The 144179-nt window shown below is 43.4% G+C and overlaps 2 protein-coding genes and 1 long non-coding RNA gene across 5 annotated transcripts in view; 1 reads left to right on the forward strand and 2 right to left on the reverse strand.

Annotated features, from left to right (window-relative positions):
- Positions 1–6533: 6533 nt before the first annotated feature.
- Positions 6534–74862, reverse strand: DNAJB11 (DnaJ heat shock protein family (Hsp40) member B11). The gene is made up of 10 exons (XM_075829948.1): positions 74617–74862; positions 66882–67038; positions 65150–65247; positions 53136–53268; positions 41976–42118; positions 40339–40421; positions 28490–28547; positions 21284–21395; positions 11811–11970; positions 6534–6698 (listed from the first exon to the last, which is right to left on the reverse strand). Exons 1-10 carry the CDS (start codon positions 74688–74690, stop codon positions 6634–6636), a joined length of 1083 nt encoding a protein of 360 aa, XP_075686063.1. The 5' UTR covers positions 74691–74862; the 3' UTR covers positions 6534–6633.
- A 15047-nt stretch (positions 74863–89909) lies between these two features.
- LOC142655593 (uncharacterized) lies at positions 89910–132269 on the forward strand. The gene is made up of 4 exons (XR_012849522.1): positions 89910–90176; positions 102230–102323; positions 122754–122876; positions 131622–132269. It is a non-coding gene; the product is annotated as an uncharacterized LOC142655593 (long non-coding RNA).
- The window catches only part of CALCRL (calcitonin receptor like receptor), a 243873-nt gene continuing 226732 nt past the window's right edge, over positions 127039–144179 (reverse strand). For all 3 annotated transcript variants that reach the window (XM_075829949.1, XM_075829950.1, XM_075829951.1), the window contains 6 exons: positions 142921–143074; positions 130691–130751; positions 130525–130591; positions 129494–129712; positions 128695–128736; positions 127039–127564 (listed from right to left, as the gene is read on the reverse strand). In XM_075829949.1, the coding sequence (XP_075686064.1) occupies positions 127343–127564; positions 128695–128736; positions 129494–129712; positions 130525–130591; positions 130691–130751; positions 142921–143074 (765 nt within the window). In that variant the 3' untranslated portion in view covers positions 127039–127342. The remainder of the gene's footprint in view (positions 127565–128694; positions 128737–129493; positions 129713–130524; positions 130592–130690; positions 130752–142920; positions 143075–144179) is intronic.

Here is a 144179-nt window from a genome sequence, read left to right on the forward strand (position 1 = left end):
GCCACTCGTGATCCCGCTCACCAGTCCTCCAGACCCCACTGCTGGTGGGGAGTAGGCGGAGATCAGGCTGCGTGAGTAAACTTTCCTTTCCTGCTCTTCCACAACGGCAGGAGACATCCATGCTTCCCAGAGGGACAGGAAACAACTATATAAGGTATGGAGGAGGGTGCCTTTTATTTCTGTGTCCAGGTTTCCTTTCCCTCGAGAGGCAGGGAATGCTCTTGAGTGGAGGTGCCATGAAAAAGGAATTAGACCATTCCGGATCCACACCCATCACACCAGGGGTGAGCAACACTGGGGGTGGCAGGGGTGCAGAGGCCACAGGCATTTGGCTAGGAGGCCAGCATGCATCACATAAGAAAGTAGTGACCACAAGGAAAGTTAGTATTGCACTTTAAACAGACAATAGCACAGTGTGTCTGGAATGAGGGCTCCCCTTTAGAGTCGGACATGTCAGTAGAGAGGGTCTTAACTTTACACTGAAACAGTGAGAAGAAAATGAAAAAAATAAAAAATAAAACTGCACAGCATGGGGTACTCCTATTCAGTGAGTGATGGCTGCTTCACCTAGTGCTTCTAGAGATATGTACGGTCTTAAAGGAAAGGTGTCTCAAATTTTTTTTTTTATATCAATTTGCTTTGTGTTTTATTAAAATACATTTTATTTATTTGTGTTTGTGTTTTTATTTTTCTTTCTAACTTTTTCTTCACAATGGGGGCTGCCATTTTTTTTTTTTCTCTGTATGTGTCGATTAACGACAAAGAGATGGAATACGGCACATACATCCCCCAGAGAGAATGTGAACGGAAGCAGTTTCATTCACTATGGTGTGCGCCGCTCCCACACAGTCCAAATGGAAGGACATCGGCCAAGCGACATCCGGCGCCATTTTCTTGTGGACCGGAAGCCGCGGCCGGACAGTAAGATGACTACTTCCGGTCGTGGCTTACGGACATGTGATTAGAAGCAAGCACTAGGATCGGACGGACCGGAGGCAGCGGTGGTGGCTCGAGCAGGTAAGTTATGTTTGTGTATGTTCGTGTTTTATTGTGTGATTACCACTGTATGTAAGCCTACTACACGGTGTATTCGCTCAAAAAATGGCAGCACACAGTGTAGGAGGTTTGAACATTCAATCCCCTCCTTTCTCCTGGCACTAGCCAGAATAAAGGAGGGGGGGATTGTTTGAAGACGCTAGAGCGAGTGTGTCTTCTCAAATTTTGCAGCATAAAGCAATGTGGTTGCTTTACCACATGCCAATGCTGCAATTTTGGAAATTGCTCCCTCTAGTGACCAGCACAGGGAAATGTTATAAATTAGAATCTAATTTATATTTCCGGACTTGTAAAAAAATTGTGAAAAAATTAGAACAATGTGTAATAATTTATATACTAACTGTTTAACTAAAAAAAAAAAAAAAACACCTTGGAGGATAGCCCTAAATCAAATCAAATTACTCCTCAAACCCTTATAGAAATTAAAAAGCTCCGCTCACAATTATACCTATATATGCAAAATAGGTATGAACTCAACCTCAGGAAATCTAAGTGGACTAACTGTTTAACTAAAAAAAAAAAATTAAAACATTTCTTACGACACATTCCCTTTAATCTAGCACTGCTAGAGGAATGTACATTCCCTCAGGGAATTAACTCAGTGCCTGTAGGCTACGAAACCTGTAAGGGAAATAGTAAAGGCGGTAGGATCAGCCCTTGCTTATTTCTAAGGGGACACTGGTAAGAGAGGGGTTAGAGGTGCTCCTTAGGCTGGTGGGCGACAGAGAAGCTGACGTGCTTGTCTTCATAGGCAGATTGGACTACAGTGCATTTACATATGACACTTTGCGCCTGCCGAAAGGGGAACACAGGGAGAGCCTGCGCCTTTAGTTCTTTATGATAAATAAAACATGTGCGTTGTGTTTTTGCATCAAGGTGCTTTGCGTGTGGCATGTGTTTATCATGCACTTGCAAGCACTCCAATGTAATTGATGCGTGAAACACGGACAGGTGTGCGTCCCTGCTTTTCACGCACCCACTGACTGCAATGGGCGACTAGGTGTGTGAAAAAATAGGACATGCAGTGAGTTTCACGGAACAGACACTCGCTGTGTGAATAGCCCCATTGAAATCAATGGGGTGGCGTGCTGCGCGTTGTTTCAACGCACAGCACCCGGACGAGAATCGCGCTCATCTGAATGAGCCCTAAAGCAATATAACAAACTATACAAAATGTGTAAAGTAGGATCAGGCACAATCGCTATGCGTTGTTAAAATGTTTTTTTTGTTGGTCTCCTCCTTGGTTTGAAAAGTGTAGATAAAATCTTCTAATATGTACCACTTTTTACAATGAATCTCTGTTCCCATAATACAGTACAGGCAAAAAACACAACCGATCAATGTGGGACATTGATGTACTGTGATGTTTAATCACACAATTATTAAAGTCCTATTTACTTACATAAATTCCAAACTGGGAAATTTTTATACCCAAGCCTACTCATCATCTTACAGTTGGCTAAGGCTCTGTTCACATCTGCATTGGGGTCCCGTTCTGACGTTCCGTTGGAGCTTTCCGGCAAAACGACGGATCTGGTGCACAACAGAGAAAAGGGAAACCATGGGCACCGGATCCTTCACCATTGAAATCAATGGTGATGGAAACGGAAACCTCTGGTTTCGGTTTGTGTCTTTTCAGGGTCCCGTTCAGACGGATCGGGGACCCAACGCTGATGTGAACAGAGCCTTATCTTAATAGTGTATCACCTTACGTACTAATTGTCTTTGTGTAACATCTTAAATGTTGTGCTTTTTTCTAAGTCATTCATTTGTAAACTTGCCTGAAGGAGCCTGTGTGCTCTGAAAGCTTGCATACATAATGTTTCTGGTTAGCCAATAAAGGTATCAGGCCTACGATACTTTTATCTTTCCTGACACAAAGGTATTTGACATTGATTCTGACCTATTACTATGCAATCAGGATGAGGGGAGAGACTATGTAAAAACCAAGAAAACAAAACATAACCAGCACACGTTGAGATAGGGGAAAAAAAAAAGAAAAGTATACATTTATTAAAGCATCTACATGAATACTTTGTCTCATAACTCCCAAATCCAGGAAGAAACATATTCAACTTCATTTGGGCTGTTTGATGTACTCGTTTGCACTGTCTTAAGAATTTAAAAAGTGCCACTAGTAGTCCAAAATACATTGGTGGAATGGAATGTATATACACACACACACACACACACACATATATTATATATATATATATATAACACACACATATTATAACACACATATATTATAACACACACACACACACACACACATATATATAACACACACACACACACACGTTAATATTTAGAGTAATTGCCGTGTGCAGCATGGACAGCAGCTAGACTGGCTGGGAGTGATCAATAAAAGGTGCTGGTAGGTTGTCTCAGGTATTTGGAGCCATACTGATTGCAGTGCATCGCACATTTGCTGGAGGGTGCATGGGGAGGATCCATAGAGAGATCAAGGTGGCCCCACAGATGCTTTATTGGGTTCAATTCTGGCGAATTAGGGGGGCCAGAGTAGTACTTGGAAGTCTTCCAACCACTGTCGGACATTTCTGGCCATGTGACATGTCACATTATCTTGCTGGAAGATTCCATCCGCCCCAGGGAAGACAAACAGCATGTATGGGTGGACGTGATTTGCAACGATGGATTCATGACGAAATAGAGTGAGTGCCTTTCACAAGAATGAGTGGGCACAGAGAATGCCAAGAAAAAAAATTACCCACACCATAATGCTGCCACCACCAGCTTGTCTTCTTCCAGCAATGGTTGCAGGGTGTTTGTTCTCTGATGTTTCTCGCCAGACATGCCAAAGTCCATCCGATTGATGAAGCAGAAAACGTGACTCATGGGAGAAGGCAACCCTTTGACAATCATCAGTGATCCAATTCCAATACGGCCGTGCAAATTTAAGACATTTTTCTCAACGCATCTTTGCTAGTACAGAAGCAGTAACCATCCGCCTGCTTCGGAGCCCCATACACCGTAGGGTTGACTGAACTGTTTTAAACAAATGTCTGGTAGGCCCCTGGTTGATTTTCACAGTGAGCTGCTCCACTGTAGCGTATCGTTCGGCCCTCGCGCTCCTTCGCAGCCGATGTTCACTTCACATCAATGGGACATGGTGCTCCGCAGTTTCCACGTCAGCTATTCCGAATGGTGCCATTTGTCCACACACGATACACTTCCACCACAGCAGAACGTGAACAATTCACAAACTGCGCTGTTTGAGGAAATACTGCCACTCTTGGCCCAAAAGCCAATAATAATCCCTTTTTACAACTGATCAATCACCACTTTTACCCATGGCAACGAGTGATATGTGTTCAGACAGCATATCGCACACCTTACATACCCACCCTGCCAGCCCATGACACATCACTTCCTTCATGGGCTTGACGCTACAGACGTCGAAAGTAGGAGGTGGTCATAATAATGTGACTTCACTGTGTATATAAAAGAAAAACTAGGAGGGGGGGGGGGTGCAGCATAATACATCTAGTCAGTGTTCATACTATTCAAGACCCTCTTGGATTGCCATCAAATAATCACTTTTAACAAACTGAATAAATCAATAGTACAAGTGATAAGAAACTTGGTTATATACACTATATAGCCAAAAGTTTTGGGACACCTCTTGATCATTGAATTCAGATGTTTCAGTCAGTCACATTGCCACAGGGGTTTAAAATAAAAGCACCTAGCCATCCAGTCTGCCTTTATAAACATTTGTGAAAGAATGGGTTGTTCTAAAGAGCTCACTTAATTTTCGCATGGTACTATATAGGATGCCACCGTTGCAACAAGTCAGTGTGTAAAATTTCTTCCCCCTTAGATATCCCACAATCAGCTCTGAGTGATATAATTGCAAAATGGAAGCTTTTAGGAACCACAGCAACTCAGCCAAAAAGTGACAAACTATGTAAAGTTACAGAGCGGGATCACCGAGTGCTAAAGGCGCATAGTGCTCTGCTGACTCAATAACTGCAGCGTTCCAAACCTCCTGTGGCATTACCATCCGCACAAAGACTGTTCGCCGTGAGGTTTATGGCATGGATTTCCATAGCCGAGCAGCCCGACCTTACATCACCAAACACTATGCCAAGCCTTTGATATAGTGGTATCAAGCACCACCACTCGATGCTGCAGCAGTGAAAGTGTTCTGTGGAGGGACAAATCACACTTCTCTATCTGGCCGTGTGATGGATGAGACATGGTTTGGCAAATAACAGGAGAACGCTACCTGTCTGACTTTGTGTCAACCGTAAAGTTAGGTGGAGGTGGGATAATGCTATAAGGTTGTTATTTTCCAGGGGTTGGCCTAGGCCGCGTAGTTTGACTGAAGAGAAATCTTAATGCTTCAGCATACCAAAGACATTTTGGATAGTTGTATGCTTCCAACTTTGTTGGAACAGAAAAGGGCCTTTTCCAAATTGTTCCAACATGACTGCGCCCCAGTGTACAAAGCAAGGTCCATAAAAGGCATGGTTCGGCGAGTTTGGTGTGCAAGAACTTGACTGGCTGGCACAGAGCCCTGACCTCAACCCCATCGCACACCTTTGGGATGAACTAGAACAGAGATTACAAGCCAAGCCCTCTCATCCAACATCCGTATCTGAGCTCACAAATGCTCTTCTGGATGAATGGACTAAAACTACTACGGACATTCCATTGTTGTATAGAAAGCCTTCCCAGAAGAATGGAAGCGGTTTTAGCTGCAATGGGGGGGACAAATCCATATTAATGTCTATGGATTTAGAATGGGATGTCTTAAAAGCTCCTGTGCAGGTGTCCCAATACTTATGTTAATATAGCATATCTTAGAGAAAGCAGACTGTCCACACATAAGCCGCTTTTTCATCTCTCCCCCCCCCCCCCCCCACTTATTCATTCACCCTCAATTCACTGCTAAAATCCATCTTGAGACTAGACAGATTATCAGATCAAAGGGGAACATATAACTAGATCCCTCAGAGAGAGACGATACTGCAGCTTCTATTGAGTGTTCTCTCACCCTAATGCTGGATTCACAGGGTACACTGCCCAGTGCTGCTGTATAATGTTCTCCATGTTGTTGCTTCTGAGGGTGTGCTACAGAGAGATAAGAGAGCAGGATCTCCTCTTTTTCTCTGTGTGCAGTGTATGGAAGACATCATAGCAGATAGTCTCAGTTTTCCCTGAGCTCCGCTCCAGAGGAAGCGGACAATTAGAGAGAGCATATGAGGGTAAAACTGGTCTTATTCCTCGTAGACACACACAGGCTTATTTTGAAAAGTTTCAGGTAAGCTTTAAATGCAATTTAAGTAGAGTGTAAATATGCTATTTGTACCATATGAATTGATCAGAGGGTGCATATTCTTTGTAAGAAATACTTCAATGTTTCCAATGACTGAATATTACTTATAACATTTTTGTTCACTGTTGCAGTTATTTTTTGTATCATGTATAAAAACACTGCAAGCTATATATTAAGACCAATTCAAGGGAACATTTATTTATATTAAAAAAACACAAAGAAATCCAGAATAAATAGATCCAGTTACTCTTTTTCCTAAAGGTCATGTATTATTAATAGCCCTGAAGTCCATTATAAACTTTCTGCACTGATCCATGTTTCAAGAGCTGTTTCACACCTAAAACAGAATAAAAAAAAACACAAGAAACAAGGTTATTAAACTGGGGTCACAGTACTCAGGCTTCTTGAAAGTAAGAATGAAACAGAACTCAGAGCAATCTATTTTGGGTCAATTTCCCATTTGGAGTGATTCATCACACATTGATTCAAGTGGTTACAAAGCTATTGAAGAGGAAAAAAGTGAAATTGCTCAGATATGTTAGGATTTGCAAAACACATTACCCAGTAACTGGCCTGAGGAGGTCAACACAGAACCTCCAATGAGTCATCTACTAATACAGTTTCAAAGAATAAAAATATACTGATCTAGTATATATACACTGTATAGAGCAGTAAGCGTAACACCTGCATTAGTTCATTATTGAGTGGTTCAGTTTACTGGTTCTAACTAATGCAAAAAAAAACATCCATGTGATCTGGCCTGTACTTTATCCTCCTCAGCAAATGAAAACATGTATTCAATGGCATGGGGAGGATATTGAATGGAGTGGTGGCCACGCATGTGCACTGCCGCTCCATTCAGACAGACAGCAGAGTGTAGCGGTTTCCGTCAGCCCCTTAGACATTGAATGGACTGGCGGCGCACATGCACGGCCGCTACTCTATTCACAATCTTCCTCACTGAAGTGAGGAGGAACGGGGATCGGGTCCACCATTCTAGAGACCAGTAGTGAAGCCTCCAGCGAACATTTATTATCTATCCTGTGGATAGGTGATAAATGGTAATGGTTTGAAAACCCCTTTAAGATTAAGTTGACTTAGCAGACTTCGAAATTAAAAATGATTATTGAAGAAAAGAATTACAACATAAAGCTATCCCTAGTCAGGGGCACATTTCATTTTGGTTGGCCTTTACAGACAACTATCAGAGTTTTACAGCTGCTTTCCTTGATGGGATTCTCATTTATAGGAAGACGCTTTAATTCTACGCAAATGACATAACACCTTGGTGCATAAATCACGTATATGCACGGCATGGAAAGGCATCCATTCGCGCATTCCGCCTTGCATGTATGCCAAAGAAAGGCACCATTCCTGCCCTGGCTACGTGCATATTATATAACCACTGACTAGCAATAATGCTTTAGTATACCAAAGCAATATATCTGCAATCAGAAGATCGCAATGTTAAGTCTTCTAGTGGGAGAAAATAAAAATATAACAGTTACACAAGTATAAAAATATTACAGTAAAAACTAAGATAAAACCACTTTTTTCCCCATAAGTGATTTTACTAGAACTGTAAAAAGAAAAAAAAAATTTTTTTACACATCTGGTATCGCCACTATCATAACTATCCGAACAATAAAGTTAACACAATTAAACTTCTGGGTGAATGCTGTACAAAAAAATAAAAAACAGAAAAAAAAAAAAAAAACGGTGAAAATGCGCTTTTTTTGGTGCCATTCCCCCCCACCAAAAAAACCCCCAAAGAGATAATAAATCGCGTGTATCCCAAAATGGAACCAACGAAACATGCATATTGTCCTGCAAAAAACAAGCCTACATAGACGGAAAAAAATAAAATACAAATTTACCGCTTAGGCCAGGCAAAAACAAATAACTTTAAAAGTGTTTTAATCGTGAAAAAGTAATAAAATCTAAAAAAGAATAAAAGCAGATACCAAATACGTGTAGTTTTATGGGTCAGTGGGATTATGCCAACATGTTATTTACACCGCACAGTGAACGGCTTCAATTTGAAACGCGAAAAACAATGCTGGAATAGATGGGTTTATTTTTCAATTCCTTCCCGAATTTTTTTTTATATGTACACTACCATTCAAAAGTTTGGGGTCACCCAGACAATTTTCTGTTTTCCATGAAAACTCACACTTATATTTATCAAATGAGTTGCAAAATGACTAGAAAATAGTCAAGACATTGACAAGGTTAGAAATGATGATTTTTATTTGAAATAATAATTTTCTCCTTCAAACTTTGCTTTTGTCAAAGAATGCTCCATTTGCAGCAATTACAGCATTGCAGACCTTTGGCATTCTAGCTGTTAATTTGCTGAAGTAATCGGGAGAAATTTCACCCCATGCTTCCAGAAGCCCCTCCCACAAGTTGGATTGGCTTGATGGGCACTTCTTGCGTACCATACGGTCAAGCTGCTCCCACAACAGCTCTATGGGGTTGAGATCTGGTGACTGCGCTGGCCACTCCATTACATATAGAATACCAGCTGCCTGCTTCTTCCCTAAATAGTTCTTGCATAATTTGGAGGTGTGCTTTGGGTCATTGTCCTGTTGTAGGATGAAATTGGCTCCAATCAAGCGCTGTCCACAGGGTATGGCATGGCGTTGCAAAATGGAGTGATAGCCTTCCTTATTCAAAATCCCTTTTACCTTGTACAAATCTCCCACTTTACCAGCACCAAAGCAACCCCAGACCATCACATTACCTTCACCATGCTTGACAGATGGCGTCAGGCACTCTTCCAGCATCTTTTCAGTTGTTCTGCATCTCACAAATGTTCTTCTGTGTGATCCAAACACCTCAAACGTCGATTCGTCTCTCCATAACAATTTTTTCCAATCTTCCTCTGTCCAATGTCTGTGTGCTTTTGCCCATACTAATCTTTTCCTTTTATTAGCCAGTCTCAGATAAGGCTTTTTCTTTGCCACGTTGCCCAGAAGGCCAGCATCCCGGAGTCGCCTCTTTACTGTAGACGTTCACACTGGCGTTTTGCGGGTACTATTTAATGAAGCTGCCAGTTGAGGACCTGTGAGGCGTCTATTTCTCAAACTAGAGACTAATGTACTTGTCTTGTTGCTCAGTTGTGCAGCGGGGCCTCCCACTTCTCTTTCTACTCTGGTTAGAGCCGGTTTGTGCTGTCCTCTGAAGGGAGTAGTACACACCATTGTAGGAAATCTTCAGTTTCTTGGCAATTTCTCGCATGGAATAGCCTTCATTTCTAAGAACAAGAATGGACTGTCGAGTTTCACATGAAAGCGCTCTTTTTCTAGCCATTTTGAGAGTTTAATCGAACCCACAAATGTAATGCTCCAGATTCTCAACTAGCTCAAAGGAAGGTCAGTTTTATAGCTCCTCTAAACAGCAAAACTGTTTACAGCGGTGCTAACATAATTGCACAAGGGTTTTCAAGTGTTTTCTAATCATCCATTAGCCTTCTAACACAGTTAGCAAACACAATGTACCATTAGAACACTGGAGTGATGGTTGCTGGAAATGGGCCTCTATACACCTATGTAGCTATTGCATTAAAAACCAGACGTTTGCAGCTAGAATAGTCATTTAGCACATTAACAATGTATAGAGGGGTATTTCTGATTCATTTAATGTTATCTTCATTGAAAAAGACTGTGCTTTTCTTGCAAAAATAAAAGAAATTTCTAATTGACCCTAAACTTTTGAACGGTAGTGTATATATACAAAAATGCAATTGAAAAAAAACAAGCCCTCTTATGGCTATGTCGACATAAAAGGAAATAAAAGTTATGACTCTTGGAAAATGGGGAGGAAAAAAAACGAAAAAGCATGCTTTGTCATTAAGGCCAAACTAGGCAACCCTTCCCACTGCATGAATTCTTAATGACCAAGCAATTTATTTAGTGTTTCCATTGTCACATTCAAAGTGCTCTAACTTTTTTATTTTCCCGTCAACATTTTTTGATTAACTTTTATTAACTTTTTTTTGTTGGTGGGGGAAATAAAAAAAACAAAACAGCAATTTAGCCATTGTTCTATGCATTTTAAATTTACGCCGTTCACCATGCGGCGTAAATATCATGCTTCCTCTATTCTATGGATGGGTACAATTACGATGATACCAAACATGTATAGTTGTTATAGGTTTTACTACTTTTGCAGAATAAAAAAAACACTTGAACTAAAATAAATTTTATTTGCATCGCCGCTTTCCAAGAGCCGTGACTTTATTTTTCTGTCGGTCGCCATATGAGGGCTTGTTTTTTGTGGGACTTCATTGCTACCATTTTGGGGTACATGAGACTTTTTGATTAACCTGTACAATTATTATTTTTTGGGGGGGGGGGGGGGGGGATGGAAAAAGATAGCAATTTTGCTTTTGTTTTTTTGCGTTTCTTCTCTACGGAATTCACCTTGCGGTTTAAATATAATGCGAACTCTATTTTTTGGGTCATTCCGATTGCGGCGATACAATAGAGGTGTAGTTTTTATTTTATTTTTTACACTTTTACTAATTAAAACCACCTTTTATGAAAAAAAGTGAACTAGTCAGATGCAGCGGTTGCTAATGACCGCGGCATCTGAGGAGTTAAATGTTCACAATCGAAGGAAACGTCGATCGCTACCGTTGGAGCAGGAGCCCGACAGCAGAGCACCCCCTCCATCTTGCACGGGACACTCGTGCAGGACTCCGATTAGAGCACCATGAAAAGGCGGCGGCCTAGACTAAGGCCCCATAATGACCGCCGTGAAAAGTCGTATCAGCAGTCATTAAGGGATTAAACGGAGTCTGCCACCAGAAATTTGCCTATCAAACCAGCAACAGAGTAATACAGTGTAGCCTCACCTGTATCTAAATCTATTTTGATTTTCCAGCCGAGTGCCTCCTTTGCAGCGAATATCACCCTATTCAATGTACGCAAATTATCTTTTTGGCTTCTATACTCAGTCAGTCCCTCCCTTTGATTGACGGGGCCAGGCAGTGTAAAAGGTGGTTCAGGTCTGGCGGCTACTACCGCTTCTGCTCTGCAATGCCAAGGTACATCTCTTCCGGGTGCAGTGTGACATAAATCGGCGAATGTGCAGTACAGCCAATTAGACTGGTGAAACCTCAAGGACATACTGCGCATGCGCCGATTCGAAAGCAGAGGTGCGGGCGCGTTCAGAATACTGGGTTAGGTGTGAACATGGCTTTTGCACTGCCTGGCCACTGCCAAAGAAATAAGGGAGAGAGGGACGGACTGGGGCTACAAACCAGAGCGGTTTAGAGCAACAGTGATGCCCTCGTTGCTCCAAAAAGCCCATTTGCACATATTGAATAAAGTGATTTTGGCTGCAAAGGAGCCACTCCGCTAAAATAAAATGTGTTCGATTAAGGTGAGGCTATACTATATTACTCTGTTGCTGGTTTGACTCCCTTTAAATAGATGCATACCATTCTTCTGCTCCTCTGTTAGTTGTTCCTTTGGGAATTCTACATCAAAAGTAATAACTAGGGATCCTTTGATGTTATTATTGTCAAAATTTGGAAGGCCTTCTCCTTTTTTCCAAAGCTTTGCTCCTGGTTTTGTCATTTTATCACGCATTATATGGACCTATGAATAAATGAAGTCAAGAAAAAAAAGGATTAAATAAACAAAACTGTATGTTAAAGTGTTCTTGTAGTTACAATATAAAGCAGCACATATGTTATATCTGTGTCTAAATAGCTTAAAGGCTCTGTACACCTTTTGAAAACATTTTTTAATAAAAAAATGTCTGTGTTTGGTGTAACTTTCTAAATAAAATATTAAAAAAGGTTTACTTTTTGTGATACAGCTGCTTTGTATCCTGTATAGAGAGCAGCTGTATCTTGCGTGGAGACCTGAATCCGTCAGGTCAGCGGCAATGACTGGTTCAGTGACAGCAGGTCGGATCCACCTGTTCATAACTTAGATGTAATGGATAAGTGGATCCTGCGTGTCAGACATGGAGTACCCACGGTCACTGAACCGGTCAGTGCCGCTGATCTGACGGATTCTGGTCTCAGTGCAAGATACACCTGATCTGTATACAGGATACAAAGCAGCTGTATCTCAAAAAGTAATAATTTGTAATAAAAAAGAATTTAGAAAGTTGCACCAGAGGGACACCGATTTAAAAAACAAAAACAACAACTATCGCAAAAGGTGTACATAGACTGACAATTTACAAGCAATTTATTCTAATTCACTTACTAAATGTAAAAAATCACTCAAACGAAACTGTTGAACGGTTATTGATTAACCCCTTCAGGACTGAGCCTGTTTTGGCCTTCAGGACGAAGCAGATTTTTCAAATCTGACATGTGTCCCTTTATGTGGTAATCACTTCGGAATTCATTTACATATCAGTGATTCAGAGATTGTTTTCTCGTGACATATTGTACTTTGTTAGTGAAAAAATTTGGTCGATAAATTCAATATTTATTTGTAAAAAAACACCAAGATTTGGAGAAAATTTGCAAAAATGTGCATTTTTCAAAATTTAAATGTAAAACAGATAGTAATACCACACAAAATAGTTACTAGTTTACATTTCCCATAGGTCTACTATGTTTGCATCGTTTTTTGAACATTCTTTTATTTTTCTAGGATGTTACAAGGCTTAGAACTTCAGCAGCGATTTCTCATATTTTCAAGAAAATTTCAAAAGGCTATTTTTTGAGGGACCAGTTCAGTTGTGAAGTGGCTTTGAGGGCCTTATATATTAGAAAGTGCCATAAAAATCAGCCCATTTTGAAAACTGCACCCCTCAAAGTATTCAAAACAGCATTCAGAATGTGTTTTAACCATTTAGGCGTTTCACAGGAATTAAGCAAAGTAGAGGTCAAATTTACAAATGTCATTTTTTTTTGCCAAAATTCATTTGTAATAAAAAAAAAATCTGTACCACAGAAGGTTTTACCCGAGAAATGCAACTAAATATTTATTGCCCAGACTCTGCAGTTTGTAGAAATATCCCACGTGGCCCTAGTGTGCTAATAGACTGAAGCACAGGCCTCAGAAGCAAAAGGAGCACCTAGAGGATTTTGGGGCCTCTTTTTTAGAATATATTTTAGGCACCATGTCATGTTTGAAGAGGTCTTGTGGGGCCAAAACAGTAAAGATCCCCAAAAGTGACCCCATTTTGGAAACTACACTCCTCAAGGAATTTATCTAGTGGTATAGTTAGCATTTTGAACCCACAGGTTTTTTTTGCTAAATTTGAATTAGTATGTGAAGATAAAAATCTACTTTTTTTCTGAAAAAACTTAGAAATTTTGAATTTTTACAAGGAATAAAAGGAGAAAAAAAACAAAACACAACACCCCAACATATGTAAGGCAATTTATCCAGAATATAGCAATACCCCATATGTGGTCATAAACTGCTATTTGGACCCACAGCAGGGCTCAGAAGGGAAGGAGCACCATTTGGATTTCTGATTTTGCTGGAATAGTTTTCAGCGCCGTGTCGCGTTTGCAATGCACTGGAGGGACCAAAACAGTGGAAACCTCCCAAAAGTGACCCCATTTTGGAAATCACACCCCTCAAGGAATTTTTCTAGGGGTAAAGTTAGCTTTTTGACTAGGGATGTCACGATACCAGAATTTGGACTTCGATACCGATACTTCGTTTAGTATTGCGATTTCGATACAAAAACAATACAGACCGTAATAAAAAAAAGTTCATCCGTTTTCTGATGTGAGGCGCGTGGTGTGATGAATTTTGAATGTGCCTCACATTAATAGTAATTAACCACATCATGTTTCTCAGTCACAATTGGTTAATGTGTGAGGTACATTATTGGGTTAATTACTATTAATGTGAGGCACATGGAGGTTAAATTCATCACACCTCGTGCCCCACTATAAGGGGGGATTCACACGAGCGTGTATTCGGTCCGTGCGGGCCGCGTGGTTTTCACGCGGTACGCATGGACCAATACAAGTCTATGGGGCAGTACAGACAGTCCGTGCTTTTTGCGCAGCGTTTGTCTGCTGCGCAAAAAGCGCGACAGGTTCAATAACTCTGCGTATTTCGCGCATCACGCACCCATTGAAGTCAATGGGTGCGTGAAAACCACGCAGGTTGCACGGAAGCACTTCCGTGCGAACTGCGTGTTTGCGCAACAGCTGTCAAAAGGATGAATGTAAACAGAAAAGCACCACGTGCTTTTCTGTTTCCCAACATCCAAACGGAGTGTCTTTGCGATTAGCGAAGCTGGACAAGCGAACCGAACTTCACCGGGTTCGGCCGAACTCGGCAAAAAAATTATCGGTACGCGACGTCAGGAGATAGTCACTGTCCATGGTGCTGAAAGAGTTAAACTGTTTCAGGACCATGGACAGTGACTTCCGATCCCAATAAACATGAACCTGTAAAAAAAACAAAAACGAAGTTCTGACTTACCGATAACTCCCGGCGTCTTCCTCCAGTCTGACCTCCCGGGATGACAATTCAGGCCAAGTGTCAGCTCCAGCCAATCACAGGCCAAGCACAGGCTGCAGCGGTCACATGGACTGGCAAGTCATCCAGGGAGGTGGGGCCCGATGTCGAGAGGCGCGTCACCAAGGACGAGTCACCAAGGCAACGGCCGGGAAGCTCTCGGTAAGTACGAAATTTCTTTTTTTCAACAGGTTTTTCGATATTGTGTTCGGCATTCACTGTCGAGGGTGCTGAAAGAGTTAGCTCTTTCAGCACCTTGGACAGTGACGGGCGTCGACTAGCCTCATCTCTATGATGGCGGCTGCGCGAAAATCACGCAGCCGCGCATCAGACACGGATGACACACGCAGCTGTCAAATGGTTTTTCGCGCGCAAAAACGCAACGTTCGTCTGAATCTGCCCTAAGTGAAAAGAAAGCAGTTTTTATTTTTTACAGCGTACACATCATAAATGATACAAAAAAAATTGTTGTGAAGGTTATTACGGCAGCACCAATACCGAATATGTGTATTTTATGTATTGAGACTTATTTTAATGTTTATTGTAAAAAAGGTGTATGTGTATTTTTTTATTTTAACATTACTTTATTTTTAAACTTTAGTGTACTGGCATATATCTATATTACAGTACATTAGCCTGTGTACGGATAGTACACAGGCAGTTGTTAGGACATACCTTAGTATGCCCTAACAGGAAATTTGGTAGGACAGCCCTGGGGTCCTTCAACGGACGCTGGGCGGTCTGCCCATATATGGTATGTCCCTCAATCGTGTCACAGGGATTCCTGTGATGCGATCCAAGGGGCACCCCCATTCTCACTTCCTCTTGAATGCTGCATTCAGCTTTGATCGCAGCATTCAGGAGAATAGCGGCGGAGATCAGAGGCTTCTCTGATCTCCGCAGTTTTAGAGCGGGGTTGTGGCTGTGTAATACAGCCATTGCCCCGCTCCTGACAGTAAGTGCGCGCGCGGTCAGCATGATGTGATGCGGTCAGCTAAGGAGCGGCGGCGCAGGCACGGAGGACAGAACACAGAAGTGTTTTGCAGTGCGCCCGCCATGTTCTGTCTTCAGTGCCACCGCTCATTAGTGCACTTGTCAGGACTCAGGAGCGGGGCAATGGCTGTATTACACACCTGCAGCCCCGCTCCCATACATTCATGTGTTACTATACTGAGCTGTACGGCCGCACAGCTAAGTATCGAAATAAATGAAACTGTATCGAACCGTTTGGGGATGCACAGTATCGAAACAGTATCAAAGTTTCGATGCATCGTGCATCCCTAGTTTTGACCCCACATTAGTTTGCTGAATTCATTGGAATTAAGTCTATAAAAGGTTTCTAAAAAAACGTAGCCATTTTTACAAAGAATAAAGGAGAAAAAGCACCCCAACATTTGTAAAACAATATTCTCACGATTACGGAAATACGCCATATGTAGTAATAAACTGCTGTTTGGACCCACAGCGGGGCTTAGAAGGGAAGGAGCGCTATTTGGCTTCTGGTGCTCTAGTTTAGCTGGTTTGGGTGCCATGTCGCATTTGCAAAGCCTGTGAGGCCAAAACAGTGGTAATCCCCAAAAGTGACCCCATTTAGGAAACTACACCACTTAAGGAAGCTATCTAGTGGTATAGTAAGCATTTAGACCCCACAGGTCTTTTGCAGAATTTATTAGAATTAGGCGGTGAAAAGGAGTATCAACATTTCCACTAAAATGTTGAATTTTTTCAATTTCAAAGAATAAAAGGAGAAAAAAGCACCCCGACATTTGTGAAGCAATTTCTCCCGAGTACGGCAATACCCCATATGTGGTCATAAAAGTTTTCATTAGAAAGTAATTAACCCTTTCCGGACTGAACCATTTTTTGCGTTTTCTTTTTCATTTTTCCCTCCCCACTTTCCAAGAGCCATAACTTTTTTGATTTTTCCATCAATAGAGTGGTGTTAGGGCTTATTTTATGCGGGACGAGCTGTAATTTTTAATGGTACCATTTTTTTGGTACATACAACTTTTTGAGCACTTATTAAATTTTTTGGTAGAGCCAAGGGGACCAAAAAAATAGCGATTTTGTCGTTTTACATTCTTTATTTTTCACGGTGTTCATCGTGCGCGTTAAATAATGGTATGTTGTAATAGTACTGACTTTTACATAAACGTATAGAAAATACCGAGGCACTCATCGGACTTGCAACACAGTTCCTTTATTCAAAGATCTCGGTCAGGATGTGGAATTAGCCTACGGCAGTTTCACGTGCGTACACGCTTTCTCAAGGCCCTCTTGAGTACTGACTTTTACGGACGCAGCGATACCAATTGTGTATTTACATTTTTTGACATTACTTTAGAGAAAAAAAAAATGTGAAGAGCTTTTTTTTGGGACTTTTATTATTAGTCAAAAAAAAATAATATTTAAACAATTAACTTTTGTTTTTACACATTTTATTAGTCCCCCTAGGGGACTTGAACCAGCAATCAGTAGATCGCTGGTACTATACACTGCAATACTAATGTATTGCAGTATGTTGTCATTTTTATAGGCTCCTGTAAAAAGCGCAACCGCTGTTCCTGTCAGTTAGTCCTGGGTGTCAGCGCTAATACACAGCTGACACCTGCAGCGTATGGCGCGGGCTCAGGGCGTGAGCCGCTTCATACATCACCCCCGCACCACGACATGCTATGTCATGGTGCGCGAAGGGGTTAATGCGCCACGGATGGTGCAGAGTGAAAATTTTCCATTGATATGCAATTTTAGAGCACAAAATGTTGTGCCCAGTTTGTGCCACTGAAGAAAAATACCTCATAAAATATTAACCGGGTTCTCCCGGGTATGTCGATGCCAGATCTGTGGATGTTAACTGCTGTTTGGGCACGCTGTAGGGCTCAGAAGGGAGGGAGTGGCTTTTGGAGCGCAGATTTAGCTTGGTAGTAGTTCTGTTTGGCGTTTTGCTGGTATTTCAGTTTATAATGTGGGGGCATATGTAAGCTGTGCCGAGAACATCAGGGCATAATAAGAGGGTATAATAATGTGGTAAATAAATAATAATCCGCAGATATGTGCCAAGTGTCGCACTGATAAATGGTGCCCAATCTTATCCGCTTTTGGAACACTGCACATTTTGCATCGCCATATTCTGAGAGCCAGAACTTCTTTATTTTTTCTTCACCGGAGCTGTGTGACGGCTTATTTGTTGCGAGACAAGCTGTACTTTTCATTGGTACCATTTTGGGGTACGTGCGATTTTTTTTTTTTATCACTTTTATTCCATTTTGTGGCAAGCAAGGTAACCAAGAACCATCAATTCTGACCATGTTTTTTTTTATGCCGTTCACCCTGGGCAATAAATGTAAATTTTACTTTATTCTGCGGGTCGGTACGATTACGGCGATACAATATGTATATAGTTTTTTTTTATGTTTTGCAGCGTTTGCGCAAAAAAAAAACCACTTATTTATAAAACAATTTAATTTTTTGTGTCACCATATTCTGAGAGCGATCACTTTTTTATTTTGCAGTCAAAAAAGTTGTGTTAGGGCTTGTTTTTTGCGGGACGGGGTGTAGTTTTTATTGGTACCATTTTGGGGTAAATGCGACTTTCTGATCACTTTTTATTGTATATTTTGGGAGGAGTGGTGACCAAAAAAATAGTGATTCTAGCGTTTGTTTTACTTTTTTGGCGGCGTTCACCGTGCAGGAAAAACAACTTTATAGTTGGGGTCGTTACGAACGCGGTTATACGAAATATGTGTACTTTTTTTTTTTTTTAACGTGTTCATTTTTTTCCTATAATAAAAGTCTTATTACAGGAAAAAAAAAAAAAAAAAAAAAAAAAAAAAAGCAGTGATTGTTTACGTAACTTCTAACTTTTTTTTAAAAAACATTTTCATTATATTTTTTGGACTTTTTTTTACTTGTCCCACTAGGGGACATTTGGACTTACCTATGTAGTGTAATGTGTTCTGTCATTGTGACGCGATTGTCACTCTGACAGGAATCCTATGCCAACCTGCCTCTGGCTGGTCCTCATAGGCTTCCGTACATGGCAGTCTGGAGGCCATTGTCTGGCCTCCGGTTTCTGTGACAAGGGTCGCCAGCCCCCGCAAATGCATGTGGGGGGCTGCCGATCTGCTCTAAACCGCTCCAATGAGACGATCGCAATCGAACGCCGCATCAAAGGGGTTAATTGGCGATTTCAGCGGCGACGGGCCGCTGATTGGCCACGGGAAGGGCAGGGCAGACACCCTGCACAGTTAAGTATCGCGCGGCGGTTAACTGTTAAAGTGCGGACGTAACTGCACGCCCAGGTGCGCAAAGTTACTGCTCACCTGGACTTGCATGTACGCCAAGTTGATGGAAGGGGTTAAACAACCTGACAAAGAATGTTAAACAGTTACAAAGTTCGTACGGTTGAAAAAAAGACATCAAGTCCAACCAAGGGTTGGGAGAAAGGGAAGGGAAAAAACAAAAAAAACTATAGAACTTTGTTTTACCCATATTAAACCAGAGGAAGGTATAAAAATAATAATGATAATAATAATAATTCTAAATGTTAACCATAGGGAATTACCCACTTTTCCCTAAAAAAAGGAAGAATTCCCTACTGAACCTAAGTGGCAATCCGACTGGATCAACATTCAAACAAGAATTCTATACATTGACATAGGCGGCGATATTGTTTTGTTCTAAGAAACTATAAAAAAATTTTTTTAACCCATTAGTGACCGCCCCATAGTGTTTTTACGGCAGCCACTAATGGGCTTTATTCATATGCAATAACCGTTTTACGGCGCTGCATCGGAATAAACAGAGCAGGGAGCAGTTAAATCTCCCTGCTCTCAGCTACCAGAGGTAGCGGAGGGCTGGGGGCATCCCTGCTCGACGGGTGAGATCGATATCAGTATCAATCTCACCCATTTTAACCCCACAGATGCAGCGCTCAATAGCGAGCGCCACATCGGAGTGGTTTTGGAGAGAGGGAGAGAGCTCCCTCTCATCTCACCGACACCCGGCGATAAGATCGCCGAGTGTCTGTGTGTCCGATGGCAGCCGGGGGCCTAATAAAGGCCCCCAGGTCTGCCTGTAATAAATGCCTGCTAGGTCATGGCCTCTGGCATGACCTAGCAGATGCCTGTCCATTTTACACGGACAGGCATAATACACTGCAATACAGAAGTATTGCAGTGTATTATAAATGCGATCGGAGGATCGCACAGTGAAGTCCCCTAGTGGACTAATAAAAACTAAAAATAAAAAGTTTAATAAAAAGTGAGACAAAAAAAAATAATTTCCCCTTACAAACTGCTTTATTATTAAAAAACAAAAAGTTAAAAAAAGTTACACGTTGGTATCGCCGCATCCGTAACGACCCCAACTATAAAGTTATTACATCATTTAACACGCACGAAAATATACAAAACCAAGCAAAAATTGCTGTTTATTTTTTTATCCAGCCTTAAAAAAAAAAAAAAAAAAAAAAAATGGGATTAAAAAGTGATCAAAAAGTCGCATCTACTCCAAAATAGTACCGAAAAAAAAACTACAAGTCATCCCTCATACAACTGCATCTGCGTGGCACAGGCAGTATTCCAGAGAATACAATATTGGAGGTCCTTCCCTTTAGCTTGTAGCCTAGTCCTTTAACATTTTTCTTAAGGCTCCTCCACCTACCATGTATTCGGTCATTGGTTCCCACATGGACCATGACAGCTGGATCACCAGCAGCCCCTCCCAATCATTTATCCACCCGTTCCACCATACTGTTTTCCATTCGTTTCTGAGAAGCGAATACAAATTTATGATTTGTATTTGCCCAATTTAACATTTTGGATAGATATTATCTTTAGATATGAGAATTGAAAGGCAAGGATTCAGAGAACTACTGTTGCCTTGGGTAACCACATCTACGAATACAGTATGAAGACAATACATGGAAAATAAAGCTCTTCAGATTTATTTATACCACCACAGTGATTTTCGGGACATTGAGAAACCCTGGAGTGCAGAAGCTCCAGATGTGTTTTTAGGAATCTGTCCTAAGAGTTCTGCACATTAAAACAATCTTAAAAGGTGAACACATTTCAGGCCATTTTTTCATTGGATTGTGTTCACAGAAAATATATTCGTAATAAAATATATAAATGCATGAGAACCATCTGGTCACAGAGCCTTGTTCACATCTATTTTATGTAACTTCACTTAAGAACCTTAAGGAACGGAGACAAACGGAAGCCATTAGCAACGGCAGAATTATCATTGCAACTCAATGGTAATGCAAACGGAAGCTATGATTTCCATTAGCCTTTCTGTTGATAAGTTCCTCTGACAGAAAGGTCTGACAGAACCCATCAAGACAAATCGAACGCTGATGTGAACACACCCTAAGGTAATTTTAGTGTTCGGGAGACATTAACCGCATAAAAAGCACATTTTACATTGGCAAGTAATTTTATTCTTTTTTACTTACTTTGTGGCCATCTAAATGTGTAATATAAATTTCAAAACCAATAAGTGCTTCAACTAAAGAAATTGTTACATTTGTGTAAAGGTCATCTCCTCTTCGTTCAAACGTAGAATGCCTATTATAATACAAACAAAATTATTATAACAAAGCAATTCTATCCTGAAGCAGGAAAATGCAATTATGTTTGTGATCGTTAATAAATGCCTGAAATCTGGAAAAGTGCTAATACCATGTAAACCGTTCATCAGATCATACAAACCGAAACTACTCCCCTATGAAGTAGCAGCATTGGTTACCGATTTGCTCAAAAACTTAGTGTTAGTGTCAAAAACTGAGGGAGAATTCATTAAAAAAGGTTTACAAAACATCTAAAAAGTGACATTATGGCTTAATAATTTGCAACATTTTACCGTTTCCGCTGCTCTTGACATTTTTTAAATATGCGGGGCTTAGCAGAAGGCATGCGCCTCTTAATAATTTAGAGGTATCGGACTCCTACTTATTTCCCTTTTAGACTGGCGTATGAAATACCAGTCTAAGTAATACTCCTTGTGTTAAAGATGCATGTGAGATAAAATAACGTGTGTCTCCTCTCACACACTATCCTATAAGCCAGGAGCCACTACTGGTCAGGTACCAAGCATAAGAGAGAACTTAGTCTTTAAGTGACAGGACTGTTTGTTGCTGGTAGTTAAAGAAGCACTCCAGCAATTAAAAGTATATGCCTATACAGAGCAGCATAGGCTATTATCAAATAATTATGTATAGTCCATTGCGTATACAAATAGTTTTAATTGATCAGCCATTTATGTGTTGTCTGCCATCTTGGTTCCATCTTCCCCCTATGATAGGGTTCCCCTAACACAGTCTTCATTTCCCAACATGCCTCTGGCTTTGGAGAGGGGGCAGAGTCTCATCACACTGCACTTGCTCTGCACGGAGTCCTATCCAAGTGGAGCAAGTGATAGATCGGCGACATAGAACTTCTGGCCCTTAACTTCAGAGTCTCCGTGTAATACTAGGTGATGCAGCTTCAGACTGCTCTCTTATCTCTCCTGCTTGTGATAGAAGACAGGGAGGAGCAGCATCTCCTAGAAATACACTGAACTCTCTGCACACAGTTAGTGAGAGTGAGGGGAGTTTTATAACTCTTTAGCTAATCATTGTATGGACTATTATATTACTGCACTCCTGATCCATTAAAGGGGCTTTCTATCTTGGACATTTATGGCATATCCACAGGAACTACGCCGTTTCTGTGAGTCTCATTCACTTCTATGGGTGTTACGAAAACAACGTAGCTCAGCGGATTGGCTGTTTCCATAACTCCCGACCACCTAATCACGAAGTGGCCAAGCGGCAGCTGAGCAAGGTAGAACGGGGTTTAGGGGGCCTCGTTCTAGAGATAGGTGCAGTTCACAGAGAGGACCCGCATCTATCGGACATTTATGGCATATCCTGTGGATATACCATAAATGTCCAAGAATGCGAAAACCCCTTTAAGGCCCTATTAGACAGAGTGATTGCTGTACCAATTTTTCTAAGGCTTCCAAAAGTAAGAGATAAAATCGCCATGTGTAATAGTGTGCAACGATCGAACAATAAATTGGAGTGGAAGATTATCTTCCGTCGCCGCCACTTCCCCTCGTCTAATCAGACATTTTTCAATCGTTAGCAGATTAGTCCTTTGCAGGCCACCTACAAGCTCCGTATTCTGTATGTAATTGCTGTATGTGCAAACGAGCAACGATCGCAGTAACAACTGAACAGCAAAAATCTTAGACCATCTTTCAAAGCAAACAAACTACTAAATCATTGCTCGCCGCTCGTTCATTAAAATAATATCTGCCCATCTAATAGGACCATTACATAGGGCAGAAATAATCTCTTCAGCAGCACTATATGCATTGGGGAACATAGAGAAACAAGGAGGGATTGCCATGAGGGATTTGATAGGTGATGATGCAATCCTGTAACTTACAGGAAATCAGCCACACAGGAGAAACGGTCCTTCTGTCTTCATAATAGCATGGTCTAGCTGCCCATAATAAAAGGTTTCAAAATGTGTACATGCAACTGATCTTGGAAACAAAATGGCACTGCTATAATATAGCTGGTAAAAAAAAAAAATAAAATTGCTTATTTAACTAACATTCTAAAGGTGGCGCTCTGGAACCCTAATAAGAGGAGAGCGGTAAAGAGACTTTATTAAGCCTCACCAGCCTTTGATCCTGTGCCTAAAGGAGACGCTTATGGGCCCAGGTAGGACACACCTTTTGTATGGGCCATGGGTGGGTCAGAAATGTATTGCTGTACACACTGCTTACTCTAGAGGAGTTTGTATTCTCACGCACAGATCTTTTCCTTTTGATTGTATTTCTTCTGACATTGATGGTCGATATAAATATCTTTGTGGCAGGATGCAACATTCTTTATGTATACTGATTGCAGTGCAAGTTCTTCTGCCTTATTCGGGAAAGATTCTACAAAAAGTGCTTCAATTTATTGCCTGTGCTCCTCATGTTCCGTGTTTTTTTTCTTGGGGATTTTTTTTTTTCTTTTGAATGCTTCTCTTGACAGGCTGCTGTGGGGCGAGTGTCCTGTTAGTTCTAGGATTACTCCCATTGGGGAGGCGATGAGAGGTCTTGTTACTGGATCTGTGGCGGGTCAAGCATTCAGGAGTTAGGCAATATTCTTGCCATTCGGTTTCCCACCGGACGCTATCCCGACTGATTTGGTGCTAGGTAAGCATAGAGCTTTACAAGTGGTTAATAAAATTCAGTATTTGGTGAGGAGTCTGTCTGAAAGCTCCCCATTTTAGTGAACATACTCCTTTCTCCACCCCTGCCCGGGACACCTTTTTTATGCAGTTTAATGCAGACTGGTTAAGACTTCCCTCCCGACAAACACCTATACCAATCCGGTTAGCGGAATTCTTTCTACTTAACATGGGTTCTGCTATGCCAACGATGGTGCGGGGTGCCATTAAGGTGTTTGAGGGGAGCTCTTATTAAAGAGGTTAGTATGATCAAGAGGAAATCTAGGGAAGTGGAGGGGTTCCCACAAGGTGTGCGAGAGGCTGAACAGGGATTTGTGTTAGACCCTGGGGATAGCCAGCATTTTAGCTTACGGGTTGCCCAAGATCAGCTGGCTCAACATCTTCTGACTAAGGCAGGACATAGACGTTTATTTCAGAAACCGAGATACTTTGAGTAGAAAGAGTGCAGAACCTATGTTGGCGGTGGTTTCTAAGGCCCAACCAAGAACCCTCATATATTAGGGCGTTATGTGGAGATAATGGGGAAACTGTTCAAACATCTCCTTAAATATTAGATGATTTGAAATCCTTTTATGCTAATCTCTATGAGTCAAAGACCCAGCCATCTGAGAAGAGCCCATCTGATTTCCTGCGAGGCTGAACCTCCCCCATCTCTCTCCGGAAGATGCTAGTCTTCTAGATTCCCCACTCACACTAGAGGAGCTAGAGGTGGCTTTAAAGAGGCTCTGTCACCAGATTATAAGTGCCCTTCTCCTACATAATCTGATTGGCGCTGTAATGTAGATGACAGCAGTGGTTTTTATTTTGAAAAGCAATCATTTGAGCAAGTTATGAGCTAGTTTAGATTTATGCTAATGAGTTTCTCAATGGACAACTGGGTGTGTTTTTACTTTTTACCAACTGGGTGTTGTACAGAGGAGTGTAATGACCGGGGGGTAGGGAAACGGACAAGTGAGCCCTAATCTACCCGCCACTCTGTCCCTGCCTACTTGCAACGACCCGCCTTAGGCGACGGGGTACAACTGGGCGGCGGTCCCTGCACTCAGTAAGTGCACGACAAACATACAAGGGAATACAAGCAAGGGAAAGGGGCAGTTGCCCACGGCAACACCGTGAGCAACCAGAGTGGTGAACGAGCCGAGTCAAGCCAGGAGTGTGCGAGGTACCAAACGAAGAGCAGAAGAGTAGTCAGTAAGCCAGGGTCTGTATGGAGCAGGAACAAAATAGGAGCTGTAGCTGGGCCAGGAAACCACACGAAAAAGAATCACAAGCACTGGAGGAACAGGAAAGGCAGGCTTAAATAGACCGAGGGTGGGAGCTAGCTGAGTCTGGCCAGGTTGCGATAGGCTCTCCCACTCCTAAGCCTGCCAGCCTGAGTGGTGGAAGCTGGAGTCAGTCTCAGGGATGTAGATTCAGGTGCAGACTGATTAATTAAGGGAGTTAACCCCGAAGCTGTGCCTGGCAGATCCTTTACAGGAGTGTATGAGGCCGACCAATCAGTGACTAAATCAGTGTCCTACACTTCTCATTGTTCCAGCCCAGCATGATCGACAGCACAGTGTGATTGTGCAGTGAAAGTAGTAAACACGCCGAGTTGCTAAAAACACAATACACGCCCAGTTGGAAAGAGAAAACATGCCCAGTTGTCCATTAGAAAGGCTCATTTGCATAAATATAAAATTGCTCATAACTTAGCCAAAAATGATTGTTTTAAAAAAAAAAAAAAAACACGTTACGGTTATCTACATTGCAGCGCCGATCACATGCAATAGGAGATAGGGATTTGATAATCTGGTGACAGAGCCTCTTTAAAGAGATATGGTCAATGATATAGCGCTTGGGTTGGATGTCCTTCCTGCAGAGGTCTAAGCCGTATGCCAATATAGTTCTTCCAAAATTACTTTTTGGGTTATCAGGAGGCGTTTCGAACAGGGTGCCTGCCGGATTCCATGAATGATGCGGTTATTGTCGTGATGCCCAAGCCGGATAAGGACCTTAGGAGGTGTAAATCCGATCACCCAATATCTTTACTGACAGATAAGCTTTTGACTAAACTTTTGGCCAACTGGCTGTCTTGGCTGATCACGACTGATCAAGATGGGCTCATCCCCAATATGTCCACGGCGGTTCATTTCTGAAGATTGTTCCTTAAACTGCAAGTCTCCCCTGATCCCTGTACGGTGACATCTCTTGACGCGGCAAAAGGCTTTGACAGTGTGAAGTGGTCATATCTCTGGGCCACTCAGATGTATGGGCTTTAGGGACACTTATTAAATGGGTATCCTTGCTATAGGCTTTACTTTGAGACAGGATTCGGGCGAATGGGCTACGTTCAGAAGTCTTTCCCTTATTCGGCGGTACGAGACAGGGGTGCCCACTGTTGCCACTCTTATTTTCAGTTGCTAGAAAACCCTTGGCGGCAGCAGCTTTTAGAAGGTCTAAGGAGGTGACAGGGTTTGTATATGGTGACCGGCATGAGAAATTAACACTTTAGGCTGAAGACTGTTTTTGGGGGTCTGGCCTGTGTCGCTACATAGCGCTATGGACAGATACGTTTGAGAGTTTATCAGGGTTCGTGATAATTGGACAAAAATCAGCTCTGTTTTTGGTAGGTTCTCTTTATGTCAGATACTGTATGTTCTACACAACTCCCCAATGCGGCTGCCCTTAACCCCTTCCCAACACATACATAGAGAGAGGTCAGGTTGGGGGGGGGGGTAACGGCCTGGGCTCAAAGGCGGAGCACGCACCATAGAATGAGTCAGCTGTGTGTAACATCAAACAATTCAGTGTAACGAGTGGGATTCCTCTAGTTTAAAGAGGCTCTGTCACCAGATTATAAGTGCCCTATCTTCTACATAGTCTGATCGGTGCTGTAATGTACATAACAGCAGTGGTTTTTATTTTGAAAAACAATCATTTTTGAGCAAGTTATGAGCAATTTGATTTATGCTAATTAGTTTCTTAAAGACCAACTGGGCGTGTTTTTACTTTTGACCAAGTGGGTGTTGTAAAGAAGTGTATGAGGCTGACCAATCAGCCTCATACACTTCTGATTGTTCCAGCCCAGCATGATCCACAGCACAGTGTGATTGTGCAGTGAAAGAGGATGGGCTGGAACAATGAGAAGTGTATGAAGCGGATTGGTCACTGATTGGTCAGCCTCATACACTTCTTTACAACACCCACTTGGTCAAAAGTAAAAACACGCCCAGTTGGTCTTTAAGAAACTAATTAGCAGAAATCTAAAATTGCTCATTACTTACTCAAAAAATGATCGTTTTTCAAAATAAAAACCACTGCTGTTAGCTACATTACAGCGCCGATCAGATAATCTGGTGATAGAGCCTCTTTAACCCCCTAGATGCCGCGGTCAATAGAGACTGCAGAATCTAAGCAGTTAGAAACAGGAGGGTGGGGGGTGCTGATGGTTGGCATAGCAGCCTGGTGGTGTAATGAAGGCCCTTGCACTCCTATGAAGCTCTGCCTCTGGACAGTGGACGGTCAGTATATCATGCAAGCTATCAAACGATTGACGGTTCAAGTCCCCTAGGGGGACTAGTAAAAAAAACAAGGAAAATACAGTGAAGTTTTTATATAGATATAACACTTTCCCATATTCTGCCAACCGCAAAAAAATTATTATAAGTCTGTAAAAGTCTCTATTACAATATAACATTTAGCCCGCATGGTGAATGGTGTAAAAATAAATAAAAAATAAATAAATAATGTCAAAGAAGCCAGAAATCAGTTGGTTTTTTTTTGTCACTTCATCGCCCACAAAAAAAGGAATACAAAATAAAAAAAGTGATGTAAAGTCTCATATACTCCAAAAATGGTAGCTATAGAAAACTACAGCTCGCCCCACAAAAAAAAATAAGCCCTCAAACTGCTCAAATCGACAGAAGAAAAAGAAGAAAGAAGTGTTTTGTCGCCATATTCTGAGCCAAGAGACCAATCCAAAAGGTACGTCGACACAGCTTATTTTCAGGTGTATTTTGGAGAGTAAAACTTAAGATGCCTGAAAACAGCTTCCCATTGATTTCAATGTCAAAATACGCTGTCTAGTTCATATAATAAAGGCATCATTTTATGCTGATGAATATAAAAAAAAAAAAAGGCAAAATTCAGCCCCATAAAAAAGCAGCGGCATGTTACGTAAAGCATTTTACAAACAGATTTTTCCCATTGACACTTAAGAACGCCAAAAAGAATTTGAATAGCTCCAAAAACTCCTGGATTCAAAGGTTGTTTCCTCTTGAAATGAGTCTCGCATTTTTCAGCCCGAATATATACAGTGTAAACAAGCCCAAAGCAGAAATCCCTTTTAATGTTGGACAGTCATTTGCGCAGAAGGAACGATCAGAGAAATTAACTCAGAAAACCTACAGAGAAGTTTGTTTATTCAACTAAATATGAATCTAACTCACTTGAGAACTTTAATTCGAAAGCGCAAGTCACCTGGTTCTCCATCAATATGTGGTTCACCTAGAAAAGCAAAGAATGGTTTGTAATAGTGGGGAAAAATAAGAATTTATTGAACAAGAAAAAAAAAGTTACAAAAACATATAGTTACATAGTTGATAAAGTTAAAAAAACAAAAGAAAAAAACAGAAAGGTCCATCAAGTCCAAACTATAATCCTACTGTGGTCCAGAGGACGGCAAAAACCCCAATGAGACGGATGTCAATTGCCTCATTATGGGAAAAAGTCCTCCCGGATTCCAAATATGTCAATCAAAATAAATCCCTGGACCAACTTCCAAGAATCTAGCACTCAAGATTTCTGTACGGTCCCTTCATATTTTTACATTGTAATTAGTTCACCAAAAAGCAGTTTGTTTTTTCTAAATTGAATAACCCTAAATTTGATAATCTCTTGTTACTGCAATCCACCCATTTCCTTAAAATAGTACAGGGCCGGACTGGCCGTCTGTCAGTTCTGGCAAATGCCAGACGGGCCGCTGAGCAGTGCGCCGCCTGCTGGCCGTCCAAACCATCAGTTTCGGCTCAGGCGGCAGGGTACATCATTTGTAAGGGGGCGGCCAGCATAGCAGCTAAGACCTGCCGTCCAACTATAATAGCAGCCGTGGCCTGTGATGCTAAATCTCCCTGTGTAAAATCTCCCCTTCCCTGCTCTTCACACAACCTCTCCTCCTCCTGCCAGCGTTACCAGTGGGGACGTGAGGGAGGGGAGGAGAGACTGTCGGCGGGCACTGTGTTGGGCTGTGAGCTGTAGTGCTGGAGTGAAGAATCCCTTCCATCAACTGCTGAACTGTGTGTGCAGAGCACTATAGCTGTATTGATTTCACTCGTAGTTTAAATACTGTAGATTTTACTAATGGATTTAGTTGTGGTAAGGGCTCGTCCACACGCTCCTGAATTCAGGCCGGAAAAACCGCCGCAGAATACAGTGCCAGCATAGTGGGGGACATATGCGTAAAATTTCCGAGCCTAAATTCCCGCTATGGAAAGTGTGAAGAATTGCTGTGTTTTTCATAGGGGACGTCTCCATCTCCCAACATTGAGAAAAATGCAGCAATTTACGCACCATTTTCTGTCGCAAACACCGCAGGAAATGGTGCGTTTTTGCCACAGCGGAAAGCCTTTCACTTTCAAATGGAATTGCTGCAGAAATTATCTGCAGCAATTCTGTTGTGTGTGGACAAGCCCTAAATCCGCAGCACAAGTGCTTCTCCACACGTATTGGAATTGCTGCAGAAAATGGAGCAGATTTTGCTGCGTTTTTCTCAATATTGGGGGATGGTGACATCTCATAAAAACGCAGCAATTCAGTCCACTTTCCGCAGCAGGAATGGACATGCTGCAGTACGAAACATACGCACCGCAGGTAAACCTCGTCAGAAATTTTACGCCGCGTGTGGATAGGATTTGATAAGTATCACCCACTTTGCTGCTACTCTATTCTGCGTATTTTCCATCCGCAACTCCGGATGGAAAATACGCAGCAATTCTGTTAAGTGTGGACAAGCCCTAATGCAGTAGCAGCAGAGTGTGTGAGATTTGAACAAATCTCATCCACACGATGAGCGGAAAAAAGGTCAGAAATTTACCTGCGGTCCGTTTTTTTAAGCATGTCAATCGTATTTGCATAAACGCTGCTTAATGGTTTCGGGTTTTCCCCATTTAACTCAATGGGAGGTAAAACCCGCAACAAATAGCAGATGTGTTTTATTTGAGGCAGAAATTCAGCGATTCCGATGCAAAAAAAAAAAAAAACGCAACTCAGAAAAAATGTACATTTTATACGCCAATCGCAGGCTGCAGCGGTCACATGGAATGAATCATCCTAGGGCCGCAGGATGTAGGAGGGAAGTGTCGCCATGGTAAGTATCCATTTTTTCTGCTGTTTTCCGCAGCGGCCATTCCTGGCCGAAAAACTGCACCACAATTTGCTGCGGTTTTTCAGCCGGAATTCCCTGCAGTGCACAGGGCGTATACGCTGTATGCTTTTACACAACATATCCGTCCTGTGGGATGACACCCGTACAGTATATACATATAGTAGCCGCTGTCTTACAACGTTACAGCTGCAAGCCACGTCACCATGCTGCATTCCCAAGAGTCAGCGCAGTTTTCAAATGATTGTTAATGTCCATGCAGTTTTTTGAAAACCATAATCATTTGAAAACCGCACCGACTTTTGGTAAAACTGCATGTGCTAGGTGTTGTACTGGACGATGGTTGTTGTTGTTACGGTCTGATTGTTTGCATTAAAGGCTGTGTACCCCTTTGAAGTGGATTTTTTTTTTTTATAATAGGTCAGTCTGTGTTTTGTGCAACTTTAGAATTCATTTTTATTAAAAATTCTTTTTACTTTTTGAGATACAGCTGCTCTGTATCCTGTATATCTTATGCTAAATCCGGAACGCGTCAGGTGCGTGGGACTGACAGGTTCAGTGACAGCGTGTCCTGTGTGTCTGACACGCAGGTTCCACCTAGAATAGATCATATCTAAGTTACTTAAATATGATAGATTACAGGTGGATATAGTCGACTACTCTATTGAATCTGCCCAAAAAAACCGAAACCTTGCGAAACGGAGACAAACGGAAACCATTAGTAATGGAAGCGTTACCATTGAAATAAATGGTAATAGTAACAGAAAGCTATGGTTTGTTTGGTTTCTGTTCGTGGGTTCCCCTGACGGAAAGGTCTGACGGAACCCATGAACGGAAGCCCCGACGCAGGTCTGAATGAAACCTATTACTGTATGATCTGTACAGATGAAGGGTACTATTTTTTGGGGTATAAGCAACCCCCAGTATATCATTACCATTGTTCAGGTCATACTGGAAGCTGCTAACCTGACTTTGCAAATGATCTCTCTACTGAAATGAGTTTGCACTGAGCTTGGTCCTGGTGCTGTATATATGTATGTGCTTGGTTCTGGTGTTTTATATATGTACTGAGCTTGGTTCTGGTGTAGAGCAGATGGCATTGTTGCAATTCATTGTATGTTTAATCAGAACCGGTCTGGTAGTTTTAACCCCTTGAACCACCACCATGTGGTAATACATGACCTGACAATATTTCCAAACATTCCCCTGTATGTTTCAGATGCAGCAAAAGCTTTTAAATCAACTTTTAAAATAGTGCACACTATATAAAGGGTCATGGGTTGGTGCCGCAATCCTGTAGAGTCACACTGTCCTAACTGCAAACCCACCTTTCCATGCTTGGTTGACATCTCCCTGGCTGTTCTACATCACTACCAGTCTCCTCCAACTCTCTACGATGCATCAATGCCTTGTACTCCATGAACACGCACCGTTCAGCGAGTTGTACTCTGCACCACGCATGCCAGGGGAGTACAAGGCAAAGGAGAAGGCTGGTAGTAATGTAGAACAGTCAGGGGGATACCATTTAAATTTTTGCCTCAGGCAGCAGAAAAGCTAGAATTGGTGCACCACCCCCTCATGCACTAATTGTACCGGCCTTACAATGACGCTGATTGGCAGGGCAGAAAGCCTTGCTCCGCCAATCAGCGCCTTTCAACGATGCTAGCGGCGCGATGACATCGCACCGCTTCGTTGTTGAAAGGCGCTGATTGACGGGCCAATTCATTCTGCCCTGCCAATCAGCACCGTCGTTCAGCCCCAGCAGACCTGCTCAGAAAAGAGCAGGCCTGCCTTGACATAGGAGGACGTGGGAACGGAATCGAGGCGAGTATGAAAAGTTGTGTTTTTTTTGGTCTTTTTTTCCACTTAAAAGTGTGAGCGGAATTATCTACGAGGGGGGTAGCTATATGTGGGGCACTATATACAGGGGAGCTATGTGTGGACCACAATGTACAGGAGAGGCTATATGTGAGGCACTATCTACAGGGGGGCCATATGTGGGGCACCATCTACAGGGGGGGGGGCATATGTGGGGCACTATATGCAAAAAATACTCTAGAAAAACGAGCATGTACATTATGCTTGTGGAAAAGCAGTGGATTCGTTGGCGTTGGGGCTATCAAGAACTATTCCTCTTTTCATTTACACCTGTTTTAATAATTCTCCCCATGTCTTGTATAGATGAAAGGTGGTCCCATGTACTCCAGCCCAACACTGGCGGCTGCGTATGACCTGCGGTGCGCCTGTGTGCTTAAAAATACCAGGGCTGATTTTGAGTCCCAGTCCGGCCCTGAAATAGTGCACAATATTCCATGTGTGGTCTTACAAGTGATTAATATAGAGGTAAAAATATAGTCTTGTCTATCTATGCCTCTTTTGGTCAATCCCATGATGGGATTTGAAACTGCTGCCTGGCACTGGTTGAAAGGTTAGTGTCCATTTAACATTTATCAAACAATTTATGCTAATCTAACAGTATATATACACACACACACACACACACACACTTTGCAATTTACTGACTATTAAAATGTTGTTTTATTCATGCAAATTTAGTGTTGAGTTACTGCCAATAGGCGTCTCCCTTCCACCTCCTGTTGTCAAACAAAATCCATCTCTAGTTACAGAGCTGAATTGACAGACTGCAGAAAGCAGGGCGGGGGGAGGTGTCTCTTCACTGCCTGCCTATACAAGTCAGTGGGGAGCAAACTTAGGGAGAGAAAGACACCACCCATTAAAAAAACTCAAAACTATGGAAAGGACTTTTCAGAGGGGTCTGGCTACCATACACTATGCCACCCCACACCATAATCTCGGGAGTAGGACCGTTGTGATGTTCCCTTCTGAAGGCATCTTCATGGCTTTGCGCACATGGTCTCCAGACGAATCTCCGGCTGTCATTGTATCAGACACAAAAGCGGGTCTCATCGCTGAAGAGGATAGACCTCTATTCCAGCCTCCATTGCCGTTTTGCAGTGCACCATGATAGCTTTTGAAAGTGGTGGCATGTGGTCAATGGAACACCTGTAGCTGGACATCTGGCTCGTAGCCCAAAGTCATGCAAACACCTTCTGATGGTTTGTATCGACACTGGTTGCCACCCTAGGCTTGGGATGTGACGTCTAATTTCACTTGCAATACAAAATGGATCACTACACGCAATTCTTCCAATCAGATGATCTGTCTGTGCAGAGGTTCGCCTGTGTGCACCACTTGTTGTCATTCCCATTCGTTGTTGTTCTCCCAACCTTCGGGACATGCAACATTAAATAGTGCTGACATCTCGGCCTAGGCGCTTAGTATCTGTCGGAGTGATAAATCAAGGTATCTTGATGAATTCTGTCCCTCTCAGTTTGTGACGAGTGGCGATAACAGGCACATTGACGAACTGGAGGCATCATACAATCATCCCACACGACTTGATCCGATATTTTTAAAGGCTTCATGTAGTTAAATAAAAACTTTGCTTTCAATCTGGCTTTTATCTTTTATGCCCTTCCCACAGGTCACAGATTGGAGCTAGGTGCTTGAAAAGTTTATCATTTGCATATCTTAGCGACACCTGCTTGCGCTTCTTGGTGTTGCAATTTACACACACACACACACTTTAAGTTTACTGTCCACCAATATCCCAAAGTCTTTTTCTGTGGCAGTTTTACTATTTAATGCATAACCGTAGCATTTATTTCCTCAGCCCATATGTATAACCTTACATTTATCCACATAAAACTTAATTTGCCATTTCTCTGCCCAAACTTCTAGCTTTCCCAAATCCCTCTGTAATATTATCCTCCTCTGTGTGGATTACTTAATAGAACTTCATATTATCTGCAAATACTGAAATGCTGCATTCTTAAAGGGAACCCGTCACCAGCATTTCACCTATTAAACCAGGAATACCTGGAGGAAGTCTGTGAAAATTAATTTCTATATAAATTGTCTTCTTAGTCGGCTCTGTAGCTTTAGTATTTAGTTTTTTTTGTGTTCCCACACCGTATGCTAATAAGCAGCAGTCATATCCTCGTTTGAAGAGAGACAAATCTTCATTCCTCAAGTCTTTCCGAGTTTACCCCACCACCTTACTTTTGATTGACAGCTCCTCGCCTTCCCCCCAGCACACAAAACCCACGCTTGTGCATTGATGTCCTCTTCTGGGGTGTGCGCACAAAGGGACACCGAATTATTACAATAAAAGGCGCAAAATGTTTGCAGATCGTTATTTACAGTTGGAGGAGGAGTTTAGGAAAGGGGATAACGGCAATGAACTTTTGATAGCAGCGGCCAGTGAGGGCTAAATAAAGTTCAATAGGCGAAATGCTGGTGACCGGTTCCCTTTAACCCCTTAATGCTCAGCGGCGTAATAATCCGTCGTGCTAAGTGTATCGTCAGCGCTCAGCGACGGACTATTACGTCGCGGGAGTAACGGCCATTTCGGCCGCCCTCCCGACACATGCAGGAGCTGTGACAGCTGCTGTCTCATACAGCAGCTGCCGCAGCTCCTACAGCGAAGACCGATCGCTGTGTCCCCGCTGATTAACCCCTTAAAATCCTTGTTCAATAGCGATCACGGCTTTTTAGGGGTTAAGCTACAATCGCCAGCCTGCTACACGATAGCGGCTGGCGATGGTGACTATGGCAACCGGACACCAAACAATGGCGTGAGGCTATGCCATCGACGGAAGCCTAGTGGGTCCTGACGAAGTCAGGACCCGCTATGCTTGCTGTCAGTGAGCAGCTGACAGCTCTAATACACTGCACTACGCATGTAGTGCAGTGTATTAGAATAGCGATCAGGGCCTCCTGCCCTCAAGTCCCCTAGTGGGACGAAGTAGTAAAGTAAAAAAAAAAGGTGTAAAAAAAAAAGTTTTAAAAGTAATAAAAGTCAAAATCCCCCTTTTTCCCTTATCAGTCATTTATGATTAATAAAAATATATAAACAAATAAACTATACATAATTGGTATCGCCGCGTCCGTAACGGCCTAAACGACAAAATTATTTCATTATTTATCACGCGCAGTGAACGCCGTAAAAGAAAATAATAAACCGTACCAGAATCACAATTGTTTGGTCACTTCACCTCCCAAAAAATGGAATAAAGATCAAAAAGTCGCATGTACCTAAAAATGGTACTGATCGAAACTACAGTTCGTTACGCAAAAAATAAGTCCTCGCACAGCTTTATTGATGGAAAAATAAAAAAAAACGTTATGGCTCTTAGAATAAGGTAACACAAAAAGTTAATGATTTTTTACAAAAAGTATTTTATTGTGCAAACGCCATATGACATTAAAAAAAAACGATAAACATCTGGTATAGCCGTAATCGTATCGCCCCGCAGAATAAAGTGAATATGTAATTTATAGCGCACGGTGAACGCTGTAAAGAAAATAGAATAAAAAAACAATAGTAGTTTTTTTAGTCACCGCGCCACTTAAAAATAGAATAAAGACTGACCAAAAAGTCGCATGAACCCCAAGAAAACTGCAATGAATTCCTCAAGGGGGTCTAGTTTCCAAAGTGGGGTCACTTTTGGGGGTTTTCCACTGTTTTGGCACCACAAGACCTCTTCAAACCGGACATGGTGCCTAATAAAAATCCACTGGGTGCTCCTTTGCTTCGGAGGCCGGTGCTTCAGTCCATTACCGCACTAGGGCCACATGGTGGGTTATTTCTCAAAACTACAGAATCTGGGCAATAAGTATTGAGTTGCGTTTCTCTGGTAAAACCTTTTGTGTTATAAAAAAAATAAAATGGTATAAAGAGGATTTTCTGACAAAAAAAATTATGTAAATTTCACCTCTACTTTGCTATAAATTCCCGTGAAACACCTAAAGTGTTCATAAACTTTCTAAATGCTGTTGTGAATACTTTGATGGGTCTAGTTTCTAAAATGGGGTGTTTCATAGGGGTTTCTAATATATAGGCTCCTCAAAGCAACTTCAGAACTGAACTGGAACCTAAAAAAAATATATAAATTAGGCAATACTTCGCTTCTTACATTGTACCTATAATGAGCCGTGCCCACAACGAGTTTTGACCGTTTGTATAAACGGAGACCCCTATTAGACTGTTTCAGTGCCCGGTTTTCCCAAGCATACACCCCCGAGAATTGCATTTCAATTGATAAGTCCTTGGTAAATTTTAAAGGGAGGCTTCAATCCCGCCAGTACCTGCCGGGTAAGAGGGCAAGGTATGGCGTGAAGATGTATAAGCTGTGGGAGAGTGCATCAGGATATATGAAGGGAAGGACAGCAGTATTCAGCCACCAGAATGCCCCCCCTCCCCCCCTTACTGGGAGTTCATGCAAAAATTGTGTGGGATTTGGTGCACCCACTGCTGGACCAGGGTTACCACTTCTACCTGGATAATTTTTATACCAGCGTCCCACACTTCAACTGCCTCGCTTCCAGTCCTGCGGCACTGCTAGAAGAAATCTGAGAGGCCTCCCTAAAACTCTGCTTGGGCAAACAAGGGGTGAGAGCAGGGCACATTCTAGCAGCAACATAGTGTGTCAAGTACAAGACAACAGAGATGTCACACCAGTACCCATGTACCTGTATGAGGTACCAGTACAGAGACCCCCAAACCAGACTGCATCCTCGACTACAATAGGTACATGGGAGGGGTGGACTTGTCAGATCAATTCCTGAAGCCCTACAGCGCCATGCGGTGTGGTATAAGAAGCTGGCCGTGCACATCATACAGATGTCATTGTACAACGAGTACGTGCTACGTCGATGTACAGGCCAGAGGGGAACTTTCCTGGAATTTCAAGAGGTGATTATCAAGAACCTAATCTTTAGGGACCAGGAAGGGGGGGGGGGGCACCCAGTACTTCTGGAAGCGGGGCCACACACATCGTACCAGGGCAACACTTTCCAGGAGAAGTTCCCCAAACTTGCAAGAAGGGAAAAAGTCAAGAGGTGCAAAGTCTGCTATAAGAGGGGGATAAGGGAGGACACAATATATCAATGTGATGCGTGTCCCGAAAAACCAGAGCTCTGTATGAAATGGTTTTAAAATTTATCATACATCCCTTGTTGGTTTATAATTTACCCCAATTTTACTTACCCTGATGCACTCAGCACAGCTTATCCCCCTCATCTTTCCCTTCTGAGCCCTGCTGTGTGCCCAAGCAGCTGATAACAGCCACATTGAGGGTATTGCCATACCCGTGAGAACCAACATTACAGTTTATGGGGTGTATGTCTTGGTCAAAATGCTCACTACACCTCTAGATGAATGCTCAAGGGTGTCGTTTTTAAAACGGGGTCACTTCTTGCGGGTTTAAACTGTACTGGTACCTCAGGGGCTTCTGCATACATGACCGCACCAGAAAATCCCCAGTATGCCAAATGGTGGTCCTTTCCTTCTGAGCCCTCCCATGGGCCCAAACAGCAGTTTCTCACCACAAAAGGGGTATTGCGGCACTCAGAATAAATTGCGCAACAGAATGGGGTATTTGATTTCTTGTGAAAATAAGAAATTTTCAGTCAAAACTACATATTATTGAGAAAAATTAATTTTGTTTTAATTCCCAGCCCAATTCAAATAAGTTCTGTGAAAAAACTATGGGGTCAAAATGGTCACAACACCCATAAATGAATTCCTTGAGGGGTGTAGTTTCCAAAATGGGGTCACTTCTGGTGGGTTTCCATTGCTTTGATACCTCTGGGGTTCTGCAAATGCGACATGGCACCCGAAAACCAATCCAGCAAAATCTGGACTCCAACAAACACATGGCGCTCTTTTCCTTCTGAGCCCTCCCATGGGCCCAAACGGCAGTTTATCACCACAAATGGGGTATTGCCGCACTAAGGACAAATTGGGCAACAAAATGGGGTATTTTGTTCCCTGTGAAAATAAGAAAGTTTGATCATAAATGACATCTTATTGGAAAAAATGTCATTTTTTTAATTTCACATCCCAATTCAAATTTGTGCTGTGAAAAAACTGTGCGGTCAAAATGGTAACAACCATAAACGAATTCCTTGAGGGGTGCAGTTTCCAAAATGGGGTCACTATTGGGGGATTCCTACTGTTTTGGCACCTCAACACCTCTTCAAACCTGGCATGCTGCCTAAAATATATTCTAATAAAAAAAGAGGCCTCAAAATGCACTAGGTGCTGCTTTGCTTCTAGGGCTTGTGTTTTATTCCACGGGCGCACTAGAGCCACATGTGGGACATTTCTAAAAACTGCAGAATCTGGACAATACATATTTAGTACTGTTTCTCTGGTAAAAGCTTCTGTGTTACAGAATTTTTTTTTTATAAAATTGAAATTCAGCAAGAAAAATGAAATTTGCAAACTTCTCCTCCACTTTGCTTTAATTCCTGTGAAATGCCTGAAGGGTTAAAAAAACTTTCTAAATGCAGTTTTGAATACTTTGAGGGGTCTAGTTTTTAAAATGGGGTGTTTTATCAGGGTTTCTAATACATAGGCCCCTCAAAGCCACTTCAGAACTCAAGAGGTACCTTAAAAAAAAGGCTTTTGAAATTCTTAAAAAATAAGAGAAATTGCTGTTAATATTCTGTAATGTCCAAGAAAAATAAAAGAATGTTCAAAAAACGATGCCAATCTAAAGTAGACTTATGGGAAATGTGAACTAGTAACTATTTTGGGTGGTATAACCGTCTGTTTTACAAGCAGATGCATTTAAATTCTGAAAAAAGCTATTTTTTCAAAATTTTCTCTAAATTTTGCAATTTTTCACCAATAAACACTGAATATATCGACCAAATTTTACCACGAACATGAAGCCCAATGTGTCACGAGAAAACAATCTGAGAATCGCTTGGGTAGGTTTAAGCATTCCGACGTTATTACCACAAAGTGAAATATGTCAGATTTGAAAAATGGGCTCTGAGCCTTAAAGAGGCTCTGTCACCAGATTTTGCAACCCCTATCCCCTATTGCAGCAGATCGGCGCTGCAATGTACATAAGAGTAACGTGGTTTTTTTTTTTCAAAAACGAGCATTTTTGGCCAAGTTATGACCATTTTTATATTTATGCAAATGAGGCTTTCTTAAGTACAACTGGGCGTGTTTAAAGTTATGTACGAGTGGGCGTGTATTGTGTGTGTAACATCTGGGCGTTTTACTTCTTTTACTAGCTGGGCATTGTGAATAGAAGTGTATGATGCTGACGAATCAGCATCATCCACTTCTCTTCGTTAACACCCAGCTTCTGGCAGTGCACAGGTAAGTCGATGTAGCCTCTGTCGCCTGGTGCCGATGTGTCCTCACTCGTCCGACACGATGCAGGACGTGACGTCACAGCGTGATCTCTCGAGAACACGCTGTGTGTCTGTGCACTGCCAGAAGCTGGGTGTTAACGAAGAGAAGTGGATGATGCGACACAAAATAAAATTTTATTTTTTACACTAGGGTTTTTAACTTGTAAAAGTAGTATAAAAAATAAATAAATATATATATGTATATATATATGGTATCGCCGAAATCGTATTGCCCCACAGAATAAAGTTAACATGTTGTTTTAATTGCACAGTGAATTCCGTATAAACGACGTGCAAAAAACAGAGGAGTCACTCTTTTTTCATTTTCTACCTCACAAATAATTTTTTCCCCGTTTCCTAGTACATTATTTGGCACAATAAATGGTGCTACGAAAAACTACAACTCGTCCCGCAAAAATCAAGCCCTCATAGGACTATATTGATGAAAAAAAATAAATAAGTTATGGCTTTTGGAGGGTGGGGAGGAAAAAACTAAAATGAAAAATCTGAAAAAGGGCTGCGGCGGGAAGGGGTTAAAGGATAAATTTAAAAAAAATAAATGTTATGGTCACTATTACCTAGAGGTAATCACCAACTTGTACTTTTGATATCCCGGCCAATATATTGGTTAAAATTAGGTCTAGAGGTGCCATTCCATACACAAAACAATATGCTCACCTTCTCCGATGAATGGGTACTCCATACCATCTCTAACTCCGGGTTCAATTTCAACTTCTAAGGTTCGTTCCTCATTTACAAGTCTAAAAGTGAGAAAAATAAATAAACCACAAATAATTGAATTGGAAAACCCCCAGAAAACGGACATCATGATGCGTCAACATCGGTATAAAAGAAAACCTGCACCTTTTGTTAGTATAAGGGCAGATTCAGACGAACGTTGCAGTTTTGCGCGCGCAAACGCGGCGTTTTGCGCGCGCAAAAACCATTTGACAGCTGCGTGTGTCATCCGTGTATGATGCGCGGCTGCATGATTTTCACGCAGCCGCCATCATAGAGATGAGGCTAGTCGACGCCCGTCACTGTCCAAGGTGCTGAAAGAGCTAACTGATCGGCAGTAACTCTTTCAGCACCCTCGACAGTGAATGGCGAACACAATATCGAGAAACCTGTTAAAAAAAAAAAAAAAAGAAAAATATCGTACTTACCGAGAACTTCCCGGCCGTTGCCTTGGTGACGCGTCCTTGGTGACACGCCTCTCTTGACATCGGGCCCCACCTCCCTGGATGACGCGGCAGTCCATGTGACCGCTGCAGCCTGTGCTTGGCCTGTGATTGGCTGGAGCTGTCACTTGGACTGAATTGTCATCCCGGGAGGTCAGACTGGAGGAAGAAGCCGGGAGTTATCGGTAAGTCAGAACTTCGTTTTTTTTTACAGGTTCATGTTTATTGGGATCGGTAGTCACTGTCCATGGTGCTGAAACAGTTTAACTCTTTCAGCACCCTGGACAGTGACTATCTCCTGACGTCGCGTACCGGAATTTTTTTTGCCGAGTTCGGCCGAACCCGGTGAAGTTCGGTTCGATTGTCCGGGTTCGCTCATCTCAAAGACACTCCATTTGGATGTTTGGAAACAGAAAAGCACGTGGTGCTTTTCTGTTTACATTCATACTTTTGACAGGTGGTGCGCTGTTTGTCGGTTCGCACGGAAGTGCTTCCGTGCGACCTGCGTGGTTATCACGCACCCATTGACTTCAATGGGTGCGTGATGCACGAAATACGCGGAGATATTGAACATGTCTCGCTTTTTGCGCAGCTGACAAACGCTGCGCAAAAAGCACGGTCTGTACTGCCCCATAGACTTGTATTGGTCTGTGCGTGGCGCGTGAAAACCACGCGGCCCGCACGGACCGAATACACGTTCGTGTGAATCCCCCCTTAAACATGGGCCGAGAGGAAGTGTACTGCATATAAATTATAAGCATATGTGGCATTAATTTGCACAAGTAAGCATAAGGCGCCATGCACACGAACGTGCTTTTGCGGCCGCAATTCCCCCGAAAATCCACGGGAGAATTGCGGCCCCATTCATTTCTATGGGGCCATGCACACGACCGCAGTTTTTACAGTCCGTACATGGCCCGGGAGCCCGCACCGTAGAAAGAACGGACCTGTCTTATTACGGCCGTCTTCTGCGGTCCGGGCTCATTGAAAACAATGGCCGCGGCCATGTGCATGTCCCGTGATTTGCGGGTGGCTCGCGGCTGACAGTCCGCAGCCGGCCGACCCGAAAATCACGGCCGTGCACATGGCTATGGTCGCGTGCAAGAGGCCTAACTCTGTACTTTACATACGTACTTGACATTGGGGCATTCATCACAAACAACTTCCTGTGTCATTTGAAAACGTCCTGGCCCCAGCTGTGTCGTCCTCATTTCTTGCCGACAGTTACATTTTCTCTTGCCTGGAGCTTGACGTGCTACAGGCTTATTTCTTACCACCTAGGGAATAGGAAAAAAAAAAAGTCAAACAAATTACAATAAAAGTAACTGTAAACTAAATGACCCATTTATTAGCAAGCCAAACTATGGTCTGCAAGGCTACAGTCTAACAGGATTAGGGGGAGGGGGGGGGGGCAAATCAATACTTTCTGTACGGATTTAAAAAAAAATCACTTTCTTGTTGAAACCATTGGGGGACACAGCACCGTGAGTATAGGCTCTTGCCACTAGGGCCCGGACATTGGGTTGGAAATAGTCTTGGCTCCGCCCAGGCATGCCATACACTTCCCACAAACTCTAGCATAATCACTTTGTAAAGAAGCTGTAGAAGAAGACAACACAACCACAGTCCCTGGAGCAAAAAAAAAATAATAATTAAAAAATACATTATGAACAATCTAGGTCCCGAGCTTGGAAAATATAAAAAGGAGGGTGGGATCATTGTCCCCAAATGAATTCAACGAAAAGGGATTTTACGGTCAGTACAAGAATCTATTTTTCTTGTTAATATCATGGGAGGCACATAGCCTTGGGATGTCCTCCAGCAGTCCCAGAAGGTGGACAAAAGAAAAAAAAAAAAATCAAATTAGCAACGCGCCCCGCCTCGTGTACCGCTGACTGATTCATCAAGCGATCCAGACTAGCAACAGAGGAAGCAAAAATGACGGCATTCTTTGCGCCCTCCACATCACAAAATGGCATCGGAACACGCCGGCGGCAGGACCTCCGGCTTACTACACAGGTGGTGAGCGCTTCTTCATTTACTAACTCCATAAATCATTTACTACCAGAGGACTTTGCAATAGTTTCTCAGAAATGCCCCACACCCCCCTTAACTGCTTCCCCAGATAAATTAACCTCTCCTTCATGACCTCTGCCATGCAGCAGCAATACGGCCTCACACAGGATTGCATCAGAATCTCCTGACTCCCCTGCTGAGATGAGAATCGTGCTGCAAGATCTCAGAGAGTCATTTCAGAATAACATTCACTCTGCTATATCATCTCTAAGATCTGATATCACCGACATAGGTGAGCGCACTGCACACTTGGAAGAAAAAATGGGGGAATGTGTGGGGCACATAATCAGTGGGTGGATGCACATGATGAAATGGAGGACGATATAGCCACCATAAAACGAAAGCTGGCAGATCTGGAGGATCGTTCCAGAAGGAATATCAGATTCCGCAACATACCCAAGTGTGACGGACGCTCAATTGTCAAAATTTCTTACTGACTTATTTGTGACTAATCCCTCAAGCAGCTGAAAGAGATTTATTGATTGATAGGGCTCACAGAATCCCAAATCTATTCCAGCGAGCGTGCCTAGAGATGTTTTGGTGCGCATTCACTTCTACCATTTCAAGGAGGCGTTCATGAAAGCAGCAATGCGGGAAAAAAAATTCCTGAACGTTTCAACAGAATCTCCCTATTTTCTGACCTGCCTCCAGCTACATTCTCCAGGCGGAGGGAATTTACTACATCAATATTCTAAGAGATAACATTTCATACAAATGGGGATACCCTGTGAAACGAATAACGAGGAATGGTTTCACTCGGGTCATCTCTAACCCTAAAGATGCTGCTTTACTACTCAGGAAATGCTCCCCATCTAATCCACCAGAGGGCGATAAATCTCCATCCAGGAAAAAGCCTCCAACTTTCACTCAAGAATGGTCTAATGTAAACCAAAAAGCCCTTTCTTTGCAGGACTCTTGAATTTTTATTTTCATGAATCTCTATTTTAAGGCTTACAGACTCCGGTACAATGCGATGTGTGATCTCTCCAAATATCATACACCAACTCATTTATTGCGTCCTTAACATCTACAAGATTCGCTCTGTTTTTCACCTCTCTCATATGGGTTCGGAGAAAGGCCGACCTCTCCTTATCTTCCCATCCAGGATGTTCTCATATGGTTCGTATGGAACCAGGACTGTAATGGATTGTACACTGCGATTTTTTTTTTTTTATGTTTTTTGTTTTGTTTTTGGCTTTGGCTTTATTTTTGTTAAGTTTTATATTTTGAGCGGATTACTAGAACCTTGGTATGCTAGATCTATTATATATGAGCTGTGCAAAATTCCCATCCATGTCACATTTACCGACGTTAGCTCTGTAATCGATGGTTTATTTTCCGCAATGGTACTCCAGATTAGCTCTTTAAATGTAAAAAGGTTAAATAGCCCCTTCAAAAACGATCCCTTTTATGGAAGGAAGCTCGAAAACAAAAACGCGATGTATTCTGTATTCAAGAAACCCACTTGAAATCAAATAGATTCGAAAATAATTTCTAACAGTAATTTTCCGAATGTATTTTTCTCCCATGCTATACCAACAAAAAGAGGGGTGTAATGATAGCCTTTAAAAATAACATTGCTTTTCAACTAGTCTCTTCCATAGCACATCCTGAAAACAGATATCTCATTGTGATTTGTCATATAAATAACGTCACCTATACTAGTCTGCATACATGCGCCCAACTCTCATCAATCCAAATTTCTTAAAGATACGATAGAATTGGTTAACAATATTAAAAAAAAAAAAAGTGTTTATCAATTTCTGGATCTGGGGCAATATTAAAATCTCCACAAAAATTAAGAGCTCATCTCGCTCTTCTACTAAAGACATGGATATCTCAAACCTACTTTTTAAGGAAAGTTTATATGATACTTGGAGAATCCTTCATGCAAACGAAACAGATTACACTTTCTGCTCTAACCCCCATAAAATCTACTCCCGTATTGACCTATTTCTTACAGATAAATGGTTATTACAAAAAAATCTTACACTCCAAGAGGAATTCAATAACCCGCCTTCTTCCCCTTGGAGAATGAACAATTCACTTTTGAATAAATCCGACTTGTCTAATCAAATTTATTTAACCCCTTAATGACCAGCCTATTTTAAGCCTTCATGACCAAGCTATTTGGGGGAATAGGAAACCTAGAGTTAAGGCAGATATATTGTACTTGCCTACTCATAGGAGGTGTCTAAATGCGCCTTCAGTCCCATCTTACTATAGAGCAGTTATATTAGATCAATTAAAGTCTCTTTGGGCACAGGACCCCTCTAAACTCTGGGTTCATTTCGTCCCACTTAAAAGCACGGTTATTCTTTCAAACAGATTTTACTCCTTATCTATCCACCTCGAAAGTAGTGGTACAAGTGTGGAAGGCATCAGCTATCAATTCCAAATGATTGAACCTTCACTTGAATAGCTCGTCAGTAGACGTTCTAGAAGCATCTATTGAAAATCTTTCCATATCTAACTGGAAGGATAGAGGACTTAACTATTGGTCAATTCTGGCAAAATGACGCATTGCCTTCTCATACTTGGTTGACACTTTGGGAATTCCTAAACAGGATTTTTTCAAAAATTTCTACAAATAAGACATTTATTGTCACATTTGCCAATACCTTTAAAGGGTTTATGCCCTTCTCTACTTGATAGCTGGTTGCTTTTCTCACAAACCAACATTAGAGGTATTTCAAAATGCTACAAAACAGTTAAAATTACCCCAAAATTGATCCTTCTGAGGTTAAAAAAAAAGGGAAATATCCTTCATATTTCTACCTAAGGCTTCCAAGTGTATTAATCATCTAGAAAATGCTCTAATTTTTTTTTGTATTTCTGGTACTTGACAACACTGAAACTTAACCAGATTTATCCACGGTTCTCCTACCTATGCTGGAAATGTAAGGGTATGTGCACACACACTAATTACGTCCGTAATTGACGGACGTATTTCGGCCGCAAGTCCCGGACCGAACACAGTGCAGGGAGCCGGGCTCCTAGCATCGTAGTTATGTACGATGCTAGGAGTCCCTGCCTCTCTGCAAGACAACTGTCTCGTACTTAAAACATGATTACAGTACGGGACAGTTGTCCTGCAGCGAGGCAGGGACTCCTAGCGTCGTACATAACTACGATGCTAGGAGCCCGGCTCCCTGCACTGTGTTCGGTCCGGGACTTGCGGCCGAAATACGTCCGTCAATTACGGACGTAATTAGTGTGTGTGCACATACCCGAAGACAGAAGCGGGAACGCCCTATCTCTGGTGGGAATGCACAATTGTCTCCAATATCTGTCGCTTAAGAATTTTGGATAAGATTTTAAATAGTTGGGACCAAATTCTTCCCAGTCCTCAAATGGCTTTGATGGGCCTGGACTTAGGCCCATTCCCGCCGGCCCGGAAAACGGTATTGTTACATGCATTCATAGCAACGAGATTAAAAATTGCTCAATTTTGGAAAGAAAACGACTCCCCACCATTGAAACAAATGATTCAGGGAATTAATGATAGCTGCTGGTTCGAATTGATGTATGCTAATGCCCGTAATAACAAAACAGGGGTTTTGCTCCAACTCTAATTTCGAATGTATTCATACATTTTGTAAGTTCTCTTCCGCTCTCTAAATGTTCTACTGTTAAACAGTTTTGACATTATACTAATTGGCAACTTATACTTTGTATACTGTTGTATTATGATTATATTTAATGAAAAAGTTTTGAATAAAAATCAACGTTCAAAAAAAATAAATTAAAAAAATCTCCGGGCACATTGGGATGTTGGTAGGGAGAGACAGCATAGGCCATCCCTGCTAGAATCTGAGAACAGAAGACCAGCATTCGCTGACAAATGATAGCTATACCTGGCCCTTAAAAGAAGCTTAGCCAAGTCCCTGATTAAGACAATCTCAGGAAGGAAATCCTAGGTGTGGACCATACCATGGGATGGCAAGGTCATTCACACCAACGAAAATAAGCCATACAGTAGTAAAACCTTGGCAGATTGGGGCTTCCTGGCCTTCAACAGCCATGCTGTTATTAAACATATCCCAGGTAAAAGTGAGGTGGAACAGCTTACCTTGGGGAAAAAAAAAAAAAAGGTCAAGTTGAAGCGAAGACGCCAAGATGAGTCTTTGAGTAGGTTTACCAGGTCAATGTACCAGGCCCTATGAGGCAAGTCGAGAGCCACCTGGATCGCAGGAGCGCTTTCCATTATCCATATGAGAAAGCCATATCTCCATGGGGATATTGACATACCATGATTAAGAATGAGTGATTAGTTCGAAACGCGTAGGCTCATTGCATCCACCCCTCTGTGCTAGTGTAAATTTTAACTGAATTTTGAAAAAAAGTGCTGGTTCAAATTCGCTCTCTGTCCTGTGATTTAGTAGTCAGCCACAAGGAGGATCCGTGCGCAATCCAGGATCAAACGTTAAAACCTATGAGCTGGAGGATTTCTCAGTTTTCCTTATATAATCATTATAGTAAGTGATCCCATCAAGTTCCTTGCAGTCATAATGGGAATCATTGGGTTAAATGTGTGTGAGGTACAGGATGGGGTTAATTACTATAAATGCAAGGCACAAAGAGTTTTAAAATGGATAACACAGTGTGCCTCACATTATACCATAATGTTGCTAAAACATCGGTTTGGTATCGAGAATCACGATACTACACCAAGTATCGGTATCAAAGTCCAAATTCTGTTATTGTGAGAACCCTAGATGCTTGCCAAAAAGTCTGCTTCTAGCAAAAGAAACTCCAATGAGGGCATTTTTTTTTTTGTTTTGTTCGAAGCAGGATCTGCCGCCCAAGATTTTAGCCAAATTAAGAATTGGCTAGCCACTGAATTATTGCCTTGGAGTAAACACACGCCGACTGAAGGAAGGCCTCAAACAAAAACTTGGAAGCACATATTGTATAGAGCCTCCTGCAATGCTCATTCTGAGATACTATGTTGAAGAAGTTTAGCCCATACGGAACAGCCCTTTACTAACCCAGGAAGAGCCAAATGCTGGGCGCAGGGTAGAACCTGCCACTACGAAGGCAGACCTGGCCAGGAAATTCAACTACTTGTCAAAAGAAACACTAAGTGAAGTCGGATCTAGTGGAATGGTAGTGCTTTCAGACAACCATGATGTAGACGGATCCACTGAAGGAGAAACAGACCATTCCGGGACGAATTCCTCTTAGATAGGGAATAGTGTATCACTCCATTTTGAGACTGTCAAGTGCATGACAGGGCAGGGGCCTAGCTAGGTGGGGCAGGCGGGGCATTTTACCCAGGCGCAACTAGGAGGGAGGGAGGGTGTGGGGGGGGGGGCACGCTCTAGAAGCGGAATCCCCGGCCAGGGCGTTGTCGATGCTCTGGCCGGGGATTCCACTCCTAGGAGGTAACCCCTGATGTCACTGTCCATAGGTGAGGATTTGCCCAGCCAAAGGGTCAGCAACGCTCTGGCCGGGGATTCCACTCCTAGAGGGAGCCCTAATGGTGCTATCTACAGGGAGTGGGGAGCGTGTGGCATTACCTACAAGGGGGGGGGGGGGTGGCACTATTTACAAGAGTAGTCTGTTCATTATGTCACCATAGTCTCACTAGCCTCGGTTATACAATCTGTTTTAGTCAGGCACTGACCTCTAATTTATTTTCTCTTAATTTATGTTACATACCTTATAGAATGATATTGCTTGTAAAATGTACAAAATCAAGTGAAAAAAATATAAAAAATTACACCTCATTGATTGGTAGAGAAAGCAAACATGGCCAGGGCAAAGGAGAAGTCAGGAAAGAAGTTCGGGGGAGGGGGGGGGCACCAAACTTAATCTTTGCCCCAGGTGTAGGAGAACCTAGCTACGCCTCTGTGTCCGGGTGCTTCCATTCCTTACACAGGATTTCCTCAGACTCGTTGAGGTTTGGGAAGAGTAGGCACCCACTCCGTTAAGGCACTGACACCATTAAGGCACTTCTTTCTGAGAGGCTGTGGTAGAGACATCCTTAAGGGTATGTTCACACGCTGAGAGGCAGTTACGTGTGAAAAGACAGACTGTTAACAGCTGCCTCGTTTCACACGTAAAAGCTCCTCCTCGTAATTTACGAGGCGTCTGAGACGCTCGTAAACCTTGAGCCGTGCTTCATTGATTTCAATGAAGAACGGCTCAAATTACGTGGCAAAGAAGTGCCCTGCACTTCTTTGCCGAGGCAGTAAATTTACGGGTCGTCGTTTGACAGCTGTCAAACGACGACTCGTAAATAACAGGTCGTCTGCACAGTACGTCGGCAAACCCATTCAAATGAATGGGCAGATGTTTGCCGACGTATTGTAGCCATATTTTCAGACGTAAAACGAGGCATAATACGCCTCGTATACGTCTGAAATTTGGCCGTGTGAACATACCCTAACAGATTAGGTGTCTCTGACAGCACGTATCAATACATGCATGGCAGCTGTCAATATTGAGTCTTGTTCTGATTCTAAATCAGAAGATCCCCCCAGTGGAGGAGGTCAGATCCTGCAGGGAAGCAGCCTCTCCGGTACTTGTCGTACCCAGGGACCATTGGGAAGAATCCAAAGAGGAGCAGGACTCTATGAGCCAGTCTTCAGTCTAAGGGTAAGTTCACACGCAGTGCCTTTAGGCATATTTCGGGGCGTTTACGCCTCTAAAAACAGAAGCTGAACGCCTACAAACGTTTGCCCATTGAAATCAATTGGAAAAACAGCATTTAGTTCATACGGGGCGTCTTTTTACGCCTCTATTTTAAAAAATGGAGCGTAAAAAGACGCTCTGTAAAACGAAGTAGTATGTCACTTCTTGAGTTTTTTTGCAGCAGATTTTCCATTGAACACTATGAAAAACGCCTCAAAAGAAGCTCCAAATTAAAAGAAACTTTATTTTCAGCTTCAAAAACGCCTGAAAATCAGAGGCTGTTTTCTCTGAAAACAGCTCCGCATTTTCAGACGTTTTTGAGCGCACATACCCTAATGAGTAGAGCAGATCACAGCCAAAGGTGCAGAGTGCTCGGCTGAGTGCTTCTGCCCCTTTGTTTCAGCAATGGTGAGGGTCTCAGCAGTGACGCCCCCCACTGATCAAAACTTCTTGTGTCATATCAAAAGTTTTGTGAAAGTGCAGTTACTAGTTAAACATGCATTTTAGCACAAGTTCAACTTTTCTGAGATTTGCTGAATAAAATTAAAAATTCTGACCGTTGGTCCTCAAAATATGACCAACGGACATTAAAGAGGCTCTGTCACCAGATTTTCAAACCCCTATCTCCTATTGCAGCAGATCGGCGCTGCAATGTAGATAACAGTACCATTTTTTTTTTTTCAAAAACGAGCATTTTTGGCCAAGTTATGACCATTTTTATATTTATGCAAATTAGCCTTTCTTAAGTACAACTGGGCGTGTTTAAAGTTATGTCCAAGTGGGCGTGTATTGTGTGTGTACATCTGGGCGTTTTTACTTGTTTTACTAGCTGGGCGTTGTGAATAGAAGTGTATGATGCTGACGAATCAGCATCATCCACTTCTCTTCGTTACCACCCAGCTTGTGGCAGTGCACAGACACACAGCGTGTCCTCGCGAGATCACGCTGTGACGTCACTCACTTCCTCCCACAGGAACTTCATCGCGTCGGATGAGCGAGGACACGCTGTGTGTCTGAACTGCCAGAAGCTGGGTGGTAATGGAGAAGTGGATGATGCTGATTCGTCAGCATCATACACTTCTATTCACAACGCCCAGCTAGTAAAACAAGTAAAAACGCCCAGATGTACACACACAATACACGCCCACTTGTACATAACTTTAAACACGCCCAGTTGTACTTAAGAAAGGCTCATTTGCATAAATATAAAAATGGTCATAACTTGGCCAAAAATGCTCGTTTTTGACCACAAAAAAAAACACGTTACCGTTATCTACATTGCAGCGCCGATCTGCTGCAATAGGAGATAGGGGTTTGAAAATCTGGTAACAGAGCCTCTAAGTTAAACTCTGTTCCAGGCATATACGCAGACGTGCCCATATGCTTCAAAAGTCAAACATAAACCAAAAGTATGTCCTCTTGGCATGTTTGGACGGTATACAGTTTGTTTGTTTGTTTTTGAATTAAACTTAAATTGTTTTGTTCCGGGCAGCCCAAGGTTCACATGATTTCCATCGTGACTCTTGGTTTTTACAGTGGACACTGTAGGATTCACACAGTCAGAAAGACCCCCTGACAACCCAGTATACAGGGTGGGCCATTTATATGGATGCACCTAAATAAAATGGGAATGGTTGGTGATATTAACTTCCTGTTTATGGCACATTAGTATATGGAAGGGGGGAAACTTTTCAAGCTGGGTGTTGACCATGGCAGCCATTTTGAAGTCGGCCATTTTGTATCCAACTTTAGTTTTTTCAATGGGAAGAGGGTCATGTGACACATCAAACTTATCGAGAATTTCACAAGAAAACCAATGGTGTGCTTGGTTTTAACGTTACTTTATTCTTTCATGAGTTATTTACAAGCTTCTCTTTGTTTACAGCCATTGACATGTCGCAGAGGTTAACTCGTGAGGCGTGGATAGAAATTGTGTTGATGTCTGGTGAACGCAGTACCCGGGTCATTGCAGCAGATTTCAATGCAAGACACCCTACGAGACCACCCATCTCCCATGCTACAGTTTGCAAACTGCTTGCCAAGTTTCGTGAAACTGGTTCAGTGTTGGATTTGCCCAAATGTGGACGCATGAAAACTGTCACTAATGAAGAAACATCAGTGGCTGTCCTAGCTTCATTCAGCAAGAGCCCACAGCGTAGCACTCGCCGCATGTCACTGGAGAGTGGCATCAGTCGAACATCCCTTCGGCGGATATTAGCTACTCAAAATGGCACCCTTACAAACTCCAGCTGCTGCAGCATCTCAACGAGGATGACCCAGATCGGCGCACTGAATTTGCAGAATGGGCAAAACAAAAATTGGAACAGGACCCTCAGTTTACACAGAACATTTTGTTCAGTTATGAGGCAAACTTTTATGTGAATGGTGAAGTTAACAAACAAAACCACCGCTATTGGTCTGACACTAACCCACATTGGATAGATCCCTCCAAGACTGTTGGAACACAAAAATTGATAGTATGGTGTGGTATATGGGGTACAAAGATAGTGGGGCCATTCTTCATCAATGGAAACCTCAAGGCAACGGGATATCTGAAATTGCTACATGATGATGTGTTTCCCTCTTTATGCACTGAAGCTGGCACGTTCCCTGAGTTTTTCCAGCAAGATGGTGCACCACCACATTATGGGTGTCAGGTCCGATCATTCCTAGATGAACAGTTTCCTGGAAAATGGATTGGTCGTCGTGGGCCAGTTGAATGGCCCCCTAGGTCTCCCAATCTGACCCCCTTAGACTTATCTTTGGGATCATCTGAAGGCAATTGTCTATGCTGTGAAGATACGAGATGTGCAGCAACTGAAACTACGGATACTGGAAGCCTGTGCTAGCATTTCTTCTGCGGTGTTGCTATCAGTGTGTGAAGAGTGGGAGAAGAGGGTTGCATTGACAATCCAACACAATGGGCAGCACTTTGAACACATTTTATAAGTGGTCAGAAACGTGTAAATAACTCATGAAAGAATAAAAGTAACGTTAAAACCAAGCACACCATTGTTTTTCTTGTGAAATTCTCGATACAAAATGGCCGACTTCAAAATGGTCAACACCCAGCTTGAAAAGTTTCCCCCCTACCATATACTAATGTGCCACAAACAGGAAGTTAATATCACCAACCATTCCCATTTTATTTAGGTGTATCCATATAAATGGCCCACCCTGTATAGTGGCTACAGGTTAAAAAAAAAAAAAAAAAAAAAAAAAAAAGAGAACCAGGTAAGATACACAACATTACACTACATGTCACATGTTAAAATGAGGTGGTACGGCAGAAAAATTAATACTGGAATCCTACTTTAAAAGCAGGGGCTAATACCATGTATGTACTTATTTTCTTTACAGAACAAATGGAATATCTAAAATAATTTAATAAACTAAAAATAAATTCAAAGTCAATTTGATAGGGTTTTTAAGTACACAGTTATATCATCTAATCTTTCTTTATATACTGTTTGAATGAAGATCAAATATTGATAGGTTCAAGTTAAAAAAATAATAATTTAAAAACTTGACAATGTGTCCTAATAAAGTTAAAAAAAAAAATAAAATTTTTAGTAATACCTCTACAAAATTTCCAGAATAAACCTCTTCCAGTGTCACTTCCAGATCAATTATTATATCACTGCCACGCGGAACATTTCTGTCTTGTTGACGAGGATTGCCTCCAAACATGAATCCAAAATCTCCAAAGAAACTAAGAAAAAAATAAAAAAAAATTATTACTTACTGGTAATTTGATTTTCCTTTAACCTAAAATTTCCCCTCCTCCTTACCCTCTCCAACTAATACCTGAGACACATGATAGTACGAAGGCCAAGAATTGTATTTATTCTTCTTTCAAAAAATGTATAGAAAAGGGGGGTAAAAACCTAGTGCGGTTGTGGAGGTTAGAGGAAAAACAAAAATTACCGGTAAGTAATAGTTTTTCCCTCTACACCTCCACCAGGATGAACATAGATTTTTCTATTGAGGGGGCCACAATGTCCTGTAAAACGCTGTCAAAACGTAGATCTTGGTTGGACATTACGTCTAATCTATAGGGTGTAAAAAAAAAAGTGCTCGGAAACTACCACGTCACGGTCTTACAGATCTGCTCAATTGAGGAAGAAGCACTCTCAGCCCAGGAGGTAGAAACAGCTCTGATTGAATCAGCTTTAAGTAGCTTAAAGAGGCTCTGTCACCAGATTTTGCAACCCCTATCTGCTATTGCAGCAGATAGGCGCTGCAATGTAGATTACAGTAACATTTTTATTTTTAAAAAACGAGCATTTTTGGCCAAGTTATGACCATTTTTGTATTTATGCAAATGAGTCTTGCAAAAGTACAACTGGGCGTGTTGAAAAGTAAAAGTACAACTGGGCGTGTATTATGTGCGTACATCGGGGCGTGTTTACTACTTTTACTAGCTGGGCTTTCGGACGAGAAGTATCATCCACTTCTCTTCAGAACGCCCAAAAACATCAAAAAGTCGCATGTACCCAAAAATGGTACTAATCGAAATTACAGTTAGTTGCGCAAAAAAAAAAAAGTCCTCACAGCTTTCTTGATGGAGAAAAAAAAACAAAACTTATGGCTCTTAGAATATGGCAACACAAAAAGTAAATGACTTTTTATAAAAAAGTATTTTATTGTGCAAACGTCATAAGACAAAAAAAAACAAAAAACCTATAAACAACATCTGGTATCGCCGCAATCATATCGCCACGCAGAGAAAAGTGAATGTAATTTAAAGCGCACCATGAACGCTGTATAAAAAAAGGAATAAAAAACAAACAATAGTAGAATTGCTGTTTTCTTTAGTCACCATGCCTCTTAAAAAAATTGAATAAAAACTGATCAAAAAGTCGCATGCACCCCATGAAAACTACAATGAATTCCTCAAGTGGTCTAGTTTCCAAAATGGGGTCACTTAAGGTGTACCGATACCTCAGAAGCTCTGCAAATGCGACATGGTGCCCAGAAACTAATCCAGCAAAATCTACATGCCAAATAGTGCACTTGTCTTTCTGAGCCCTGCTGTTTGTCCAACCAGCAGTTTGTCACCACATGTATTGCCGTAATCGGGAGTAATTGGTTCTCAAATGTTGGGGTGCTTTTTCTCCTTTATTCCTTGTAAAAATGTGCACGTTTTATCAGAAACCTATGTGATTTTCAATTTCACAGCCTAATTCCACAAAATGCAGCAAAAAACCGGTGGTCTAAATGCTCACTATACCCCTCGATAAATTCCTACAGGGGTGTGGTTTGCCAAATTGGGGGTCACTTTTGGGGGGTTTCTACTGTTTTGGCACCCCAAGACCCCTTCAAACCGGACATGGTGCCTAAAATATAATCTAATAAAAAGGAGGCTTTAAAAGCCACTAGATACTCCTTTACTTCATAGACCTGTGTTTCAGTCCATCAGCACACTTAAGGCCACATGTGGGATATTTCTAAAAACTGCCGAATCTGGGCAATAAATATTGAGTCGTGTTTCTCTGATAAAACCTTCTGTTTTTCAGGAAAAAAAATGGAATAAAAAGGATTTTCTGCATAAAAATGCTTTAAATTGCTGTGAAACGCCTAAAGGGTTAAGAAACTTTATAAATGCGGTTATAAATACTTTGAGGGTTCAAGTTTTTAAAATGGGGTGATTCATGGGGGGCTTTTAATATATAGGCCCCCCAAAGCCACTTCAGATCTGAACCGCTACCTAAAAAAATAAAAAAGGCATTTTCAATTTTCTTCAAAATAGGAGAAATTGCTGCTTATATTCCAAGCCTTGTAACGTCCTTGAAAAATGAAAGAATATTCAAAAAAATGAAGCCAGCATATAGTAGACATATTGGAAATGTGAACTATTAATACCACATAAAATTGTTACCATCGGTCTTACAATTATATATTATATTTGAATTCAGAAAAATGCTAAATTTTTCAAAATTCTCTAAACTTTGCTATTTTTCACACAAACACTGAATATATTGACCAAATTTTACCACTAACAAAGTCCAATTTGTCACGAGAAAACATTCTCAGAATCGCTTGGATAGATAAAAGCATTCCAGAGTTATTACCAAATAAATTGACACCGGTCAGATTTGAAAAATGGCTTTGAGCCTTAAGGCCCAAACTAGGCTCAGTCATTAAGGGGTTAAACAAAATGGTCCAACGTTTTTGGGGGTGTAAATCAACTTTCTCCTGCGAAGATCTACCTAGGCTGGAACTACAGTCCTCTTCTCTACTATATCCCTGTTACCCGAGTGTGAAGAGTGAGAGAAAGCTTGCATTGCTATAAACAGCATGTGGTACAGATTCTATTCAAAAACAACAGTATAAAATTGAAGCAGCAAATATATGGATTAAAAGTAGTGCTCCAGGATTATAACATTAACCCCTTAAGGACGCAGCCTAGTTTGGGCCTTAAGGCTCAGAGCCTATTTTTTAAATCTGACATATTTCACTTTATGTGGTAATAACGTCGGTATGCTTAAACCTATCCAAGCGATTCTGAGATTGTTTTCTCGTGACACATTGGGCTTCATGTTAGTGGTAAAATTTGGTCGATATATTCAGAGTTTATTTGTGAAAAATTGCAAAATTTAGAGAAAAATTTGAAAAAAAATAGCATTTTTCCGAATTTAAATGCATGTGCTTGTAAAACAAATGGTTATACCAGCCAAAATAGTTACTAGTTCACATTTCCCATATGTCTACTTTAGATCTGCATAGTTTTTAGAGCATTATTTTATTTTTCTTGGACGTTACAAGGCTTAGAACATGAACAGCAATTTCTCATATTTTTAAGAAAATTTCAAAAGCCTTTTTTTTTTTTAAGGTACCTGTTCAGTTCTGAAGAGGCTTTGAGGGGCCTATGTATTAGAAACCCCCATAAAACACCCCATTTTAAAAACTAGACCCCTCAAAGTATTCAAAATAGCATTTAGAAAGTTTTTTAACCCTTCAGGCATTTCACAGGAATTAAAGCAAAGTGGAGGTGAAATTTTCAAATTTCATTTTTCTTGCTGAATTTCAATTTTATTCAATTTTTTTTCTGTAACAAAGAAGGTTTTACCAGAGAAACACTACTAAATATGTATTGTCCAGATTCTGCCGTTTTTAGAAATGTCCCACATGTGGCTCTAGTGTTCTCGTGGACTAAAACACAAGCCCCAGAAGCAAAGAAGCACCTAGTGCATTTTGGTGCTTCTTTTTTATTAGCATATATTTTAGGCAGCATGCCAGGTTTGGAGAGGTGTTGAGGTGCCAAAACAGTAGGAATCCCCCAAAACTGACCCCATTTTGGAAACTGCACCCCTCAAGGAATTAATTTATGGTTATTGTTACCATTTTGACCCCGTAGTTTTTTCACAGCACGTATTTGAATTGGGCTGTGAAATTAAAAGAATGACAATTTTTCCAATAAGATGTCATTTTTGATCAGAATTTCTTATTTTCACAGGGAACAAAATGCCCCATTTTGTTGCCCAATTTGTCCTGAGTGCGGCAATACCCCATTTGTGGTGATCAACTGCCGTTTGGGCCCATGGGAGGGCTCAGAAGGAAAGAAGCGCTATGTGTTCTTTGGAGCCCAGATTTTGCTGGATTGGTTTTCGAGTGCCATGTCGCATTTGCAGAGCCCCAAAAGGTATCAAAGCAATGGAAACCCACCAGAAGTGACCCCATTTTTCAAGGAATTCATTTATGGGTGTTGTGACCATTTAGACCCCACAGTTTTTTCACAGAATTTATTTGAATTGGGCTGTGAATTTAAAAAAAAATTAATTTTTTCCAATAAGAGGTAGTTTTGGCTAAAAATTTCTTATTTTGACAAGGAATAAAATACCCCAATCTGTTGCCAAATTTGTCCTGAGTGTGGCAATACCCCATTTGTGGTGATCAACTGCCGTTTGGGTCCATGGGAGGGCTCAGAAGGAAAGGACCACCATGTGGCCTACTGGGAATTTTCTGGTGCGAAGTCATGTGTGCAGAAGCCCCTGAGGTATCAGTACAGTTGAAACCCCCGAGAAGTGACCCCGTTTTAAAAACTACACCCCTTAAGGAATTCATCTAGAGGTGTAGTGAGCATTTTGACCCCACAGGTATTGTGTAAAAGATAATGTGCAGCAGTTGGTGCAGAGTGAAATTTGCAATTTTCTATACATATATGCCAATTCAGTGTCCGATATATTGTGCCCAGCATGCGCCACCGGAGATATACACCTCAAACTGTAATGTTGGTTCTCCCGGGTACGGCAATACCCTACATGTGGCTGTTAGCTGCCTGGGCACACAGCAGGGCTCAGAGGGGAAAGATGAGGAGGGGTAAGCTGTGCGAAGTGGATCAGAGCGAGTAAAACTGGGGTAAAATTAAAAATAAAGGGATGGATGATAAATTTTAAAACACTTTCATACAGAGCTCTGGTTTTTCGGGACACGTGTCACATTGATATATTGTGTCCTTCCTTATCCCCCTCTTATAGCAGACTCTGCACCTCTTGACTTTTTCCCTTCTTGCCAGTTTGGGGAACTTCTCCTAAAAAGTGTTGCCCTGGTATGATGCGTGTGGCCTCGCTTCCAGAAGTACTGTAGGGCTTCAGGACTTGATCTGACAAGTCCACCCCTCCCATGTACCTATTGTAGTCCAGGATGCAGTCTGGTTTGGGGGTCTCTGTACTGGTACATGGGTACTGGTGTGGCATCTCCCTGGTCTTGTACTTGACACACAATATGTTGCGGCTAGAATGTGCCCTGCTCTCACCCCTTCTTGTTTGCCCAAGCAGAGTCTTAGGGAGGCCTCTCAGGTTTCTTCTAGCAGTGCCGCATGCCGCAGGACTTCTGGAAGCGAGGCAGTTGAAGAGTGGGAAGCTGGTATAAAAATTATCCAGGTAGAGGTGGTAACCCTGGTCCAGCAGTGGGTGCACCAAATCCCACACAATTTTTGTATTAACTCCCAGTAAGGGGGGGCATTCTGGGGGCTGAATACTGCTGTCCTTCCCTTCATATGTCCTAAATTTGTAGGTATACCCTGATGCACTCTCGCACAGCTTATACATCTTCACGCCATACCTTGCCTTCTTACCCGGCAGGTACTGGCGGATTTGAAGCCTCCCTTTAAAATGTACCAGGGACTCATCAACAGAAATACACTTCTCGGGGGTGTATGCTTGGGAAAACAGGGCACTGAAACGGTCTAATAGGGGTCTCCGTTTATACAAACGGTCAAAACTGGGGTCATCTCGGGGTGGGCACGGCTCATTATGAGTATAATGTAAGAAGCGAAGTATTGCCTCATTTTTATTTTATTTTTTCGTTTCCAGTTTATTAACCCTTTAGGTGTTTCACAGGAATTTAGAGCAAAGTAGAGTTGACATTTAATTAATTTAATTTATTAGGCACCATGTCCGGTTTGAAGAGGTCTTGTGGTGCTAAAACAGTGGAAACCCCCCAAAAGTGACCCCTTTTTGGAAACTAGAGACCTTGAGGAATTCATTGTAGTTTTCTTGGGGTGCATGCGACTTTTTGATCAGTTTTTATTCTATTTTTAAGTGGCGCGGTGACTAAAAAAACAGCAATTTTACTATTGTTTTTTATTATATTTTTTTACTGCGTGCACCGTGCGCTATAAATGACATATTCACTTTATTCTGCGGGGCGATACGATTACGGTGATACCAGATGTTTATAGTTTTATTTTATGTCTTATGGCGTTTGCACAATAAAATACATTTTGTAAAATATTATTTATTTTTGGTGTTACCTTATTCTAAGAGCCAGAACTGTTTTATTTTTCCATCAGGAAAGTCGTGCGAGGACTTTTTTGCGTAACGAACTGTAGTTTCGATCAGTACCATTTTTAGGTACAGGCGACTTTTTGATCTCTTTTTATTCCATTTTTTGGGAGATGAAGTGACCAAAGAATTGTGATTGTGGTACGGTTTATTATTATTTTCTCTTACGGCGTTCACCGCGCGTGATAAATAACGACATCGTTTTGTAGTTCAGGCCGTTACGGACGCGGCGATACCAATTATGTATAGTTTATTTATATATTTTTATTAATAATAAAGGACTGATAAGGGAAAAAGGGGGACTTTTACTTTTAAATCTTTTATTTTCTTATTTTTACACAACTTTTTTACACTATTTTTACTTTGTCCCACTAGGGGACATGAGGGCAGGAGGCTCTGATCGCTATTCTAATACACTGCACTACATACGTAGTGCAGTGTATTAGAGCTGTCAGCTGTTCGCTGACAGCAAGCATAGTGGGTCCTGACTTTGTCAGGACCCACTAGGCTTCCGTCGATGGCGTAGCCAGAGTCCATTGTTAGGATTCTGGTTGCCATAGTAGCCATCGCGGCCCCTTATCGTGTAGCAGGCCGGCGATGGCAGCTTAACCCCTAAGAAGCCGCGATCGCTATTGAACGCGGCTTCTAAGGGGTTAATCGGCGGGGACCACCGCGATCGGTCCCTGCACACTAAGCTGTGATACCTGCTGTTTCCGACAGCAGGCTATCACAGCTCAGACACGCGCCGGGGAAAGATGGCGCCGTGTTAACTGAGGTCAGTACTATTACTGAGCTGAGCGCGAACGATGCGCTCAGCAGGACGTAATAGTTCTGATCTGAGCGCGAAGGGGTTAATGACCCATTCTTAGGCTAGGCAGTCCATTCTTGATCAGTGGAAGTCAAACGTTCGTGACCCCTAGCTATCAGGACAAAAACGGGGCACCACATCTTCCTCATTATTTAAATAGGCACAGTGGCTCATCCATATGAGTAGCTGCGTCTAGAACTGCACCTCAGGTTAATCAATTTAGGCCCTGTTCAACATGGTGCAGATTTCATAGCATTTTTTTTAAATCCCAAACCAGAATTGGATTCAAGAGGAGACACTAAGGCTGGGTTCACACGACCATGTTCGGTCCGTAAAGGACGGAACGTATTTCGGCCGCAAGTCCCGGACCGAACACACTGCAGGGAGCCGGGCTCCTAGCATCATAGTTATGTACGACGCTAGGAGTCCCTGCCTCGCTGCGGGACAACTGTCCCGTACTGTAATCAGGTTTTCAGTACGTGACAGTAGTTCCACGGAGAGGCAGGGACTCCTAGCGTCGTACATAACTATGATGCAAGGAGCCCGGCTCCCTGCAGTGTGTTCAAGCCAGGACTTGCGGCCGAAATACATTCCGTCCTTTACGGACCGAACATGCTCCTGTGAATCCAACTTAACACTTTCCTTTAGATATTTTTTTCGGTTTAGGTTCTATTCCTGGTTTTGCTTTGAGAAAAAAAAAACCACACATGCAAAATCTGTATCAAATCTGCCCTCTGCCAACAAGGCCTTAAAGAGGCTCTGTCACTAGTTTAGTAATGCCCCATCTACTAGCTAATCTAATAGGCGCTGTCACACTGATAGTGAAAATTGTGTCACAGAGATTATGATTTTAAAAGTCATGAGCATTTTTCTAAATTAATAAAGGCTCATTTACATGACAACTGGGAGGTGGTAGCAGCGACTCTCCTGAGGTGGAGCTTCCTCACAGCCCGACGCTGTCCTATCAGCATCAAGCTGCTTCACATTCTGACAAACGAAGGCTGGAGGAAAGGGGGATCACTTCAAAACAGCCATATCTCTGTGGCATATGAAAGAGGAGATCCTAATCTTTCATATGACACCAGGATCGCAGTTCTAGCTCTGACAGAGATATCACCAGTTGAATACACAGTCGGGAATGGAAGCTGTATACTATATGATCACACTGTGCTGCTGGGCAGAGAAGGGGGAGAAGCTGTATGCTGATTGGACAGCGTCATACAGAAAACATTACACCGCCCAGAGTGGAAAGAAAAAAAAGAGTCACCTCCTATTTGTCTATTAGAGCCACATTAGAATATTTAGAAAAATGCTCATAACTTTGGAAATAAACGGTTTTTCTTTAAAACAAATCACACTGTAGTAAGGGCCTGTTCACATCAGCGTTCGCTTTCCGTTCAGGGGTTCCGTCGGAGCTTTCCGTCATGGAACCCCGCAACGGAAACACAGCTTCAATTTGCATCACCATTGATATCAATGGTGACGGAAACATTGCTAATGGTTTCCATTTGTCACTGTTCCGGCAGATTTCCGTTTTTCCGACGGTATCAATATCACAGTCGACCGCAGGAAAGCTCCGACGGAACCCCTCAAGGGAAAGCGAACTCTGATGTGAACAGGCCCTTAGCAGCAGCAAAGCGTCTATTAGATTAGTTAGGAGATAGGAAATTAATAAACTGGTGACAGTCTCTTTAAAAGGCTATGTACACCTTTGGTAGCTATTTTTTTATTAAATGAATGCATTTTCTGTTTTTTAAGCAACTTTCAAATTCACTTTTATGAAAACTATGAACTCTGACGTGATCATTATCAGCTCGATCCTGTGTGTTGAGAGACATGCAGGACCTGCTCTCAGACGGTCAGTTCAAAGACAGTATGATGAAGCTTGTATGTACACAGGATACACAGAAGCTGGACCTTCAAAAGTAAAAAAAAACAACTATTTTTAATAAAAGTTAATTATGTATAAGTTGAACAAATTCCTACCCTCAGAATCCATGTGAAACTGCTAACAAAAAGGCAAGAAGGTCCCCTCTTTATTAACCCTTTACTTAGCTGCTCTGTTTGGAGCGCCCGCTTGATATTTCTTGCATTTCCTCATGATAAACATACTTAGAATTCCAGATGTTTCAGCTTTAGCATTACATACACATTTTTTGGACAGGGAGCCACACTAACTAGAAAAAAAAGGAGCTAATTTTTCATACCTTTTTCTGTATATTTAAACAGTTAACATAAAGCATAACAAACTAGGCAAGTACAATACCGCATAAAAGGACACTACAAAGGACCAGGGGAAATTTATTGCGTGTGGAAGAAAGACATTAATATAGGAAAGGGTTCTTTACAGTTAGAGTAGTAAAATTATGGAATGCACTACCCCAAGAGGTAGTAATGGCAGATAATATAATTACTAGATTATTATTTACGGACAAATGGCATTGAGGGTTGTAATTAATCTAGCAATGAATGACGTATAATTTATTGAGGGAGCTTGAACTTGATGGACCTGCGTCTGGTTACGTAGGTTGAAAACACTCATTATAATGCAGACCCAAACAAGGGGCTGTACAGAAAGAGGTAGGTAGGTTCTGTAAAAACAAGACTTCTGACAGATCAGATAAAAAAAACAAAAACTGCATGGCAGCGACATACCTTATCAGATTCAGAAAAAGTCTAAGCAAAATTAAGGACACAGTAAGACTAGAGCAACAACGCTGTTTCTACAAGTGAAGAGATCAGATCAAGTCTTTTAGGGTATATGCAGACGCAGCAGATTTGTTGCGACTGAAAAATCCATCCTATACATCTGAATGGCATTTTTGTTGCAGCATGTGGATTTTGGCTAGCCATCTTCAGATGAATGGGACACAGAAATGTCTGAATCAAACCTGATGCATGTGAACATACCCTTAGGGTATGTGCACACGCTAGCTTCCTTTTACGTCTGAAAAGACAAACTGTTTTCGGGAGAAAACAGCTGCTTCGTTTCAGACGTAAAAGCTCCTCCTCGCATTATGCGAGGCGTCTGTGACGCCCGTAATCTTGAGCTGTACTTCATTGACGTCAATGAAGAACGGCTCAAATTACGTTGCAAAGAAGTGTCCTGCACTTCTTTGCCGAGGCAGTCATTCTACGCGTCGTCGTTTGACAGCTGTCAAACGACGACGCGTAAATGACAGGTCGTCTGCACAGTACGTCGGCAAACCCATTCAAATGAATGGGCAGATGTTTACCGACGTATTGGAGCCGTATTTTCAGACGTAAAACGAGGCATAATACGCCTCGTTTACTTCTGATAATAGGTTGTGTGAACCCAGCCTTATGCTGCATCAATCAAACAAGACAGATCGGTACGGGTCCAGCCTATGCCACAGGTCTCGCATGTATGTTCCCCTAACTCCTATTCGTTTCAATAGAGAATGATTGCACATGTATGGTAACCTCTCAGAAGGCAGAGCACCTCCTATTTGATTCAGTTAAAGAGGCTCTGTCTCCACATTACTGCCCGATCTCCTACATAAGGAGATCTGCGCTATAATGTAGGTGACAGCAGTGCTTATTTAATAAGACGATCGGTTTTCACCACTTTATTAGCGATTTTAGATTTATGCTAATGACTTTTTTAATGCCCAAGTGGGCGTATTTTTACTTTAGACCAAGTGGGCGTTGTACAGGGGAGTGTATGACGCTGACCAATCAGCGTCATGCACTCCTCTCCATTCATTTAGGCAGCGCATAGGGATCCTTATGTGCCGTCTTATACGAACACATTAACAACACTGAAGTGTTTAGACAGTGAATAGACATTCCACGGGATGTCTATTCACAATCTCTGCACTTCGTTACTGTTTTTGTGGTAGTTACAGCAGAGCAAAGCGTAATCTCGCTGTAACCTGTCATTTACCGCGAGATTACGCTTCCTCTGCTGTAACTACGACAGAGTAACGAAGTGCAGAGATTGTGAATAGACATTCCGTGGAATGTCTATTCACTGTCTAAACACTTCAGTGTTGTTAATGTGTTAGTATAAGACAGCACATAGCGACCTAAAAGGATCCCTATGCGCTGACTAAATGAATGGAGATGAGTGCATGACGCTGATTGGTCAGCGTCATACACTCCTCTGTACAACGCCCACTTGGTCTAAAGTATTTTTGGCCAAGTTATGAGCTATTTTATATAGATATGCAAATGAGGTTTGAAATGGACAACTGGGCGTTTTTTTTTTCCGTTCTGTCCAACTGGGCGTGTATTGTGTTTATAACTGGGCGTGTTTACGTGTATGACGCTGACCAATCAGTGACCAGTCAGCGTCATACACTCCTCTACATTTATTTACACAGCAGCGATGTGCAGTCACATAAACAGAGATTAACGTTAATCAAGTGTCCTGATAATGAATACACATGATCATCCAGCCTGGACATCATGTGTATTCAGAATCCTGACACTTCTGACTCTTTTCTTTGAGATTTCTAGCAAGGGAAACAATCTCGTTTACCTCCGTAATCTCGCGAGATTTCACTTCCCTTGCCAGAGTCTCACAGAAAAGATTCAGAAGTGTCAGGATTCTGAATACACATGATGTCCAGGCTGGATGATCATGTGTATTCATTATCAGGACACTTGATTAACGTTAATCTCTGTTTATGTGGATGCACATCGCTGCTGTGTAAATCAATGGAGATGTGTATGATGCTGACTGGTCACTGATTGGTCAGCGTCATACATGTAAACACGCCCAGTTGGACATAACGAAAAAAAAACGCCCAGTTGTCCAGTTCAAACCTCATTTGCATATATATAAAATAGCTCATAACTTGGCCAAAAATGAAAGTTTTTAAAAAAACAAAACCATTACTGTTATCTACATTGCAGCGCCGATCCCATGCAATAGGATATAGGGATTTGAGAATCTGGTGACAGAGCCTCTTTAAATTATGTGCTTCATTTTGCGCTGTATTCGATAGCAGTATTTGCCTATAACTACTTACTGTGAGAATATATCACCATGAGAACTTTGATGGCCATCTTTAAGTCCTTCTTCACCATATGAATCATACTGTTTTCTTTTTTCATCATCAGAAAGCACCTAAATGAAGAAGCCATGCTGAAAAATCATCTTTTACATTTATTTTTAAAGAGGCTCTGTCACCAGATTTTGCAACCCCTATCTGCTATTGCAGCAGATAGGCGCTGCAATGTAGATTACAGTAACGTTTTTATTTTTAAAAAACGAGCATTTTTGGCCAAGTTATGACCATTTTTGTAGTTATGCAAATGAGGCTTGCAAAAGTCCAAGTGGGTGTGTTTAAAAGTAAAAGTCCAAGTGGGCGTGTATTATGTGCGTACATCGGGGCGTTTTTAATACTTTTACTAGCTGGGCGTTCTGATGAGAAGTATCATCCACTTCTCTTCAGAACGCCCAGCTTCTGGCAGTGCAGATCTGTGACGTCACTCACAGGTCCTGCATCGTGTCGGCCACATCGGCACCAGAGGCTACATCGACTTACCTGCTAACGCCGATGCTGCTACAGAATCATCTGTAGCCTCTGGTGCCGATGTGTCCCCGATCGTCTGACACGATGCAGGACCTGTGAGTGACGACACAGCGTGATCTCTCTCGAGAACACGCTGTGTCTGCACTGCCAGAAGCTGGGCGTTCTGAAGAGAAGTGGATGATACTTCTCATCAGAACGCCCAGCTAGTAAAAGTATTAAAAACGCCCCGATGTACGCACATAATACACACCCACTTGGACTTTTACTTTTAAGCACACCCACTTGGACTTTTGCAAGCCTCATTTGCATAACTACAAAAATGGTCATAACTTGGCCAAAAATGCTCGTTTTTTTAAAAATAAAAACGTTACTGTAATCTACATTGCAGCGCCTATCTGCTGCAATAGCAGATAGGGGTTGCAAAATCTGGTGACAGAGCCTCTTTAAATACAATACAAAGGAATGTATGAACTGTATAGTTGGAATTCAACATGCTACTTAAAGAGGCTCTGTCACCAGATTATAAGTGCCCTATCTCCTACATAATCTGATTGGCGCTGTAATGTAGATAACAGCAGTGGTTTTTATTTTGAAAAACGATCATTTTTGAGCAAGTTATGAGCTAGTTTAGATTTATGCTAATGAGTTTCTCAATGGTAAAAAGTAAAAACACGCCCAGTTGTCCATTGAGAAACTCATTAGCATAAATCTAAACTAGCTCATAACTTGCTCAAAAATGATCGTTTTTCAAAATAAAAACCACTACTGTTATCTACATTACAGCGCCAATCAGATTATGTAGGAGATAGGGCACTTATAATCTGGTGACAGAGCCTCTTTAAAGTAAAAAGCAAAGTCCAATTACATCGTCATAATTTCAGACTTTCTAAATAATCTAATTTTTAAGAGGACAGTTTTTGCGAGTGTGCGACCTGAATAGGCTACAGTTGACGATTAGCAACAAAAGCCACAAGTAATGGGCGATGCGGACAAATTTTAGCTCTCAAAGAGATTAATCGAGTTAACTGACCATCAAGAATTAAAAAGCCTTAACAGTCTGTATATATAGGTTTATCCTTCTCAAACTTCCTATTGGCAGCTGGAGGAGCAGGTTTAGTCCACCATAGGCGATGTGTGAACAGGATCTCCAGATAGCAGTAACACATAGAAGTCTACCATGCCGAAACCACAGCTTACAGTATTTCTTCAATCATTTTGCACTGACCTCATAGGCAGCACCTAAATCTTGAAATTTTTCTTGCGCTTGTGGATCATCTGGATTTCGGTCTGGATGCAATTGCAATGCTAGTTTTCTATAAGCCTTTTTTATTTCCTTCACTGTACTGCTGCGCGATACCCCCAGGATTTTATAGAAATCACGGCTGAAATGAGAAAGACAAATATAGTTACAAAGTTTATAAAGTTGAAATAACAGGATCAACAAGTCAAACCTATAATCCTACCGTGTTGATCTAAAGTAAGAAAAAAAAAAATCTCAGAGTGGGAATGGCAGTTGCATCACACAAGGGGGAAAAAATCCCTCCCTGACTCCAATTCTGGCAATTAAAACAAATCACTGGATCAATGACCCATCTCCAAAATCTAATACCCATAAATTGTAATGTTTTATTTTTGAAGAAAGGCATCAAGGCCCTTCATGAACTCGCATTCAAAGAGCTATAACTAACTTCTTTTTGTTTTTTGCGGGATTAGTTGTACTTTTTAATAGCAGCATTTTTGGGTACATATAATTTTTTTATTAACTTTTATTAACTTTTTTTGGGGGGGGGGGGGGGGGATTATAAAAAAAAAAACAAAAAACTGAAACTCCGCCATTGTTCTATGCGTTTTTAAATTGACGCCGTTCACTGTGCGACGTAAATAACATGTTACCTTTATTCTATGGGTCGGTACGATTACGGTGATACCACATATGTAGAGGTTTTTTATGTTTTACGACTTTTGCACAATAAAAACACTTCTGAACTAAAATTATTTGTTTTTGCATCGTCGCTTTCCAAGAGCCGTAACTTTTTTATTTTTCCATCAATGTAGTGATTTTTTGTGCTTGTTTTCTGCGGGACGAGACGTAGTTTTGATTGGTACTGTTTTGGGGTGCATGGGACTTATTGATTCATTTTTATTATGACTTTTTTGGGGGGGCAATGGAAAAAAATAGCAATTAGACCTACCGGTAATTGTATTTCCAGGAATCCATCATGACAGCACCACAATAGGGAGGTTGCCCTATTGACCTCTATAGGGACGGGAAGACAGAGAGGTTAAAAGGCCCCTCCCACCACCCACTTGCCAGTGTTTTTCAATTAATACACCAGGATGGATGCAACCCTATTTTATTTCTAGGGATAATAACTGACATGTTAATTGCACAAATCAGAATTCAATCAGGGAGGGATGTAAGGGTGCTGTCATGATGGATTCCTGGAAATACAATTACCGGTAGGTCTAATTGCTATTTTCCAGTACATCCCTCATGACAGCACTACAGGAGCAATACCAGATTATAATGCTCAGGGCGGGACTATGGATTGAAGGACTTTCCGTCCAAAACTTAAATCCGTATCGGACAGAACATCGAGCCTATAATGTTTGCAAAATGTATGATGGCTTGACCAAGTGGCAGCTCTGCAGATTTGGTCCATAGAGGCTTCTCTTCTTTCTGCCCAGGATGCCGAGACTGCCCTTGTTGAATGGGCTCTGATGCCTTGTTGGGCAGATAGTCCTTGGGACTTGTAGGCTTCTTGTATGGTGGTTTTTACCCATCTCGCTAGAGAGCCTTTCTTTCCTCTATTCTTTCCCCCAAACAGGACAAATAGATTTTTATCTCGTCTCCAGGAGGAGGTTCTATCCAGATACTGAAGAATTGTTCGCCTGACATCCAGGCAATGGAATTTTTCTTCTTGTTAGTTTTTTGGATCTGGATAAAAGGAAGGTAGAATTATTTCTTGTTCTCTATGGAAAGCAGTAGATACCTTTGGAATAAAGGAGGGATCCAGCTTTAGAATGATCTTATCCTCTTGTACTTGACAGATGATTGACAGAGATTGGATTTCTCCAATCCTTCTTGCTGAAGTAATAGCGACTAAGAATGCAGCTTTTAGAGTTAAAAAATGCATACTAATCGTGTCGAACGGCTCAAAGGGGGGCTCACAAAGAGTCGTTAACACCACATTCAAATCCCGGGTAGGAACGGATTTCTTTAGGGAAGGTTTCAGTTTAGAGACCGCTTGGGTGAATCTTCTGATCCACCGATGTTCAGCCAGAGGAGTGTTAAAAAAAAAACTACCTAAGGCTGAAATCTGTACTTTTAAAGGTACTAGGGCTAAGTCCTTTTTTGAATCCTGATTGTAAAAAATCTAGGATTTTTGCAATGTTGGGAAAAAAGGGATCTGGTCCTGGGTTTCCATGCCAGGAACAGAATTTCTTCCAAATCTTTTGATAGATTTTAGAGGTAACTTCTTTATGACTTGATAAGATAGTTGAAATTACCTCATCTGACAGACCGTGGTTCCTTAAGATCTGACTTTCAGGATCCAGGCTGACAATTTCAGAGTTTCTATTCCCTGGAAGAATAAGGGACCCTGGGAGAGAAGATTCTCCTTGACTGGGAGCATGATAGGGTCTTCCAACGCTAGGTATTGTACGATTGGAAACCAACTTCTTTTTGGCCAATAGGGAAGAATAATGATGAGCTTTGTCAAATCTTCCTGGATTTTTCTTAATACCCTTGGTATTAGAGGAAATGGAGGAAAGGCATAGGCCAGATCCATGTCCCAGGGTTGGGACAATGCATCTACTCCCAATGGGTTGTCTCTGAGATTTAGCGAGAAGAATGTCTCTACTTGAGCGTTTTTCCTCGTGGCAAACAGGTCTATTTGTGGATAACCCCAATTTCGGGTTAGGGACAGAAAGACTTCCCTGTTTAGGGACCATTCTCCAGGGTCTACTTTTTCCCGACTCAGGAAAACTGCTGATAGGTTCTCTGAGCCTTTTAGGTGGACTGCCGTGACTGATAGGAAGTTTTCTTCTGCCCAACTGAAAATTTGTGCAGAGAGGGCCTGAAGAAGTGTGTCTTGTTCCCCCTTGATGGCGAAGAAAGGACACTGCTGTCGTGTTGTCCGATAAAATTCTTATATGCTTCCCTTTTATGGTGGGTGAAGCTCTTATAAGTGTCTCCCATACGGCTCTTAGTTATTTGAAGTTTGAGGACATCATCTTCATTTGAACAGTCCATGTGCCCTGAAAGTGTTGGTCTTGGATTACTGACCCCCAGCCGTGTTTGCTGGCATCTGTGGTTATCACTACATAAGGAGACGTTCTCCAGGGGACTCCCTTGTCTATGTTGTTTGTGCAGAGCCACCACAGGAGGAATGTTTTCACAGTCTCTGAAATTTGAATTTTTAAATTCAGTGAGTTTTGTTTTCGATCCCACTGGGACAAGATCAGATTCTGTAAGGGTCTGGAGTGAAATTGGCTCCATGGAATAGATTGGATGCAAGACGTCATCATTCCCAACATCCGCATACATTCCCTTATGGAACAGGCGTCTTTCCCCCAAAATGTCCTTACTTCTGCCAGTAGGAGTATTTGTTTCTCTCTTGGGAGGAAGGAATGTTGAAGGGAGGAGTCCAGCAGTACTCCTAAGAAGACCTTCTGTTTCTGGGGAGGAAGACTCTACTTCTGAAAGTTGATTATCCATCCCAATTCCTGTAGTAGGGAAAGAACCTGTGACCGATGACTGTCTAAGATAGACGGAGTATCTGCATAAATATAAAATTGCTCATAACTTGGCCAAAAATGATAGTTTAAAAAAAAAAAAAAAAAACTTTACTGTTATCTACATTGCAGCGCCGATTACATGCAATAGGAGATAGGGATTTGCTAATCTGGTGACAGAGCCTCTTTAAATTAACTACATTTTGTGAATGACAGTTTTAGGCCCACTTGCTTTGGTGGGACAACACCTTTAAGTATGTTACTTAGGCCGGAATCACACGAGTGTGTGCTTTTTGCGCGTTGCAGTTCCGTGTGTCATCAGTGAATGGTGCGTGGCTGCGTGATTTTCACGCATATGCCATCCTTACGACACGCGGTTTTGAGGTTTAGAAAAAGAAACGAAGGAAGTGCTTTTATTTGTCTACTGTTGCGCGAATCACGCAGTGCTTCCGTGTGCCGTGCGCAATTTTCACGCACCCATTGACTTCAATGGGTGCGTGATGCGCGAAAAACTGACAAGTATAGGACATGTCATGAGTTTTACGCAGCGGACATACGCTGCATGAAAATCACGGACTGTCTGAACGGCCCCACTGACTAACATAGGTCCGTGCGACGCATGTGATTTTCACGCGCGTATCACGGACGTAAAAGACGTTCGTGTGAATAAAGCCTTAGAGAAAAACAAAATCTGACCTGATTTTATTACTTGAGGTCTCTTATTTGTAATGTGAATAGGAGGCTTTAGCCCCCTGGTGACTTGTGATGTCACAGATGCCAAGGGAAGGATGGAGCAGGTTCACGAGCCGAGCCTGCTCCATACTCAACGCGTGTTGGCTGTATGTTACAGCCGACACCTCATTGCAATAGCCGGGATCAGCGATAACTCTGATCTCGGACGTTTAGCCACTTATATGTCGCAGTTAATACTGACCACAGTATCCAAGCTGTTAGAAAATGGGGGGTTAGCCCGCTGTCAGCCCATTCCCCCACGTCACGATTGCAGGATGCCGATGGTTGTTACCGATAGGGATGCACGATGCATCGAAACTTCGATACTGTTTCGATACCGTGCACCCCAAACGGTTCGATACCGTTATTTCCTGTATTTCGATACTAAGCTGTGCTGCCGCACAGCTAAGTATAGTAACATATGAATGTATGAGAGCGGGGCTGCGGCTGTGTAATACAGACATAGCCCCGCTCCTAAGTTCTGACAAGTGTGCGGCGTCAGGATGATGAGATGCAGCCAGCGCTGCACTAATGAGCGGCGGCATTGAAGAAAGAACATGGCGGGCGCACTTCAAAACACCCCCACGTTCTGTCTTCAGTGCCTGAACCGCCGCTCAGAGCAGCACCGGCCGCATCACTTCATGCTGACCACGTGCGCACTTAATGTCAGGAGCGAGGCAATGGCTGTATTACACAGCCAAAGCCCCGCTCCATAACGGCGGAGATCAGAGAAACCTCTCATCTCCGCCGTTATTCCCCTGAATGCTACGATCAAAGCTGACTGCAGCATTTAGGGGAAAATGAGAAGGGAGGATGCCCCTTGGATCGCATCACAGGAATCCCTGTGACGCGATTGAGGGACATACCATATATGGGCAGACAGTCCAGGGTCCATTGAAGGACCCCAGGGCTGTCTTACCATATTTCCTGTTAGGGCATGCTTGGGTATGTCCTAACAACTGCCTGTGTACTATCAGTACACCGTCTAATGCACTGGCATATAGATATATGCCAGTACATTAAACTTTAAAAATAAAAGTAAAAACAGGGTTATATTAAATTTTTAAAAATACACATACACCTTTTTTACAATAATAAATGTTAAAATAAGTCTCGATACATAAAATATACACATATTGGGTATTGGCGGCTGTAATAACCTGCACAACAATTTTTTGGCATCATTTATGATGTGTACGCTGTAAAAAAAAATAAAAAAACTTTTCACTTATTAATGTAAGGCATGAGGTGTGATGAATTTAACCTCCATGTGCCTCAAATTAACCCATTATGACAGAGAAACATGATGGGGTTAATTACTATTAATGTGAGGCACATTCAAAATTTATCACACCTCGTGCCTCTTATCATAAAACGGAAGAACTTTTTTTTATTCTTTTATTCCTGTTGGCAAAGTATCGTTTTGGTATCGAAATCGCAATACTACATAAAGTATCGGTATGGAAGTCCAAATTCTGGTATCGTGACATCCCTAGTTACGGCAGCCTGTTGGGGTTATAATGAAGGCGTCCGGGCCGAAGAAAGCTTCAGTAAAAAAATAGGACATGTCCTATTTTTTTAATTTTACGGACCGTGCTCCCGTACTTTATAACGGGAGCACGACCTGCAAATGCAGATGACTGTCTGCAGCCATCTAGCCCTAAGCACAGACCGGGACTACGGCTACGGCCGTGTGCAGGGGGACTTGGTATTTAGTTCAGGTATTTCAGCCACACCCATCGTAAACATGTGCATAAAATCAAGCACACAGCCATGCAATCCCCATAGACAAACATTGGCGGCAGTATGGGTCGTACTGAAGAGTAGCGACGATTTTAACGTGGAACTGTCACCTGTGCCGCAAGTCATTTTGGGAAATTTCTGATTTGTTTGATCTGCCCCGGTCAATTGTAAGTGCCATTATTGTGAAGCAGAAGTGTCTATGAGTGACAATAGCTTAGTCATGACCACGGAAACTCACAGAGCAAGTCCAGCGAGTACTGAAGCAGGTAACGCATAAAGTGGCCTATCCTCTGCTGCATTACTCACTACAGGGTTCCAAACGACCTCTGTAAGGGAGAGCTCCGTCAAATGGGTTTTCATGGTCGAGCAGCTGCACACGAGACTAAGATCACCATGCACAATGCCAGGCATCGGCTGTAAAGCAGGCCCCTAGTGGGGAGTCACGTTTCACGACTCGTCATTCTGATGGTTGAATCTAGGTTTAGTGGATGCCAGTAGAACGGTACCTACTGTAATACATAGCGCCTACTGAAAAATTTGGAGTGAGAATGGTCTAGGGCTGTTTTTCAGGGTTTGGCCTAGACACCTGAATTCCAGCAAATGTTAATGCTACAGCCTAAAAAAATAATTTTAGACTTCATAATATTACAAGATGCTTGTGCAGGCCAGTGAGGCGGAGATATGCTGCTCGCCGGCTTTGACCCTAGATTTTCTTATTCAGGTGGGAACAAATGGTGAACTAGCAGCTGAAGTAAATATGAAGTCCACTTCCAGCCATGCACAAAATTGTAGGAAAACGACAGTATTACTTACTGAACGGGGAGCGGCCAACAAAAAGGCTGTGACTTCTTAGGGACCGTTCACACGGAGTTCTTTGACGAAGAAAACACAGAAAAACTGCCGAAAACGCCTCCCATTGATTTCAATCGGAAGCGGATGACTTTTTTTCCCGCGAGCGGAAAAACAGTCTCATGGGAAGCGACATGCCCTATCTTCGGGCGTTTACGTCTCTGACCTCCCATTGACATCAATGGAAGGCAGAGAAAGCGTATATCGCAGCGAGAACATAGCCTTAGGCATTTTATTGCACAGCATCGCTCCCAAGCAGACGTGGCGCAGAGAACGGGGCAAAAACGCCGCCTCGGGAGCAGCACTATGTGAAGAAAATAATGCCCGAGCTGGCACTCGTCTATGGGCGCCCATTTGCCCCTGTACCTATGTAATCCGTGACATTCACATGGAAGACATAGGCCTAGCCTAAACAGCGTCATGTCTGGGAAATGGAAAACTTGCTAATGCGATTATGTCAGTCTCCAATTGGAACTGCACACAATTGTTGTTAGGTCAAAATTTTTACAGACTTCTCGCAGTTTTACCACCACAAAGAACATGGTGTCATTTCTCCGTTGTGCCAGTATACGGCTTTCTTGCCTTATTACAATGAAATCCTCTGACAACAGGCATTACTGAGGGATATGGCTCATGCTACCCCAATAACCAGCCGGCCAGTCTACAGAGGGTCTCACAATGACTGGCACCCTGCGTGCCAGCTGACAGAAGGTGAATAGTACTTGTTAAACTGCAGCGGTCTCAAGCACCTCTCACCATACAGCAAGACTAGCCATGCAGACCAGGTCTAATAAGCCACCTTGACCCTGTAATAGTATATAAGAATTATCAACAACCGCATGCTACTGCTGAGTGAACATGCACCAGACAGGCACGTTACTTCCTAGTTACCTACTTACCCAGCAGCTACCATTCCCAGCACATAAACAAGCAGCAGACACGCGCCGCTCAGCGATAAAGGACCGATCTTCATTGCTTCTGTGCGGCTAGGACTCCCGAAGGCAGTTACCACATAAACGCTTCACACACTCAGCCCGTCCACTGCTCAGCGCCGCTGTATAGAGAACTCGCTATTTGCTATACACCATACATTGATTCAGCTGCAGCAAATCACACAGCACAACGTCTATGTCAGCACTGCAACGTTAGCCAATAAGCGCTTTCCTGCTGTCAGTTCCGGCATCGCTCGTCCAATGACAGGTAAAGACATGGCACATTACCGTTCTCACTTGCCCGGCCAATCCCCTGCCTGCTATAGAAGGGCGGGCCTCCTTTCCTAGTGTGTCGCTGGTGGGAAGGCACAGCCATATTACTAGGGTACATGCTAGAGTGTATGTGCTCCTTGGAGGTTCTGACGTCACGCGATCACGTGACCGCTATCGTAATTTTTCTAGAGAGCGGATGAGTGGCGTCTGGGCTGTGCTCTGTTGAGTTGGAGCAGTGTCGGGTCTGCTGTGTTGGTGGGTCTGCTTGAGGGTTTTGTGTTGGGGTGGTGTCTACTCTGGGGTTGAACTACCCGGGGACTCCAGCTCTGCTCCTGACGTCACTATACATAAATGGGCAGTAACGTCCGGAGTTTCCCAGGAAAGGGAAGTATAATAATTGATAACTTTATCTTTTATTTGTGTTTTTTTTTTACAGGTTCGGTTGTTGGACTACTTTTGGATTCGAGGAATACTTCAATTATGGCATTGTTTTTATTGAAATGGTTGACAAGGGTTGTGTGTGTTTTTTTTGTTTTTTATTTCAATAAAATATATTTTCTACGAGTCCGTTTTTTTTTTTCAACTCTATTACTGCTGCCTTCGTAATGGCTGCCGTCGGATTGACAGTGTCCCTTACTAAGGTGGGGCTTTGTGTTAGCTGGTGAAAAGGCAAGCGCTAACCCCCATTATTACCCCGGTATTCACCATCAAGGGGTAATGGATGCTGTCAATCAGAGCGGCTGTTCGTAGTAGTAATAAAGTTAAAAAGAAACAGAAAAAATATTTAACTGAAATTAAAAAAACACAACCACGTTAACCATTTTTTTTTTTAAATAAAAAACGCCGTAATCTAGGTAGTCCTGGAATCCAAAGTGGTCCAACGACCGAACCTGTGAAAAAACAAACATTAGTAACATCAAAAAGTAAAGCAATTCTAATACTTAACTTTCCTGGGTGCAGCGCTGGAGCTGCAATGTCCGTGAGCTACGCTTCTTCCATAACTTTGGGAGTTGTGGGGGCGTCAGAAGTAAAAGTGCCTAGGGCAGCACCAACTGTAAATACGGCCCTTCCTGGCCCCCTACTTAACCTCTGCCTCCTTCTATACCCCCCAGCTCCCACATAGCCTCTGCCACCATCTGTGCCCCCCACCACAAATAAAGTTCAAAATCCTCTTCAATGTCCCCTCACCCCATGAGACCCCTCTGCCACTTCCTGTGCCCCCATGCCACCTTTTGTATTTCCTGTATCACAACCTCATACAGACCCGGCACATTCTGGGTCCAAAAATAGCATCTGACTTCTGTCCCGTCCCCCCCCCCCTCCCCCTCCCTCACCTACAACTGGCCTGTCTCCTGCTGTCTATTCTGTCCCTGCTCCCTGGCAGAGCCCTGTCACCTTCTGAGCCCACCTCGGTTCTTCGTTCAACATATGTGGTTGTTGTCCGAATTGCAGAGAAATCGGCCAAAGTTGCAGTACGTGGTTCAATGGCCGTAAGGACATGGTAGCAAGTCAAAAATAGCAGAGAAAATGCCAGAAACCAATGCTAAAGCAAAGGGATCAGACCAAGCTATCTCTACTCTTAAAGCAAGAGAAAATGGTGACTGGGCGATCATGTGACCTCCCTGGGGGTGTTTTTAGTCGGTTGGGAAAAAAAAGGCAAATGGAATTCATCAGGTTTTAAAACACACAGTGAAAAATGGATGATAATCGTCCGTCAAAAACGGAAACGTGGATCAAATGCAAAATGGATAAAAATAATACTTTTTATTTATATAGCGCCAACATATTCCGCAGCGCTTTACAGTTCAGAGGGTACAATCAGCATCATACACTTCTACACATTCATTTACACAGCACATAGTAATCTATTTAGATCACTATGTGCAGCCACATACACACACACTAACTTACTCAAGTGTCCTGACGGTGAATAGAGATCACTACCAGCCAGGACGTGATGTCTATTCAGAATCCTGACACTCCGCTAACGTTTGTGTGGGATTTACAGCAAGGCAAGATTACACTGTAAACTGTCATTTAAAACGAGATTACGCTTGCTGTGCTGTAAATCTCACACAAACGTTAGCGAAGTTTCAGGATTCTGAATACACATCACATCCTGGCTGGTAGTGATCTCTATTCACTGTCAGGACACTTGAGTAACGTTAGTGTGTGTGTATGTGGCTGCACATAGTGATCTAGCTAGATCACTATGTGCTGTGTGAATGAATCGGCGAGTGTGAATAGACATCGTGTCCTGGCTGGAGGTGATGTCTATTCACTCTCAAGACACTTCAGTAAAGTTAATGTGTGTGTATGTGGCTGCACATAGTGATCTAGCTAGATCACTATGTGCTGTGTGAATGAATGGGGAGAAGTGTATGACGCTGATTGGTCAGCGTCATGCACTTCTCTCCACAACGCCCACTTGGCCAAAAAGTAAAACACGCCCAGTTGTCCATTAAGAAAGTCATTAGCATAAAGCTAATATAGGTCATAACCCCGTCAAAAATGATCGTTTTTCTAAATAAAAAACACTGCTGTTATCTACATTACAGTGCCGATCACATCATGTACAATATAGGGCACTTATAATGTGGTGACAGAGCCTCTTTAAAGAGGCTCTGTCACCAGATTATAAGTGCCATATCTCCTACAAAATCTGATCGGCGCTGTAATGTAGATAACAGTGGTTTTTATTTTGAAAAACTATAATTTTTGAGCAAGTTACGAGCAATTTTAGATTTATGCTAATTAGTTTCTTAATGCAAAAACTGAACGGCGAGTGTGAATAGACATCATGTCCTGGCTGGAGGTGATGTCTATTCACTCTCAAGACACTTCAGTAAAGTTAATGTGGGTGTATGTGACAGCACAGCGTGATCTCGTGAGATCACGCTGTGCTGAGTACAAATGGATATGAATGCAGAGAAATGTATGACGCTGATTGGTCAGCGTAATACACTTCTCTTTACAATGCCCACTTGGTCAAAAGTTAAAAAACGCCCAGTTGGGCATTAAGAAACTAATTAGCATAAATCTAAAATTGCTCATAACTTGCTCAAAAAAATTATAGTTTTTAAAAATAAAAACCATTGTTATCTACATTATAGCACCGATCAGATTATGTAGGAGATAGGGCATTTATAATCTGGTGACAGAGCCTCTTTAAATACCGCCCACAGTAAATTCACGTCGGCACTTGCTGGGCTCTGTGCAGCGCCGACGTGAATTCACGGTGGGTGTTAAAAGCGCGATCCGGGTGTCTCAGAGTAGCGCTGACAACCGGATCGCGCTGTTAACCCCTGCCTCTGGCCCTGGAGATATGACCGGGACCTAATTGGTTCAGGTCCCGGTCATGTGATCGCAGGGAAAGTTTGTTGTAGCAACGAACTGGAAAGTTTGTTGTAGCAACGAACTGGAAAGTTTGTTACTACAACAAACTAGAAAGTTTGTTGCTACAACAAACTGGAAAGTTTGTTGCTACAACAAACTTTCCCGGGGACCGATTGCAGGTGCTGCAGCCGGTTATAAGGCAGAACCGGAGGCCATACAACAGCCCCCAGGTCTGCCATGCACGGCAGCCTATGAGAACCAGCCGGAGGCCAGTCCTCATAAGCTTCCTGTCAGTGTAACTCTCAGCGTCACACTGACAGTATATATACTGTATAATACGTTACACTACCTAGGTAGTGTAATGTATTATAGCAGCGATCACTGCTGCCAGTCGTCAAGTAAAACAAGTAAAAAATAAAGTAATAAAAATGTTTTATAAAAGTGTAAAAACAAGTTATAAAAGTTACAAAAACAAAAAATGCTTTTTTTTCCTATAATAAGTCTTTTATTATAGGAAAAAAATAAAAATGTTAAAAAAAAGTACACATATTTGGTATCACCGCGTTCACAACGACCCAAACTATAAAACTATAATATTATTTTTCCCGCACAGTGAACAGCGCAAAAAAAATAATTAAAAAACAATGTCAGAATCACTATTTTTTTGGTCATCAACCCTCCAAAAATATAGAATAAAAAGTGATCAAAAAGTCGCATGTACCCTAAAATAGTGCAAATAAAAACTAAAACCCGTCCCGCAAAAAACAAGCCCTTACACAGCTTTTTAGACTGAAAAATAAAAAAGTTATGGCTCTCAGAATATGGTGACACAAAAAATAAATAATTTCATCGAAAAGTGATTTTATTGCGCAAATGCCACAAAACATAAAAAAAACTATATAAATCTGGTATCGCCGTAATCGTATCGACCCGCAGAATAAAGTAAAATGTCATTTATACCGCACGGTGAAAAGTGTAAAAAAAAAAAAAGACAAAATACATTGTCAGAATTTGTTTTTTTGTCACTTTGCTTGCCAAAAAAATCTAATAAAAAGTTATAAAAAAATTACATGTACCCTAAAATGGTACCAATGAAAACTATAGATTGTCCCGCAACAAATAAGTCCTCGCACGGCTCCGGTGAAGAAAAAATAAAAAAAGTTCTGGCTCTCAGAATATAGCGACAGAAATTTTGCAGTGTCCAAAAGCGGATAAGATCAGGCGCCATTTATCATTGCGACATTGGCCACATATCTGCGGATTATTATTTATTTACCAAATTATTATACCCTCTTATTATGCCCTGATGTACTCTGCCCAATTTACACATACCCCCACATCATAAACTGAAATACCAGCAAAACCCCAAACGGAACAGTTACCAAGCAAACTCTGCGCTCCAAAAGCCAAATGGCACTCCCTCCCTTCTGAGCCCCACAGCGTGCCCAAACACCAGCTTACGTCCACATATATGATATTTTATATCCGGGAGAACCCGCTCAACATTGTATGAGGTATTTGTCTTCAGTCGCAAAAACTGGGCACAACATATTGTGCATTAAAATGGAATATCAGTGGAAAATTTTAATTTTCACTTTGCACCATCCGCTGCGCATTAACGCCTTGGCGCACCACGACTTAATAGTATGTCGTGGTGCGGGGGGGTTATATATGGAGCGGGCACATGCGCTGCGCCCGCTCCATATTCTGCAGGTGTCCGCTGTGTATTACAGAGGACACCCTGGACTAATGGACAGGAACAGCGATCGCGCTGTTACAGGAGCCTGTAAAAATGATATTATACTGCAATACATTAGTACTGCAGTGTATTGTACCAGCGACCTAATGATCGCTCGTTCCAGTCCCCTAAAGGGACTTTTGGGAGGTTTCCAATGTTTTGGTACCGCAGGGGCTTTGCAAATGCGACATGACACCCGAAAACCATTCCAGCTAAATTTGAGCTCCAAAAGCCAGATATTGTTCCTTCCCTTCTGAGTCTTGCCATGGGTCCAAACAGCAGTTTATTACCACATATGGCGTATTGCTGTAATCAGGACAAATTGCCTTACAAATTTTGGGGTGATTTTTCTCCTTTATTCATTGTAAAAATTAAACATTTCTAATTTTCATTTTCACGGCCTATATCCACTAAATTCAGTAAAAAAACTGTGGGGTCAAAATGCTTACTATACACCTAAAAAAATTCCTTGAGGGGTGTAGTCTACAAAATGGGGTCACTTTTGGGGGGTTTCCACCATTTTGCACCCTCCAGGGCGTTGCAAACGCGACATGGCACTGAAAACCAATCCAGCACAATCTGCACTTCAAAATCCAAATGGCGCTCCTTCCCTTCTGAGCTCTGCCGTGGGTCCAAACAGCAGTTTTGTACCCCATATGGGGTATTGCTGTAATCGGGAGAAGTAGCTTTACAAGTTTTGGGGTGCTTTTTATTCTTTATTCATTGCAAATATTATTATTTTTTATATTTTTTCAGAAAAAAAGTAGATTTTCACTTTCACAGGCAAACTCCAATAAATATAGCAGAAGACCTGTGGGGTCAAGATGCTAACTATACACCTAGATAAATTCCTTGAGGGGTGCAGTTTCCAAAACCGTGTCACTTTTGGGGGATTTCTACTGTTTTGGCACCACAAGACCTCTTCAAACCCGACATGGTGCCTAAAATATATTCTAAAAAAAGGAGGCCACAAAATCCACTAGGTGTTCCTTTGCTTCTGAGGCCGGTATTTCAGTCCATTATCACACTAGAGCCACGTGTGGGATATTTCTAAAAACTGCAGAATCTGGCCAATAAATATTGTGTTGCGTTTCTCTGGTAAAACCTTCTGTGTTACAAAAAAAAATGTATTACAAATGAATTGCAGCAAAAAAAATAAAAATTTGTCAATTTGCCTTCTACATTGCTTTAATTTCTGTGAAACGCCTAAAGGGTTAAGAAACTTTCTGAATGCTGTTTTGAATACTTTGAGGGGTGCAGTTTTTAATATGGGGTGATTTATGGGGTCTATCTAGTACATAAGGCCCTCAAAGCCGCTTTAGAACTGAACTGGTCCCTGTAAAAATCTTTCTTGGAAATGGGAGAAATTGCTGGTAAAGTTCTAAGCCTTGTAACGTCCTAGAAAAATAAAATAATGTTCAAAAAACGATGCAAATATAAAGTAGACATATGGAATATGTGAAATAGTAACTACAGGGTGGGCCATTTATATGGATACACCTAAATAAAATGGGAATGGTTGGTGATATTAACTTCCTGTTTGTGGCACATTAGTATATGGGAGGGGGGAAAATTTTCAGGCTGGGTGTTGACCATGGCGGCCATTTTGAAGTCGGCCATTTTGTATCCAACTTTAGTTTTTTCAATGGGAAGAGGGTCATGTGACACATCAAACTTATCGAGAATTTCACAAGAAAAACAATGGTGTGCTTGGTTTTAACGTTACTTTATTCTTTCATGAGTTTTGTCTGCATGTAGAACCTCAAAGGTGCACATACGGTCTGCAGGAATTCCAAAAAATAGTCCATACACTCTAGGCACTTCAGTAGTAAATAGACTACTATGTATTGTATGCTGGGAGAAACTCACAGGAGTCTGTATGTGATGCTGGGAGAAACTCACAGGAGTCTGTATGTGATGCTGGGAGAAACTGACGGGAGTCCGTTTGTGATGCTGGGAGAAACTCACGGGAGACAATATATTCTAGGTATTTAAAGAGGCTCTGTCACCTGTTTATAACTGCCCTATATTCTATCTAATCTAATAGGTGCTTTAATGTAGATAACAACAGGTTTTGGTTGTTTTTAAAAACGTTTATTTTTATGATCATCTTTAGTTTTATGCTAATTTGTCCTTAATGCCCAACTGGGCGTTTTTTTACTTTTCACCAAGCGGAAAGTGCCAATCTTGTATTACAGCACAGCGTGGTCATGCTGTGACAGGACTTCCTCCCACAGGTCCTTCCGGACCCATGGAAGACTGAACAGACATGGAGGCGATGTCTGTTGACCCTTTCGTCGCTGCGGTGAGGGACCTGTGGGAGGAACTCCCGTCACAGCTTGATCTCGCGAGATAACGCTGTGCTGTGAAACAAAACGCCCAGTTGGGCATTAAGGACAAATTAGCATAAAAATGATCATAACTTGGTCAAAAATAAACGATTTTCAAAGAAAACAAAACTGTTATCTACATTAAAGCGCCTATTAGATTAGGTAGGATATAGTTATAAACTGACAGAGGCTCTTTAAGGACAGGATAGAATGTATGGGCTGCAAGGAGACCCTCAACAGAGCACATAAATTCTAGGCATTTCGCAACTGAACAAGATAGAATGTATCGGCTGCAGGGAGAAACACACAGGAACATGTACATTCTAGGCTCAAATATATTACTAGTGTTCTGAACCTCTTTTTATTGAACTTCCGCCACCTAATATTCCCAGTTTCTGACATGCACTTTTTTAGCATTCTAGGAAGAAATGGGCTGGGTTTACACATAGCGTAAATACTGCGGAAAATAGAAGCAGCAGAGTGAATGAGATTTTAGCAAATCTCATCCACACGCTGCGTAAATGATAAGTGGAAAAAAAACGCTCAGAAATTGATCTGCAGTTGCGTTTTTTTAATCCACATCATGTCAATTGTATTTGCGTAATTGCTGCTTTTTTGTTGCAGGTTTTCCCCACTGAATGCAATGGGGAGGTAAATCGCGCAACAAATAGCAGATGTTGCGATTTTTGCGGCTGAAAGCTGTGATTACGACGCCAAAATTGCAACTCAGAAGAAAAAAACATTTATTATACTTTTACAGAATTCTGTGCTACTTCATCCAGGCCAGCCTCCCGGGATGATGTTTCCTCCCATGTGACCGCTGCAGCCAATCACAGTCTGCAAGTATGAAACTTTTATTTTTTAACATGCAGTTTTCCACAGCGGACATTCCAGACGAAAAACTGCACCACAATTTGGTGCAATTTTCGGCCGGAATTCCCTGCGACAACCAGGGCATATAGGCTTATGCAGGATATACGCCCTGTGTGAACATACCCATACAGTGTGTAATGTGGTATCTAGGGGCGGACAAACCATTGGTGCAACCTGTGCAGCTGCACAGGAGCCCAGTAGGTAAGGGGGCCCACAGTCACCTTTAAGCAGCATTCTGTAGATTAATTTCATGTAAATGCCTGAACCAATGAATTGTTTGGCTAACAATTACTTATTAGGGACATAAGGGGGGTGTAATGACAGGGATAGGGAAACAGACAAGTGAGCCCTAATCTACCCGCCACTCAGTCCCTGCCTACTTGCAACGACCCGCCCTAGGCGACGGGGTACAACTGGGCGACGGTCCCTACACTCAGTAAGTGCACGACAGACAACCAGACAAGGAAACACAGAACAAAGGGAAGCGGGGCAGTTGCCCACGGCAACACCGTGCGCAACAAGAGTAGTAAACGAGCCGAGTCAAACCAGGAGAGTACGAGGTGCCAAACGCAGAGCATGAGAGTAGTGAACAAGCCGAGTCAAACCAGGAGTGTACGAGGTACCAAACGCAGAGCAGAAGAGTAGTCAGTAAGCCAGGTTCAATACGAATCAGGGACAAGTAGTTCAAGAAGCTGCAGCAGGGCCAGGAAACCAACAGAGAAGAATCACAAGCAAAGGAGGAACAGGAAAGGCAGGTATAAATAGACAGAGGGCGGGAGCTAGCTCCGTCTGGCCAGGCTGTGATAGGCTCTCCCACTCCTAAGCCTGCGATCCTGAGTGGTGGAAGATGGAGTCAGTCTCACAGACATAGAAGCAGGTGCAGACTGATTACCTATGGGCGTGGATACAGAAGCTGTGCCTGGCAGATCCTTAACAGTACCCCCCCTTTTATGAGGGGCCACTGGACCCTTTCTAGATGGACCTGGTTTATTGGGGAAACGAAGGTGGAACCTCCTGACCAATACCCCAGCGTGAACATCCCGGGCGGGTACCCAAGTCCTCTCCTCAGGCCCGTATCCTCTCCAATGGACCAGGTACTGGAGGGAGCCTTGGACCATCTTGCTGTCCACAATCTTGGCCACCTCGAATTCTACCCCCTCAGGGGTGAGAACGGGGACAGGAGGTTTCCTCGAGGGAGCCAAGGACGGGTTAGCAGCGTTTAAGGAGGGAGGCATGAAACACGTCGTGTACTCGAAAAGATGGGGGCAACTCCAGTCGGAAGGAGACAGGATTGAGGACTTCAATGACCTTGTACGGCCCTATAAACCGGGGAGCAAACTTCTTGGACGGGACTTTAAGGCGCAAGTTCTTAGACGATAGCCACACCAGATCCCCGACCATAAACAAGGGGTTAGCAGAACGTCTTCTATCTGCCTGAGTTTTTTGTATGCTCTGGGACGCCTCTAGGTTCTTCTGAACCTGGGCCCAAACTGTGCACAGTTCCCGATGAACGACCTCTACCTCGGGATTGTTGGAACTACCAGGTGAAACGGAGGAGAACCGCGGATTAAACCCAAAATTACAGAAAAAGGGGGAGACCCCTGACGAGTTACTGACCCGGTTATTAAGGGAAAATTCGGCGAGTGGAATGAATGAGACCCAATCATATTGACAGTCAGAGATAAAACACCTTAAATATTGTTCTAGAGACTGATTAGTCCTCTCAGTTTGGCCATTAGTTTCAGGATGGAAGGCAGAGGAGAAGGACAGATCAATCTCCAACTTTTTACAGAAGACTCTCCAAAACAAAGAAACAAATTGTATCCCTCTGTCAGAAACAATATTGACAGGGACCCCATGGAGACGCAGGATGTGTTTGACAAACAAGGTAGCTAACGTCTTAGCATTGGGTAGTTTTTTGAGGGGCACAAAGTGGCACATCTTACTGAAGCGGTCTACTACAACCCACACCACCGACTTGCATTGAGATGGGGGCAAATCGGTGATAAAATCCATGGAGATATTGGTCCAAGGTCTCTGGGGAATGGGCAAAGAACATAGTAAACCCGCTGGTCGGGACCTGGGACTCTTGGACCTAGCACAAATCTCACAAGCGGCGACGTAGGCCTTAACGTCTTTAGGCAACCCAGGCCACCAATAGTTTCTGGCAATGAGGTGCTTGGTACCCAGGATGCCTGGATGACCAGATAGTGCGGAGTCATGATTTTCCCTAAGTACCCTTAGCCGGAATTGCAGGGGAACAAACAGCTTGTTCTCAGGAAGGTTCCCGGGGGCTGAACCTTGATCAGCCGCAATTTCGGAGACTAAATCAGAATCAATAGAGGAAATGATTATACCTGGAGGCAAAATACAAGCAGGATCTTCCTCCGAAGGAGGGCTGGCCATGAAGCTACGCGACAGTGCATCAGCCTTAATATTTTTAGACCCAGCCCTATAGGTAACCAAAAAATTTAATCTGGTAAAAAATAACGCCCATCGAGCTTGTCTCGGGTTTAGCCTCCGTGCAGATTCTAGGAAAACCAGATTCTTGTGGTCGGTAAGGACCGTTACCTGGTGCCTAGCCCCCTCCAGGAAGTGGCGCCACTCTTCAAATGCCCATTTAATGGCTAAGAGTTCGCGGTTGCCAATATCATAGTTACTCTCAGTGGGCGAAAACTTCCTGGAGAAGTAGGCACAGGGACGGAGTTGGGTGAGGGATGTGGGACAAGACAGCCCCCACTCCCACCTCGGACGCGTCAACCTCCACGATAAATGGCTCCATTTGGTTGGACTGAACCAACACCGGGGCCGAGATAAAGCACTTCTTAAGGACCTCAAAAGCCTGGACAGCCTCAGGAGGCCAGCGGAGGAGATCAGCACCCTTGCGAGTGAGGTCCGTAAGAGGCTTAGCGATGACCGAGAAGTTAGCAATAAATCTCCTGTAATAATTAGCGAACCCCAAGAAGCACTGTAACGCCTTCAGGGAGGCAGGTTGGACCCATTCCGCCACAGCCTGAACCTTGGCAGGGTCCATGCGGAATTCGTTAGGAGTGAGGATTTGACCCAAAAATGGTATCTCCTGCACCCCAAACACACATTTTTCAGTTTTAGCAAAGAGTTTATTTTCCCTAAGGACCTGGAGCACCTTCCTAATATGCTCAATGTGGGAGGACCAGTCCTTGGAAAACACAAGTATGTCATCAAGGTACACTACAAGAAATACCCCCAGGTAGTCTCTTAAAACGTCATTTATGAAATTCTGGAAGACCGCGGGAGCATTACACAACCCAAAGGGCATGACGAGGTATTCGAAATGACCTTCGGGCGTGTTAAACGCAGTCTTCCACTCATCCCCCTCTTTGATGCGGATAAGGTTATACGCCCCCCGTAGATCAAACTTAGAGAACCATTGGGCCCCCTGAACCTGATTAAAGATATCAGGAATCAAAGGAAGGGGATACTGGTTCCTTACAGTGACCTTATTCAAGTTACGGTAGTCAATGCATGGCCTAAGACTACCATCCTTCTTCCCTACGAAGAAGAAGCCAGCACCTACCGGAGACGTAGAGGGGCGAATGTAACCCTTGGCCAGGCATTCCTGGATATACTCTCTCATGGCTTCACGTTCGGGACAAGAGAGATTAAATATCCTACCCTTAGGGAGCTTAGCTCCTGGTACCAAATCGATAGCGCAATCGTATTCTTTATGAGGAGGTAACACTTCGGAGGCCTCCTTAGAGAAAACATCATCGAAGTCCTGAACAAACTCAGGTAGCGTGTTCACCTCCTCAGGGGGAGAAATAGAATTAACAGAAAAACATGACGTCAAGCATTCATTACCCCATTTGGTAAGATCCCCAGTATTCCAGTCAAACGTGGGATTATGGAACTGCAACCAGGGAAGGCCTAAAACCAAATCGACGATAATCCCTGCATCAACAGTACAGAGCACTGCTCCAAATGCATGGAGCCAACAAGGAGTTCAAAAACAGGGGTATGCTGTGTAAAATAACCATTAGCAAGAGGAGTGGAGTCGATACCCACTACCGGAACATGTTTAGGCAAATCAATCAAAGGCATAGCTAGAGACATAGCAATTTCCACAGACATGATATTAGCAGACGACCCTGAATCCACGAAGGCACTGCCGGTAGCAGACCTACCACCAAAAGAGACCTGAAAGGGAAGCAAGATTTTATTACGTTTCATATTTACGGGAAATACCTGTGTGCCCAAGTGACCTCCCCGATGATCACTTAGGAGCGGAAGTTTTTCGGCTGCTTATTCTTACGCCTAGGACAGGTGTTCACTTGATGCTTGTCATCCCCACAATAGAAGCAGGGACCATTCTTCCTGTGGAACTCTCTACGTTGTTGGGGGGGACACGGAGGCCCCGAGTTGCATAGGTACCTCCGAGTCTTCCGTGGAAGAACGAAGCAACGGAACCTCGGGAGGCATCATGGGGGAGTCAGAGGAGAAAACACATAAATGTTCACGTTGTCGTTCCCTGAGACGTCGGTCAAGTCGTACCGCTAAAGCCATAACCTGGTCTAGGGAGTCAGAAGAGGGATAGCTAACTAGTAGGTCTTTCAGGGCGTTCGACAGACCCAACTTAAACTGGCACCTTAAGGCAGGGTCATTCCACCGAGAAGCTACGCACCACTTCCTAAAGTCAGAGCAATACTCCTCAACAGGTCTCGTACCCTGACGTAAGGTCACCTGCTGACTCTCGGCAAAGGCAGTCCTGTCAGTCTCGTCATAAATGAGTCCGAGAGCAGAAAAGAAAAGATCAACGGAGGAAAGTTCAGGGGCGTCAGGAGCCAAGGAGAAGGCCCATAATTATACCCACCCGCTGGCTCTCAGAACCTGAGGAGTGGGGCTTTAAACGAAAATAGAGCCTACAACTCTCCCGAAAGGAGAGAAAAGTCTTCCGGTCCCCTGAGAATCGGTCAGGCAACTTGAGGTGGGGTTCAAGAGGTCAGGTGAGGGGCACTACCATGGTAGCATCAGGATGGTTGATCCTTTGAGCCAGGGCCTGGACCTCTAGGGAGAGACCCTGCATTTGCTGAACCAGGGTCTCAAGGGGGTCCATAGTGGTGTGAGGGACCAGGGTAGAGTAGGTATATGGGCTTGTGATTATGTAGGGAAACAGACAAATGAGCCCTAATCTACCCGCCACTCAGTCCCTGCCTACTTGCAACGACCCGCCCTAGGCGATGGGGTACAACTGGGCGACACCCTACACTCAGTAAGTGCACGACAGACAACTAGACAAGGAAACACAGAACAAAGGGAAGCGGGGCAGTTGCCCACGGCAACACCGTGAGCAACAAGAGTAGTAAACGAGCCGAGTCAAACCAGGAGAGTCCGAGGTGCCAAACGCAGAGCAGGAGAGTAGTGAACAAGCCGAGTCAAACCAGGAGTGTACGAGGTACCAAACGCAGAGCAGAAGAGTAGTCAGTAAGCCAGGGTCAATACGAAGCAGGGACAAGTAGTTCAAGAAGCTGCAGCAGGGCCAGGAAGCCAACAGAGAAGAATCACAAGCAAAGGAGGAACAGGAAAGGCAGGTATAAATAGACAGAGGGCGGGAGCTAGCTCCGTCTGGCCAGGCTGTGATAGGCTCTCCCACTCCTAAGCCTGCCATCCTGAGTGGTGGAAGATGGAGTCAGTCTCACAGACATAGAAGCAGGTGCAGACTGATTACCTATGGGCGTGGATACAGAAGCTGTGCCTGGCAGATCCTTAACAGGGGGATTGTATACCAAGATATTGGAGAGCCAGGGGCCCATATACTGTTCTTGCAGAGGGGCCCTTAGATAATGGGTCCACCCCTGGGAACCCATATAAAACTGTTACAACTGCAATATGGAAACTTTTTACGGGCCAAATTTCACACACAATGAGAATAAGTCCTCACTTACATTGTAATGATTATTATGATTTCTTGTCTTTTGGTGTCTAAAGATAAATTCAGGAGCCTTGTGGAGAGGAGTTGGGCATTGGAGAGCAGTGCATTGTGGAAGCTCAGAAGACAGTTATATATTTACAACTGTCACACTCCCACTAAGGGCTCTTGTACATGACCGTGGGGGCCGCCTGAGTCTCCCGTCCGTGGAAAAATAGGACATGTTCTATCTTTCCACAGATCGGAGAGTCGGGTCCGTTTTTTCGGACCCGTTTCACCCACTGAAGTGAATGGGTCTGTGAAAATGGGTGCCACTCGGATGCCGTGAAAAACGGGCCGAGTGGAATTTGTTCGTGTGCAAGAGCCCTAAGACTCTATTCACATGACATGGTGCGGGTGACGGCCGTGTTATTTATGGCCGATTGTCACCAGTGTTGGATCAGTTTTTCAATGTTTGCTTTTTAGGCTGTGTTCACATTAGCGTTGAGCTTCCGTTTTTAACGGATCCGTTAAAGTTAAACGGAAACTTACTTAAAAACGGAAGCCATATTGTGCCTTTCCGTTTGTTTCCGTTGCGATCTGTTTTTTATGGATCTGTTTAATCTTTATTATTTTTATTTTGTTTAACCCCTATGGGATGAAGGAAGTGATGAAACCAGAAATAAGGAATGTTCACAAATGAGTCTGGATGCGAACCTTTTAGAGGAGAGAATCATTTCATCTGTCCTCCAGAATTTTTTTTACTATTGCAATAATATCTTTCAAAAATGTTGCCTTCCAATCTCATTTACAGCATTGATCTTCTGATCATGAGGAGGAGAAGACTGGCCATGGAGTTAAGTCGATGCAGATATTTGGTCTACCCCATCACTTCTGCCAGAATGACCTGTGGAGTGTACTCAACCCTATACTTGGAGCTGCGTGTGCACACTGACAAGTTCTCGGACTACGTGTGCATGACGGTGCCAACTTTTGACAATCTTCTAACCTGGATTTCACACTGCATTCAAAGGCAGGACACTAAGTTCCGGAGGAGTGTCCCACCAGATGAGAGGCTACTAGTCACCCTAAGGTAAGTGTAATATAATTTGTCTAATGTCATTTTATTATTGAAAATCGTTAGAATTGCACTAGAAATCTATATATTTTTTTCCTTTACTTGTGTTTAAAATATGTTAGCATCTACAGCCAGGATGCTAGGGATATAAATGTGTATTCTGCTCTAGTGAATCCATTTCATTGCATTAACTCTTTAACCCCCCCCCTCCCCCAACGGCTGCAGCCATGGACTTGTGAGTGCTGGCTGGCATCTACTTCCTAGGAGACGCCAGCACTCACTTCCGCGCCTCTCTGCTGTGTCCCGTAGGGTGTGCGAGCGCGTGTTCGTGCCTCACTATAAAGGGCCAGCGCTCGCACATGTAAAATATTACCAATTAACCCATGATCACCATGGACTATAAAAAGGGCTCTGCCCTTTCACTCCTTGCCTGACAGTTGTTGTGTTATTCAATGTTAGTTTTAGCAAATGGTTCCTTAGTGTTATCCTATTCCCGTTGTTTCCCGTGCCCTGCTACCTTTATGCTGTACCCCCTGCTGTGTTTGTTCCTGAGCCTTAGTGTGTTGGAGTCATGTTGTGCGACCTGTCACGCCTCCTGTCATACACCACATCTGGTGTCATCTGACACGCCTGATATCATCCGACACGTGTGGCGTCATCTACCTTAAAGTTCAATCTGTGCCTAAGCCTCTGCTACAGTCTGGACAGGTACTCTTGTACTAGGACTTTGTACAGACTATTTTTTGGCCAGCTTCTACTCCGCCACAGCGGTGCGGCCTAGTGGGTCCACATACCCACGGATTGTGACAGTACGCTCAGGCCATGGACCCCGCTGGTCAACCAAAGACCATGACAACGTCACAAATCATGCAGGTAGACATGTGAGACCTTCAGTCACCACAGGACCAACTCCTGCTGGCTGTGAATTCCATTGCACATCGGCTGGATGCACAAGCAGCAGTCGCCACAGCACCTGTTCCTGTTGCTCCGGCTATTCCTCCTGCTACGCATCCTGTCAATGCCAGTGCCGACTTCCGATTCTCGCTGCTACTACTTCCTCGCTACGACGCAGACATGAGGCCCTGCAGGGGATTTCTGAACCAGTGCCAGATCCACTTCAGCCTACATTCCAGAGTATTTTCTTCCGATGAAGCTGGGATCGCCTTCATAGCCTCTCCTCTTACTGGAAAGGCCCTGGCATGGGTAAATCCCATCTGGGAACGTCAAGGACCAGAGATCCGTGATTTGCACAGTATTTGAGGAAACTGGACGGGTCTCTTCAGCAGCTGCATCCCTACTGACTCTGCGCCAAGGAGACACCTCTGTGGGCGAGTACGCCATTCAGTTCCGTACCCTAGCAGCAGAGCTGACCTGGAACAACGACGCCTTAGTGGCCACATTCTGGCAGGGGATATCCTATGATATGAAGGATGATCTTGCCGCTCGAAATATGCCTTCTATCCTAGATTACCTCATTCTTCTAGCTACCTGGATTGACATAAGGATTCAGGAACGGTCTCAAGGGGTTCGCCGGGCCAGAAGACTTCCTAGCCTGGCTCTTTCATTCCAGCAACACCTGTTACCTTCATCAGCTGCTCCATCTGAGGAGCCTATGCAAGTAGACAGCCTCAAATTGTCTGTCCAAGTGAAACAAAGCAAACGCACTTCGGGCCTCAGAGGCCATTTTGTGCGTCTGTGCCCCCAAAAACTCCAGTTCCTAGGTTTGGTTGGAGAGACAACCCTGGCGGAACAGCGCTAAATAAAAGACTCTCCCAAATTGTCCATTCCCGTGACCATAGTGTCCGGTGAGAAGGCACACCGGGTCTCTGCCTACCTGGATTCGTGATCCGTGGCAAACTTGATCAAACAGGACCTAGTGAATCAGCTCCAGTTGCCGACGGCTCCCTTGGAGACACCCCTGGCTGTTGTCTCGGTGAACGGTATTCCTCTGCCCAATTCCATAGTGTCCGAGACCAAGCCACTGAAGCTCCAAGTAGGACCCGTCATACCGAGCAGATTACATTTCTCATCTTGCCCAAAGCCATCAATCCGGTTTTGCTGGGACTGCCCTGGCTCCGGCTTCATTCCCTGGTCCTGGACTGGAATTCCGGAGTGGTTCTCCAGTCGGGCTCCAAGTGTCTCAACCGCTGCCTGTTACAGGTTCATCCTGTTCTGCCTCCAATGCCTCAGTCGTTGACAGGACTACCTAGTCATTTTTCACTGTTCGCAGCGTCTTTAGCAAGAAGGAGGCTGAAATACTTCCCCCACACTGGGCGTACGACTGCCTGATTGAACTGGTTCTTGATGCTTCACTTCCCCGCGGACGTGTATAAACTTCTCCATGCCAGAGACTCAGTATATGTCAGCGTATATCAAGGAGAATCTGGAGAGGGGTTTCATACGAAAATCCTCCTCCCCGGCTGGCGCCAGGTTCTTCTTCGTAAAGAAAAATGATGGATCTCTTCGACCCTGCATTGACTACCATGGTCTCAACCGGATAACGGTGAAAAACAAATACCTTTTGCCACTGATCTCGGAATTATTTGATAGTATTCGAGGAGACAAGATCTTCTCTAAACTAGCCTTGCGTGGGGCCTACAACCTTATTCGAATCCGTCAAGGTGACGAGTGTAAGATGGCATTTAACACTCGAGACGGGCACTATGAATACCTGGTGATGCCCTTCGGCCTGTGTAACGCTCCCACAGTCTTCCAAGAATTTTTCAATGATATCTTCCGAGATCTCCTCTACGTCTGTATTGTAGTCTATCTTGATGACATTTTGATCTTCTCCCCAGATCCAACGACACATTGGAGGCATGTCCGTCAAGTCCTGCTGCGATTAAGGTAGAATGCCAAGTTGGAGAAATTTACTTTTGAAAAAAATTCTTTGCCCTTCTTGCCAGGGGTGTAACTAGGAAAGACTGGGCCCCATAGCAAACTTTTGACTGGCCCCCCCCTCCCCTGGGTGTCACACAACCCCCCCTTGTAGATAGTGCATTTTTTACAGCCCCCCCTGTAGATAACACCATACAGACCCCCACTGTAGAGAACGCCATACAGCCCCCCCTGTAGAGAACGCCATACAGCCCCCTCTGTAGATAACGCCATACAGACCCCCTGTAGATAACGCCATACAGCCCCCCTGTAGATAACGCCATACAGCCCCCCTGTAGATAACGCCATACAGCACCCCTCTAATTAATGCCATACAGCCCCCCCTGTAAATAACGCCATACAGCCCCCCTGTAGAGAACGCCATACATCCCCCCTGTAAATAACGCCATACAGCCCCCCTGTAGATAACGCCATACAGCCCCCTGTAGATAACGCCATACAGCCCCCCCTTGTAGGTAACGCCATACAGAACCCCCTGTAGGTAACGCCATACAGCCCCCCCTGTAGATAACGCCATACAGCCCCCCCTGTAGGTAACGCCGTACAGCCCCCCCTGTAGGTAACGCCATACAACCCCCCCTGTAGGTAACGCTATACAGCCCCCCCTGTAGGTAAAGCCGTACAGCCCCAACTCCTCTACGTCTGTATTGTAGTCTATCTTGATGACATTTTGATCTTCTCCCCAGATCCAACGACACAATGGAGGCATGTCCGTCAAGTCCTGCTGCGATTAAGGTAGAATGCCAAGTTGGAGAAATTTACTTTTGAAAAACATTCTTTGCCCTTCTTGCCAGGGGTGTAACTAGGAAAGACTGGGCCCCATAGCAAACTTTTGACTGGCCCCCCCTCCCCTGGGTGTCACACAACCCCCCCTTGTAGATAGTGCCTTTTTTACAGCCCCCCCTGTAGATAACACCATACAGAACCCCACTGTAGAGAACGCCATACAGCCCCCCCTGTAGAGAACGCCATACAGCCCCCTCTGTAGATAACGCCATACAGCCCCCTCTGTAGATAACGCCATACAGACCCCCTGTAGATAACGCCATACAGCCCCCCTGTAGATAACGCCATACAGCCCCCTGTAGATAACGCCATACAGCCCCCCCTTGTAGGTAACGCCATACAGAACCCCCTGTAGGTAACGCCATACAGCCCCCCCTGTAGATAACGCCATACAGCCCCCTTGTAGGTAACGCCGTACAGCCCCCCCTGTAGGTAACGCCATACAACCCCCCCTGTAGGTAACGCTATACAGCCCCCCCTGTAGGTAAAGCCGTACAGCCCCAACCCCCCAAAAAAATCCGACCTATAGTTTGTCCTACAAAAGACATGTATCCCCTATCCACTTAATTCAGCCACAGCACAGAGCAGCTGAACGGGGTTTAGGGGGCCCCGTTCTGGAGATAGGTGCAGGTCCCAGAGGTGGGACCTGCATCTATCTGACATTTATGACATATCCTGTGGATATGTCATAAATTTCCTTCATGGGAAAACCCCTTTAAAACCATTAAAAAATTTGTGTAAGTTTAAATTTACTCAGATCTATTATAAATTGTCTTTCATCAAATTTGTTAGTAAGACAATAATTGAAACCCTTAGGCCTCATGCACACGAACGTAGCCATGTGCACGGCCGTGATTTTCAGGTCGGCCGTCTGCGGACTGTCAGCCGCGAGCCGCCCGCAAATCGCGGGACATGCACATGGCCGCGGCCATTATTTTCAATGAGCCCGGACCGCAAAAGACGGCCGTAATAAGACAGGTCCGTTCTTTCTGCGGTGCGGGCTCCCGGGCCATGCACGGACCGGAAAAACTACGGTCGTGTGCATAGCCCCATGGAAATGAATGGGGCCGCAATTCTCCTGTGGAATTTTGGGGGAATTGCGGCCGCAAAAGTACGTTCGTGTGCATGGGGCCTTAGCCAAAAGTGAAATACAATCAGTGGATAGTGTAACACTTGGGAGATTAACAACATTACTTGTATGTATAGCACCTTTATCGGTACATAGGGAAGCAGGGATCTCTACTTTCGCCAAGAGACCTGTTTCCTCTTCGTACCCCCCAGGCTTGGGCTTGATGCAAGTTGTTTCTTTCCCCGCCCTCTATGTGTATTCCGCCTAAAGGGGCAGATTGTGTCGGGATACTAGTGTCCCCTGTCAGGGTCTCCCCATTTCTTCTTCCATCCTCGGATGGACTCGAATCTGACACTGAGTCAGTAGTCCAATAATCAACCTGTTGTTTCCTTGGTCTTCTACCTCTTCTGTGTTTTGTTCCCATGTTCGGGCGTTGTCGTGGTTGGTTTTTCCACTACAAAATACGATCCAAATCAAAGTCCATTTTATCTCTCAGGAATTTATCTCTTTTACGTTCTTCTATTTCATTTTGAATTGGGATCAGTCGTTTTTCAATTATTTTCTGAAATGCTGTAAACTGGGTTTCAATTAGCCGTGTGGCCAATTCACGTAATGCTTTATCCAGATCTATTTTCACCACATTATACTCTTGTTTGGAGCGTTCCAACACCAATCGTACTAAATTCAAGGAATGATCCAGGTGTGCCTTTTTCCATTTTTCAACAAAGGCAACATCCTCCTGATATTGTGAGACCTCCTTGAAAACACGTAGAACCCGTGGGGTTCTACTGCAATCACTGTACGACTGTAAGGTGTCGTTGGTCCAAAATAATTTGACCATTCTCTCTGATAAGGACATGATATTTTGTTCCAAAGATCTAGTACTTAAAATTTTCGTATCATCACCAATATTGCATTGGGAGAAAAAAGTGCTAATGTCCTCCCGGCCTGCCTCAAGTGCATTCATATTAACCACTGGCTCCACCAGTACAGCAATGTCCATGCTAGCTCTATCCATTTGTATAGGATCGGGACACTATATAGGGACACTAGTATCCCGACACAATCTGCCCCTTTAGGCGGAATACACGTAGAGGGCGGGGAAAGAAACAACTTGCATCAAGAGGAAACAGGTCTCTTGGCGAAAGTAGAGATCCCTGCTTCCCTATGTACCGATAAAGGTGCTATACATACAAGTAATGTTGTTAATCTCTCAAGTGTTACACTATCCACTGATTGTATTTCACTTTTGGCTAAGGGTTTTAAATTATTGTCTTACTAACAAATTTGATGAAAGATAATTTATAATAGATCTGAGTAAATCTTTGAGGAATTTAAACTTACACAAATTTTTTAAAAACACAAATGCCACTGAAAGAGTTGGCCATCTTCAATGTTCCCTCCATTGCCACCAGGCAGTTCTATTAGTAATTTTTCGCAAGCTGTGACACAGGAGGTTAAATCACTTTTTTATCCATCTGCAGCGACAAACCTCACTATCAAAGAGGTAACAGCATTAAGATGGTTGAAACAAAATAAACAATAAATTATTAAGCCTGCTGACAAGGGAGGGAACATTGTTATCATGGAACGAGAATATTATGTAGCAGAATCCATGCAACAATTGAGTAACCCAGATACTTACACTAAATTGAGAGGAGATCCCACAAGTGGATATATCCAAAAACTCCGCTCCCTTTTGAGAAAAGGTATGATATTAAATGTTTTCTCCAAATGCCAGGCAGAGCGATTATTACCTGAAAATCCTGTCAAACCATACTGGTATTTTTTACCTAAAATCCACAAGACCTATGTTAATCCACCAGGAAGGCCCATCGTGGCGGGCAGAGGTTCAGTAACTGAACCTCTTTCCAGCTACCTAGATTGGTATCTACGCCCTCTATTGAAAAGTGTTCCTTCATATTTGCTAGACACAAAAGCACTATTACAAGACTTCATTGATTTCCAGTGGAATAAAGGTGATAGCCTTGCCACTATTGACATGACAAGTCTATACACCAGAATCTGCCCTTTTGCTATCAGATCCTTTTTAGATAGAACAGGGAAAAGTGAGGAAACCATAAATTTTATTTGTGAGTCACTTGACTTTGTGCTCACTCATAATGCTTTTTGCTTTGGAGAGCAATGGTTTGCGCAATGTACTGGTACAGCAATGGGGACCCCAGTTGCTCCTACATATGCAAATTTATTTTTGGCCAGATGGGAAGAAAAATATATATATAATGTTAACAATCCGTACATTAAATATATTAGACACTGGTCAAGATTTATTGACGATGTCATAATAGTGTGGTCGGGGACACAAGAACAGTTTGGTGAATTTGTGGAGTACATTAATATCAATGATGTGAATATGGAATTTACAGCTCAATTTGGAGGTACTACTGTAGAGTTCCTTGATGTTAGAATAACAATAGATAAGAATGGTTTGCATACAAGTGGTTTTCACAAACCCACAGCCACTAATGCCCTCTTACACCATAAAAGTTTTCATCCACCTCATATTAAAAGATCATTACCTTATGGTCAATTTCTTAGGCTAAAAAGATTAATAGTGATCATAACAAATTTTTGGAACAATCTGTGGAATTAATGGACCGATTGAGAGCCAGAGGATATAATGATATATTATTGATATATTATTGTCAGAATCTTTCTCTAGAGCACTTCGGTGCGATCGTAATACATTACTTTTCAAAAGAAGACAGAAAAATAGAAACATAGGATTTGTGTTCTCTTTGCAGTATAGCCCAGTTGCAGATCGCATAAATAGTGCCATTAGGAAACATTAGCACATTATAGAGGCAGATGTGGATTTAGCGGAGAAAGCATGTTATCCCCCTGTGGTCTCATTCAGACGATGCAAAAACCTGAGAGACTAATTAGTTACAGGCCGTTGTCGGCAACTCAAAGTAAAAAAAGTAACTGGCTCAAAGATATAGCCCCAATAGGTAACCACAAATGTGGTGATTGTTCATTTTGTGGACAGATGAAAATAGGGACAAATGTCCAAATGGGTGCAGTCAAACATTATGTTAGCAGCCTGATCACGTGTAATTCGAATTACCTAGTATATGCCGTGTTTTGTCCTTGTCAATTTTTTTATATAGGGAATACTATTCGCCCATTATTTAAACACGTTCGTGAACATATGTATTCCATTGGGATAGGAAAGGGTTCCCCAAAATTGATATCCCATATACGGGAAGTACATGGAGGAAATCCAAAATGTTTATCTTTTGCTGGAATACAACGTGTGTTCGCCCCATGTGAGGGTGGAGACCGACACGTTAAGCTACTTCGCTGTGAAGCAAATTGGATAATAAAGAGGCACTAGGACCCCTGGGTTTGAATGATAGGAATGACCTATCAGCTTTTTAAAAATAAAATAGAACCTTGAAATAGGTATGCTTGACACATTGTACTTAGTTTAATGATCTGATACTTGTAACATGTATGTGTTTCTATAAATATTTGATGTTTTCATTTGTATTACTGTGAGAAGAGGAAGGGCTATGATGAGACAAGGTGTGGTTATTTAAGTGTGTGTGCACTGAATCCCAGTATGCCTTGATAAAGCGTCTGAAGGACGTGAAACAGTTGGCTCTGTTGTTTGTTTAATCCCGTGTTGCCTGCCTCAATCTTGGAATAAAGGGAAACCTTTTGCAAATGGTGAGTGCCGTGCTGTCTTCTTTTCTACATGTTGTCATTTGCTGAAACTAACTTCAACATGCACTGAGCAACGCCAGACAAAGGCTGCCGAACCACAGGTCCCAGCGAGCTGAAACACAGAGTCTGTGACATTGCAAGCTAAGGCAGTGCCAACCATTTTTCATTTCTACATGTTGCTCAAAGTCAGATTGACGTATCAAGTCAGTCTGACTAATATTGAGTTTCTTGACATCCAGATACTGGTGGACCAAGATGGCTATCTACAAACTGATCTCTTCAGGAGGAGAACCTCCGCAAACACTGTGTTGCATGACTCATTGGCACATCCAGGGCCGGGATCAGGGCAGTACTGGCAGTACGGTCGTCAGGGGCCCAGCCGTAAATTTGAAAAAATTGGGGCCCGCTCTCCACTGCTGGAATTCATTTGCTCACAGCAGTGGGGCCCTTATGATTTCACTTTGGTGAAAGGAACAGGTCCCATCACGGAGCCGGGGCCCGTTCTTTACATCAAACTAAAATGATAAGGGCCCGCCCCCTTCTCCTCCACAGTGGCGTGACAGGGTGTGTGGAGGAGACAAGAAGGGGAGACTTCATGAAGGCAGCGGGAGGTTTGAATCCAGTGGAGGCGTCAAGCAGCAACAGCAGCAGAAGAGTTCTGACACAGTAAGTATGTAATGTCTGTCAGACTGCTGCTGCCCGGAGCCTCCTCACATCATATCCCCCCAATAAAAAGCAATGTCTTACCCATGTCTGTAATATATCCTCTCAGCACTGCTTCATAGTCTTGTATCACTAGTAGCAGTTCTTACCTCTTATCTCTTGTGCTGTGTAACTAGAGGGAGAAGACCGGTTTATTGTCACGTTACGCAGCACAGGAGATAAGAGACGTCGTAGAGCTGCTGCTAGTGATACAATACTATGTTTCAGTGTCCAGAGGATATCACACAGACCTGGGTGATACACTTGATTTCTATGGGGGGGGTTAGATGACAATGGGGGCAGGGAGATGTTATTGGGTGGGGAGGGAAATTATGGTATTGTGGGTAGGGGATAATAATGGAGGGTGGATGACACTGAAGGAGACATTATACTAGGGGGATAAATAACGGGGAAAATAGGATATCTGAAGGGAGGGGTAGAGGAAGGAGAGGATACCTCGGGAGGGGGAGAGATCTTAAAGGGAAGAATTTTTTAAAACTTTTTTTTTCAGTTAAACAATTTGTATTTGAGTGATTACACATTGTTTTAATTGTTTTACTTTTTTCACAAGTCAGGAAATATTATAAATTAGATTCTAATTTATAACATTTCCATGTGCTGGGCACTAGAGGGAGCAGTTCCCAAAATTTCAGCATGGTCAATATGGTAAAGCAACCTCAATCATTTATGCTTCAAATTTGGGGTGGACACACTCTCCTCTAGTGTCCTCACACAATCCCCCCTCCCTTCTTCTGGCTAGTGTCAGAAGAAGGAAGGGTTTGAATCTTCAAACCTCCTACACTGTGTGCTGCCATTTTCTGAGCGACTGCACAGTGTAGGAGGATTAGATACAGGGTATCATACGAACATACACGAACATAATACATACATCGCATACACGAACATAATACACATTTCACATACACGAACATAAATTACCTGCCGCCGCCACCTCCGCTGGTCTACGCTCCTATTCCTTGCGCCTGAACATATGGCCGGAAGCCGCAGGCAGAAGTCATCATCTTACTGTCCGGCAGTGGCTTCCGGTCCACATGAAAACGGCACCAGATTTCGCTCTGCGAACGAGCTTCGTTTTGGTCTGTGTGGGAGCGGCGCATGCGCCGTTCCCACACAGATGGTGTACTGTTCTGAGAATGGAACAGCTCTCGTTCGCATTCTCTATGGGGTTGTATGTGCCGTATTCCATCTCTGTATGTGTCGTTAATCGTAAAAATGGCAGCCCCCATAGAGAAGTAAAAGTCAGAAAACATAAAAAAGTAAAACATGAAAACACAATTTAATAACATTTTTGAAATTATTACATTAAAAGCAATATTCTAAAAAAAAAAAAAAATCATGACACCTTCCCTTTAAAGGCTATGTACACCTCTTAAACGTTTTTTGTTTTTTTTAAAAAAAACAGTTTATTAGTGTGTGTTATGAAACTTTGTAAATACTTTTTATTAAGAATTATTTTTATCCTTTGAAATACAGCTGCTTTGTATCCTGTATACAGAGCAGCTGTATCGTGCACTGAGACCTGTATCCATCAGGTCCGGGGGACTGACGGGTTCAGTGTCGGCGGGTCAGGATCCACCTGTTATCGATCAAATCTAAATTATGAACAGAGACACGCAGGACCCAGTGACACTGAACCCATCAGTCCTGTGGACCTGACAGATAAAGGTTTCAGTGCATGATACAGCTGCTCTGTATACAGGATACAAAGCAGCTGTATCTCATAAAGTAAAAATAATTTTTAATAAAAAGTATTTACAAAGTAGCACCAAACAGACTGGTTAACGGTTTGTTTAACAAAAAAAACAACAACAACAACAAAAAACACATTCAAAGGGTTACATAGCCTTCAAACCTGTGGTGGGTAGTGAGATAATACCTAAGGGGGTGAGGAAGATATGATCCATGTAATTTTTGTAATGTAAGCTCATCTTTTATGACCCGGCCTCCCTCCACACACAGCCCAAGCAAATTCTTTTACCTTAACAAAGCCCCTATCACCTACTGTGTGCCACCTGCCCCTCCCTCCCCCCCCCACAAATCTGCCAAGGTGTCTGCTCACTGCCCTCTCACCTACAGAGCCCCTTAATCTGTGTGCCCCATCCTCCCTGCCACTTGGCATCTCCCCCCTTGCTACAGCCTTCTTCCCCTTACAGAGGCCATGTTGCCTCGCACCTCCCTGCCTCAACCACATAGCCACCTATTGTCACTCTTCGCTTACCATAGAGACATTATCCCATGTAGTTATATAGAGGCACGCATTGAAAATTGGACATCTCCCCCACAGAGCCTCAGCAGATAATTCCATCAATAAATGTTTTGTTATCAAATCCCATATCCACTAGATAGACCGTAAAAGCCTGAATGCTAAACTGTGATGGCAGGTAGGGGTCTGGTGGAAAGGTGTCTGAATTCCTTAAAGGGGTATTCAGGTTACAACAAGTTACCCCCTATCCATAGGGTAGGGGGTAACTTGCTGATCGGTGGTTGTCCGACAGCTCGGGGACCCCGAACGCCTCGTTTGAACCCAGCGGCAGGTCGTTCATGCGCACTGCCACTCCATTCATTCTCTATGGGAGCGCCGGAGATAGCCGAGTGCAGTGTTTGACTTTTTCCGGCGCTGCCATAGAGAATGAATGGAGAGGCAGTGCGCATGAGAGACCTGCCGCTCAGTTTAAACGAGGGGTTCGGGACCCCCATTCTCGTAAACGGTGGGGGTCCGAGCTGTCGGACACCTACTGATCAGCAAGTAACCCCTTACCCTACGGATAGGGGGTAACTTGTTGTAACTGGAATACCCATTTAAGAGGTCTGATCTGGGGTCTGAATTTTTTTCTGGTTTGTGGTCTGAAATTATTTAGAGGTCTGGTGTCTGAATTAATTTTGTCGTGTGGTGTCTACACAGATGACGTGTGAGAAGAGAAGGCGAAAAAAAATCATCAAGGTGTGCCGCGGCAGTGGGAGATCTTAGGGACTGCAGCGGCTAGAACTACATCTTGGTGAGTGACTCTGCTGTGTACAGGCAGCAGCTTCAGTGCAATAATTTGTGTTTATGTTGCCCCACTGCAACCAGATTCTCTGCACACAGATTGTTTCCATTTTTACCCCCCATAGAGTTCCCGTTTCTTTCCTGTTCCTCCACAGAGTCCCTGTCAGGTTGTGTCTCCCCCTGGACACCCTCCCATCCATGCCACTTTCTGTTCTCCCAGAAATCCCCTTCTCCTTCCCCTACTGTGCCCTGGCACTTAGTCTCTCCACCTTGCCCCTTGATACTGACCAGCTGTCTCTGCCCTGCCCCTCCAAAGAGACCCTACTAGTTTGCTTTTCACCGCTGCCCTACCTCCCAACACGCCAGTGAGGGGGGGGGGCCCCCAGACTCCTTGGCTGTATGGAGCCCAGAAATTTCTGATAGCGGCCCTGGGCATATCCTGGACATCTTATCAACAACATACCTGTGGGACAGTATTTAAGAGCAAGAAGAATCTGCTCTGATGATCATTCTTTTGAACAACAAGCAATGGACCTGAGGAAGAGGTTTCAAGAACGCGGCTACAGCAACCGACTTATACCAGAGCTAAAAACAGTCAGAGAGGGGGGCGTGGCCAACTGCTGATGTGAGAGGACGTGTGCGGCGGTAGCTCCGGGCCAGCATCCTGCATATTTTCATCCTGAGACTGTCAATCCTGCCAAAATTCCCTACCAACTGCAAAAGAAGGGAAGGAAATCTCCCAAGAGAAGGATGGGTCCGACTAAAACAACAGATGCGGCAGAAAAACTTAAATCTTATGCCCACGTGGTGAACCAAGATGGGGCCGGCGGGAGCTCCTCTATGCCGACATCTGCAAAGGTAACGACTGTTGTAATGGCGGGGGTAGGGAAACGGACAAGTGAGCCCTAATCTACCCGCCACTCTGTCCCTGCCTACTTGCAACGACCCTCCCTAGGCGACGGGGTACAACTGGGCGACGGTCCCTACGCTCAGTAAGTGCACGAGACAAACAGACAAGGGTACACAAAGCTAAGGGAAATGGGGCAGTTGCCCACGGCAACACCGTGAGCAACAAGAGAGGTGAACGAGCCGAGTCAAACCAGGAGTGTACGAGGTACCAAACACAGAGCAGGAGAGTAGTCAGTAAGCCAGGGTCAGTATGGAGCAGGGTCAAATACTTAGGAGCTGTAGCAGGGCCAGGAAACCAACAGAGAAGAATCACAAGCAAAGGAGGAACAGGAAAGGCAGGTATAAATAGACAGAGGGCGGGAGCTAGCTCCGTCTGGCCAGGCTGCGATAGGCTCTCCCACTCCTAAGCCTGCCATCCTGAGTGGTGGAAGATGGAGTCAGTCTCAGAGACATAGACTCAGGTGCAGACTGATTACCTATGGGCGTATACACAGAAGTTGTGCCTGGCAGATCCTTTACAACTGTGGTAGAAGATCCTGTACCTACCGCCTCAGATAAAGAGATAACACTACAAGAGGCACTTGAGAAGCTCTTAACTGCCATTCTAGACACCCGAACATCGCTCACCGCGAAGATTGATGAGGTGAGGGTGGATGTGGGCCTGCTGTGCCAAGACCTTCAAAATCTGAGGGAGCGGGTGACTGAGGCGGGGGGACGAGTATCCTTCCTGGAGGACCGCACTGAGGGCATGCTGGCTGCTATACAAGACCTACACTGAAAGGTGGACTTGTAGCGACAGAAAGCGGATGATCTGGAAAATAGGTCGCGACAAAATAATCTCCGGATTGTGGGATTGCCGGAGAAGGCAGAGGGGCAACGCCCTAGGGAATTTGTGAATAAATGGCTTAGGGAAACCTTCCCTGGTGCCTCATTTTCGATGGCCTTTGTGGTGGAGAGGGTGCATCACGTACCAGCTAAACCTCCCATTCCGGGAGCCCCCCCGAGACCCCTGCTAGCCCGTCTGCTAAACTGTAAGGACCGGGATACAGTTCTCTTGGAGGCCCGCAAGGCTGGAGGGATCCAGTTTGACAATACTTCGGTATCCATTTATCCTGATTTCTCACCTGATCTACAGCGTCCTATGCTCAGATTAAATGACGACTTCGGGACTTGCAGATCCCATATTCAATGGCTTATCCTGCTAGACTCCGGGTTGTGGATGGAGAGTGTGCATTATTCTTCACTGATCCGTCTGAAGCTGATGACTGGCTCACTAAAAACAGACGTTCTCCTTGGATTTTCGTGTTGGGTGACTATAGCTGAAATATGGAACTCATGGATTTCCCGTATTGTTTGCCATATATGTTACTTCTGATGGTTGAAGCCATGTGTGCTGTTGCTACAGAACTGTACATTGTTATTTACTGCAGAAGGTTAAATGGAATCCATAGCACTGGTTACTTAGTAAGGATATTTATATTCCTCACCTTATTATTCCTGTAGTGGAGATGTAATTGGCCAAATATGGGTAAATAATTGGTGACCAGTTATATATATACATCTAGATTTTTCTGTGTAAAAGGTGCTGGCCGGGAGAGGCGTTGCAGTACTCAGATACTCTTGAGTCTTTACGGCAGAAGTTACGCTAGCTGTAGAGACTACCCCCTAGATTCTAGGCTGCGAAAAGTTTGTTCCTGTTGAGCAATGTGTTTAAAAGGCTACTGTAATGGATTTGCCTGACACAACTTCTTTGTCGACGCCCGTGGTTAATCAGCCTGCATCTGTGCCTAGATCTGTTAGAGTGACTCGATCTGCTACCACTCAGGCTGGGAGGCTGAGGAGTGGGAGAACCTATCACAGCCTGGCCAGACGGAGCTAGCTCCCGCCGTCTGTCTATTTATATCCTCATTTCCTGCTCCTCCTCTGCCTGTTATTCTGTCTATTTCCTGGCTCTGCTGCTCCTGCTTGTCTATTGTCCTCTGCTTCAAATTAACCCTGGCTTTACTGGCTACTCTCCTGCTCTGCGTTTGGTACCTCGTACACTCCTGGTTTGACTCGGCTCGTTCACTACTCTTGTTGCTCACGGTGTTGCCGTGGGCAACTGCCCCATTTCCCTTGTCTGTGTACCCTTGTCTGTTGGTCTGTCGTGCACTTATTGAGCGTAGGGACCGTCGCCCAGTTGTACGCCTCGCCTAGGATGGGCCGTGCAAGTAGGCAGGGACTGAGTGGTGGGTAGATTAGGGCTCACCTGTCTGTCTCCCTACCCCGTCATTACATAATCACAGGCCCAAATACCTTTTCTACCCTGGTCCCTGACACACTATGGACCCCCTTGAGGCCCTGGCTCAGCAAATGCAGGGTCTTTCCCTACAGGTCAAAGACCTGGCTCAGAGGTGCAAGCAGCGTGATGCTACCCTGGTAGTGCCCCCCACCTCACCTCTAGAACCCCACCTCAAGTTGCCTGTCCGGTTCTCAGGGGACCGGAAGACTTTTCTCTCCTTCCGGGAGAGTTGTAGGCTCTATTCCCGTTTAAGGCCCCACTCCTCAGGTTCTCAGAACCAGCGAGTGGGTATAATTATGTCCCGGCTCCAGGACGGCCCCCAGGAATGGGCCTTCTCCTTGGCTCCTGACGCCCCTGAACTTTCGTCTGTTGATTTTTTTTTTCCGCTCTTGGGCTCATGTATGACGAGACTGACAAGACTGCCTTTGCCGAGAGTCAGCTGGTGAACTTACGTCAGGGTAAGAGACCCGTTGAGGAGTACTGTTCTGACTTTAGGAAGTGGTGTGTAGCTTCTCGGTGGAATGACCCTGCCCTGAGGTGTCAGTTTAGATTGGGTCTTTGAACGCCCTCAAAGACCTGTTAGTTAGTTATCCCTCTTCGGACTCTCTAGATCAGGTTATGGCTTTAGCGGTACGTCTTGACCGACGTCTCAGGGAACGTCGACTCGAACGTTTTTGTGCCTTTTCCTCTGACTACCCTATGATGGCTCCAGAGGTTCCGTTGCTTCGTTCTTCCACGAAAAACTCGGATGAACCTATGCAACTCGGGGCCTCCGTGTCTCCCCAACAACGTAGAGAAGAATGGTCTCTGCTTCTACTGTGGGGATGACAAGCATCAAGTGAACGACTGTCCTAGGCGTGTGAATAAGCAGCCGGAAAACTTGCATTTGGAGCAGTGTTCTGTGTTGGTGATGCAGGGATTATCGTCCGATTTGGTTTTAGGCCTTCCTTGGTTGCAGATGCATAATCCCACGTTTAACTGGAATACTGGGGATCTTACTAAATGGGGTAATGAATGCATGACTTCCTGTTTTTCTATTAATTTGGTGTCTCTCGCTGAGGAGGTGAACACTCTACCTGAGTTTATTCAGGACTTCGCTGATGTTTTTTCTAAAAAAGCCTCAGAACAATTACCTCCTCATAGAGAGTACGATTGCGCTACTGATTTGGTACCAGGAGCTAAGCTCCCTAAAGGTAGGATATTTAATCTCTCTTGTCCTGAACGTGAAGTCATGAGAGAATATATCCAGGAAAGCCTGGCCATTGGTTACATCTGCCACTCTACTTCTCCGGTAGGTGCTGGCTTCTTCTTCGTAGGTAAGAAGGATGGTGGACTTAGTCCATGCATCGATTACCGGAACTTGAATAAGTTCACTGTAAGGAACCAAAAATCCCCTTCCTTTGATTCCTGATCTCTTTAATCAGTTTCAGGGGGCCCAATGGTTCTCTAAGTTTGATCTTCGGGGGGCTTATAACCTTATCCGAATCAGGGAAGGGGATGAGTGGAAGACTGCGTTTAACACACCTGAAGGTCATTTCGAATACCTCGTCATGCCCTTTGGGTTGTGTAATGCTCCCGCGGTCTTCCAGAGTTTCATAAATGAGGTTTTAAGAGACTACCTGGGGGTATTTCTTGTAGTGTACCTTGATGACATACTTGTGTTTTCCAAGGACTGGTCCTCCCACATTGAGCATATTAGGAAGGTGCTCCAGGTCCTTAGGGAAAATAAACTCTTTGCTAAAACTGAAAAATGTGTGTTTGGGGTGCAGGAGATACCATTTTTGGGTCAAATCCTCACTCCTAACGAATTCCGCATGGACCCTGCCAAGGTTCAGGCTGTGGCGGAATGGGTCCAACCTGCCTCCCTGAAGGCTTTACAGTGCTTCTTGGGGTTCGCTAATTATTACAGGAGATTTATTGCTAACTTCTCGATCATCGCTAAGCCACTTACGGAGCTTACTCGCAAGGGTGCTGATCTCCTCCACTGGCCTCCGGAGGCGGTTCAGGCTTTTGAGGTCCTTAAAGGAACAGTGTCATCACAAATTATTTTTTTATATGTTAAAGATGTTAGTGCTTTATTAAAAACGTTTATATTCATTTGTGTGTTTGTGTTTTACTTTTTCCTATTTTTACACTTTTTCTTCCCTATGGGGGCTGCCATTTTTTGTTCCATTTCTGTGTGTGTCGATTAACGACACATACAGACATGGAATACGGCAGCCACAGTCCCATAGGGACTGCGAACGGCTCCCGTCCCATTGACTTCAGTGTACGGCGTCTGTGTGGGAACTGCACATGCGCCGCTCCCACACAGTCCAATTCGAAATTGGCGCCGTCCGGCGCCATTTTCCTGTGGACCGGAAGTCGCGGCCGGACAGTAATATTACTACTTCCGGTCGCGGCTTCCGGATTTGTGCACTTGGACCAGCGGCAGCAAACGGAGCGGACGGGCCGGAGGGAGCCGCGGCGGCAGGAGCAGGTAAGAGATTTCAATGTATGTTCGTGTTTGTGTGTGTTTACTACTGTATGTAAACCTACTACGCTGTGTGTTAGCTCAAAAAATGGCGACACACAGTGTAGGAGGTTACACCGTTCAAACCCCTCGTTTATCCCGGCACTAGCCAGGATAAAGGAGGGGGGGGATGCTGAGAGCTCACTAGAGCGAGGGCTTTTAACCCAATTTTGCAATGCTGCAATTTTGGGAAATAGCTCCATCTAGTGACCAAAAATGGGTAGTATTATAAATTAGAAATAATTTATAATATTTCCTGACTCGTGAAAAAAATAAAAAAAATTTGAACAATGTTTAATCACCCACACACTAAATGTTTAATTAAAAAAAACACAAACATGTTTTTCTGGCAACACCATGCCTTTAAGAGGTGCTTTGTCTCTGCCCCAGTGCTGATTCAGCCTAACCAAATGGAGCCATTTATCGTGGAGGTTGTCGCCTCCGAGGTGGGAGTGGGTACTGTCTTGTCCCAGGGTACCAGGGGTCTTACCCATCTCCGTCCCTGTGCCTACTTCTCCAGGAAGTTCTCCCCCACTGAGAGTAACTATGACGTTGGAAACCGCAAACTCTTAGCCATTAAATGGGCATTTGAAGAGTGGCGCCACTTCCTGGAGGGGGCTAGGCAGTGGCGGATTATCATTAGGGCGTTTCGGGCGGCCGCCCGGGGCCCAAGGCTCCCATGAACCCCCTCATGCCCAGTGGCGTCGCTAGCACCGGAGGGAGCCCCGGTGCCAGGACCGCACCTGTCAGACGAGGGGAGCTTCGCTTCTACTTAGCAGCCGTGGTCTGTGCTGCTTTAGAAGCTCCCCCTCCAGCCCCCCTTCCCTGCTCTAAACATCTCGCCTCTGCTGCTAGCTGTCGGGACATGGGGGAGGGGAGACTGTCGGCGGGCTCTATGTCGTGCTGTGAGCAGGAGAAGAGCTGCAGTGAAGACATAAAAGGTAAGTGCATGTATGTTTAATGTCCATATTCATGTATGTTTAATGTGCATATTCATGTATGTTTAATGTGTATATTCATGTATGTTTAATGTGTATATTCATGTGTGTTTAATGTCCATATTCATGTGTGTTTAATGTCCATATTCATGTATGTTTAATGTGCATATACATGTATGTTTAATGTGCATATACATGTATGTTTAATGTCCATATTCATGTATGTTTAATGTGCATATACATGTATGTTTAATGTCCATATTCATGTATGTTTAATGTGCATATTCATGTGTTTACAAGGTGTACTTTGTGTATAATGTGCATACTGGTGTGTACTTTGTGTACTGTGCGTACTTTGTGTATAATGTGCGTACTTTGTGTATAATGTGCCTACTTTGTGCATAATGTGTGTACTTTGTGTACTGTGCGTACTTTGTGCATAATGTGTGTACTTTGTGCACTGTGCATACTTTGTGCATAATGTGCATACTTTGTGCATAATGTGCGTACTTTGTGCATAATGTGCGTACTTTGTGTACTGTGCGTACTTTGTGCATTATGTGCTTACTTTGTGCATAATGTGCGTACTTTGTGTATAATGTGCCTACTTTGTGTACTTTGTGCATAATGTGCGTACTTTGTGTATAATGTGCCTACTTTGTGTACTTTGTGCATAATGTGCGTACTTTGTGTACTGTGCGTACGTTGTGCATAATGTGCGTACTTTGTGCATAATGTGCGTACTTTGTGCATAATGTGCGTACTTTGTGCATAATGTGCGTACTTTGTGTACTGTGCGTACTTTGTGCATAATGTGCGTACTTTGTGCATAATGTGCGTACTTTGTGCATAATGTGCGTACTTTGTGCATTATGTGCTTACTTTGTGCATAATGTGCGTACTTTGTGCATAATGTGCGTACTTTGTGTATAATGTGCCTACTTTGTGTACTTTGTGCATAATGTGCGTACTTTGTGTATAATGTGCCTACTTTGTGTACTATGTGCGTACTTTGTGCATAATGTTCGTACTTTGTGTACTGTGAGTACTTTGTGCGTACTTTGTGCATAATGTGCGTACTTTGTGCATAATGTGCGTACTTTGTGCATAATGTGCATACTTTGTGTACTGTGCGTACTTTGTGCATAATGTGCGTACTTTGTGCATAATGTGCGTACTTTGTGTACTGTGCGTACTTTGTGCATTATGTGTTTACTTTGTGCATAATGTGCGTACTTTGTGTATAATGTGCCTACTTTGTGCATAATGTGCGTACTTTGTGTATAATGTGCCTACTTTGTGTACTTTGTGCATACTTTGTGCATAATGTGCATACTTTGTGTACTGTGCGTACTTTGTGCATAATGTGCGTACTTTGTGCATAATGTGCGTACTTTGTGTACTGTGCGTACTTTGTGCATTATGTGTTTACTTTGTGCATAATGTGCGTACTTTGTGTATAATGTGCCTACTTTGTGCATAATGTGCGTACTTTGTGTATAATGTGCCTACTTTGTGTATACTTTGTGCATAATGTGCGTACTTTGTGCATAATGTGCGTACTTTGTGTACTGTGCGTACTTTGTGCATAATGTGCGTACTTTGTGCATAATGTGCGTACTTTGTGCATAATGTGCGTACTTTGTGTACTGTGCGTACTTTGTGCATAATGTGCGTACTTTGTGCATAATGTGCGTACTTTGTGCATTATGTGCTTACTTTGTGCATAATGTGCGTACTTTGTGCATAATGTGCCTACTTTGTGTACTTTGTGCATAATGTGCGTACTTTGTGTATAATGTGCCTACTTTGTGTACTATGTGCGTACTTTGTGCATAATGTTTGTACTTTGTGTACTGTGCGTACTTTGTGCATAATGTGCGTACTTTGTGCATAATGTGCGTACTTTGTGCATAATGTGCATACTTTGTGTACTGTGCGTACTTTGTGCATAATGTGCGTACTTTGTGCATAATGTGCGTACTTTGTGTACTGTGCGTACTTTGTGCATAATGTGCGTACTTTGTCACTTTGTCTGTGATAGAGATTGTGTGTATATATACATACATATGTATAGTGTGTGTATGTGTGTGTGTGTATATATATATATTTCAGCAGAAATTCCGCTACAGAAAAAAAGCACCATTTCCTGTGGTTTTTACTGCAGTAAGTGGTGCGTATTTTGCTGCGTTTTTCTCAGTGTTGGGGGATGGTGACGTCTCCTCTGAAAAAACGCAGCAATTCAGTCACTTTCCGCAGCAGGAATTGACATGCTGCAGTACGAGAAATACGCACCGCAGGACAAAATGTATGGTCGGAAATTTTACGCAGCATCTGGAGGAGGTTTGTTAAATCTCACTCACTTTGCCACTACTGTATTCTGTGTATTTTCCGGCCGGAAAATTCGCAGCAATTCCGTTAAGTGTGTACAAGCCCTAATACAGTAGCAGCAGAGTAGATTAGATGTGAACCATTCTCTTCCACATGCTGCGTAAATAATAAGCGGGAAATAAAAAGCTGCGGTGCGGTTTTTTATTCCGCAGCATGTCAATTCTATTTGCGTAAACGCTGCTCATTTGTTTCAGGTTTTCCCCATTTAACTCAATGGGGAGGTAAAACCCGCAACAGATAGCAGATGTTATGTAAAAACGCAATTTAGAAAAAATAAAAATCTTACACTTGCCCAGAATTCTGTTTCTTCGTCCGGGCCGGCCTCCTGGGATGACGTTTCACCCCAGGGCTGCAGCGACGCTGTGTAGCACTATATACAAGGGGGGGGGGGAGCGCTGTGCGACACTATATACAAGGGGGTGAGCGCTGTGTGGCACTATATAAAAGGGGGAGTGCCGTGTGATACTATCTATAGGGGGCTGTGTGACGCTCTCTACAGGGGGCTGTGTGACGCTCTCTACAGGGGTGTGTGGCTCTATCTACAGGGGTGTGTGTGGCTTTATCTACAGGGGTGTATGGCTCTATCTACAGGGGTGTGTATGGCTTTATCTAGAGGTGTGTGTGTGTGGCTCTATCTACAAGCGGTTGTGTGTGTGTGGCTTTATCTACAGGGGGTGTGTGTGTGGCTTTATCTACAGGGGGGGGGGTGTGTGGCTTTATCTACAGGGGGGTGTGTGTGGCTTTATCTACAGGGGGTGTGTGTGTGGCGCTGTCTACATGGGGGGAGGTGTCCCTGCACAGTTTGATACTGTCAGTATGTAGGGACACATCCCTGTGAAAGGGGAATCGTAACACCCATTTGTTAATGCTTGTGCAAAAAGGTAGTGTTAGCAATAGTTACGGCACGGCAGGGTGGTGGAGAAGGGGGGCCCAAGTTTGGGTAACAGCCCAGGGCCCATGGTCTTCTTAATCCGCCACTGGGGCTAGGCACCAGGTAACGGTCCTTCCCGACCACAAGAATCTGGTTTTCCTAGAATCTGCCCGGAGGCTAAACCCGAGACAAGCTCGATGGGCGTTGTTTTTTACTAGATTCAACTTTGTGGTCACCTATAGGGCTGGGTGTAAAAATATTAAAGCTGATGCACTGTCGCGTAGCTTCATGGCCAACCCTCCTCCTGAGGAGGATCCTGCTTGTGTTTTGCCCCCAGGTATAATCATATCCTCTGTTGATTCTGACTTAGCCTCCGAAATTGCGGCTGATCAAGGTTCAGCTCCCGAGAACCTTCCTGAGAACAAGCTGTTTGTTCCCCTGCAATTCCGGCTAAGGGTACTCAGGGAGAATCATGACTCTGCACTATCTGGCCATCTAGGCATCCTGGGTACCAAACATCTCATTACTAGAACCTATTGGTGGCCTGGGTTCCTTAAAGGCCTACGTCGCCGATTGTGAAACTTGTGCTAGGTCCAAGACTCCCAGGTCCCGACCAGCGGGCTTACTATGTTCTTTGGAAATATATGGAAATGTCAGCTCACCATCCTAGGTGCACGAAGAAGACAGCGATCTCCACGCTGTAGAAACAATACAGAAGGAAAAGGTTCAGCACTCGTTGTGGAATATGAAAAAAAATTTCTTTATTGGTTAAAATAGAAAGCCAGCGGAAGACTGAACAGCAAACAGTGGACAAGAAACATAAAACATACGTTCTCTCTGACGCGTTTCTAGCTCTCAAGAGCCATTACTCATAGATAGGGGAAGGAATGAGAATGTCTGGCTAAAATAGCATCCAAGACTAAAAACACCCACTTTGATCAGGTGTATGCAATTATCACAGAAGTGGATGACATGTGAAACATACAAAATTTTATAAAATGCAACTATAAAATCTCAAGCCAAACATAAAAATACAAAATGTGCAAAATATATAAAATATTAGTAGTTCAGAATAAGATCATTTCTCACATTTAAACCATTGGGGACTATAGTGTTCAACATGAGAATCCAGTAACCCTCACGATTTAAAAGTGCTCTCCTATGATCACCACCTCGCACTGGTCTATTAACTTTTTCAATTCCTGAAAACTCAAAACTACTGGTATCGCCTTGGTGCATAAGACTAAAATGTTTGGATGCATTGGAAGGATTTCTAACTCCAGGATTAGTAGCTCCATTGAGATGTTCTCTAATTCTAACCTTAAGGGAGCGACTAGTGCACCCAACATAAGATAAATTACAAAGAGTACAATTTATTTGGTAAACTACATGCCGTGTGTTGCAATTGATGAATTGTTTAATTTTATGTATAGATCCATCAATGGCTGAGGTAACTTCTTTAGTTTGGTGTGCATAATTGCAACACATACATATATTTGCTCCACAAGGATAAAAACCCTTTGACGACAGCCACGAATTATGTTTGGTTGAAAATTGCGTTAAACTAGGTGAAAGCATAGAACCCAAAGTAGGTGATCTCCGAAAGGAAAATTTACAACCTGGCTCTAATATCTGACGTAAGCCCTCATCTTGAAAGAGGACTGGTAAATATTTGGACACTATAGATCGTATCGTATGATATTCTTTGCTGTACGATGTAACAAACGCAAGAGATGAATTTTTGTTCTTTTTATGTGTATGCTTTCTTTGTAGTAAATCACAACGTTTTCCGTCCTCACCCAAATTAATAGCCCTATCCAGAGTCCATTGAGGATAACCTCGATTTTTTTAAACGATTACAAATTTTATTTGTTTCTTCCTTATACACCTGTTCAGACGAGCAGTTTCTTTTAGCTCGTAAAATTTCTCCAACCGGAACACCCTTGATGGTGTGCTCCGGGTGGCAGGACTTGCCATGCAAAATTGCATTACCAGCAGTAGGCTTGCGATAGGTGCCAGTCTGAACAGTCTCTAGGCTGGAAATACTACTTAGAGTGAGATCCAGGAACGTAATTTTTTGACAATCATAAGCATAGGTGAATGTCAAACCAAATGGATTATTATTTATGTAGTTGATGAAGTCTGGTATGGTCGCCACATCTGAGGACCAGATAATGATCATGTCAACAATGTAACGACCATACCAGACCAGATCAGAAGCAAAAGGATTGCTTTCAGTGAATAGAAAGCACTCCTCCCACCATGCTACATATAAATTGGCAAGCGAAGGGGGAAATTTAGCTCCCATAGCTGCGCCTGTTTTTTGAATATAATAGCAACCATGAAACATGAAATAGTTAGAGGAGAGAAGATACTCAATTGCCATAATAATAACATTTTTGAGATCTAGAGAGTATTTGGAATATCTATCTAAATGGTATAGAACTGCCTTTAAAGCCAAATGATGAGGGATGCATGTATGCAATGCTTCAATGTCACAAGTTATCGATACAAAATGATCCTGCCATTTGATACTTTCTACAGACGATAGCACATGTTTTGTATCCTGGAGAAACCCATAGCAACGTGTAACCAAAGTTTGCAGTAATGTATCTACCCACTCGCTAAGTTTCTCATTCAAGGAACCAATACCTGCCACAATAGGTCTCATAGGGGGCAGGAAGCGATCTGTAATGACGGGGTAGGGAGACAGACAGGTGAGCCCTAATCTACCCGCCACTCAGTCCCGGCCTACCTGCAACGGCCCGTCCTAGGCGACGGCGTACAACTGGGCGACGGTCCCCACGCTCAATAAGTGCACGACAGACAAACAGACAAGGGTACACAAAAGCTAAGGGAAATGGGGCAGTTGCCCACGGCAACACAGTGAGCAACAAGAGTAGTGAACGAGCCGAGTCAAACCAGGAGTGCACGAGGTACAAATCGCAGAGCAGGAGCGTAGTCAGTAAAGCCAGGGTCAAAAATGAAGCAAGGTCAATAATCATAGCAGGAGCAGCAGAGCCAGGAAACAGAAAAGAATCACAGGCAAAGGAGGAGCAGGAAATGCAGGTATAAATAGACAGAGGGCGGGAGCTAGCTGCGTCTGGCCAGGCTGTCATAGGCTCTCCCACTCCTCAGCCTCCCAGCCTTACTGGTAGAAGATCGTGTCACTCTCTCAGACTTAGGAGCAGGTGCAGACTGATTACCCACGGGCGTCGACACAGAAGCTGTGTCTGGCAGATCCTTTACAGTACCCCCCCTTTTAAGAGGGGCCACTGGACCCTTTCTAGGTGGACCTGGCTTATTGGGGAAGCGAAGATGGAACCTCCTGAGCAATACCCCAGCATGAACATCCCGGGTGGGTACCCAAGTCCTCTCCTCAGGCCCGTATCCTCTCCAATGGACCAGGTACTGGAGGGAGCCTTGGACCATCCTGCTGTCCACAATCTTGGCCACCTCGAAATCTACCCCTTCAGGGGTGAGAACAGGGACCGGAGGTTTCCTCGATGGAGCCAAGGACGGGGAGCAGCGTTTAAGGAGGGAGGCATGAAACACGTTGTGTACTCGAAAAGACGGGGGTAACTCCAGTCGGAAGGAGACAGGGTTAAGGACTTCAATGACCTTATACGGCCCTATATATCATGGAGCTAATTTTTTGGACGGGACTTTAAGGTGCAAATTTTTAGAAGAAAGCCACACCAGATCCCCGACCACAAACAAGGGGTTAGTAGAATGTCTATTATCTGCCTGAGTCTTTTGTATGCTCTGGGACGCCTCTAGGTTCTTCTGAACCTGGGCCCAGTCTGTGCACAGTTCCTGATGAACGACATCTACCTCGGGATTGTTGGAACTACCAGGTGTAACGGAGGAGAACCGTGAATTAAACCCAAAATTATAGAAAAAGGGGGAGACCCCTGACGAGTTACTGACCTGGTTATTAAGGGAAAAATCGGCGAGGGGAATGAAGGAGACCCAATCATATTGACAGTCAGAGATAAAACACCTTAAATATTGTTCTAGAGACTGATTAGTCCTCTCAGTTTGGCCATTAGTTTCAGGGTGGAAGGCCGAGGAGAAGGACAGATCAATCTCCAACTTTTTACAGAAGGCTCTCCAAAACAATGAAACAAATTGTACCCCTCTGTCAGAAACAATATTGACAGGAACCCCATGGAGACGCAGGATGTGTTTGACAAACAAGGTAGCTAACGTCTTAGCATTAGGTAGTTTCTTGAGGGGCACAAAGTGGCACATCTTACTGAAACGGTCCACTACAACCCACACCACCGACTTGCCTTGAGATGGAGAAAAATCGGTGATAAAATCCATGGAGATATGAGTCCAAGGTCTCTCGGGAATGGGCAAAGAACATAGTAAGCCCACTGGTCGGGACCTGGGAGTCTTGGACCTAGCACAAATTTCACAAGCGGCGACGTAGGCCTTAACGTCTTTAAGCAACCCAGGCCACCAATAGTTTCTGGCAATGAGATGCTTGGTACCCAGGATGCCTGGATGGCCAGATAGTGCAGAGTCATGATTTTCCCTGAGTACCCTTAGCCGGAATTGCAGGGGAACAAACAGCTTGTTCTCAGGAAGGTTCCCGGGAGCTGAACCTTGATCAGCCGCAATTTCGGAGACCAAGTCAGAATCAACAGAGCAAATGATTATACCTGGAGGCAAAACACATGCAGGATCTTCCTCCGAAGGAGGACTGGCCATGAAGCTACGTGACAGTGCATCAGCATTAATATTTTTAGACCCAGCCCTATAGGTGACCAAAAAGTTGAATCTAGTAAAAAACAACGCCCATCGAGCTTGTCTCGGGTTTAGCCTCCTTGCAGATTCTAAGAAAACCAGATTCTTGTGGTCGGTAAGGACCGTTACCTGGTGCCTAGCCCCCTCCAGGAAGTGGCGCCACTCTTCAAATGCCCATTTAATGGCTAAGAGTTTGCGGTTGCCAATATCATAGTTACTCTCAGTGGGCGAGAACTTCCTGGAGAAGTAGGCACAGGGACGGAGATGGGTGAGGGACCTGGTACCCTGGGACAAGACAGCACCCACTCCCACCTCGGCGCCTGTGATTATGTAATGATGGGGTAGGGAGACAGACAGGTGAGCCCTAATCTACCCGCCACTCAGTCCCTGCCTACCTAGGCGACGGCGTACAACTGGGCGATGGTCCCTACGCTCAATATGTGCCCAACAGACAAGGGAACACAAGCTAAGGGAAAAGGGGCAGTTGCCCATGACAATACCGTGAGCAACAAGAGTAGTGAACGAGCCGAGTCAAACCAGGAGTCTACGAGGTACCAAATGCAGAGCAGGAGCGTAGTCAGTAAAGCCAGGGTCAAAAATGAAGCAAGGTCAATAATCATAGCAGGAGCAGCAGAGCCAGGAAACAGAAACGAATCACAGGCAAAGGAGGAGCATGAAATGCAGGTATAAATAGACAGAGGGCGGGAGCTAGCTCCGTCTGGCCAGGCCGTGATAGGCTCTCCCACTCCTCAGCCTCCCAGCCTGACTGGTAGAAGATCGTGTCACTCTCTCAGACTTAGGAGCAGGTGCAGACTGATTACCCACGGGCGTCGACACAGAAGCTGTGTCTGGCAGATCCTTTACACGATCCTTATGGATTTTAGGCAAAGAGTGAAAAATAGGAATAACCGGTTCATTCCTTCTGATCTATGGCTCCCAAATTCAGAGCCTCTTGTAAAAAATGTACAGGCGTTCAGAAAAAATATCAGTTGGATTAATGCTTGATCTGTCATATGTGTTATTATCCGATAATAATTCCTCGTTCAATTTAATATAGAGTGCAGTGTCCAGGACCACAACCGCCCCTCCCTTATCAGCTGTTCTAATAGTTATATCACTATTATTTCTGAAGGAAAAAATAGCTTTGTGTTCCCTCTTGGATAAGTTATCAATAGATTTAATATCTACCATGGTGTGTAATTCAACTAAATCTCTTTGAACCAATTCCTGAAACCTATCCAAAACTGGAGTTTTGAGATGAATGGGATAAAAAGAGGGATTGTGGACAGAAAAATTAGTGGCTCTGGACACATATATATACAATTTTGTATGTTTCACATGTCATCCACTTCTGTGATAATTGCATACACCTGATCGAAGTGGGTGTTTTTTGTCTTGGCTGCTATTTTAGCCAGACATTCTCATTCCTTCCCCTATCTATGAGTAATGGCTCTTGAGAGCTAGAAACGCGTCAGAGGGAACGTATGTTTTATGTTTCTTGTCCACTGTTTGCTGTTCAGTCTTCCGCTGGCTTTCTATTTTAACCAATAAAGAAGATTTTTTTCATATTCCACGAGTGCTGAAACTTTTCCTTCTGGATTGTTACTATGTTCTTTGCCCATTCCCCAGAGACCTTGGACCCATATCTCCATCGATTTTATCACCGATCTGCCTCCATCCCAAGGCAAGTCGGTGGTGTGGGTTGTAGTAGACCGCTTCAGTAAGATGTCCCACTTTGTACCCCTCAAGAAACTACCCAATGCCAAGACCTTAGCTACCTTGTTTGTCAAACACATCCTGCGTCTGCATGGGGTTGCTGTCAATATTGTTTCTGACAGAGGGGTACAATTTGTTTCATTGTTTTGGAGAGCCTTCTGTAAGAAGTTGGAAATTGATGTGTCCTTCTCCTCGGCCTTCCATCCTGAAACTAATGGCCAAACTGAGAAGACTAATCAGTCTCTAGAACAATATTTTAAGGTGTTTTATCTCTGACTGTCAAGATGATTGGGTCTCCTTCATTCCCCTCGCCGAATTTTCCCTTAATAACCGGGTCAGTAATTCGTCGGGGGTCTCCCCCTTTTTCTGTAATTTTGGGTTTAATCCACTGTTCTCCTCCGTTTCACCTGGTGGTTGCAACAATACCGAGGTAGATGTCGTTCATCGGGAACTGTGCACAGTCTGGGCCCAGGTTCAGAAGAACCTTGAGGCATCCCAGAGCATCCAAAAGACTCAGGCAGATAAGAGACGTTCTACTAACCCCTTGTTTGTGGTCGGGGATCTGGTGTGGCTGTCCTCAAAAAATTTGCGCCTTAAAGTCCCGTCCAAAAAAATTGCTCCCCGGTATATAGGGTCGTACAAGATCATTGAGGTCCTTAACCGTCTCCTTCCGGCTGGAGTTACCCCCATCCTTTCAGATACACAACGTGTTCCATGCCTCCCTCCCGAAAATATGCTCCCCGTCCTTGGCTACCTCGAGGAAACCTCCGGTCCCTGTTCTCACTCCTGAAGGGGTAGAATTCGAGGTGGCCAAGATTGTGGACAGCAGGATGGTCCAGGACTCCCTCCAGTACCTGGTCCATTGGAGAGGTTACGGGTCTGAGGAGAGGACTTGGGTACCCGCCCAGGATGTTCACGCCGGGTTATTACTCAGGAAGTTCCATCTTTGGTTCCCCTACAAGCCAGGTCCACCTAGGAAGGGTCCAGTGGCCCCTCATAAAAGGGGGGGTACTGTAATGGATTTGCCTGACACAGCTTCTTTGTCGACGCCCGTGGTTAATCAGCCTGCATCTGTGTCTAGATCTGTTAGAGTGACTCGATCTGCTACCACTCAGGCTGGGAGGCTGAGGAGTGGGAGAACCTATCAGTCTGGCCAGACGGTTCCAGCTCCCGCCCTCGGTCTATGTATACCTTCATTTGCTTCTTGTCTTTGCCTGTGATTCTCTCTTGTTTCCTGGCTCTGCTGTTCCAGCTATTACTATTGACCTCAGCTTAATTTTGACCCTGGCTTTACTGACTACGCTCCTGCTCTGCGTTTGGTACCTCGTAGACTCCTGGTTTGACTCGGCTCGTTCACTACGCCTGTTGCTCACGGTGTTGCCGTGGGCAACTGGCCCTTTTCCCTTAGCTTCTGTGTTCCTTTGTCTGTTTGTCTGTCGGGCACATATTGAGCGTAGGGACCGTCGCCCAGTTGTACGCCGTCGCCTAGGATGGGTCGTGCAAGTAGGCAGGGACTGAGTGGCGAGTAGATTAGGGCTCACCTGTCTGTCTCCCTACCCCGTCATTAAATAATCACAGGCCCATATACCTTTTCTACCCTGGTTCCTACTACTATGGACCCCCTTGAGACCCTGGCTCAGCAAATGCAGGGTCTCTCCCTGCAGGTCCAAGCTCTGGCTCAGAGGTGCGACCAGCGTGATGCTAACCTGTCCCGGTAGTGGCTATCGACTCCACTCCACTTGCTAATGGTTATTTTACGCAGCATATCCCTGTTTTTGAACTCCTTTTTGGCTCCATTCATTTGGAGCAGTGTTCTGTACTGGTGATGCAGGGATTTGTGGTCGGGGATCTGGTGTGGCTGTCTTCAAAAAATTTCGCCTTAAGGTTCCGTCCAAAAAATTTGCTCCCTGGTTTATAGGGCCGTACAAGGTCATTGAGCTCCTTAACCCTATCTCCTTCCGGCTGGAGTTACCCCCGTCTTTTCAAATACACGACGTGTTTCATGCCTCCCTCCTGAAACGCTGCTCCCCGTCCTTGGTTACCTTGAGGAATCCTGCGGTCCCTGTTCTCACCCCTGAAGGGGTAGAATTCGAGGTGGCCAAGATTGTGGACAGCAGGATTGTCCAAGGTTCCCTCCAGTACCTGGTCCATTGGAGAGGATACGGGCCTGAAAAGAGGACTTGGGTACCCGCCCGGGATGTTCATGGTGGCGTATTGCTCAGGAGGTTCCATCTTCGGTTCCCCAATAAGCCAGGTCCACCTAGGAAGGGTCCAATGGCCCCTCATAAAAGGGGGGGGTACTGTAAAGGATCTGCCAGACACAGCTTGTGTCGACGCCCGTGGTTAATCAGTCTGCATCTGCTCCTAGCTCTGATAGAGTGACTCGATATGCTACCACTCAGGCTGGTAGGCTGAAGAGTGGGAGAACCTATCACAGCCTGGCCAGACGGTTCCAGTTCCCGCCCTCGGTCTATGTATACCTTCATTTGCTTCTTGTCTTTGCCTGTGATTCTCTCTTGTTTCCTGGCTCTGCTGTTCCAGCTATTACTATTGACCTCAGCTTCATATTGACCCTGGCTTTACTGACTACGCTCCTGCTCTGCATTTGGTACATCGTAGACTCCTGGTTTGACTCGGCTCGTTCACTACACTTGTTGCTCACGGTATTGTCGTGGGCAACTGCCCCTTTTCCCTTAGCTTGTGTTCCCTTGTCTGTTGGGCACATATTGAGCGTAGGGACCGTCGCCCAGTTGTACGCCGTCGTCTAGGATGGGTCGTGCAAGTAGGCAGGGACTGAGTGGCGGGTAGATTAGGGCTCACCTGTCTGTCTCCCTACCCAGTCATTACAACATCCTTACTCAATTTGTATTATTCTATGATCAATTATATTCCTCTCGGGTTGATTATGAGCTGGGTAAGTTGGAGTTGTATTTGGATGGGGTGTATTTCCCTATCTTGACATCAGAGCAGGTGCAGATGTTGGATGCCCCTTTCACTTTGGAGGAGATATTGGGAGGGATGGCATAGATGTCTAAGGGGAAGGCTTCTGGGCCGGACGGGATCCCACTTGAGGTCTATTTACAATATGTGGAATTGCTAGCTCAACTGTTGACCCTTTTTGACAATAGCTTTCGGGAATCTGCTCTCTCGAACTCGATGTGTGATGCAACCATAGTAGTTTTATTAAAACCTGAGAAAAACTATAAAGATTGTGGGTCCTACAGACCAATATCGCTGTTAACGGTAGATTATAAAATATTGACCAAGATGCTAGTTAATTGTTTATGTACAGTGATACAGGATGTCATTCACCCAGATCAATGTGGGTTTATACCTGGCAAATCCACTTCTGAGAATATAAGACGAGTGCAGGTTGCGTCGCAGATCGGCTGGGGAAGCAGCAGGACTGGGCCTTGACTTCCCTAGATGAGGCCAAGACAGATTTGGATTCGGGGAAAGTTTTATTAAATGGGTATCTATGTTGTACCGGTCTCCTAGGGCTCAGGTGTTGGTGAATGGGGCGCTATCCCCTTCCTTTTGCATCCATAGGGGCAATTTGCACTTGCTATAGAACCATTAGCTCTTCGGATTTGAAAGATTCTGCATATAAGGGCATTACAATAGTCTCTAGAGAGGCTCGTATAGGACTTTATGCGGACGACATGGCACTCTTTATGGGTAATTCCAATGTTGCTCTTCCTAGAGCTTTCTCCATTATTAATATATTTGGGAAATACTCAGGTCTATTGAGAAATTGGCAGAAATCTTATTTGATGCCTCTGAGAAGGGATGACTTTGGTTGGAATTCCGAATTCTGTGGTTTGAAGGTTACCACTGACTTTAAATATTTGGGGATTCGTATTGCTAGGGACAGCACTCGATCCAATGATTTAAATGTCACACCTTTACTGAAATACCTTAGGGATAAATTCCAAGCATGGGCGCTTTTGCCTCTGTCGGTGGCGAACGCATAAATCTATTTAAAATTATCGTGTTGCCCAAGCTATTGTATATACTGGAACATGTAGATGTGATTGTGTCTAAACGTTTTTTGTTTTTTTTTGCAGAATGATGAACTCACTGTTTGCGCCGTTTGTGTGTGGGGGAGATCTAAGCTTAAACTATCCACTCTTCAGAGACCTATGGATGAGGCTGGAGCTGTGCTGCCGGACGTATTTCTGTATTATGTGGTGGGTCAGCTTGGATACCTGGTGACCTGGGTCTCTCCCCCCTTGACTTCTAATGCTGAACTTCACCTAGCTCATGTACTGGGCTTAAAAACTTTGTGGCCAGTGTTGGAACCACATGACTAGCCACCGTCACTTGCTACCCTTACACAAATTGGCAAGACAGGTTTGGTAACAAGCTAAGTCTGTAACGGGATTTGCTGGGGTAGTGGCTGATGTCCCATTATGGGATAATCCAAGCTTCTCCCACCTCCTGGGTTTACCTGGGAAAACCTACTGGATCTCTAGGGACATACATACATTGTTACCACTTCTTAAAGTGGATAACACTGTCATGTCGATGAGTGAGATTCGAGAGGCCTTTAATATACACTACCGTTCAAAAGTTTGGGGTCGCTCAGACAATTTTGTGTTTTCCATGAAAACTCACACTTATATTTATCAAATGAGTTGCAAAATGACTAGAAAATATAGTCAAGACATTGACAAGGTTAGAAATAATGATTTTTATTTGAAATAATAATTTTCTCCTTCAAACTTTGCTTTCGTCAAAGAATGGTCCATTTGCCGCAATTACAGCATTGCAGTCCTTTGGCATTCTAGCTGTTAATTTGCTGAGGTAATCGGGAGAAATTTCACCCCATGCTTCCAGAAGGCCCTCCCACAAGTTGGATTGGCTTGATAGGCACTTCTTGCGTACCATACGGTCAAGCTGCTCCCACAACAGCTCTATGGGGTTGAGATCTGGTGACTGCGCTGGCCACTCCATTACAGATAGAATACCAGCTGCCTGCTTCTTCCCTAAATAGTTCTTGCATAATTTGGAGGTGTGCTTTGGGTCATTGTCCTGTTGTAGGATGAAATTGGCTCCAATCAAACGCTGTCCACAGGGTATGGCATGGCGTTGCAAAATGGAGTGATAGCCTTCCTTATTCAAAATCCCTTTTACCTTGTACAAATCTCCCACTTTACCAGCACCAAAGCAACCCCAGACCATCACATTACCTCCACCATGCTTGACAGATGGTGTCAGGCACGCTTCCAGCATCTTTTCAGTTGTTCTGCATCTCACAAATGTTCTTCTGTGTGATCCAAACACCTCAAACTTCGATTCGTCTGTCCATAACACTTTTTGCCAATCTTCCTCTGTCCAATGTCTGTGTGCTTTTGCCTATATTAATCTTTTCCTTTTATTAGCCAGTCTCAGATATGGCTTTTTCTTTGCCACTCTGCCCTGAAGGCCAGCATCCCGGAGTCGCCTCCTCACTGTAGACGTTGACACTGGCGTTTTGCGGGTACTATTTAATGAAGCTGCCAGTTGAGGAACTGTGAGGCGTCTATTTCTCAAACTAGAGACTCTAATGTACTTGTCTTGTTGCTCAGTTGTGAAGCGGGGCCTCACACTTCTCTTTCTACTCTGGTTAGAGCCTGTGTGTGCTGTCCTCTGAAGGGAGTGGTACACAGCGTTGTAGGAAATCTTACGTTTCTTGGCAATTTCTCGCATGGAATAGCCTTCATTTCTAAGAACAAGAATAGACTGTCGAGTTTCACATGAAAGCTCTCTTTTTCTAGCTGTTTTGAGAGTTTACTCGAACCCACAAATGTAATGCTCCAGATTCTCAACTAGCTCAAAGGAAGGTCAGTTTTATAGCTCCTCTAAATAGCAAAACACAAGGGTTTTCAAGTGTTTTCTAATCATCCATTAGCCTTCTAACACAGTTAGCAAACACAATGTACCATTAGAACACTGGAGTGATGGTTGCTGGAAATGGGCCTCTATACACCTATGTAGATATTGCATCAAAAACCAGACGTTTGCAGCTAGAATAGTCATTTAGCACATTAACAATGTACAGAGTGTATTTCTGATTAATTTAATGTTATCTTCATTGAAAAAAACTGTGCTTTTCTTTTAAAGATAAGGAAATTTCTAAGCGACCCTAAACTTATGAACGGTAGTATATATATATATATATATATATATATATATATATATATATATATAGACAAATCAAGGGTAGGAGCAGCACTGTGATTCCTTGACTTGTAAGGCTGGTGCTCAGCTTTCAAACAGGGAGTGACCTCTCCCTGCACAAGCATGTATCCAAAAAAAGAGAGATAGAAGCAGCACTCAAAAAAACTCTGGTTTATTCATCCAGCATCCACTGCAACGTTTCACCTTGAACTTGAAAAAGCCTTCATAGAGAAGGTGAAACGTTGCAGTGGATGGTGGATGAATAAACCAGAGGTTTTTTTGAGTGCTGCTTCTATCTCTCTTTTTTGTGTATATATATATATATATATCTATATAGTTGTAATTAAAAATTCAATAAATTAAATACTAACAGATGAAACTATCCGTTCACGTGTAATCCAGATGGTGTCCCGGCATTCTACAGCGCCTCTTCACAAAAAAAAACAGTACAGCGCATGCCCTTTTTTCCAGCGCAAGCGCCGACTGACCCCTTGTTGTATAATGTATCTAGGGTAGCGTAGGTACCCAGATAAAAATATTCAAGTGTATTACCAATCTTTACAAAGTATATAAATGAAAGTTTCGACGGGGTCCACAGCTATAACCTCGTGCCGTAGATTTATTTTTAATAAATAAACCGTTAGAAGATGGTGCTTATAAAGTGTGGGGCATCCCATTGTATGACATCTGTCACAGGTAAACGTTAAACATACCTCTCAGGGAGCTTCGACAGGGTTGGAGTTCCCGGGAAGAGCATCAGGTAGAGCTTGGCCCGAGGATTCCGGCCTGGGGAAGCCCCTCACCTCACTGTCTATATATGGACAATACTGTCTTTCAACTACGGAGACCCCGACTAGAGCATCGGAATCGCTCTGGCCGGGGACTCTGGGACTGGAGAAGTCAGGGACCGATGCTCTGGTCCGGGTCTCCGTAGTAAAAAGCCCCTGACATCACTGTCCATATATGGACAGTGACGTCAGGGGCTTCTTCAGGACAAGAATCCCCCAAATGAGTGTTGCCGACACTCTGGACAGTGATGTCAGAGGCTCCTTCAGGAGTGAAATCCTTGGCCAAAGCACTGCCAATGCTTTGGACGGGGAACCTGGCATTGCAAAGCTTCTAACTTCGCTGTCCAAATATGTACAGTGATGTCAGGAGTTATCTGAACCCAGCGCTTCAGGTAGCGCTCTGCCCGGGAATTTCAGGCGACGTATACCACTATATACCTCAGACAGAAGGCTATAAATGTGATGTGAACAGGGCCTAACTGTTGCCTTAACAAGGAAAATACAGTTGAAACTAAGAAAAGAGGACCATTGACGAACAAGTGTACACGTTTATTATATGGCTTTAATGTAGTGGTTTAAGTTTCATATGTGGTTTATAAGTAAACAAACAGCACATTTTCCACTTCTTCCACTTATAACGGTTTCTATAGTATGAAGAACTTGGTTAAATTTACAACAAAAACTTGCAGATACTAAAACATGAGAAACAGATTTTAGTTGAAAAGTTGTGCAACAAAAAACATAGTTTTGATGAACATGTCAGTGTAATGAAGAGAAAAGTTCTACCTTACAGAACTGGCACATAACAAAAACAATACTTTACTTTTTTTTAAAGAAAAATCCACACCAGAAGTATTTATTCACAAACCTCTTATATAACATTGTAACACAAGTGCAAACAATCTTTAATGCAGTTTAAAGCAAATATACTAAATGCATAAAAGTACAGGAACGTCTATAGAAAAGAAAACACATGGCCAGGAAGCAGCACTCAACAAAAATACGTGAATTTATTCAACAAAGGTTTCACAGCAACGTTTCACCTTCTCAATGAATGGATTTTCAAGCAAAGTGTACAAGTTACATCACAATATAAATATTGAGCAAAGCTCAAACACTTAATAATTTGAAATTAATCTATTATACAAATATTCCATGTATGCATTTATTTGCAGATTTCAATGAACACTTTATATATGATGTATTTATGTAATGTTTTTACACTAGCACTGTTGCACTTTATTTGGTTTATTATGGTATTTTTATGAAATGAACTGTGGAATATTTGTATAATGGATATAATGACACATTATTAAGTGGTTAAGCTTTGCTCCCTATTTATATTCTGATGTGACTTGCATACTTTGCTTGAAAATGCCTTCATTGAGAAGGGGAAACGTTGCTGTAAAACCTGTGGTGAATAAAGTCACTTTTTTGTTTGTTGAGTGCTGCTTCCTGGCGATGTGTTTTCCTATGGTTCATGGGGAGAGGTCGCTCCTCTGAAGCTTGCACCAGCCGTATGGCCTTACTTTACAGTGCTGCTCCACAATTTTTCTATTTTCGTTGCTATATATAAATATATATTGAGACAGTCTTAATATGTTTAAAGTAGATTATGCATTTAGACAGCAGTCATAAACCGTAATAAATGCAGCAGTCAAACAGTAATACTTAAGCAGAAACACACACACACACATACACGCACTTCACATATAAGGTTTTTCTGGTTTATAAGAACAATTTTCCATGTCATGGCAGTTTTTCCCATTTGAATACTCATTGCTATAGTCATGGGTATAGGTGGTACCCTGGGCATCACTTATTGACGATATAGTGTATGAAGCGGATCGGAGTCCTTCAGAGTGAGCAAAGCTATTCCCAAACTGAATTCTGTACTGATTCCAGTTTCTTTTTAGGACAGCTTGCACCTAGAAATAATGATATTATTACAGACATATTATTAAATTGAGGAAATTCCTTATTAATTCTGCAATTATGAATGATCACAGCAAAACACAGAATGACCAAAAACAACCACTTTAATTCAAGATGTTTCTTGGAAAATGCATTTCCTTTATTCGACTCATGGGGTGACAGAGGAAGCCCCCTTCCTCTGTCAAACTACTTAGATGCCACGATCACTATACGCCGCAACAACTAAGGAGTTATATAGTATGTTGGTTCTGTTAACTGGCATAAAGCCCTGTGCATAGATAATTTTATTACCACCCTTAGAGCAGATGGGGGCAGGGTTCTGTGCATAATATTAGTGTGACTTTGGGGTAAGATATAGTCCCCTTGATATGGACACATACTGTATGAGTAAGGTTACATTCAGACGAGTGTGGGCAACCTCGGACGTGAAAAACGGCCATTTTGTCACGTCCGAGGTGCACTCGTGTGGGACGCGTTATCACGGATCCCTTACAGACTAGAGTCTAAGGACGGATACGTGAAAACACAGGAAAATAGGACGTGCCCTATTTTTCCACGGACCCTTCACAGGCTCCGTTAAATCAACGGCCATGTGAACGGCCCCATTGAAATACATGTGTCCGTGTGACGGCTGTTGTTTTAACACTCATCATAATGAGCAGTAACATGATCCATGTCATATCAACTTTCGAAGATTACACATTGTAGTGAACTATGGACGCTAGCCATTAGATCCGTACTAGCAGTGATCATGCAGTGTTGGGATCATGTTAGGAGGACAAAAATCACCCTTTCACAAAAACCCCAGCCTTCTTTCCCATGTGGCAGACAAAGGCCCAGAACATCACAAAATCCTATGGCAACAGGTATGAAGTTTCCCTAGACTCGGTTCCCAAAGCTGAAAACAATGCTCAATTTGAGCACTACATTTAGCACTTTTTGTATTAGGTAGCTGACCAGTTCACGGTCAGCCCCAATATTTCTTATATCAAGATTCCATACAGATGCCTGGCATTACAGTAAAGGATGCATGTTTATATCCTAGCTGTAAAAGCCATCGCCAAATAGGCGTAAATTTACAATTTGGCGACTGGAAGAGTTTAAGCAATTAAACCAAACTTACCTCTCCATTAAAGAAACAGAATATCGTTGCAACTAACAAACCCTGTAGAAGAGAAAAAAATGCCACGTAAAATTAAAGATTTCTGCAGCAAGGATAAAATTGTTTAGGATAAATATGGTAAACACAAGTGCGCAACAAAGGAGCCTATATGTAGAGAGAGACAGAAAAGGGAGAATACAAACACAAGATGTAAAGATAGTAATTCAGTTTTGTAAAGAATGTATTACGAGCACCTTAATCAGATTGCCATGCATTCCAGAGTTTTTTTTCCACCATAGTAAATGTTGAAATATTGCTAGTATATATCATTGTACTGGATTCCAGGATGGTCCCAGCATTTAAACCCCCACATATCCTCAGAAGTTCTTACTAGGGGAAGCCGCGTCAAAGGCACACATTTCCCCTGCAGCGGGGAATTGTAGAATTATATAGGGGACATTTAAATAAAGGGCCATCTATGTAATGCATGGACGCGCTGAGTTTGCCAGAGTGGGAGTGGGGACTGATAGGGCATATGAACGCGGTTGTTGTTCTGACACAACCCCTTCAGGTGCTAAGGCTCCTTACATAGTGGCAGCCCCTTTCACTTTTTTATTTTACTGCGTAGAGCAGTTCTTCATATACACCTCTTGGCATTCCGTAAAAAGGGCAACGTTTAGCAGCAACAATGTAATCACCAACAGACTCTTGAATTTTGTGCATTTTATACATCAAGCATCATTGAAATCTGAACAGCAAGCAGTCAATGGTGTTATAATTGATTATACAATATATTCTTATACATTTTATTATATATCACCTGATAATTCATGAGAATATGCATAATATAGTCAAACACTTCTTCTGTTATCCGTCCACTTGGTCTCCATGGCAGCAATACAAACTGAATTCCAAGAAGGGGCACAAGGATGAGAGTTGCCCTCACAGCTTTCATGTAGAGATTGGATTCAGCTTGATGCGTGACTTTCAATTTTGTTATCAGTACACGTACAATGTTCAGCAGGAAAAAGAGGTTCACCTTTAAATAACAAAGAACAATCCATAACTAAATTATATATGTTTTCAATTATTAGAAATGTCCATGCTGTCTGCAAATACAATGCATATAGCATCATTGGCTGTATTTGTGCTCTAAAGCAAACAAATCGGTAGTTAGAAAATATGCAAAAATAAAAAAATACACTAAATTCTCTCTGAATCCATTGAATACTTTAGTCCACATATAGGGAAGCAGAATTTTACCAATAAAAGGCAAAGTATATAATTCACAAAGATGTTTTATGATAATCGTATTAGTTCTTGAGTTAGTCTAGGACCACACAGAAGCCTTTGGCATATATAGCCGTGCAGGAGTAAAGCTCAACAACATTTGTGCCTTGCAATGTTCCAGAATGATCAGAAAACCCTACTAATAGGCCTTATACACATAAGCGTTGAATACGTCCATGTGACGGCCGTTGAAACAACGGCCATCACACGGACCTATGTAATTCAATGGGGCCGTTCGACGGCCGTTGTTTCAACGGAGCGTGTAAAGGGTCTGTGAAAAAATAAGACATATCCTATTTTTTTGCGCTTCACATATTCCTACATAGACTCTAGTCTAAGGGGATGCGTGATAATGCGTACCGCAGGGTAAAGGACGGATGCACCTCGGACGCTCGTGTGAATCTAGCCTAAGTTTGAATTGTCAAGATGCCATGCAGCAAGCTGCTTCTCCATACAGCCACATGTCACCGGTGTGGCCAGCTTGCCAAGGTAATTCTGCCATGTAACTGTAACTATAGCATCACTTATTATACAATTATAGACAAAGAAAATCCGACATACCAATAGTGCGGCACAAATAGGTCCATGAATAATATAGAGTAAGTGGGTATCAGAACTAATCCAGCAGCTGTAGGGACATCAATGTAATACAAAAGTTAATATAACAAGTAGTAATAATATATCAAGATTATACAAATAAAATTGTATTGGAGTATTAGACGCTTACTTGTCGTTAAAATACATACTTCTGGCAACAGCATGTATACAAGCTGGAATCAATGGAAATCCTGTAAGAGATTTTAAATAATTTAATATACAGTATATACTAGTATATAAACAAATAAATAAATATATACACTCACAACCAGACACAATCAGACATAGGTGGTTAATGTTAGCTTAAATATCTATTAGCTTTTACCTGTAATAAATGTTAGAAATCAGCACTAATATTTCAATAGTAAGAGCAACATGATGCCTTAGGGCACTTAGCGTGTACAGGACACGTACGATGTTGCCTGGACTGCTCCATGTGGTGCCACCATGAAAGGCTCCATAATATTGTTTAAGTTACAGCAGGCAACAATTTATTTTCTCATGGCATGGGTGTGCCTCTGAAGAATCTGAGGCAAACTGCGGTACATTATAGGACGATATAATTCTAGGAGTGCTGTATTTGGGATCTGTGGGGAAAGGGTTTTGTAAAAACGTGTAGGTCTCTTGATCTATGGTGTGGTTTTCAAGGTGATAGTCTAATATGAGAATTATTTTTCTCTATATATCAGTGGTGGGGTCATGTGAATTTTTTTGTAGGTATTGGCATCTGTTAATTGGCGTTCTACTTCTGTCACATAGCTTCCACGGTCAAGAACAATGATGGCCCCACCCTTATCAGCTGGTTTGATTATGATTTCTTTATTTTGATATAGGGTAGATAGTGCATTGGTTTCCTCGATAGATAAGTTCTTTCGATGAGAATAATATCCAAAACTATATTTGTTAGGGAGTTTGATCTAATGTCATGATTCATCAGATCAATAATTATACTGTAATTACAATGTTCCGTAACATCATTTAGTTGTCTGGTACCATTTGCGATTACTAACTGATTATATACTAAATTGTATACTAATCTATATTGTTTCTTCCTTTTCTAGACACGCTAGAATGTTTCTCATCACTGGACTGGGTAATAATACCATAAAACCGGCTGCTTGACTAGTTTTCTGGTTCTCTTTTTTTCTCTTTCCCTCCCCCCTCTGTTCTTCTTTGTTCTTCTTTTGTCATTCTCATACGTCAATAGCTTACCATAGCTTGATTTATTTTGTTTACACTACCAATTCTATACACCATAAATTAATTCCCTGGCATCAGTACAAGAAGTAGCACTGTTGGAATCCATCTACAGAGGCCGTTGCTAAGACAACCATACACAAGCGCTATTAAACAGTGAGCAGAAATAGATCTGACTCCATCTTGGTACTCCCTACACCTTGCGTATCCAATACGTCATCTGCGGCTCGTAGAACCTCCTCATCTACACTTCTATACAAAGATTTATAACTATATTCCATCCTATCGGAGGCTACTATCCCCACACTCCACTACTCACCGCATTTTTCAGTTGCACAGCTACCACATACCTTCATTGCTATGCGCCCGTTTCATCACTTCCGGTTTCTGGAACTGACGTACTTCCAGTCCGGATAGAAGAACACAGACCGCTCACACATACTCCACACTGGCTAGTCTGGCAGACGTCCACGTACGAATTTCCACTACATCTCTAGGTCATTTCTATTCTATCCTCTAATCTGCTGGTATTTTATGGTATGGTCCCCCCCCCCCCCCCCTAATCCTGCAGCTATACTTCTGGGTTTATATAGTCAAACATTAAGCCTGGTATAAACTTTCAATGTTATTAGCTTCATCATTGGTTAAGTCATTTAATATTTCTAATATCAAGATATTTTTCTTTATCTCTATACACCGGATGTTCCTGTATTATGGATCTATGATACATTGTTATATACATTTTATGGATTTCTACTTTATAGACGTTTATTCTCTTACGAACACAGTGATTATTTCTGATTTATATACTTGTACGCTATATTAAAATTTAATTAAAATTGAATTATTTATTTTCCACAGCGACCGTGATAAAGGCCGTGGATTGGCCGAAACGTCATTATTAAGACGCTTCAATTAATGTATTCATATAAAAATGCTGATTGCATATGAAATAATATATGATATACTTCTTTGTTAAAAAATAAATCTATTCAACTTGCAATATACATACTTGCTTTTTATGAGTGCTGGGGTAATCGAGATTATATACATTGGGACTTCATCCCAACCCCTCTTGCACCACAATGTCAACAAATGTGTGCATCCCATATATATTCTTTCCACATATGGACAGTGACGTCAGGAGGAGTGCTGGAGTTCCAAACAGAGCATCAGTTGATGCTCTGCTCGCCGAATCCAGTGATCGGGAAGTCCTGAAGTTGCTGTCCATATATGGACAATGACATCAGCAGGAGTGCTGGAGTCCCCGGGCAGAGTATCAGCTGATGCTCTACTTGCCGAATCCAGCGATAGGGAACTCCTAAAGTCACTGTCCATAAATGCATAGTGACTTCAGTAGTTTTTCCAGGGTCGGTCCCTGGGCAATGTATGCAATTGTATGTTATACATTGGGATACATTTGTGCCTTTTGTCGGAGGTATACGTTGAGGGTCTTCCCAACTTATACCCCTGACGGAAGCCCCTAACGTGATGTGAATAGGGCCTTATCTGCATGTCTGTAAATTCTATATTGTATTATTTCGCAACAAGCAATTATTGAAGGGTGTCCAGCACAAAATGATATGCCTGTTTAAATTGTGGATAAACTTTTCCTAAAACCTAACATTATGATGTGGATTTACAATATATAGAGTAGTCTCAATAATTGCTTTTAACCCAGTCTAAATTTGTCAAGTCTAATGCCCCATTCATAACACGTACATTTCCTATGTTTAGCGTGTATATCGGGAAAGCTCCCGAAATACATGTTTAATGTGTGCATTGGGCTCCATTAGCCCGATGAATGCAAAAGCAGTTTTGGCCACTGTCAGGCTGGTATATGCTAGCTATGGTACCGCGTAGAAAACTTTGTCCCGTGGGATCCCACAAATAATGTATACCGCCCGGCAGGCATTTATTTGACATAAGAGCCTAAGTGCCACTGTATAGCATACGTCACAGACATACATTTAACATGTACGTCACTGGCTGTTTTATAGGTTTTCATGATGTGTACGTTAAACGTATACCATATTAGTCTATGGGTACCTAATTGGCATCTGTCACCTGTAGACTATAAAGTTATCTTTTTAACAGATATGTTATGAACTCATTTACGTCATGAACTCTCGTAACCCCAGGCCATGAGCTTTTCGTGGCTTATACGTCAAACATAGTGAAATAAACATGAAATGAAGGGACGTAAGCAATTGATATTTGGCTGACCATGACAAATTTCTAAAGTTCCACAGCAAAGAGACTCCAAATTATAAAAACATTGTTGATGTACCCTCTTTAGAGGAAATAAGACTAGCCCAGGGAAATATTTGCATACATTACCGCGAGTAGATTGTCCATAGCAGTTGCTCTGAGCCTCTGGTATTCCCAACATCAAATAAAAAGAAACTGTGGTCACATAGGCTTTCTAAGCGCAGTATCACAAGTTCATTACACTTTTGTAAAATGGATGCCTCTCGATTTAAGAAATCTCCAGTAGTCCTGGTCCCCCTATCATGTTTAGGACAAATGCAGAGTTGCTTAGTCCCTGATGATACATATAGTCCATTTAATTTAATAGATCAGAGTTTGAAAGTGGGGATTTAAGGGTAAAGATTTTCTTATCAGGCTGTATAAACCTTGGCCAGGGATGGGGAATATTTTCCCCTACTGACACTGAGGTTATCTAAAAAAAAAAAATGTGGCTATTAAATGTAAATTAATTAGGAAATATGAGACTACATCCCATCTCCTCCACCATTCTTGTATTCCTTTGGTTCATAGAATGGGTTGAGTATATACATTTTTTAAGTTTGGTGGCATATCCCAAGGAAAAGGGTGTGGGTACCGAAAGTCAGACCCACACCAATTACAGATTTAGGGCATTAGGGTTATTCCATCAATCTATGAAAGGACAGAATATATTATTATGATATGACACGATGTTATACTCTACTATAATAGTGTTCACTTCACTTTTGATGTCTGAAACGCATCAGAAGAATTTTCTCATTGTTGGATTTTGTATGGGTTTTTTGTTTTTGTTTTTTTCAAAATGTTTTTTTCAAAGATTTTCACAATTATGTATAACATGAGATTGTATGGGATTTTTAATTAAATTGAAGGGGGGGGGGCTTTCTTGCTATCTATATTTGAGTATGCCCTAAATGTCCACACACACTCAAAGCTTATTATGACAGGTGAGCTGTATACTCCTTTGTTTAAGGGAGGGAGATCCGCACAAGACTCTAGAATATCCAGTATATTAATCTGAAGTTGGATAATATATTACTGGAGAGATCGCTCATTATTTACCATTTTGACTTGAAACCTGAAAGACAGATTGCTACACAGACATTTTCAGTAATAGGGGTTATGGTGTTTGGCTTGATGTTGATGTGCCAGTCTTCTATCGTATTTATCTGCATAAAAACAGTCACTTGTGAAAGTATTAGGGAAGGTCCACCGTTGCAACCAATTTTTTTTTATTTAAATGCAGCTAAAATGGAAAAAGCCTCTATGGTAACAGACTACATATAAACCCTGTGTAGTCTGATCCTACAGTTGCATTGCCATCTGTCGGTCTCATAATTTATGTATGCAAAGTTGCTTCATTTTTCATTTTAGATGCAATGGTTAAAAGATATTGGTTGCGAATGTGGACCTTCCTTTTAAATTATGAAAGAAGGGATATACCCTGCACAATGCAGCCAGGCAGGTAATGGTCTCCTGGCATTCACGAAACCCAGACTCGTTCATCAGACTGCAAGATAGAGAAGGGTGATTTGTCACTCCATAAGACACGTTTTCACTGCTCCAGAGTCCAGTGGTGGCGTGCTTTACACCACTCCATCCAATACTTTGCATTGTGCTTGTTGATGTAAGGCTTGCCATGAAGCTTCCGGGACACAGTTTTTATACAGATGTTAATGCCAGAGGTGGTTTAGAGCTCTGCAAGTATTAAGTCAGCAGAGCATTGGCTACTTTTTAGCAATATGCATCTCAGCACTTCTCCAAACCCGCTCTGTAACATTACGTAATCTGCCACTTTGTTGTTGTGGTTCCTAAATGCTTCCACTTTACAATTACACCACTCACCGTTGATCATGGAATTTCTAGGAGGGAAAAATAAAGTGAATGGAACACCTGAATTCAGCGATTAAGAGGTATGTCCCAATGCTTTTGTCCATATAGAGTATGTTTGATCTCCTGCTGTTAAAGAAAGGAATACTCTAGTAGGCTCGCAGTATGCTGGTCTTGAGAACGGTAAGTGATCAATGGTCAGTAGGGACTGAATACAGGTATCACTAGATTGTAAGGAACCAGAGATTGATACTATTGGGTCAAAAGGATTCTACACCAATGCTGTAAATTCACATGCGATTGACAATTTATATTACAAGGTTGACAGAGCCACAATATATACACCATAATATTACCATAGATTGATCACTATATAATACACCCACTTTTTCATCAAAGGTTTTTCATAAACTGACCATAATATATCACAATTAGGGATGCACGGTGATTCGAAACTTCGATACTGTTTCGATACTCTGCATCCCTAAACGGTTCGATACCGCTATTTCCTGTATTTCGATACTTCGCTGCACAGCTCAGTATAGTAATACATGAATGCAGGGCCGCCATCAGGAATTTCAGGGCCCCCTACAGCTACATTTTCTGGGCCCCCCTACCGTGGCACCGCCTGTTAACGGTACTCCGTCCAGTACTATATCATGGTACCCAGGGCCGCCATCAGGGGGGGTATTATGGGTACTGATGTGAGAGGCCCGGCCAAACCTAATTGAAAGGGGGGCCCGGCAAACTGCCGCGACTTGCCTTTGGTAGAAAAAAAACAGGCCCCTGCAATGGGGCCCGTTTTTTTCACCAAAAGAATGTCATGAGCTGCGGGCCCCCCTTTCAATTAGGTTTGGCCGGGCCTCTCACATCAGTACCCCTAATACCCCCCTGATGGCGGCCCTGGGTAGCATGGGGGCCGTCAAACACCGCCGCCAGTGCGACCGATCACGCGCACCCGCAAACTCCCGCGCATGCGCACCGGCGACCGCCTGGAACCGCGCACCGAATTTTGAGGCAGATTTTGACCTGCCCACACTATCTTGCCGCTTTTTTTGCCTGCGGCGATTGAGGACAGCAGACAGAAAACGCAGCGAAAAATGCATTTTCTGCCTCCCATTGATTTCGATGGGAGGTCAGAGGCAGAACCGCGGCAAGAAAGGACGTGCTGCTTTTTCTTTTTTCCGCGACTGGCTCCCATTGATTTCAGATTAAATCAATGGGAGGCGGTTTTGGAAGTTTTTTGGTGCTGATTCTGACGCAGTGTCCGAGTCAATATCAAGGCCCAAAAACTCTGAACTGGGCCTTATTGTTAGGGCTTATTCAGACGAACGTGTAATACGTCCGTGAAACGTGTGTGATTTTCACGCGCCTTGCACGGACCTATGTTACTCTATGGTGCCGTGCAGATTGTCAGTGATTTTCACGCAGCGCGAGTCCGCTGCGTAAAACTCACGACATGTCCGATATTTGTGCATTGTTCGCGCATCACGCACCCATTGAAGTCAATGGGTGCGTGAAAATCACGCCCAGCGCTTCCGCAGCCGTATAAACTATGAATGAAAACAGAAAAGCACCACGTGCTACAAACATACAAACAGAGTGTCATAATGATGGCGGCTGCGCGAAAATCACGCAACCGCGCATCATACGCTGCTGACACACGGAGCTGTTATGGACCTTTTGCAAGCGCAAAACGCCACGTTTTTGCGCGCGCAAAAAGCACACGCTTGTGTAAATCCGGCCTTAGGGTAGGAACACACTAGGCATGAACACTGCGGATTTTATGCAACACATTTTATTGTGTAAAATCCGCAGCGTATTACAGTCGCAGCAGAGTGGATGAGATTTGAACAAATCTCATCCACACGCTGCAAAAATAATGGACCTGCAGTGTGACTGCAGTCGCATGTCAATGTATTCTGTGGAATCGCCGCTCCTCTGTTGCAGAAATGCTGCGGTTCTGCCGCAAAAATCACAAATGAGAAAAAAAAAAAAGGGCACTTTTTTAAATTTATAAAAAAGTTTAGACTTGCCCCGGCCGTAGTCCTGGTGACGCGATCCTCTATTCTTAGCGTAGCCCCGCCTCCTGTCATGACGTTTCATTCCATGTGACTGCTGCAGCGGTCACATGGTCTACAGCGTCATCCCAGGAGGCGGGGCTACGTTCAGAAGAGAGAGATGCGTCACTTAAACTACGGCCGGGGTAAGTCTAAACTTTTTTTTCCCTGCAGGATTCCCGCAGCGGACACGCCTCACGAAACCTGCGCCACTATTTGGTGCGGTTTTGCTGGCGGAATTCCCTGCGGCTCCCGGGATAAGCTGTGTCGTTTTACTCAGCATATCCGCCTAGTGTGTCCCTTATGATGTCGCTCCTGGAGCTGCTGCCGCTCTCTAAATAGGCAGTTGGTCCAGTAGAATTTGGAATTATTTTTTTTTGTGAACCAGCTTAAAAAAATACAAAACTTTTGTGTTAGGGCCTGTTCACATCACTGTTCGCTTCCGCTCCGGGGTTCCTTCTGAGGTTTCTGTCGGGTGAACCCCGCAACGGAAAGTGAAAGTGATAGCACAGCTTCCGTTTCCATCACCATTAGCGCAGTCGACTGCGCTATTAATTCCGTCCGAAAACCAGCCGGAATGGTGACGAACGGAAACCATTAGCGATGTTTCCGTCACCATTGAGATCAATGGTGACTGAAACGGAAGCTGTGCTGTCACTTTCACTTTCCGTTGCGGGGTTCACCCGACAGAAACCTCAGACGGAACCCCGGAGCGGTGGTTCGTCACCATTCCGGCTGGTTTTCGGACGGAATTAATAGCGCAGTCGACTGCGCTAATGGTGATGGAAACGGAAGCTGTGCTGTCACTTTCACTTTCCGTTGCGGGGTTCACCCGACAGAAACCTCAGACGGAACCCCGGAGCGGAAGTGAACGGTGATGTGAACAGGCCCTAACACAAAAGTTTTGTATTTTTTTAAGCTGGTTCACAAAAAAAAATAATTCCAAATTCTACTGGACCAACTGCCTATTTAGAGACCGGCAGCAGCTCCAGGAGCGACATCATAAGGGACACACTAGGCGGATATGCTGAGTAAAACTCCACAGCTTATCCCGGGAGCCGCAGGGAATTCTGCCAGCAAAACCGCACCAAATAGCGGCGCAGGTTTCGTGAGGCGTGTCCGCTGCGGGAATCCTGCAGGGAAAAAAAAGTTTAGACTTGCCAGGGCCGTAGTCCTGGTGACGCATCTCTCTCTTCTGAACGTAGCCCCGCCTCCTGGGATGACGCTGTAGACCATGTGACCGCTGCTTCAGTCACATGGGATGAAACGTCATGACAGGAGGCCGGGCTGCGCTAAGAATAGAGGATCGCGTCACCAGGACTACGGCCGGGGCAAGTCTAAACTTTATCAATTTAAAAAAGTACCTTTTTTTTCTTCTCTTGTGTGATTTTTGCGGCAGAACCGCAGCATTTCCGCAACAGAGGAGCGGCGATTCCACAGAATAAATTGACACGCTGCGGCTTAAAAAGCCAAAAAGCCACACGGCAGGTCCATTTTTTTTGCAGCGTGTGGATGAGATTTGTTAAAATCTCATCCACTCGGCTGCGACTGTAATACGCTGTGGATTTTCCACAATAAAATGTGTTGCATAAAATCCGCAGCGTTCATGCCTAGTGTGTTCCTACCCTAAGGCCGGATTTACACAAGCGTGTGCTTTTTGCACGCGCAAAAAACGTGGCGTTTTGCGCATGCAAAAGTTCCATAACAGCTCCGTGTGTCAGCAGCGTATGATGCGCGGCTGCGTGATTTTCGCGCAGCCGCCATCATTATGACACTCTGTTTGTATGTTTGTAGCACGTGGTGCTTTTCAGTTTTCATTCATAGTTTATACGGCTGCGGAAGTGCTGGGCGTGATTTTCACGCACCCATTGACTTCAATGGGTGCGTGATGCGCGAACAATGCACCAATATAGGACATGTCGTGAGTTTTACGCAGCGGACACACGGACACACGCTGCGTGAAAATCACTGACAGTCCGCACGGCACCATAGAGTAACATAGGTCCGTGCGAGGCGCGTGAAAATCACGCGCGTTGCACGGACGTATTACACGTTCGTCTGAATAAGCCCTAACAATAAGGCCCAGTTCGCAGAGTTTTTGGGCCTTGATATTGACTCGGACACTGCGTCAGAATCAGCACCAAACAACTTCCAAAACCGCCTCCCATTGATTTAATCTGAAATCAATGGGAGCCAGTCGCGGAAAAAAGAAAAAGCAGCACATCCTTTCTTGCCGCGGTTCCGCCTCTGACCTCCCATCTAAATCAATGGGAGGCAGAAAATGCATTTTTCGCTGCGTTTTTTGTCTGCTGTCCTCAATCGCCGCGAGCAAAAAACGCAGCAAAAAAACGCGGCAAGATAGTGTGGGCAGGGCAAAATCTGCCTCAAAATTCTTTAAGGAATTTTGAGGCAGATTTTTTTTTGCCTGCAAAATACTGTGTGAACAGGGCCATACATAAACAACACTTTGAGATAATTTACTCACTGTCAGAAGAGCTGCTCCCACTCCAGTCCTCTTCCGGCGATGTCTTCCAGGGGAGGTCTTCGGTCCAGACGTCCAGTCCTTCACCTCCAGCCAGGCTCCAGGTAAGTTTTGTCCATGTGGGTCCGCGGCTGCGCGCGCTTCGTTCGCGGGTGCGCGGGCGGCCGGTCGCGGGTTCGCGCGCGGTCGATCGCGGGTGCGCGCGCGGGCGGTCTCCAGTGCGGGCGTTCGTGGATGCGCGCTCGCGAGTGCGCACGCGCGGGAGTTTCATTGTGCGCGCGATCGGGTGCGCGCGGGCGGACGGTTTGACGGCCCCCCATGACGAGGGGAGGGGGCCCGCAGCAGCAGCAGCAGCAGCAGCTCACGACATTCTTTTGGTGAAAAAAACGGGCCCCATTGCAGGGGCCCGTTTTTTCCTACCAAAAGAATGTCGAGGCAGTTGCCGGGCCCCCCTTTCAATTAGGTTTGGCCGGGCCCCTCACACCACTACCCCTAATACCCCCCTGATGGAGGCCCTGCATGAATGTATGGGAGCGCGGCTGCGGCTGTGTAATTCAGCCACAGCCCCGCTCCTGAGTCATGATAAGTTCGCGGGGTCAGGATTATGCGATGCGGCCAGCGCTGCACTAATGAGCGGCGGCACTGGAGACAGAACATGGCGGGCACACTACAAAACACCCCCATGTTCTGTCTCCAGTGCCTGAACTGCCGCTCATTAGTGCAGCGCCGGCCGCACCTCCTCATGCTGACCGCGCGCGCACTTCCTGTCAGGAGCGGGGCAATGGCTGTATTACACAGCTGCAGCCCGGCTCTATAACGGCGGAGATCAGAGAAACCTCTCATCTCCGCCATTATTCCCCTGAATGCTGCGATCACAACTGACTGCAGCATTCAGGGAAAAATGAGCAGGGGGGATGCCCATTGTATCGCGTCACAGGGAATTCCTGTGACGCGATCGAGGGCCATACCATATATGGGCAGACAGCCCAGGGTCTATTGACGGACCCCAGGGCTGTCTTACCATATTTCATGTTGTTAGGACATACCCAAGTATGTCCTAACAACTGCCTGTGTGCTATCCGTCCACAGGCTAATGTCCTGGCACATATCTGATATATGTCAGTACATTAAAGTTTAAAAATAAAGTAAAAACAAAGTATTGTTACAATTTTAAAAAAATACACATTCACCTTTTTTTACAATAAACATTAAAATAAGTCTCAATACATAAAATATTCACACATTCAGTAATGGCGCGCACAACAATTTTTTTGCATCATTTATGATGTGTACGCTGTAAAAAAATGAAATAAACACGGCTTTCATTCACTTATTAATGTGAGGCGCGAGGTGCGATGAATTTAACCTCCATGTTCCTCACATTAATAGTAATTAACCCCATCATGTACCTCGCACATTAACCCATTATGACTGAGAAACATGATGGGATTAATTACTATTAATGTGAGGCGCGTTCAAAATTCATCACACGTCGCGCCTCACATCAGAAAACGGAAGAATTTTTTTCTGTTATTACTGTTGGCAAAAGTATCGAAATTGGTATCGAAATCGCAATACTAAACGAAGTATCGGTATCGAAGTCCAAATTCTGGTATCGTGACATCCCTAATCACAATTTTAAATTGATTGCAGCAACATGGACACACGATAAACTGACCAGAGTAAATACCACTACAATGGCATTGCAAACTACAATATCACTAAGAAACTAGTGACAAAACACTGTATGTACCACGGAATGAGTACAATATATTCTATTCCAATTTTGTAAATTTGCCCCACAAACCTTGCAGCAGCTAGGTCGCCCTCTTGTATATAGAAAATGTGTATGTATTATTTCCCATGGCTCATACACAAACAACATATTCCAGAGCGTTATATATATATATATATATATATATATATATATATATATATATGACTCACAACAGTCTCTTAAAGGGTAACTAAACCTTCAACAAACTTCTGACATGTCATAGTGACATGTCAGAAGTTTTGATCGGTGGGGGTCCGAGCACGGAGACCCCCACCAATCGCTAGAATGAAATGGCAGAAGCTCTTTTGTGAGTGCTGAGCTGCTTCGTTTCTGATTGGCTTTTTTCGGAAAGCCGGTGTACGGACTCAATAGAGAGTCTATGGGCCCGTACACCACTACATCGGCTTTCCGAGAAAATGTCACTACGACATGTCAGAAGTTTGTTGAAAGTTTAGTTTGCCTTTTAGGGTTCTTACAGTATAATTATCCTACCTTATGAAAACTAAGGGCAATTTCATAGGAAGCTTTGACTATCACTATGTTTTTGAAATGTAGAAGGACACTGATGTATCCAGAGGAAACCCACAAAAACATCAGTATGATTCAAACCTAGGACCCTAGTGCTGCCCTAATGTTTAACATTGTAATACCAAATGATTTAATCCATAGTAGTTCATATTATTTGACCTGTTTGAATAAACATCTCTAATCTTACATATTTATATACAATTCAAAAATCAGATAATTATAATATTTTTACATACCCCATCCAAGTAAGTAGTACCATATCAAATGCTGTTTTTCTGCAAATACAGCGACTACTATAAGTGTATGTAAATATATTCCTTCACACAGCATCCAAAAATAATTGCATCCCATGAGGTAAAAGTGGATGAACTGAGATATTTTACAGCTGACCTGTCGGAAAAATAGTTTAAAAAAAAATCGTAATATTTAGAAAATTATTTTATAATCATGCATGATGAAGATAGAATTTAAAAAAGAACAGATTTTAACAGTTTATTAGCACAACATTAACATTGCATTTATTTATTTTGCTGATTAACTAATAAACCACTTTAGGCTAAGTTCACATCTGCGTCGGTGTGCTTATCTGCTCCCTCAGAGAAACAGTACAAAGGAATAACGGAAGCAATTGTTACGTTGCAAACGGACACCGCTGGAAACCCATTGACTTTAATGGGTTCTGTCGGCGTTCCATCAGCGTGTCTGCGCTATGGTTTCCAGTAATCCTTGCTGGATCTGTGACGGAGCCCCCTAACGGAGCCTCCAACGCAGATGTGAACAGGGCCTTACTTTTAGAGTGTATTCACACGGTGCAGTTTTGCCACCTTTTTTACAGCGCGGTCGAAAACTAGCACCGAAAAAAAAATATTGTTTTTGCCGTCATTTGTAAAATGCGCACGGTGTGAATACACGCACTCAATTTTTTAAATAAACTGTTACAATTGAATTAAGTGAAGGAGGGGCTTTGTTTCCTCCTGGAGAAGGCGAAAAAAATAATAAGTCAGTCATTCTAATTATTATTAATGAATAATTTAATTAATAATTATTTTAAATTATGTAACATTTGAAATTGGACTGAAAATCTGGCTAATAAATTCTTAATTTTTCAAAACAAATATAGTGGAAGACACTGGCACTGTAAGATACAGCACACTTTCACACGGTACTATCCAGAAAATTAAATATTAGGTCTATACACCTTTGCTAAAAATAATTAAAGAGCCTACATATTAAAAAAGCTATATTGTTTGGTCAAAAAAATTTGCTCAGCTGTCACACTGGTATGTTCACACGAGGTCATTACGTCCGTAATTGACGGACGTATTTCGGCCGCAAGTACCGGACCGTACACAGTGCAGGGAGCCGGGCTCCTAGCATCATAGTTATGTACGACGCTAGGAGTCCCTGCCTCGCTGCCGGACAACTGTCTCGTACTGAAAACATGATTACAGTATGGGACAGTTGTCCGGCAGCGAGGCAGGGACTCCAAGCGTCG

Source organism: Rhinoderma darwinii, chromosome 6 (genome assembly GCF_050947455.1).
Source record: "Rhinoderma darwinii isolate aRhiDar2 chromosome 6, aRhiDar2.hap1, whole genome shotgun sequence".
Classification (NCBI taxonomy): Eukaryota; Metazoa; Chordata; class Amphibia; order Anura; family Rhinodermatidae; genus Rhinoderma; species Rhinoderma darwinii.

What these genes read in the sequence shown, in the direction of transcription:
- DNAJB11 (XM_075829948.1), bottom strand. Translation starts at nt 74,690, where the DNA reads ATGAAGATCGGTCCTTTATCGCTGAGCGGCGCGTGTCTGCTGCTTGTT. An exon ending in CTGGGAATGGTAGCTGCTGG is followed by an intron (nt 67,039 to 74,616) that starts GTAAGTAGGTAA and finishes TTCTCATTTCAG; the next exon opens with CCGTGATTTCTATAAAATCC. An exon ending in ATTCTGGAAATTTTGTAGAG is followed by an intron (nt 42,119 to 53,135) that starts GTATTACTAAAA and finishes CCTATTCCCTAG; the next exon opens with GTGGTAAGAAATAAGCCTGT.